Source organism: Pipra filicauda, unplaced genomic scaffold (assembly GCF_003945595.2).
Source record: "Pipra filicauda isolate LSUMZ 115617 unplaced genomic scaffold, ASM394559v2 scaffold3_size10097308_pilon, whole genome shotgun sequence".
Classification (NCBI taxonomy): domain Eukaryota; kingdom Metazoa; phylum Chordata; class Aves; order Passeriformes; family Pipridae; genus Pipra; species Pipra filicauda.
In genome coordinates this window covers 3,278,065-3,421,480 of record NW_024104532.1, presented here as the reverse complement: position 1 = coordinate 3,421,480, position 143,416 = coordinate 3,278,065, and the positions used below count along the sequence as shown (strand labels likewise).

Here is a 143,416-nt window from a genome sequence, read left to right as displayed (position 1 = left end):
TGTGCAGAGAGGAAAAAAAACCCAGTCTCACAAATACAATAATCTCTGCAGGAATCTCTCGCTCTCCCCCCCACTTCTATAATGATGAAATACAGTCTGGATTTTTGCTATAAGGCAGAACCATATCACAGTTTCAAGTTATTTCGAAAACACAGACAAATCAATACTTTATTCTTCTTAACAACCATGGCATTAACTTTGTCACAAAGGCCACAAACTGTCCTAACAGACAGTTAAGAACCCACCTTTTTAACACACAGTGCTTATGTACCTCAGCTCAGGGTAGGGCAAGAGTCTAAAAAATGAAAGCCCAAAAACCTCTGAAGGCAGACATGGGTAGAAAACAGCCCAACATATTTCCCCTCCTGGCTGGCTGCTCCCAGGCCGGAGGTGAGCTGCCAATGCATCTGGAATTCGTGGAAATGCAAGAAAGAGGTGGGTTTTCTGGCTGCAATGTCTCATTCCCAGAAACACACACTCAGCACAGACCCAAGCCAAAGCCACTGCAGTGTGCTGTGATATGCTCCCAGACCCTTTCCTGACTCTTTACCAAACAAACACGAATTTTAACCACACTTAAACAATAAATCTACTTTAACCATAAAAATCTGCATGAAGCAGCAGATTTGGGGTAGGTTGCATGGGCACTGTTGCTGCATAGATCAGTCTGGAAAGCTCCATCAGTTCTTAAGGATTTCACTCCTGTGTGACGACTCTGCCAGGCAGAGAATTTACTGGTGACACCCAGAAAATTCTTTCCATATTTTGGGGAAACGGCAGCAGGTGCACGGACAACATAACCTTTCCTCAGCTGGGAAACCTTCCTGAACAACTGCAGAGGTATTTATTTGGATGGTGAGAGGATACTCTCTGTTGTTCCAGCTCCTAGAATTGCCTCTGGCAGCAGGGCTTGGCAGCTGAGGCTCACGTGTGGCGAGATCCCTGCAGGATGCTGTGCCTGGGGGTCAGAGCCAAGCCAGACACCCGTGGGCCCACCTGGGGCCTCACTGCTGGTCTGTTCCTTCACCTCTGTGCATGTTCCTGGCTGAACAAAGCCACGAGGCTGAATTACCCTTGGTCTGGTAACGACCCCTGTGTGTAGGGTCTGTCACACCACCTCAGCTGCTGCTTTAAGTCCTGGTGCTTCTGAGTTCCAAGAGTCCCACGTTGCTTATTCCTCCGGCTGTGTGGCTGTTTTAGGCAAGGCAGACAATATCACAACAAAGTTAACCAGTGGATTGCTGCTACAGTAGAAGAGTCACTGACACATCTGGTAAAACTTGGAAAAGTATACAAGTACATCATTACCTGTGTGGGTCACGGAGGAATGGAACTGATCTTCACACAGCAAGCTCATGCTTCTGGGACATCGCAGCTGATGGAACCTGCACAAGTGAAGTGGGAAAACTGAACAGTGCTGCATTGTCAATGTGTTTGCTGTTGCTATTATCCTGTAGCTGACTGGAAGATAAATACAAGCAACCCTGAAGCCTTTAGAAAAAAAATCATCCAAACATATGGCTAAATATTTCAAATTATTTTTTGTTTCTGCATGAGGAGCACACAGCAGTTCTCTACAGAGAGCATACAGTCTAAGCCAGTTCTCATAGATTAGTTACCTGAAAGATAGCAAAAACAATTTAAATATATATGTATCTATCTAAACAGAAAGTTTTAGTAATTTAAATATTCAGAAGTATGTTAATGAGAAGATGCCACAAAGACCAATACAATTTATGTCAAACTTATATCAAAGATATTTTATTCAAGAGGAACAACACACATCAAATCAAAGGAAACGTGGCCGCAGCCCTTCTGATGGTGACAGATTAGTTGGCCAATCTTCCCCATCCAGGTCAGAGCCCATAACTCCGATCCAGGCTCCAGTGGTGTTCCCTCTCTTGTGGCCAAACGCCAACATCAATCGTCCCTGTGGGATTTTGTGGTAACCCTTCCTTTGGCTGCTGTCTCCATTCCTCATTTCTGCTGCCAGTGGGGCTTCTATTTATGACGCCTGGTGCCTCTTCCCTCTGCCTTTCCCAGTCCTGCACCTCTCTGAAAGCACAAGCACTCTCTGCACCCACCGCTCCCAGGAAACTGGGCAGGAGGATGGAAAGAGCAAATCCAGTGTTCATCTCTATTTGGCTAGAGCATTTCCTAAATCTCCCCACTGTGTGTCCTTGCAATGACTTCATCTTTTAAGTCCCTGAAAGGGTAACTTCCTTGGAAATTTGTAGTTTGAAAGTGTCTTTACCTGCAATGCTTGGTGCTGATGGCTCTTTCTGGAACAGAGGAGCCAAAAGCCGCGTCAGCAGCGCAGCGGCTGCCACGATTCTGTGCTGCAGTGCATCAGAGAACTGGCAATTGCTCTTGCTTTCCCATCCTGCCTAATGCCAGCTGGCCTGTAATATTGATTTTTTTTTTCTTCTGGTGTTAGAATATGTATTTATGTGACTGCAGGGCTTGCTCCTGCTCCGTGGTGCAGATCCTCATTGCAGGATTGATGGGGTTTGTGGACAGCAGGGTTTGGCTCTGTACTGGTTGGGCTCATGTGGAAGGCAGGAGAGCTGTGACACCATTATCTGCCAGAGGAGTCTGTAGAGAGGTTGTACTTTTTTTGGAGCTGCTGGGCCACAATGTCAGCCTTGCCTCCACAAGCATTTATTCAGAAATTGTCTCTTTTCACTCTAGCCCTTGAACTGCTTATATCATGCAGCAGAATTGAGGCCTGATCACTTTTGACAGTCCTCTAAAAGTAGCTCTGTCTGTAATTTCCCTTAGCAAAGGGTTCTCCCCTACACAGGCTCCCTCAAAGAAACAGATGGGTTTGAAAAATGAAAAGGGAAATCTAATCAATTTTTAATAACGATCCTCAAGAGTGATGTGCAACTCCTCTTCCTCAACAGGTATTTACATAAACAATGGAGCAAAACTGAAAATACACTTCGGAACTCATGAGGAAACATGACAATAGTTGTTCATGGCATTCACCTATTCCCACTATATTTGCCATTCAAGCAGAGAGAATCCAAAGGGTACCTCCTACCATTTTTTTTTAAAATATGTCATTTTAGTACAATTGCTGTATAATCAGACTATGCATTTTGTCTACTGAACTTGCTGGGTACCACAAAATAAGTTCTTGAAAGACCTCATATAAATGCAAAGCCTTTCCCACACAGCGTTCTAAGCACTCAGAAAGGGGAATATCAATGTTAACATAAACAATATTCTATCGAATTGGAAGAAGGCTCTTCCTACTCTGTGAACATACAAGTGCCAATATACATCACAATGAAAGAAAAAAATTGACTTTTCACAGGAGATGGAACTGTTTTCTGATTACACACTGCAACTGAACCCAATTTCTGACCCTCTGCCAGTTGTATGGAATCCATAGACAGCACTGTGTTGTTTCTGGTTATTTATTGTTCAGGGCAGAGGGTGCTGCTTTCTGTATAATTACTGATGAGCACAAGGTGAAGCTGTGCATGGCTTTCCCTGCTCACAGGCTGCAGAAGTGGCACAGTCCTGTTCACATGTACAGTGCTGCAATGGCTCAGTTGCTTTTAGCCAGTCTTGACATTTAGCGTCGCCTTGGTGATTTTCTGGGTTCTGTGAAGTTAGCCTGAGCTTATAAAACATTGTCTTGGATGTGGAAAAAATTAATTTTATGAAAAAAGCTATGTGCTAAATCAACCTTTATCCCTTCTTGCTGCTCTCTCCTGAGCCAAATATGCTTTGCAGATTCAGCTGATAGGCAGAGGAGTTTGCTGAATACCAGCAAATATATTTTAGCCTCTGAATTGTTTGCAAATTGGGCGCTTTGATGATCCGTGGTGGGCAATGGGCTGCCAGAATCTCAGTGCTACTAACAGGGAAAGCATCTAAAAAAACCACTTTAAACTGGAGAATGTTATTGGACTATAACAGATGACTCGTGCAAAGAATAATTCTGTTATGTACTTTAAAGGTATTGGATTTTGATAATTATTTGACTTGTATCTTATTCTAGATTAGGTCTCAACAAGCACAGAGGCTGGACTTTTTATTGGCACTGTAGCCAAAGATAACAAGTGTTTTGGAGAAGCAGTCTGAAGTGGAGGATTTGCTAAGAGTATGGAAAGGTGCAGCCCGAGAACTATGGTACCTTAAACTTCCCCAAAAAGTTGGCAACTAACAGTTTGACAGTAAATGATAGAAAGCTGTTCTAGAGGAGCAAAGGCTCTGTGCTGTTTGACCCAGTCCTGAGGAAGCTGGACGAGCCCCTGTGCAGCCAGCCGGTCCTTGTCTGACTGCTGCCCATCACAGGGACCACCAGGAGGTAAAAGAGCTTCCTTTGGACCTTCACTTTTTCTCCTCAGCTCCTCCAACCCGTTGTGTCTGATTCTCAAGACCCCTCATTATGTGGGCCCTCCACTTGGGCTGCTCTGAGCAGCATTACAGCCCCCGAGGGCCACACCAGACTCCTGCAACGAGCTGCAGTGTCAGGTCGTGGGGAAGATTTGCCCACTGTGGTCAGGCCTCAGCTCTGCAGAGCAAAGTCTGGTGACTTGTCACATGGAAAAAATATGTATAATATCTCTTTGTCTTTTAAATAATATTATTAAGAAGCTTTTGCTAATGAAATCGCCATCCCCATAATCCAGTGCTCTGTGCCTTGCCCCCCACCAGGCAGATCTCCCCAACTTGGACTGTGCTTAATTTCCCAGGGAACTTTTTGTGCACGTCCTAATCACATGCATTAGTGAAAGAATAAAAACTGCTGTTAGCTTGTTTCAGGACTGTTGGTGTCCAGAGCAAACTCCCCACTGTGCTGCAGAATAAACAACAGGGCCCCCAGTAACACTGATGTGATTCTCTGGTTGTTCAGGGGAATCTTGCCTCCACAGGACCATTCATATGCTGTCTCCCAGTCATGTTTACCTTTAGTGACTGTCCCTCCTGTCCCCTCATACCTCCTTGGAGTATCTTATTCACTCATTAGGCTTTTCACTTGGAGCCATTGAACCTTGCTGCTTTGATTTTGTAACAGGACAAACTCCAAGTCCTAGCAGGATAAACAAGATTGCATGGCTAATGATTTGTGAGCTTTGCCTGAATGCAATTTACTGCAGAAATTCCAGCCTATGAGACTTTGTGACCTGCTAATAAAGCACTTTTGGCAGAGGCTGTACAAATACAAAAGGGTTTCGTGGCCTCTGATTCCGGGTTCATATCACTCTCCCAACTTGCTGAAATGCTGGTTTAATGTACAGTTTAAAAACCTAGTGACAACTGTTGGAGTGAGGCAGGGTTTCATCCCAATTTGATTTCACTTACGAGGTGTAAGGGATGCTCATTTTTTTATTTTACAAACTGTCTGCTTGTAGCAGAGTCACAGAATCACAGAATATGCCGAGTTGGAAGGGACTCACAAGGATCATCAATTCCAACTCCTGGCCCTGCACAGGACCATCCCCAAAAGTCGCACCATGTGCTCAAGGGTATTGTCCAAACACTTCTTGGACTCTGTCAGGCTTGTGCTGTGACCACTCCCAAGTGAAATGGGATCCTGTCCTTATCAAGCACTAAGCAATAATAAGCATCATTACATACTAATGCCAGACTAATGGATGTCAGGAACTGTGACTCAGCTTTATCTCAGTTTGGTTCCCTGGGCAGGGAACACGGGGCAGTAGTGCAGTGTGTCACATGAGGGTAACCTGCTGGGGCAGTCCCTTGGATTAGGCATTTCCTCAAGAGTCTGAGTATGTAACTGTGGCTCTGTTCCTTCAGATTTGACCTTGGGCATGGCAGTATGCTTGGAAAGAGGAGACGTAATTCTTCTTTGTGAAAAGAAGAGCCTTGAGAGTCTCACAGTCATTATTTTAAGTGGTGGTCCCTCTCCTGACCTCCTGGTCTGGTGAAGTTCCCACAGGCACCAGGAGAAAAAAGAGGATCTACAGCCAAACACTGAAAATCATCAGCCTGTCTTCTCTTCTTTATACTGCTGAAAACCTGAGGGCTGACCTGGGATCATGGTTTTGTTTATTTGCTGAGATTCTGAGGCCAGCTTCATTTTATTGATTGCAGAGTCTCTCCTCTCATTCATGGATGCTGTTCACTCCCAGGTTTTTAGATGGGATGATGAGGAAATGTCTGGTTATCCATTTCTTTGTCAGAGTCAGAAACTTCTTCCAAACACAGCATTAGCTGACACAGGCAGACTGCTAGCTAGACAAACACTGGTCTGCATGTTGTGTTCGAGTAAATACCTGCATTTGATTCCAAAGGGCTCCATTGATTAAAACCAGCTCCCCCCGCAGACCCGGGGAACAATCGTTACAATGGGACACTGAGCCATTAAACATTACTACACAAAAATGCTGCTGGATCCTTTCATGTTTGTTGCTGTTCTTATTATTGTTGAGATCTGGAAAATTACCCATCAATCACTCCTTAAGCTGCTTGTGGAAGTTTTGCTGAACGCAGGGTCTGAGTTTGCTGCTGAATTTGTTAATCCTTGCTCCTGAAAAAGAAATAAAGCCATGGGAAGCACATTGCACTTCCATTAGGTTGTCTCAATAGCTGTTATTTCCAGCCTGTTGCAAATGCACTGATACTGCCACATGAGATAAGGCACATGATTTCAGATTCTTTATTATAGCATTTCCTACAGATGTAATTTTTTCAGCACTTTGGGTACATTTCCACGATATCCATATCAACCAGCTTTCCAGCCTTTTGTTGCTAGGCCATAGAGCAAAAGCTTTCATAAAAGCCTAAGAACAGAATGCAGTTTGCCTGAGAGCAGGTGTTCATCTAGCCTAGTTTCTTCTCTTCAGCAGTGTTTCAAAGTTGATGTAATGTATGGAGAAAAGTATATGAACAAGCCCAACAGCCAGTGATACCTCCTTGGTACAATCTTTTAGCCTCAAGCAAATTGTGGCCTAAGCATAAATCCCCTGCAGTTGATTTTGGTCTATAAAACTGAAAACCAGAATAAAGAGGAAAGCCATCAAACCATGGAGTAATAGAATCACAGAATCATTAAGGTTGGAAAAGACCTTCAAAACCATCAAGTCCAACTTTTGACTGATCTCCACTTTGTCAACCAGACCAGAGCACATCCGGTCATTTCTTGAACATTTCCAGGGATGGTGACTCCACCACTTCCCTGGGCAGCCCATTCCAGGCTTTAAAAACTTTTATTTATCCTTTGGCATGCATAGCCTGTAACACATGGAATTTAGCAGAAAAGTAGTCATGAACCCTATCTGGCAAACAAAATGCTTTTGGGATAAGGTGGATAACGTAGGAGTTGGATCTAAGGCTCTGTAGTGTTGATTTTTTAGGACTCCATCTTGCAGTGGGAGGTAGGTAGGACAATTATTGGGATTGATAGGTAATACTAGAGGAGAGTCCACCTGCTAATTGCAGAATGATAAACTGGGACTGCAGTGCCTGCAGGCATACAAAACTCAGGGAGGCTATTTCGGAGAGCCAGGAAAGGAGGGTTTGGCCACACAAGGAAGACACTCATGCTTGGGAGTGGGTTAGGCCAGAGATGTATGAAACTGGCTTGAAGGAGCTAAAAGTGATTGAAGGCAATAGAGAGAACATGGCAGGAGAGCCAGCATTTGTTTTCCCAGGCAGTTTTATGCACTCACAGTGAGCTGGATAGTGTTGGAGTGTCTGAAGAGCTGAACTGGAGGTGGAGAAAACCCCCCCGTGGTTGGAGTTTGGATCAAAGGGAGACATTTGCTGTAGAGGCTTGAGATTTGATTTTCTCACTTCTGAGTTCAATCCCAAAGCAGAAGCTGCTTGTTTCCTTGTTTACATGTGGCAAAAGCCTCATGGCAACAGCCAGTCCTGCAGGATGTGATACATGATACTGTGGAACTTATGAGAGCGGTGACTTGTGAGATTTCCAACATTTTGTGGCAGGATCTCTTAGATCAACTTTTATGATAATAACAGCATTGAATATGAACTTGAATTTTAGGCTAGATTTGGTTCCAGATCTTTCAGTCATTCTAAAATTAACTCTCCTTTTCAGCTTACATATATGTACAGGGAGGAAAACAGAGGAATAAAAAGCTATCATGAAATGTTTGCTAATAAGGGAACGAAGCACCTGTGATCTCACATGCATTATTTCTATTTTCAAAGACAAATGCAAAGTCCATTGGGTGGAATTTAAACCGCTGTCACTGAGCTAACTGCAGGAACACGGCGTTACTATGGAAAATTCCTGATTAAAGTCTGCAAAGAATTTCCTATGCAGAGGCTGTTTATTAATAGGTACCTCAGCCTCGCATCTGACATTGACAATTCTGCCCTTTAAATGCATCATTTTGCAAGCAGTGTGATAAAATGCTGCACTACTTTTTTTTTGTAGGAAGAGAGAGCCTGTCCCAGCCCTCCCCCTCAGGCCTCTGCCAGCTCTGACCGCTACAGTTTGCTTTGCTAAGCACAGGAACAAAAACTGCAACCATGAAATTATTTTAACAAGACCATGAAAAAAAAAAAAAAGGACAGCGACAACAACAACAATTTGCCCAAGTGATGCTTGAAAAAAAAAAAATAAATTCCTCTCTCTAAACTAATTAAACTGTACTATGTGTCCTTGTGCAGTTCCTGGCGTTTTTCTGGTTCACTCAGTTTCAATAGATGCACAAGGACCGGAGCCAGAGCTCCTGAGTGACTAGTTCAGAACAAAAGCAGGTCTCCTGAGTATTCTTGAGCAGCCAGCAAATTGAGGGAAAGTTATTTTGGGTTAATCAATGTACTTCAGTTGCAATCACATTTAGCTTCTAACAGAGGAGCCTGCAAACAAGGAATTACTGTTCTGAGCTCAGCAATGGATGGGACTGGAAAGTGTTACTGGCTAGACTGTGTTCTTCTCAATGCCTTTTTTCTTTTCTTCCTCCTTTTTTCTTTCGCGCCCTGAATTTGGTTTGGCAGTTTTACGTGTCCTCTCCATTTGCATTTCCCCCCTGTTTATTTATTTATTTATTACTGGCACCGGGAGCATGGGAAATTATTGGCAGTTGCTTAAAAGTCCCCGCAGGGGAGAATTCTTGCCATGTTCTAGCCAGGCCTACTGTATGGAGCTAGAGCAGTTGGGATCTGTGCTCAGCTTCCTGGCAATAGATCCCTGATCTATGTGGGTGTACGTTTACGTAGGCTGGCAACTGGAATTGCTGAGGTGTGGCGAGGCAGGGGGAAGGGTGCTTCCAGCATCCCAGAGGACAGGCAGGGTGGGTAAGGCTCCCAGGTGTGTTTAACAGCTTGGGTGTGTAATTATAAAATGGCTTTAAACTGACAGAGAGTGGGCTTAGATTAGATGTTAGAAAAAATTTCTCTGTGTCAGGGTGGTGAGGCACTGGCACAGGTTGCCCAGAGAAGCTGTGGCTGCCCCATCCCTGTACGTGTGCAAGGCCAGGTTGGACGGGGCTTGGAGCAACCTGGTCTAGTGAAAGGTGTCCCTGATCATGGCAGGGGGTGGAATTGGATGATCTTTAAGGTCCCTTCCAACCCAAACCATTCTGGGATTCTATGCAAATTATTTCTTTTGACAATTGCTTCTCCTCTTGAGGATCTCGAATGTTGGAAAAGGCCCCTTCCTTCCCCCACATTCCTTTGCTAATCTGCCACTGTGTATAAGGTATGAGTGCTCACAGGGACCACCTAGGTGAGGGTCCCAGATGAGACTGCATGGTGCTGCAGTCTTGTCTGCCTCCTGCACCAGTTCTGGAGCACCAAAACTGTGCTACTGCAGTGCCTGGACCGGCCTGACCAAGGCTTTCTGGCCATGTGACCAAAAGATTTCATAGGTATTTACAGCCCTGAAAGCCATCGTGTCTTAAATGGACTCCTAAATTATTGCTCCTGCTGCAGTGTTTTATTCAGTCAGCCACTCCTTGTCACTCATGTACGTGCTGTTACACTACAAAAACGCCAGTTGTCCGGGCACTCAGGCTGTGCTGGAAGAACCAGTTCAATAGATCCATATCTACCAGTTCAAGCACAGCACTGCTCTCAGTGCAATCCCCAAATCCAACTCCTCCATCCTTTTGGATTGCAGACTCTCCAACCCCCAGTGAAGGTCTTGCCTGTTCACATTCCAGTAAGCCCCCAATACTGATGTTTCATTCAGCTGTTCAGAACTTGGTTGGTTAAGAGGTTGAGATGCCCAGACCCCACTAATTCATGCAGGAGTTTGAGGTACCTGAAGCACGGGCAAAAGGTGTGTATGTTACCTAATCTTTTGCAATTAAAGGTTTATATGGACAGACAAAAATCCAGGCAGCTTCCCAGACAAGTTTGGATGTTCTACATCCCATCTGTCCTCTTGCTAAGATATATAACACCAGTATATATCACCTGTAAGTTTTCACTTCATGAGACTGCTCTTCAGGTCAATAGAATACTGTTACTGGGGACCTTTCTTGAATGAAAAAACATGTTTTCTTTCTGGTTTGCACAAGAGCCCCAGTGCAGGGCTATTGTGCAACAGTGTTCAGACACTGGCTGTGCCTCCTCCCCGACCTGTGCCTCCTCAGACAGGTCAGTGGGCTACATAACAATGGTCCAGCTCTCCCTGAATGGTAGAGGTGGCCCAAACTGTGATTTCAGCACCAAATATCAATGAACTCTGGATCTAAACCCCTGTTTTGCAGCTTTATGTACCAGGATGACTTAAGCACAGTAGGCAGGGCCCCACTGCCCCCCACCCTCATCAGGACAGCATCCCCCATTAGGCACATGGCCCTACAGAACACCTTGAATCTGACTCACAAGTGGGGTTTAAGTGATGAACTGTATAACAACCATAGGTCTGGGAGCCTGGCAGCACCCAGCCCAAGTGGTTAAACCTCCAAATCTGTGCGTTGAGACTCCCAGTCTCACCGAGGTAAGTGAACACGAGCACATCCAGATCTACAAATGCTGCTTTTGTTGTTGCTCGTACTCTAAGGATGGGTAGAAACTTCTGTGGGTGAGACCTTCTGTTTCAGAGACTTACAGTCCATCTGCTCTGGAACTACATGTGAACATTTTCTAGTTCAGCTCCTTCTGTTAATTTTTGTTTTGAGGGGCTGTTTAAAAATGTCTTTATCTGAGCTTGCTTGTGCCATGCTTGTAGGATTCTTGGGTGGAAGCCATGTCTTGGAATCCCATAACTTTCTGTGGCATGTTTTTCAGTGCTTACCATACTCTGCTGCTGTTATTTTCTTGCCTTTGAAATGAGTATTTTTATCCTTTCCCCATCCTTTTCCTTTAGCATCAAAAAGCAGTTTTCTTCTATCTTCCTTGATTAAATGTATATTCAGACATCCTGTTTTCTGGAGTTGCATCTGAACCAACTATAGACATGAGTGCTAAGCATTAGGCTGAGACAAAACACTGCTTTGTCTTTGGCACCCACATTTTCTGAGACTGTTTTGTTGAGACCACATCAAAATGCAAAACAGAGATCTGGACCTGTAAGTGTGAAAACTTGCTTACTTAATTGCAGGTGGTTTTGAAGGGCTGTTTATAAACACTTGAAAACTGAGTGTTACAAGAGTTGCTCCGATTTGCTGTGCCAAGTAACAGTTAAACTTTGAAAAGTCTCAGTGATTGAGAGAAACTAAAGGTTTTGGCATGGAAACCAAGCTTTAGTACCTCTAGGCAATTGTATAAGACCAAATCTGTTTGGCCTCCAGTTCATCTCCTCGGTTTCAGGGTTTTACACTCTGCACACTGAAATCCTTGGTCTGCCAAAGCAGTGTCAAGCCCTTCATCGTATGTTGACGACACCAGCCCGAACCTCTAACACAGCAAGAAATTTGCACAACCAAGTCCAAATACTCTACACATGAATCTGAAAGCAGGAAAACTTGAGTCTAATTTGGGAGATGAGAGGACTGACAGCCAAGAGCGATTGCACGTGCTCACGCGCTGCCTCCTAAAGCCCGTGCACGTCGTGCTGGCTGGAGCAAGGAGGTGCCAGGTCAGGCAGGATCTGCTCCCAAGGGCTCCCTGGGTGACCGTGGGACAAGTCACTTCACCTCTTTGAGCTACAGCTTTTCTATCTGTACTGTGCTAGCATGAGCCTTAAATAATCAATGCCAGCAAAGCTCTCCTAAAGCCTTGATGAAAAATGCTTCCCGAGCGTGGGGTGTTACTGCTGCTGTGCTGGCACAGTCCAGAAGGCAGGAACAGCAAACAGAGGTGCCTGTCCTGCCTCTGACCTTGCAGTTTCTCACTTTTGGCAATTTAGGTCATGTCCCTCTTTTCCTCTTCCTCACATTATCCTCACACAGTTGTCTGTGACTCTTACTACAACAGGCATCTGTTTTATTACAATAAGTAGCTCTAATTAAATTAAGCTGCTTCTATGACCAACAGGTCAAATTTCTCAACTACAATTGACATTTACATTCTTACTATGTCTTCCTTATTGGATTAAGTCTTGATCAAGGAAAATCATTTACTGGGGCAGCATCCAGAGGGACAGAACAACATTCTGTAGCCTGTTCACTGCTTGTGTGGTTTGAGAGGCACCACGGACTGTAGGGTGATACAGAGCTGTTTTCCACAGCTGTTTGCTGACTTGCTGGCGAGTGGTCAACAACAATTTTCCTTGACTGAAAGCTGTTAGCATTCAGGTATATTTATTTATAGGCTTGTATGTTCTGACTGCATCATGGATGTTTATCATTTTAGCTCCTCTGTTCTCTCCAAGAATGTCCCATATTCCATCGGCAGTTTTCACAAAGGCCAAGGGGAGAACATGTCTTGACAATAAATTCTCTGTCAGAAACTAGGAGGGACTTGCAAGGTCAGACCTGAAATATATATTATGTATATTGTATTATGTTTATGTTTGATACTTCTATATATTCTGAATGTTAGTTCTGCAGCCCCCAGCTTCTCCCACAATAACAAAAACCATCTTGTTAAAAAATGTCATAAGCTCTTGCTTCTCTCTCTCTCTTTTTTTTTTCTTTAATAGGGATGTTTGGGCTGAGTTTAAAAAAGAAATTATTTAACTTCTGATTTATGAGGCTTAAGGGTCATGGTTTTAAGCTTTTCTTTGCAGTCATGAGACCTAGGAAAAAATGAAAGCTAAGACTTTCAGTTAATGAGAATAGTCCAGGAGTTTAGACTTTATGAAAAATACTGAATTCCACAAGGCTTGCAGGAAACTTGCTGGTGTTGTGAACTCCAGCCATCCCCTGGGGAGGGTGTGAGGAAACCCTGACTGGGCTTCTACTCCTATTAAGTGAGGATCTTGTAGGGGAACAAAGAGAAAGGCTCTGTACCTCCAGGGCAGTGGTACACCCCAAACCTTTCTGTCTCGCTGTAAATGAGGCTGCATTAGTCATTGTAGCCCATCCTAAGGAGAACACAGGTTGTCACCTCCACCACAGGCTGGCACAGATCCACAGGCAAACCTTCAAGGCCAGGTTGGATGGAGCTCTGAGAAACCTGGTCTAGTGGAAGGTATCCTTGTCCATGGCAGGCAGGTCAGAACTGGATAATCTTTAAGGTTCTTTCCAACCCAAACCATTCTGTGTACAACTTCTCCTCCTCCACCTGCAGCAAATCATTCCATGATTCTATGATACCAAATGAGGAATGTAAAGCTCTTGGCCCTACTCTGCACATCCTCTGCCTGACAAGGTGTTCAGCTGTCCGTCTCCCACCAGCCTCCTCCATCCCTGGCTCCGTGGCAGGAAGCAGGGCTGGTGCTCCAGACCCAGCTCCAAAGCCTGTTTCCTGGATGGCACCAGAGACAGCACTTCTGCTCCTTCAGCAGAACTTCTCTGGCCATTATCAGAGTTCAGTATCAGTTCTCCCAAGTGGCACCACGAAGGATTGCTGAGCAGCTGAACACCTGCACACCCAAAGGCACCACCACCCTCACACAGCCCCAGGGCTGAGGCAGCACCCCGTGGCAGGGATGCTGATGTGACAAACGATGTCTGCTCAGGCAGCTCTTTATTTCTATGGTAACGCTGTTCCTCCTCCTGTTTATGTTCATCCGCATGTGCACGCACAAGTCTGGCTTGTTTATCCCCATCCACACCGATGATTACACCATTCTCAGCCCTTCACCAGTTGGCCCAAGGAATCAAAAGCGTTCCTTCTCTTGTCACATTTTACTGTCCTGTAACAAAGAGGAAACATGAACACTCAGGCCATGGGATTTCTCTGAATTATTAATCATGGGAACAAAGGAGCAAGAGGTTTTCTTGCCAGGAGTAGGGCAAGTGGAACACGACTTCTCCTTGGGACTATGCAGGAGGAAAAAAAGGTGATGGCTCTGCTACTAATGGACTGGTTTAGCCAGCTTTTGATTGTTTTGGATACATTCAGAGATGCTGCAATGACTCAGACAAAATTGCTGCTTTGTCTGAGAGACACGTTTTCTTCTCAGGGTAATGAGTTGATCTCCGCTCTGATTAGATTTCACTGCAGTGCTCCTTACCAGTGGGTGTTGGCAGAAATGGGAGTGGTGGAAGGTTTAACTCAAAGAGAGGAACCTGCTCTGCAAAGAGATCTTAAAATAAATAAATAAATAAAAGCATTAATTGCAGCGTGAGCTGATCATACATAATGGCACCTCTTCCCACCTTCACTCAGTTTCTTCTGCTTGAAGCAGACTGATCTCTGTCAGCTCTGGAGATCAGCAGGAAGCAAAGGTGATTTACAGTCCTATCAACACCACCTTCTGCCCTCCCACCACAGCTGTGCCTGGCAGACTCATGGATCCTACGAGGGTGGTGAAATCACCGGTGCAGAGAGTGCAGAGAGGTTCTCCCCACAGCTCGTGCCCTGGGAATGTGGTGTGGGGGCTGTCTCTGAGCAGGCAAGGACTTTGGGAAGCTTGAGACAAGTCAAGTTGAAGCACATCCAGCTGCAGCTGGGAGAGGAGCCTGGTGGAGCTCCAGCTGCCGAAAGCCCTGGTGAATGTCAGTGCTGCTGTGTATTCATCTTAAATATTATGATTCATTACAGTACATGGGAGAACTTTGTCTCAGGCAAACATGACATAAGAGTACAGCTGGGTGAATAATACCGGTGACATTTTCTACAGCAATTAATTAAAACTGAAATTCCAGTTTGATCCAGCCCTCTTCAAAGGCCTTCTCCAGGCATTCCCACACAGCTAAGTAAGTAGTCCTTGCACCAGCACGGGTGGAAATACTGAGCTCACGTACGCAAGTGCTTGAGGAGGAACAAACTTTATATGGGCTCACCGTGAGTTTTCACAGCGGGAAAACTCCCCAGCAGTTTTATTTCTCACATTACAGAGCAGGAATGAATTCCAGCTCATACCTGGAGCAGGAGGATGTAGAGCTCTACACCATGTATGGTGATGCCCATCTCTGCCAAGGGGTCTCTCTGGTTCCACCTTGTTTGGAGCTGTCGTCTGTTCTAGCTCCTGCCATCTGTCCCAAACCTGCCTGATTAATAATACTGTAAATGCTTTGCAAAGCAGCCTCATTCCTCTGGTAGCTCCTCACCCCTGCACACATCTCTGAGAAGGTTCCTCTTCCCATCTCTCCCAGAAAACATCTGGTGACAGCAGATGTCCTTTCTAGGCCTTCTAAGCTGCCAGGGAAGGTGGTCCATGTCTCCTTGCTCCACTCACCACTGATGGCCAGGTCAGCTCTCCCTCCACTTCTGCCTCAGTATCAAACTTTCCACAGAACCTCCACAGCCTCCGAGGGGTCCGGGCTGAGCATGAGTCACACAGCACTGGCTGGCGCCATCACTTCAAGTTGGAAATTATATTTAGTCCCTTGAGCTTTCTGAGACATGCATTTTCTGAGTGTGCATTTTAGTCTCAAATCCTGCAAGATACAGGGATCAGTTTCCTGGTTCATCAATTGGGCTGCAGCATTTCTCACCCTGGGCTCCCCCTTCCCCAGGGTATCCCAGAGAAATAACTGCCTTCACACACTATCCCAGTCCTATCTGTCATGTCTACTAGGATGTAGAGTGCTCAGATCCCTTCTCTGTTTTGCCTTCCTCTTCCATTTTTAAACATTTCTACCCTTCACTCCCATCTTTTTTCCCCTTATACTGGTAGGTACCTTCAAGGCTTCCCTCTCCCTTTCCACATTCTTCTTCAAAATCCTCCTCAGCCCAGCACTGCACTGCAAACCACAGCAGTGGTTTGGCAGCTGACATGAATCCAGATAACCAGGCTTGTTTCCACGTGGTCTTTGCAGGGATGAGATGCTTTGCCTCCAGCCCAGTTGTTCCTTCTCGCAAGAAAAGATTTGGAAGAAAAAAACTTTCCAAAACACTTTTGGTTTAATGTTGAAAAAGGCACAAAAATCTCCAGTCCGTTCCACTTGACATTCAAATAGGACTTTCATTTTTTTTTAATCCTTGTTTTGATTCAGGCTGACTCTTCATTTAAAAATGTTCTGGAGTTTGGTTATTATGAAGTCCAGAGGGAAACATTTTTTGTCCAGTGCCAAGCTGTCTCTTTATAACTCTAACATCTCAGACAAACAAAATTACTCATTCATGTTTACAGAATTGTCAGCAAACTGAAAACTCATTTGCTCTCATGCTCCCCTGCCTGGTGTGTCTGTACCCACTTGCTCCTCTCATCCATCCTTGCCACATTTTTGTTGCAAAATGCTGATGCACCACAGTGCAATGGAGCCTCTTTTATTCCTAAGGCCCATTGGGCATTGTTGTGTTACAATAATAATATTCAACAGTTAGATCCACTTCCCTGTGAAGTCAGGAGATGTCCAGCATAGTGCCTCTTCCCCTTTCAAGCCACATGATTAAAGATCATGGGAATTCTTGCTTTACTGTGGTATTTCTCCACCTGTGCTGCCCAGTGCTCATTAGCTGCTACCAGAGGGGTGAATGCTGGCTGGGGAGAGGGCTGAGTGCCAGCCTGTCAGATAGAAATGGTTTCCAATAATTCTCCAGAGGGTGTTTTCTGAGAGCATGCAGTTGTTTGCACGGTGGTACATTCATTTCAGTTTGTATCTGGAATGGTACATTACCAAACCAAATCTTGCTATTGGCTCCTCTGCGCCAATGGGAGTTGCTTCTTTAGCATTTCAGAGGGCATCCAGCAAGCTCTAGCTCTGAAACTCAGTAAAAAAGAAAAGAAGAAGTTTTATTAGGGTCAGGGCAGCAGAGATGATCCCTTTCTCTCACAAAATGTACCCGAGTTGGGGTGTTCCTCCAAGCTCAGTACTGCTGTGACTGGCCACGCTGTACGAGCCCAAGATGGGAGAACTGTGCCCTGCCTTCAGCTGAGGGCACGTTCCTCAGGGCAGGGAAAGACTTTTCTCCCTCTCCCTCTCTCAGCATGTTCTCCCTCCGCACTGACAAACCCACCACCAGCCCTTCCCGAGAGAGTTCTGTGTGGGAGCACAGGGATGTGTTTGTTCGCCTGCAGAGAAACAAATCACAGATTAATCAGGCTTCTACTTCTTTCATTGCCTGAGGAAACCTGCAAACCTTAAATAGCATTTCTGGTCTTGTTCTTTACATTCTAGAGGGGATTTTTACAAATCGCTGAGCATTTTGCTTTGTTGGGCAGGTTAGTTCATGTTACAGTATTACTGGCTATTGCTGTAATGGCAAAGGATCAATAGCATTTTCCACTGGGAATGTGCCTCCCCTCCTTCTTCCCGATCCCCTTTAGCCTTTCTGACTTTGTGGACTTTGGCTGCAAGGCAAGTGGTTCCCTTCACTTGAGGAAGCAGCATCTTCTGTCACAGAGAAAATCAGTTTATCTTGTGATTTTCAGTGCAGCCTATGATGTGTAGGTGCCCAAACCCCCAAATTAGATTAATCTAAATCCCTAAGCAGCTTTGAAACAACTCTGTCAAGGCCCCTTTTATCACTAAGGAACTTAAAAGCAAAATAAGTTGGTGATGAGTTCAGATGCCTGATTTAATGTCTAGAACATGTTAGTTCCTTAGCTTTTATGTATTTTGGTGGAATGCAGGGATGCCTCAGTAACAAGTGGGTTAAGCACTTAGTCTGCCAAGTCAGCTGACAGCTGGGTTCAGACCTATGCTGATGTTTGGGCAATAGTGTGAGAATTTGGAGGCACTAAAGTTGACATGAAAAAAAAGCAAAGCTGGGGGAAAGCAGACCAAGTGTATCAGCTGGTTCTTTTTTGCATTACCATGTCTGCACATGACAGGAGAGGTGCCAGAAGCCCCTCTTCTGCTGGAGACAGACCTGAGTGGGTCAGACCTCTGCAGGCTGGGGCAGAGCAGGGCGCTCCTGTGGGCGGCTGAATTGGATGCAGAAGTGCAAAGCAGCAGGAGAGGTTCTAAGCAAGGACTAAGGCAGGAAAGCTTATTACAAAGGTACGGCCAGAGGCAGGTGAGGAGAGCATTACTTTCCCTGGCAGAAGTGTTTTGACAGCTGTGGGAGCTGGGAACTGGAAGAGCAGGTAGAGCTGTGCAGGAGCTCAGGGCTGGAGCAGTGGTACCTTGGCAGGGCTGATCCAGCACCTGCTGCCAGCAGTTCTGTGTTTCACTGCCCAAAACTTCCTATCCAACCCCCTCTCCTCACCCTGCATCTTTCACCTTCTTTTCCATAAGCATTGCATGCAAAGGGCATGGACGTGAGGGTGTGATCAGTGGGAGGCTGTGGAGCAACAGGAGGAACAGTCTGAGTGGCTTTGAACAGGTAATACCGGTGGTGTTGTGGCAGAAAGGAGAAGTTTGCTACAGGCAAGTCACAGGACAATTTGTGTTCAGGTTATTTTTCTCAGTGTGGGAATAGAGGAAAGGCTAAAATGGAACATAAAGCAGAAGAAATGACGCGCTCAGACGTAATGTTGAGTCAAAGACTGAGTCAAGGAGGAAGCCAAGGCTCAGGCTGGTAGAGAAGGGACATTAATAGTTTCTAGAAAAAAACCACAACAAAACCAAAACATGAGAAGGGAAGGTTTGGGAGAAAAGATTGAGCACATCCTTGGATTCTTGGCATATAAGGACAGTTGTCCTGTGCTATGATCGTGTTACCCAGGGAGACGGGCCCTGGCCTGTCTCAGGGTAGGAGTTACACGTTGTTGAGGTAGGTAAAAAACACCCCTGTCCTAACAGGGCTTGAAAGAGAGAGAGGCAAAACCAGAATCTCACCATTGAGTATCTCCAAATGCAGTCGCTCACAAAACACTTTCTGAGTCCCTTGGAAAGTTATTTCCAGAGGCAATATTCCTCAGGGGACTGTCACAACACACGCTCACTCACTCGCTGAATTCACTTGCACGTAATAACAGGTGAGGAATGCACAGAGCAATGTTTTTTCTAAAGACAGATGAGAAATGTGAGTTGTTTCAGTGTGGATCTGCAGCTTTCTCACTCAAATCAACGAAGCCAACAACAGGACCTGAATCAGGACTGTCCTGTTTTGAAAGATGAGCCCTGGGAACAGGAACAGGTACGTAACCAAAGTGGAAATCATTACAGTACAGACTTGCATGTGTATGGTTTAAAGAAGGCATTCAGGTCAGTCTCCACCCAGGAGGGATCCAAGCACAATCTGTACTGGGAAGGGAAAAGTCTGAGTCAACTATGTAATCATTCTCCACCTTATCATTGCCCCAACATGACTAATGAGCCAGGGACAGACTGGAGGGAATGAGGAACATGGAAGCAGCAGCAAAAACAAAGTAGGTGTTTGCAACATCTCTTGTTCTGAACAAGTGCACTGAAATCATGCAGCCATGCAGAAATCCTTCCTGCAAAGCAGAATAAATAGCTCCAGATTAGACGTTTAGGTGATTTTTTAACTTGTCTTCCAAATTATCGGTTGATTTTTTCCAGTTGTGGGGGAGTGAGAGTGGAGGAGTTATTTTATATTTCAACTTTGATATGATTTTCTTGTTTCAAGACTTCAAGTACTTGTAGCAGACTCTAGAAGTTGAAATGAGATTAGTTTTATAAGCAGAGCTGCTGGTTATGTGCATCATGTGCTCAGCACATATACATGGCCCTGCTGCTTATTGCTTTGAAGACCAGGTCTGAACCAGGCAGGTTTGTGTGAGCAAATCTGCAGGGCAGGGACGTGCTATGTCTGCCAGGCGTCAGTGCTCCTCATCTTTCTTTTCAAGTGGTAGATCCCACAGGTCAGGGGTGAAGATCCTCATCTCCAGTTATTTATAAAGTGTCTTTTGACAGAGCTGTGAGTGAGGGAGAACTTGGCTGTACTGCCAGTGACCAGAGGTAAAACAAAAATAAAATAAAAAAAAGCCCTTGCTTTCAGGAACACTAAATTAACAGTGAAATAAATAAATAAAATGAAGAGCTTGCTCTCGTTATTGTGCTGCAGGCATCATTTATTAGATGCTGCTGTACTGTGGAGTCCTTATCTCTCCCTCCAGATAGTGTAAATCAGAACTCCTGTTGCTGACACCCTGAGAGCATTCTCATTTGTCAGAGATTTAGCTGCCCTTTTCTTGTATGTTTTCCCAGAGAGTGATTTTTTATTTTTACTTTAACCCTCAGCACACTCATCATTCATGGCTTACACACTCAGGAAATAAAGGGCCAAGGAGGAATGCTCCAAGGTCTTTTGTTGCTGTTGATGAACGTTCCTCTCTGTCCTCAGTGAGAGCATCTCTGCCACAGGCAGATGCTTCACCCACTCCGCTGCTTTCTGCAGTGGAAGAGTCAGGGCTCACACACTGGTTTCTCCCTCTCTTCCCAATCCAGCTGAAGCCATCAGGCCTCACCTCCCCTGCACTGTGGCTTTCAATATTATTCCTTTAATGGGCTTAATGATTTTTCCACCTCTGAAACATGAATCAAATATACAAATTACTCTTGAAGGCACTTGGAAAAAGCTGTGGTTTTATTTAACTGCAGTGACTTCTCTCACTGAGAATCAGTGGCACCTAAGTCAGAGGTAGGACAAGCAGGTCCCATGTGAAGGGGTGATCTATCTCAGCAGGCAGAAGATTTGATGATTCATCGCTGCATTACCTTGTTTAAATACACTTTCCATTCATCCTGATGATTTACTGTGGTGATGGGGCCAAAAAATCTACTTTGAATTAGTTAATGGCTCTCAGACTACAGTCGGACTCTAGGAAATATGCCATCTTCCCTCCCCAATCATAAGGGATTTTGTGCAAAAAACTAATGGACTTTATGTGATAACTCTGCTTTTTGGTAATATTATTTAATTACTTGTGCAGGTACATACTTTATGACCTTTCTCATTCTTCTTCCCTTATGTCTCTCTTGTCAGTGGGTGATTTGACCTTATTAAACTTTATGTCTTTCTCTAAAGTTAATCCAGGGCTCTTCCCTCCTTTACCCATCATGTTTAGGACATTCATAACTTATCGGTAAAAACTGGCACCAAGGAAACAGTTGAGTTTTAAGGAAAAAAGTTACAGTACCTTGCCTCCAGTAGGGCTGTATGGTAACTATTTCAGTAAAAGCCACCAGATTTTGATTGCAGCAAAGAAGTGGATTTAGTTTGATTCCTCCTTTCAGCAAAGGTCCTGAGTAAACAAGTTTGCTGTATCTATTTTTACCTATTTTTAATCTGTCTGTGAAACAGAGATGTCCTCAAGTTCTACTGTCCAATCAGAAAAATAGAAAAGACTTTTATGAAGAACTCAAACAACTTAAAATAAATGTAACATGTTGAGAAACAATCCGAGTTGTGATATAGACATTTAAAAGTGTAAATTGATCGTATGTTTTTGGCTCAGTGATCAAGGAATGTGAAAAATTAGGTTGTGCCCAGCTCTATTGGAAGTGTTATGACAACTAAACCACAGGCATGAATGTGGAAGGAGGTTTGCTTGTATACACTGTATATACATGTATATACACACATCGCTGCAATGATGAGTACAAGTGTATATTGTGTGTGTGTTCTCTATACATTCTGGACTGAGATATTCTGCTCCAATCTTAGTGCAAATAAACAGTGTCAAAAAACCTGTTCTTCATTCCTGAATCTTTCAGAGACAGATTCAAACAGCTGTTTTGTGCCCAGAAAATATTAGTCTCAGGAAATGGAGGGTCATCAAATCCAATTTCCTTTTATGGTGATTTTGATCTAGCCGTATTTAGCTCCCAAAGTTTCTTAAAAATCCAAACAAAGCACATGCAATTTTAGAAGGAGTTCAGAAAGCAGCTCTGAAACCTCCTAGCAACAACTGCTCAATTATCTCTGCAGGTTGGTGTTCTTGTTTTAAGTGTTGGTAAAGGAATCTGTCCCCAGCCCCAGCATCCAGGGCTGCAATTCCCAGGCCAGCTTCTGGGGCTCGGCAGGATTTGACTGTTGCAACACATTTTGCACAAAGAGCAAGAGTTTGGCTTGAAGATCTATAGAACCTTGGATGAATTTCAGCCCACAGCCCACAGCAGTAGTTGACTCTGGGACAAGCCACACACACCTCAGGAAAGCTGCCAGAATTAAGTCAACGTTGCACAAGAAGAAATAAGCCAGTGGATTTTTTCTGACCTGACAGGTCACATGTAACACCTTTACTTTTCTGAAGAACCATTTATAACTCTCCCCAACCATCACAGTTTGTTATTTTGGGTGCTGGCAGATGACCCGGGGACACTCGAATTGCTCTGCTGCAGATTTATTGGGTGAACTGTGCCCAAGTCAATTGGGTCAAGGTACTAAAAGATGTTTAGATGCTTGAATACTGTTGATACCAAGACAAATTAGATTCCCAGTTCCTTTTTAGGTGCTCACCTAATCTGCCTCCATTCTTGCTTGTCAAATACATCCTACTTCATTTCCTTGCTCGTTTTTCATAGGGTGCCAGGGATAAAAGACTGTGAGGCACCTGCTTCAGGGGTAAACAGTCATTTAGAAGATGTGTGTAGGAAAGTAGGTCTGATAAGTCTAAATTGATACAGCAGGAGATGATAAAACCACAGGTTAAATTGGGCTGGCTTAAAGTAGATTGGGACATAGATACTTTTCCTTACTGGTGTTGTTTTGTACTGTATAATCTGTTGCTTTATTTTTCTTTTCTTTTTTTTTTTTAAATTATGCTTTTAATGTCATGATTAAAAGATTATTATCAGAAGGCAGATTAATTATATGCAGTGCAGTTGGCCTGGGTATTGTGAGAACTGGAAAAGCATCTCAGAGACATGCCTATTGAATAGAGTGTACATGCAAAAAGTACCAGGACACCCATCTCAAGGATGGTGCAAGTACCCTGCAAGAGAGGACCTGCCTGTAATATATAAAATCTTGTTGACACTGAAGCTTAGCAAAGGTATCTGTAAACCTGTCAGCATGGTCAGGCTCATACGATTAACTACTTGACAGCGTGTCCTGCTGTCACCTCGTTAAACTTCGACATTTACTGATAATTGTTGATTTCCATATATTGTTGAATTAACTATATTCTGCAGCTGAAAACATGCATAAAAGTGGAGGAATGATTCAGATGCAAGAAGTCAGCAGAGTCAGCTGTTGGTAACATAACCTGGAAACACAATACGGCTCAGAAACGGACTCGTGTGGCCCGGAGGATATAGATAGACTCTTTCATCTCTGTCAGATATAGGCCAGAGCAGCAAAGTTCAGATCTAGTTATGGATCACTGAACTAGTTCAATAATATCCAGCAGGAACCTGACCCCACCAGATACCCTGTCTGTTTTGGGAGTTTTGGAGATCTGCTTCCCTTGCACCCTCCTTAGGCCAAGCTACACCCATGTAAAGTGTAAAACTGGGTCTAGATCTGCCGTCCACAGAACCAGTGGACACAAAACAGAAAACCACAGAGAACATCTGCTGCCTTTTTAGTAAGTGGAGTTTAGACTGCAGTGATGGAAGACTCAGTTCTGTCAGTGAAAGATTTAATCATTGCATTTCTGTTTATTGCTAGTGGCTTTTGGGACATGTATGTTTTGGGTTATGTAGAAAAATAGGGGAAGAAATGGTCTGGAGAAAGCAGAGGGGAGAGAAGGGTTAGAATGAGTTTAAAGCTCCTCCAAGATAGAGAGGACACCATGTTTTGCAGGATGGGTGATTAGTTTAAGAAATACATGATACTGTGGTGGAGGACACTTGAAATTCCAAACTCTAGGACTGCACATACTGGACATTTCATGTTTCTGATGGGTTTTTTTTTTTGTTCCTCTCCTTTTACATGGCACGTCTTCCATTTGTTTTTCAGAATTTCAACTGTAAAGTTCTAATTCTCCTCCTCATCCTGCCTTTATCTTATTTACATCCCAGAAGATTCTGTGCTTCTCTGAGAGCTGACATGCCCTGGCTTAAACTGGAGTTGCCCTGAGGATGATTTTATATTTAGTAGCTCTTTATGAGCTGCTCTCATTTGAAGCAGCCCAGACTGCCTGATACAATATTTACTGCAGAAATCTCTCTCGCCTTTCCTGATTGCAATGTAATGATAAGGCTGAACTTGAGAAGGGGCCAGGGCCTTACCCATAGTATGCCAGGGTAGCAGAGCCTTGCAGGGCACAGTGTCTACCCCCTTTATGCCTTCAGAGTAACCCACAAGATCTGAGGTAAGGGATGAAATTCTGTCCCACAAAAACTGCTGCCAGGAGAGCACAGCTATCACCTTTTTATCATTCACATTACACATGTAGGAAAGGCCTAACAAGTGCAACCTCTGATATTCCCCCCTTATAGGCTGATTTTTTTTCAGCATTTATTACAAGTTGGCCCCTTCTTAGAGTGGCATATTAATTCAAAGGGCTTAAGATAAAGATGTCTTCTGCAGGAGTGGTACAAACACGAAGACACCTGGCTTCTCCCATCCTTCAGGTGCCAGCTTTTTAACAGAGAGCTTTCAGGAATCTATTTCTCAATTTTTATACAAAGCTCCTGGCCTTAGGATCCAGACGTGACTATTGCCAAGTCCTTGTGATAGCAATGGAGTGAAGCTCTGACCTGCAGCTTTCCTCTTTCCAATGGAAAAGTCAACATTGAAGGTTCACGGGACTGTGAAAGACCCTCAGCTCTCTGCAAACACCCCACTGGGCTCCAGGCTGCAGCAGACAGGGCAGTCCCTTTTAAAATGGTCCCTATTTCAAGCCTGTGATGCTTTTAAGTATGAGAGTGTGGGTGGGAAGTGATGTATCAGATGGACCACTGCCTCAGCTCTGATACTGTGAGCCTGTGGAATAAAGGAACAGCACAATATTGCCTCTGGAGAACAGCTTTTCCTGGAACAGTCGACTGAAGCAGCAAGGTGGTAGCACAGACTCTGGTCTCTCTCGATTGTGTTCCTGGAAAAGCTGTTCAATTATTGATAAGGGTCGCACTGACATCGCCAAAAGACAACGAGGTTCTTGCTTGCCTTCAATAATTTCTTACACTGCAGATCTTTCTCTTCCAGCTCAGCAAAATCAGCATTGCAGGCACATCAGCTGAAATACAATATCCATGCTGGAAAGACAGACAGGAGACTGCCTGGCTGTTTCATCTGCAAACTAGAAGGGAATACAGAGCTGGCACCCCAGGCCGACCCTGCTCTGCACAGGGAGAGCTGCCATTGTGCAGTTGGCACTACCAGGTTTTCTTTCCCGCTGATAACATTTGGTCCTTGTTCATTGTTCACAGCTGCTCCTGAGTTCCTCCTCCCCCACTTATCACTCATGCTGGAAAGGAGGATTTCCCAATAAAGGTAAAGGGAAGGGATTGATACTAATGTTCCAGATGTAATTCAATTTAACAAGCACTACTCTAGCTAGTAAATCTGCTGCTGTTTTGTTCACAGTATAGTGCTGACAGCTAATGCAGGGAGGAGCATTAACCCCATCTGTTCCTTGTAGGAGGTTTAGTATTCCAAAAGAACTTTTTTAATTAAAGAGAAAGCTTTAAGCCTAAAAGTCCCTTTGAGACCCAGGACTGTCTGGGGTTTGTTTCTGTGAATGTGCCCTACAGGATCAGCACCAAGTGGGAAGCAGGGGAAGTTTTGGAGGGCCCTCATGAGATTCTGCTACCCTAAACCTAAGCCCATAGCAAGTTTGGGTCAGAAGTTGAACTGCCACCTAAGATAAACGCATATGAAGAGTTTCTTTTTTAATCTATTATTTTGTTCCTAGACATTTCTGAGTGTCCTGGTGGCTGCCATTCACCTAATTAATGGGATCAGTAGCTGCCTGTGACATAAGGAGGCTAATGATCGAGGCTCATTAGAAAATGGAAGAGAGAGACTCTTGTATCAGCAGATCTGAATGTCAAGCAGGGCTTCCCATCACTTTAAAAACGTGAGACCTGTAACTTCCCAGAAATTTCAGGTGGTGCTGCAAAATCAAAACTGTGCACCAGGGTCACGCCCAGGGGAAAGGTCAGCCTGGCCGTGGAATTTCACTTCAACACTTCCACTTTGTCTGAGGTCTCTGCAGCCTCAGGAGCTGCAGAAGATCAAACCACCAGTTTTTCCACTTCCACACAGTTTTAACGGTACATGGATGTTTAAGGAACCTATTTACTCTGCACAGGTGAAGTGTCAGGTTCTATTTCCACAGTTACCCCTGTGTTGGAGGTAGATGCAAACACTGGGTTGCCAGCGCTTCTGCGTCACAGATGCAAACGATTTTCATGAGGGTGAAAGCCCGGATGATACCACCATGGCAACCAATTTTAAATAGAAACAATAGGCCAGCTCCTTTGCTGAAATAAAGGCACAGGACCCAAGGATCTGGTTCCATATTCCTACAACAGCAATACAATTTTTGAGCATTCATATATTCTGTGGTTTTATTGCTTTTTTCCTCAGAGCATCTTAACATGCTGTTTGCAATTTATATGCAGTAAATACTAATGGAATGAAGCCATCTCTGTGGGGCTAGAAGCAGTCAGAGAACAGCATGGTGGATAAAGCAAGATCTTGCCAACTTCTTTATCTTTCCAGTTACAGAATCTCTAAGTCCCATGCAGAGAAGTCAGTACAGTTTTTCCCTTGAAAATCTTCAAAAAAATAAACAATAAATCATTAATGCTGAAAAGCTGAAATGCTGAATCGTGTCTCCCACATTTTAGAACCTGTGTTCCACTGAGTCTAACTATTTTACACTTGCTACCTCAATCTTTGAGCAGTCTCTTCCAAGAATATTCACAATGAAGGCTGGAAAAGAAAAAAGTTCTGATGAACAGTCTAACATGGGGACAATAGTTCTGGTCAAGCTCCCTGGAACCTAATGTTGGCTTAACTCATAGCAATGGGATTTTATTTGGCCCAAACAACCTCAAGCAAACTTGAAACTGTAGTGAGGACAGTACAGTCAATGTGCAGCTGATTGAGTAAACAGAAACTGCAAGGAAATGTTGAACATATTTTTTAGCATCTTAACCAGTGTCGTTTGAGTATCTGAAATGAGGTGAAAATACATTAAAATCTAACCAGATCTCTCTCTATCCCTTGTTGCAGCCAGCACATCCTTAACAGAGTCAGTGGGTGCAGAAATAAACAAAACTACCTTTTGGTTTTGCTTGGGTATTGGGGATTTACTATTTAAAAGATAAAAATAAAAAAAAATTACTAACCTACAGCTCATTCAGGAAGGGCATGTATCAAATATCCTCAGCTCTTAATCTAAGAAGGAACTTCAATGCTCTGGCACTGTTCTCCCCTGTGCCATTCTTATCTGACATGTAGCATCAGCTGCCAGAAACTATATAGGTTTATTCTGTACTTTGTATTCTAATATAAATGGAGTTGAATACTTGTCATAGTCCTTTGGGCAGGGCTCCTTGCTGCTGCAGAGTTTAATATTGAGATTGGCAGCACTAAGGTAGCTGATGTAATCTGTTCCATTACAGATATTTATGGTCCAACATATTATAATACAAAGGCAGAGGTTTAGAGACTAGGAAGATGTGACAAGCCAAAAAAGCCAACCCATTCAAAACTGAGGCTGACTCTGCAGGGGTCAATTCCCCTCACAGGATGTTCACAGAAATTTCTTTTAATGTCTTTAGGAGCACATGTGATGCAAAATTCAGATCAGGCATAAACCAGAGGGCAGTTTCACTGATGGCAAAGTCCCTGTTTCACACAGCACATCTGACTGCAGGTCTGCCTTTAACATTAGCCAATGACTCAGGATCACCAGCATGTGTCGTCCAAAGTTGCTCTGGGGTTTCACCACTCTTTGGCCAAACATCGCAAGCCTTGGAGCATTGTAGGGCAGGGGGAAGGGGCAGCACAGAGGACTGTTTGTTCCTCTTTCTAGCAGCCTCCTTGTACCCCTGCAGTAACCCAGGAGCTGATACAGTGAGTTATTACAAGTCAGAAAACTGTGCAGCTTATTTATGCTTTCAAAGTCCAGGATATTTCCTCCTTCAGTTTCTTGCTCACCTCCAAGTTTCATCAAACCCACAATTTCCTCACGAGGGGCAGCAGAGGGGCAGCACCGATCTCTGCTCTCTGTGACCAGTGACAGGACTCGAGGGGCCGAGCTGTGTCAGGGGAGGGTTAGGTTGGATATTAGGAAAAGGTTTTTTCCCCAGAGGGTGGTTGGCCACTGAACAGGCTCCCCAGGGCAGTGGTCACAGCCCCAAACCTGCCAGAGCTCAAGGAACATTTGGACAACACTCTCAGGTACATGGTGGGATTGTTGGGGTGTCCTGTGCAGAGCCACAGGTTGGATTGGATGATTCTTGTGGGTCCCATCCAACTGAGGATATTCTATGATTCTATGAAAACTCCTCAAGCAGCTCTTTCAGATTCAAGGGTGGAAGCTGAGTGACTCCCTACGTGTTTAAGAGCCCATTTCTCTCCTACAGCTCTGCTGGAGGATCTGCAGCATCTCTTGTGCAGAATCAGCACTTCATTAGTCTTAATGGAGACACTTCTTGTGGAAGACACTGGAGAGGTTTCATATGTAACTGAGGAATTTCTATTCCAGACTGTTGAGGACATAATACACCCCCCACTGCCTGGTACTTGTGATTTGATGTAAAAATAATACTGATAGTGTGGTATGACTGCAGTGTGGAGTTTCCAACACAGACGGGTCCAACCCAAGAGCTTGTTTCCCTGAATTTCTTAAAGTTCAAGGGAGGTTGGAGCCAACTGAGCAGTCTAATTTTGTGTTTTATTTGCCATGGAAGTGGCAAAAATTGACTTTATTAAACAAATGCTGTTTGCCATACCATTAAATCAGTTTCTTGCTTTTTGCAATGGCTTCTCAGAGCTATTGGTAAAAATAATGTTGCTTTTCCAGTATATCATGTAAAGTGATTTCAGCTGTGTTTTTTCCACTCCTGACCTCTGCAATGCTTGCATTTTAGACAGTTTTATACACTTATTGATTACATGAGGTACTGTTCTAATTTCTAGGAAGTAAGAACATAGCCCTTAAATCATCCAAACTCTGAAATGTTTTAATTTCCTCAAGTAAATACAGCATATTTTGCCAGGAATCTTAAATGTATGATACATGGATCTGATTCCACTTTTACACAGGTCTTGTATAACTCCCTTCACTTCAGTGAAATTACTCCTGATTAGCAAAGAGAAACAGGTCCAGAATATGGGGAGGAGAGTGGGTTAATGCCATTTTTTCTGACACTGAGTGCTTTAAAAGCACTCTGAGACTGTAAACCATTACCATTTCTCAGTAAGTGCCCTTTGAGAGGACTGGGAAGGACTGAAGAGTTTTTAACCAGTAAGTCATCTCAGTTCCTTCACAAAAGAGTAGAGATTTAGCCATTTATAGTTCCTGGCTGTTTGGTGGTTATATATAGGTGGAAAGTTGGTGGTTTCAGTCAGTGGTGGACAAGTGTCCATCCACAACTCCTGCTATCAAATTAGTTCCCTTCCTGGCAGTCTGCTTCTCTTCCTAGTCTTTGCAAGTTTTCCTGTCAACCGGGAAGGAAAAGGGTTTTATAAAAACGCTTTCAAAAGCGTCTTTTTGCCTCATCCAGGGTTGTCATGCTTCAGCGCCCAAACACCAAGGCTGTTATTCTCCAACAACGCCGTCAAACTCCCACACTTCGATGACTGCTACAAGTTATAAGCACTCCCAAAATAGGGCTGGATTTTCACAGTGATAATTGAGAGCCATAACTTTCCATCAGAGAGGCTCTGTAGGTGGGAGCACCAGCAGAGACAGTATCTACAGAGTCGAGGCTTTTTACCAGGATGTTATTTAATTTTATTACAGTGTATACCCCATAATCCTATCAATGTATAACCTTTCTTTAAGGGATGTCTCCTGTACACAGTTTTGGAACCATCTTTTGCCTGTGTGAGAAGAACCCTATGGGAGCTAAAAAAAAAAATCTTTGTCCATATGACTGCCTTAAGCCCTGGTTCAGGAAAATGTTCATATTCAGGATTGGTCTTATGGAGACTGTTGAATAGTTCTGGATTCCGTGAACCAATGACTAGAAAAAAATGTTCATGCAGGGCTTTGTTTTCCTTCAAAAGAACTTCCACTGCTAAGGAAAACCACTCATTAGCTCAGTTCTGATGCAAATATCAGGATATTTAAACGCAAGATAAATAACAAAAAGCTAAACAGAGCAATATTCTCAGTCACTGTAAGAAACGATTGTTCCTCTTTTTGGGCTATGTGGCCAGAAAGACTGAATCAAAGAACACTTGTGGGTCACATTCTTACCTGGTTCACTGCCACCTCAATCGAATAACGCCAGAGATGCACTGTGGCAGTTGCTGTTGAGATCAGAATCTGCATATAGATATAAATATTCTGTCTCTCAAGTTCTAAAAGTACTGTTATACTTCAAGTCAAAGAGAAAAGAGAGAACAAATAACACAATTTATTGCTGCAGATTATTTTTATGCCTGTGTGCTCCACTTAAGAGAATACTCTGTAAATGACTTATTATCTAGAAAAGTTATTTGTTTGCACTAATCAAGCCTTAAACTTGGAGGCATAATATGGAACTAATTATTTTTAACTAACTAATCAACATGTTTCATTCATAAGTTGGGATTTATCAATACAGCACATGAAAGGAGAGAACATATTATTATTTCAATTTAGATAATATGCAAAAAGCACTGTGTTTGTAATGACCTGCTTTCACTGAATATAATCAAGCTCCAAAGCTCTATTACAGGCTGGAAATAGCAGCAGCTTACTTTAATGAGATTTCTGGCTCTGGGCCCCAGCTGTTCTACGCAAGGCTCTCCCTTTGCTCTATGACCTACCAATATGTGCTGTCACCAGTAATGAGACAGGACCTATTTCCTAACATGGGGAAAAACTGGAAAGCATGAGTTCATTCTACTCTGCTGGTGGAAACACACCCTCTTTCACCCTGCAAGGCAGAAGGAGGGGAACATGGAATATGCAACATTCCCCCCTCCCTTGCCAGTGGAAATATGACATGGAAGCCATCAGGTGTGGAACTCAAAGGAAAAACTGGAAGTCTCTTCTGAATTTGTTCCCTCAGCACACTGAAACCCAATATTCATTAAGCAGATGCACAATATCTCTCTTCCCTGCAAAGACCCCAACAGAGGACTCCCCATTATCTGCAAGGCACGGGAAGGGGGAAAAGTAGCAGACTTGGGCTCTGAATGCTATGGATTTTGTGGAATTATACTCATCTCAAAGCCGCGCTGGGAATGTGCCAGGAGCCAAAGAGCTGCACTTAATTTACCTAAAATGGAGCAGATTGCCACTGCTCTCCTTTTTAATAATGGAGATGCAGCCTGGAGACTACAGATTCCATCAAGCAATGCTCCAAAAGGATCCAACTGCTCCAGGTGCTGGGGGTACTGTGGCTCCCAAGTGGAAAAAAAGACCTACCTCATTTTGGTCACTCTGAATTGGACTCTTATTATTGTTAGCTTTGCTTTTTCTATTATATATTCCACACTTCTCAGAAATTCCGTTCTAGAAAATGTTTGATTAGCTAACTTTGGGGGCTGAGGGTTATGCTATATTTATCCTTAAGCTGTCACTTGGGCTCATTAACACTTTGCACGTGAATCTGTTTTTTTTTTAGGACAAGAAGCCAGTGTTTTTCTCCCCTTAATAGCATTGTTAAGTATTTCAGGAATCTAAAATCCATAAACTATTTCTGTGCCCTGAATACAAACCTCTTTGGAAAAAGCCAACGAACGTTTTAGTCAGAAAATTGGAAGGCGTGTGCTTAATGCACTTTCAAATTAAATGATCTGATGCTTTTCAATTTGTCTTTTTGCCCTTCCCAAATACCCAAAGGCACTAGCCCACTTTGTAAATGAACGGGCTATGAAATCTTACTTTGAGAAATGAAGGTGTCACCGAGTTGCAGTAAAAATTATACTCGGCACCAAGTGTACTTTGCAAGCCCTGACTAATTGCCCCCTGCAACAGCCCAGCATTCCTCCTTTATTAACAGGAATTAAATAAGCAGTTATTTATCTTCAAAGTGGGAAAAACTTCCTAAACCCCAAGAGACTGAGAAGCTAAGTCTCCATAGCATAAAAGGCCTCTTTCACTGAAGACCACTGAGTGACCATCGCTTTCCAGATGCCTTTTGGACAATGGGTGGTGCCCCTGGACAGGCTGTCCTGGCACGTCTGAGGATGGCTCATCCACTGGGTTCAGGTTCAGCCTCTCAGATTTTGAGCACCCTGGCTCAAAACTTAGGAACTTCTAGCTCCAGGAATCCCATCACAGCACAGAGATATGCCAGGCTCTCTGTGAAAGGCTACGGTGGGCAAGCAAATACCTCCCTGTGTGCTTTTTTCCTTCTACAATTTCAGAAAGAAAATTATAAAGTGAGCCTTCAAATTGGCCTTTTAAAACTCCATGTCTGTGTGGAATTTCTTTTGTCCATCTTGAGGAAGCAGTATCCTTAAATGGAAAAAGAAAAATGGGTTTGCAAAGGTCACATCAGCAGATTTTGAAGCACAGTGGTAAGAATGCCACTGCCTTTGCAACACCACCTATTTCCTCTTCTAAATTATTTACGTATTTATTGTATTTTACATGAGCCATGGAAGCTAGAGGCATTTTTGCAGTGTCAGGTCATTCTGAAGTACATTCCATACAAAGAATAGGGCTAGAAAAAAATTGTATGTAATACTGTTCATTAATATTACATAATTACTGCACACAAAATAGTTCTCTGGGCAGTGATAAGGGTTTTTTCATAAAGACTAAAGACTCCAAGGCAATGTATTCCATTAAGGGGTTGCTTAACATATGAGGGTATATCAATATATAGTACCTTCACCCAGCTGCAGCAAAATGACGAAGCCAGCTTAGTCAAATGAAGCCATTAGCATGTATAGTGTGTTTTACACAAGAGTTAAAAGGTTTATAAAATCATACTTTGATATTGCAATGACCAAGCTGAGATATGATCTAGCAAACAGCAGTTGCAGCTGCATCAGCACAAAAACGAACTGTTGGATTTTCTCTGCAGCCTAGAGAACATTTTCTGCAGTCTTTGAAAATTGCTCTGAAATTAAAAATTTTTCTGTATGTGTAGGCTAATATTAGCTACTGACAGCTTGCCTGAAGTTTTTTTTTTCCTGGAGCAATTGTTTAGGATAAAATGTTGATGCAGCTTTTCCGATCTGTTGGCTGCTTTTATTACCACTGACTGTGAGCAAGTCCTGTGTCTTCTGTGATAATCTAGACCTAAAGTAATGTAGAGGAACATCTAGAGTGACTAATAATCCCATAAATGATCCCTTTGAATTTTAACATATCCCACTGCACTCTTCCTCAAGTCCCTGTGCTGTAAGTATAGTGTTAATCTTGAATTTAAATTTGATTTACTAAACTGTGTTAATATGCCATAGACCTTTGTGTGGGCAAGATACAGCAACGATTTTTAGTATAAAACTGGAGATCAGAACGTCCTAATAGGCCTTTTGACATTCAAGAAAACAGCAGTTACGGTTTTTGATAAATAAGATACAGCTGATAATGCTGCCCCTATAAATGAGATTCTTATCCTCTTTCTGCTCCCTTTTTTTAAGGCATGTGACTTTAACTGCACAGCCGTTAACTGAGACTTGAATTCTCAGTTTCCCCACCAACAGTGCAAAACAGGTGCATCAATGTGATGTTCCTCCAGTGTGTGCAGTGCTAGTGTTTGACGTTCATGTGTTGAGTCACCGAGGGCTCACCTTTCTCTCTGGATGACACTGTGACAGCTGCAATCAGCAGATGCATGAGAGCTGACGGTACTTTGATTTAAAAAAAAAAAAAAAAGAGGGTTGCTGGCAAGGCATTTCCATAAGGAGTTCCTTCTCAGCTCTGCAAGTCCTTTCACTTCTTAGCTCAATAGGACCTTGATTTGATAACATGCAGAGTGTTATCACAAAGGGCACATCTGCTCTCCTAGATTCTCCCAGGATGAGTCGTGTGACTGAGCTGGAGAGGCTTCTTGGGGATTCCATTTGCTTTCAGGTTTAGTTTATCTGTGAGCCAATCTATTAAATTATCATTAGCAATTCCACATCTCATGGGGCATATGACCTTACCAAGACTATGCAGCACACCTGACAAAATTGAAGACGTTCCCCTTTGCTGTGTTTCACTGTATGTAACACTGAAAGACAGAGCAGGCCCTGCACCAGACCCGAGCAAATCACAGATCTCAAGATTATTTCTGACTGAGCAAAAGTGAGCACACAGATTTTTCTACACCAGTTCAGCCATCCTCAATCTTTCCTGTGACCTGAGTCACAGTCAAGAACTTATTGCATGACGTGTTATGGTGATATTGTCAGAATAAAAGCAGGGTAAGAAATCTAATCCTCAGAGGAGAGCAATATGTTCCCACTTGTGATTTAGTCTCACAGTGAAGAGGTTGTTAAGGGTTTTGTGACCCTGGAGATTGATTCTGGGGGAGCCTGCTTAGTGCACAAAGCCATTGGCAGTCATCAGCTAAAGCTGCCTAATGATGTCAGCTGGAGTGGCCAGAGGAATCCTCTCCTCTACGGTACCCAGAAGAGTTGAAGTGCTTCCAGGAATGAATCCATTAAATGCTGGTAGTGATTAGTGGAAGGTACCATGATGATTTAAAGCACTTCAAGTGTCATTCAGTCTGAAACCTCTTTCAGGTGAAAAGCGTTGGATACATCAGGACTGAGCTGCAGGGACCTACTCAGTAGATGTGGCAGCAAATCTGGGCATGAATCTCACCACTGTAAGTAAATGCTACTGAGAAAACTCTGCCCTTTCCTTCCCACTGAAAAATAGTCCTGGATATTTATTGTTGTGGTAAAGGGAAATTTAAGATTAAATTTCTAAATTAGCTAAATTCACATTACTTCGATGCCCAAGGATTTGGGGTTTTCTAATTATTTGGATCTCGTGTTTCAAGTTTCATCCAAAAGTTAGGTCAAGGCATAAGCTACAGGAAAATCAGTGTGTAACTCACTATGTGATAAAGGGTTAATTTGACTCTACAAGGGCTCAAGCTCATGGCTGGAGTGATTAAAAAAATTGGAGCAACCTGGTCTAGTGGAAGGTGTCCCTGCCCATGGCAGGTGACTGGAATGAGATGATCTTTAAGGTCCTTTCCAACCCAAACCATTCTGTGATTCTATGACACTGTCATGCTTTGCATTCTTTGAGACTCTCGTTACATCATCCAGCCACCAAAGCGGCAACTCCCTCACAGGTTGTCTTATTTATAGACAGTTCTCACTTTCTTTTGTGTAACTATTATGGTGGCTGCAATCCCTGCGCACTGTTCAGGCACTTTTTCTCAGAGGTTGAATAAATTGACACAAATGCTGCTGGGCAGTGATACCATCCCAGCGTTGGCTGTTAAGAAACCCCCCATGGTTTGAGCAAACCATGTTTGTCAAGAGAAGTGATTACAGTCAGATTTTGGAAGTTGTTCTGCTCGTATCACTCTAGTGGATCTGCATCTACCCTAATGCATTGCAAGGGTGTGCCTGAAATTAAATTAAGGCCATCTACTCAGTCTTTCCCAAACTATTCATGGAATAGCAATCTGCTGCTAGAGCCAAGTTCATGGCATCCTGACAGAAGTGCCTGTTAACCCTGAATCTGATGATAATGATGATAATAACAGTATGACTAGAAAAATACAGAGAAAATAATACTTAGTATCAGATGGGCTCACATAGGTTGCAAGCAGTAAACAAAAGGGGAAATTATAACCCAGTAATTATATTTTCACAATGATGTTTTCACCATATGTAAACAAGTCCGTTTTCACACAATGAAACAAGGTATCTACGATTGCAAACAAAAAACTTATTTAATAAAATTGTTGGGAAATACTTGGTTTGGTAAAAGACTCAAAAAAAAAAAAGACGCATCATCCAAACCTACAATGAGATGACTGAGTGGGCAGAAAAGTCTTGGAGCAAGTAGTAGTGGACACCCCACTACTAAATGAAAACTACTGAGGGAAAGTTTCTGCATGTTTCCTTTTACAGTTGATTTTTCTACTGATGTATCTACATATAGTTATTTTAATTTCACTAGATATTGTTACTTATTTTGAACTATATTTTTATTAGCATATTTTAATTTGCAAATGTGCAAAAAGAGCGCCCATCCCCAAAATGAACTCTTGTATAAACTGGACCTGCAGTAGATGGAACAAGATGGGCTTTAGGGTCCCTTCCAACCCAAGCCATTGCAGGGGATGCAGTCCAGGGGTGCTGAAGGATGTTACAAAAAGGCAGCCTTTCATGGAGTATTTAGTTGTAGATATTAGCCATGAGACTGAGAGCAGCCCTGAAGAGAAGGACTTGGATGTGTCCTGGGCTGATCCCACAGCGTGGGCGGCAGGGGAGGGGATCCTGCCCCTCTGCCCCGCTCAGGTGAGACCCCCCTGCAGAGCTGCCTCCAGCTCTGGGGACCCAGCTGGGACACAGACTTGGAGTGAGTCCAGAGGAGGCACTGAGATGATCAGAGGGATGGAGCAGCTCTGCTATGAGGAAAGGCTGAGAGAATTGGGATTGTTCAGCCTGGAGAAGAAAAGGTTGTGAGGAGGCCTCACAGCCCCCTCCAGTATCTGATAGGGCTACAAAGAAACTGGGGAGGGACTCTCCATCAGGGACTGGAGTGACAGGACAAAGGGGAACGGCCATTCCCTCTGAAAAGGGAAAATTTAGGTTGGATATAGGGACAAATTCTTCCCAGTGAGAGTGTTCAGGCTCTAGCACAGGTCACCCAGAGAAGCCGTGGGTGCCCTACCCCTGGAAGTGTTAAAAGACCAGGTTGGATGGGGCTCTGAGCAACCTGGTCTGGTTGCAGGTGTCCCTGCCCATAGCAAGGGGTGGAATCTGATGATCTTTAATGCCCCTTTCCAACCCAAACCCTTCTGTATCACACCACAGACACACTGTCAGCGCGGTGACAGGTGACGCCCTGCCCTGCACAAACATGGCGGGCGCCGCGCTCCTCACTCCAAGATGGCGGCCCCACCGGCATCCGCCTGACCTCTTGCCCACACTCAACATGGCGGCCGCGCTGCGGGCGGGCGCACCGAGCGCCGGGGCGGCCGCCCCAGCCCGGGTGTTCCTGCCCTTACCAAACATGGCGGCGCGCAGCGGACCCCGGGCGGGCGGAGCCGGGGCCGGGGGCGGGCCGGGGGCGCGGCCGCCACCGCCCCGGAAGCGCCGCGCGGCCCCCGCCAGCTGGTTGTCATTTGGTGCGGCCGCTCGGTCCAGGCGGCACGGGCTGGGCAGCGGCCGCGCGGGGACCAGCGAGGCACCGGCTGCGGCGGACGCCGGGGGGGTGGGGGGCGGGGGAGGCGGCAGCCAACACACGGAAAAAAAGACGCGAAACGAGGCGGTGGCAGCGGAGGCTCCGCGCCGGGGACACGTCGCCGGCTACCGAAGGCTGTCGGTCTCCTGGTCTTTGCAGATCTTCGCAGCAGCGTCCCCGCGGAGAACCCCCCCCCCCCGGTGCGGCCGGTCCATGAGGGGCACGGCCCGCCCGCAGCCGAGCCGAGCAGCCGCAGGGCAGCGAGCGCCCCGAGCAGCCGCCGCCGGAGCCCCGAGCGCTGCGCCCCGACACAGAGCCCGCCCCGACCCCGCCGGGCGATCCGGGAGAGCCGCTTAAACACCTTCCATGGGGGAGAGAGGAGCCCGGCCGGCCGCGCCTTCCCCTCCCTGCCGGAGGCTGCTGCGCTGCTGAGGTAAAACCCCTCCTGCCTCCCCCGGCTCGAGCGAGGGCGGGGGGACACGCGGGGCACCCACGGCCCGGCCCCGCTGGACGCCGAGAGCCTGAGGAGGGAGCGCGTCTCCAGGGGCTCGCTGGGCTGCGGGAAAGCCGCGATTCCCGGGGAAGGAGGCGAGCCCCGCACCACAAAACACCCTCCCGGCAGCAGAGAGCGAGAGAAACCTCCTTCCCCTTCCTCCTGCGCTGTCCCCTCCCTTCCCTTCCCCGAACGGTGAATGCTGATTTCTGAGATGAAAACCTCCCTCCTCGGACAGCCAGGACTCTTATGAAGGACACGCGAATATTGGATCATAAATAAGAAGCGAGTCTGGCGAGCTCTGAAACCCAGCCCAGAAGGAGCAGCATCAAGAATCCACCCTTCTGCACAACTCACTCCCCACCCAACACACATAGAATACTGATTTCCTGAGATAAGATCTTACCCCTTTAAACAACCACACACACACACATACACACACACGGTGTATATTATTGCTAAATATAATAGGTTAAACCCAGCAGCACGGGGGAAAAGCCTCTTCTGCAACTCACTTACCCTTTTCACCCTCTGAATGCTGAGATCCTGAGGTAAATTTTTCCCTTGTCCACAGCAAAGACTCTTTTTAAACAGGACACAAATATATATTAGATTATAGAGATGTATTAAATTATTCCAGATTTAAATCTATTTTTTGCTGCCAAGGGGTTGAGGGACCAGACGTCATTGTATTTTTTTTCTTCCCTCTTAACTCATTTATGGGCGAGTCAAGGCTGCTGAGGAGGAAAAAAACAGCATAGTTAGAATCTCTTTATCCTTATTCGCCAGAAGCTTTTTCTCTCATTGCTGTGCATTTCCTTTCGAAAAAGGAAACCTCTTATTTTGTGAACCAAAGATTTATTTTTCCCTTCCTCCTGCCCAAAGGAAGGAAATGGACACAAATTGACACATTGAAATAGTTGAAGAAATCTATCTTTTGCAAAAGATAAAACATCGTTATCCAAATCTGAAACAAATAGCGTGGAGGGAGAAACTGGAATATCTAGTGAAAAACAGGATACTTGCTAATCTTGCCTCAGAAGAGGACAAGCTAAACACTAAACATCAACTTGTTCTTACAGGGAGGATTCAAACCCTAAATATAATAAATGGGGGATTACGGGTTTGGAGTGTTAGTGCAAAACAACACTGGAAATAAGTCAGCTTTTCCAGTCAGATTTCATCCACATCTGCAGCCTCCACACCATCATCAAAATGCAACCCCCAGCCCTGCTGCTTTTATAAATAATAACACAGCTGCCAATGGCAGTAGTGCTGGGTCAGCTTGGCTCTTTCCTGCTCCAGCTGCCCATAATATTCAGGATGAGATTCTGGGGTCAGAAAAATCTAAAACTCAGCAACAGGAAAAGCAAGAGTCCCTAGAAAAACAGCAGCTTTCCCCTGGTCAAAGTCAGGAAGCAGGCATGCTCTCTGAACCCGAGAAAGCTAAAACTGAAGAAAATCAGGGTGATAATTCTTCAGAGAATGGCAATGGAAAGGAGAAAATCAGAATAGAATCGCCGGTGTTAACAGGATTTGATTATCAAGAGGCTTCGGGGCTCGGTACTTCAACACAGCCCTTGACATCCACTGCATCTTCTCTGACTGGTTTTAGTAACTGGTCTGCAGCTATTCCTCCTTCTTCTTCTACAATAATCAATGAAGATGCAAGTTTTTTCCATCAGGGAGGGGTCCCTACTGCCTCAGCTAATAATGGTGCTCTGCTGTTTCAGAATTTTCCACATCACGTCAGCCCTGGCTTTGGTGGTAGCTTTTCCCCCCAGATCGGACCCCTCTCTCAGCACCACCCTCATCACCCCCATTTTCAGCATCATCACAATCAGCATCAGCAACAGAGGAGGTCTCCTGCAAGTCCTCACCCACCTCCATTCACACACAGAAATGCTGCTTTTAATCAGTTGCCTCATTTGGCTAATAATCTTAACAAGCCACCTTCTCCGTGGAGCAGCTACCAAAGCCCTTCTCCCACACCATCCTCATGGAGCCCCGGCGGCGGCGGATACGGTGGGTGGGGAGGGTCCCAAGGTCGAGACCACCGCCGGGGACTGAACGGAGGGATAACACCCTTGAACTCCATCTCGCCCTTAAAGAAGAATTTTGCAAGTAATCATATCCAGCTGCAGAAGTACGCCCGGCCCAGCTCGGCCTTCGCTCCAAAATCGTGGATGGAAGACAGTTTGAATAGAGCTGACAACATTTTTCCCTTTCAGGTGAGCACACTCTGTTCTGTCCGTAAGAAAAATGACCCCAAAGTGCATTAAAATGCTCTGGGAAGTGCAGTGTGTTGGAACAGCACAGCCTGGTTGTAGGATTTCTGTGCTTGCAACTTAAAAAAAAAACATATTGAACTTGAAATGTCATAATGGGAATGATCCTCCAAGCTGTGATTCATGTTGTTTTTTAATAGTGATGGTGATAAATATCTATTGCCTACCAGCCACCTGTATTAGCCACTTTCCCTTCAGCTTAATACTAACACATAGACAGAAATAGCCAATGAAGAAATTTAGCAGCAAGAATCTACAAAAAGGAATAAGGAAAAAAAGTTGGAGTATGAAACATCTGAGGCCTTTTAAAATACTCAAGAATGTACCACATCTGAGAAAAGTGTATTTTGTTTTCAAGTATCACGTGGACTTGCAGTGCAACATAGTTTGTGTAGCAGCTTTTTTTTTGGAAACTTTGATTTTTTTATACAGGATGGTAATTGGTGCAGTTTGCTCTCCTCAGTAATGGCAGCAAATTCTGGTTACAAGCCATTAAATCATCACTAAAATTAGATCTGGACCAGTGTCAGTTGGTGGTCTCCTATATTTTTGCTATGGCCTTCTCCTGGCAGGAGGCAGTGGCAGTTCAGCCTCTCCTTCGGGGCTGACTTGTTATGAATTTGAAAAGAATTGTATAATGTTGAACCTAATTTACAGTAGAAATTAAACCAGAAGTACTCTTCTTTTCATCTGACCACTAGTTAAACCGAGCTTTTATGTGTGTGTGTGCCTTTTGTAAACTCCTTTAGGGTGAATTAAACAACCCAAGAGCTCTATTACATTTCCAGGGTTGTTTTTCAAGCTCTTCAAATGAGGGCAAAAGTAAAAATCTCAACGTGATTGCAGTATTTCTGGCCATGCTGCAAGACACCCAGGGTGACCTACTTTAAAATAATTTCGAAGATAAAAACTGTACAATGTGTCTCCCGGTGTAAAGAAACAGAAATACATTTAATAATGACTTTGTGGGTTTGTGGATAGTTGGGTTCTTTGCAAACTGCTGTTTTTTGGTGCTGTGCAGGGCCTGCTGACAGCACAGCAGCTCTGGCAGTAACTTTCCTTTAGGGCCCTTTTTTCTGCTGCAGAGCTGTTGGCTGGTTCAATATCAGGTAGAGCCCTTCTAAATTTAGAATGCATATAGTAATAATTGATTTTAATGTCGGGATTTGTAATGAATATAATCAACCTGTATCCAACATATGGAATTTATACACTGAAACCATTAGAAAAAGGGCACAGCTGGAGCTGGTCTTTTTTCAGCCTCACTGCAGCGAGACTTGGCTCAGGCTTTGATTCACTCTGTACCCTGACACGTAGCTGATGTTCAGAGTGACAGAATGAGATCAAGTGTGTCCTTGCTGCTGTGTATAAGCCCCAAATATATACACAGGGATAGAAACGTGCTTGGATCGGCATCAAGGAAATTAGAGAAAACTGGCAAAGTCAACCTTGAGTTGTGGATGCCGTTCCAGACATAAAATAGCAGACACATGTAGTTTGATCATGGTAAAGAAATGATTTTTGTGTAGCATGGTGGTGTCTGTTTACATAAACACTCAGATGAAGCTGTACATGTCAAGACCAAGTCTGACACTCCTTCGTGCCAAGAAAAGGAAAGTGTGGAGTGAAGTGCTTTCCAGTCCAGTACTGTCACTTCTGTGAGGAAAAGGGCAGGGCAGCAAAACAGGGCTTCAGCACTGCAGCCCTAGAAAGATGCTGATTAATTTTGAAGCCATCATGGACAACTACTTTTTATAACTTTTTTTTTTTTTTTTGTATAAAATCTTTAGCTCCTTTGGTCACTTAGCTGAGTGTTGAAAGCACACTGAATTCTTGAATTGCTGGAAACAAATGATGTAAAATTTGACCTTTGATGTCTTTTTATTTTTTCCTTGATTATGCTGATTCTATGCCTGCCTCAAAGCAGAATAAGGACTTTAGGATATTATATATTTATGTTCATGCATCTATCTGTCTTTATATTAAGTATCCTTCATGTACTAGACGAGGTAGCAATCATGTACTGGACAAGGCTATTTTGTTACTGGAATCTTCTTAGATTCCTGTTTAGGAAATAGTTGAAAGCTGTCTTTGCTGCAGCAACATAATGGAGTAATTTGATACAACTATCCCTTTCATTTAATATTTATGTTTTGCTGCTTAAATCATTAACGAGTGTTGCTGCAATCTAGAGAAAATTAGTTTCTTTGGAAGGCAAAATGCAAACCAGCAACTGCAAATATTTGGGGATCACTTTCTTTTTTTCACAGAGGTTGTCTCTACTCCAAAGCTTGCTGACACACAGAATTCTGTCTGTTTTGATGGGAATCTTAAGGTAACCAGGAGTAAATGCTCGTTTCCTCTTTGAAGAGGACGATGTTGCATAATATCCCTATAAGCCACTGATGTGAATTCCTGCTCACTTCAAACATTTCTGCCCGTGGCCCTTCGATTCTTGGGATGAAGTGGGTGCTCCAAATGGTTCAGATGAAAGGAAAATACTGTGGTGATCTCTTAGATAACCTTGCAATTTGATGATGCCGTGCTTGGTATGGAGGGCTGCATGCAAACCCGGTGCTTTCTGTTCTAAGTGTTTTCCATTTGGAATTCTGTCTCCTAATGTTTCAGAAGCAGCATGTCTGTAGGAATGTCTTGGAACTGAAAGCAAGGTCAGAGAAGACTTACCAGATCTGTTAATGAAATTAAGTTTTGATGTTGTGCTTTAGCCACTGGGCAGGCTTCCCCCTTCAAAGGTCTTTTGAAAAGAGAAAAGCCATTGTTCTTTGTGTGTTCGTTTGAAAAGGAAATGGTCTCCAAATGAAAAAATGGTTCCTGAATTAAAATTAAAAAGAAAAGAAATGGAGTTTTTTGGCTTTGACAGGCTTCCTTGAGATTTAATACATGAAAATGCTTTGGCTGTGACTATTGCATCTTTCCAAGTTACTGATTTTTAAAATAATTCCTTCTACTTGTCTCCCAGCAGCACTGACAAACTGGGTGCTCAGTAATTGTGTTTTAGGGCAGCACTGCCTTTGAGATTGTTTTGGCTTTCCTTTTGCTGTGTACTTGCACTTCCTCATGAGTGGAACATCCTGCCTGTTATGCAATGCATAAATCTTGCTTTGATAGGCATTTCCAGGTTTCCAGATCTCATCTTCAATGTGTGACGATGTTTTTTAAATTGGTCTCTGAAGACACAAGCAAGTGAAGCAATAGCGTTCTGTAAAAATGCTTAAAAATAATTTGTGTTTCTTCCTGGAATCAGGCTTGAAAATAACTGCCCATTACAAAGAATTTTGTACATGAGAGCAGTTCATTATATCCACTTGTTCAAAATGTTTTTTCCTTTCTTCTACAGTGGCTGGTTTCCAGGTATATAACCCCTTCCAAATCCATCCAGGGGCTGTGCCAGAGAGACTTGCTCTTCCCCCAGGCAGATATGGAATGTTTGAGAAAACACATACGTGATTACAAAATGTGTTTGAATTCTGAGCTGTACGTCAGCATTTGTTTGCCCACAGAAATGGGTTGGTTTAATAAGTGCATGAAACAAATTCACGGGGAACTGGGATTAAAAAAATAACCTCTTGAATGCACTTGCTAAACTTTCCTCTTGAAAAGATTTTGCAAGTAAATTTCTTTACCATGCCCCTTTATTTTAATAGTTGGTTTTGAGGAACCTTTTCATAACTCACGAGAGCTGGTTGCATAAAAAGAGGTTATTTGTTTTTCAGAATGCCATTTTTATTCTAGCAACAGCAATTATTCCAAGAAATCTCAAGCTATCATTTGAAAATAGAATAAATACTTAAAGTTGGATTTTTAAACCTGTTCACCCATTTTTCTATAACTACATCAGTTGTGTAGTAATTAGTGTTTTGTGTGCTGTTCCCCACAGCTACTGATCTGTGGGATTAGCAGCACTCTAATGTGGTATGACATGCACAAGTTAAGTGCTGTGGAAGTTAACACTGTTCTTGTTTTATAAACTTACTACTGACGTTAATACTTGGGCTTTGGCCCTCCTGTGTGTTTTTGACCTCAGGGTTTCTGTTTAAAGAGAGCTTTTGTTAGAAGCTATTTGAATTATGTTTGTCTTTTCCTAAGATTAAAAGGAGTACTCTTATTAAGCATTTTGCTTTGAAAGTTGCAGACTGAGCAGCCCAGCATAAAGAGTGAGAACACAAGATATTATGGGAAGTATTTTCTAGAAGATACATAGAAAACTTAATTTGTGGCTAAAATAGAATCAGACACGTTACTGGAAATGTCTATAAAGGTCTGTCATTTCTAACACTTAAAAAGTTCAAGTTTGACTAAACCAGAATTGTGCCCTCCCCAAAAAAACTCCTTTCTGATGTGCCACTTAACTTTTCCAGCTCCTTCTTATTGTTCCCTGGTGAAGCTATAAAAGATGATTCGGGCAGAATACAGCAACATCCTTTCAGGAAAAACCTGTTTATTCAAAGCTTTTAATTCACTGGATACTGAACTGGAAGCTGGAATACAGCATTTGCAGGGTGGTGGGAAGGAGGAGAAGCTTACCCAGAAGCATAATCAAGTCCAAATTTGCTTTGCAGTTAAAAGAAAAATGTGGAACTTGTATTTATGATGATAAATATGATGATATTGCCTCGCCCTGTACACCTTACTGTGCCTGAGACACACAGCTTTTGGGTTATGGGAAACAGGAACAAGGTTTCAGAAAGTTTCAGGCTTCTTGTGCTATAATGAGGGTACAAATGTAGTTGTGAGTTTTTTGATTTGCATAAATAATCTGGTTTGACAAATATTTAAATGTATGAAACAAGCCCCACTTGCAGCTACTCCATAAATACTCCTTAGTCACCTTCAGTAAATCACTTGGTGCAATGGCATCTTTGGCATTATTATTGATGCCCTGGCCTTCAGATAAACCTTGTTTTAAGAGATCAGGCCCAGACTTAGCTACCAACAAGAGCTCATACCTTGCCAGGCTTGACTTTTTGTACATTTTGGGATTTAGCCCTGGGAGGCCCTTCATGGGAAGCACTGAATAGAAACTCTCAGGTTCTGGAATCTTAATTGTTCAGGTGATGGTAGTGCTGTGGGTGCAGATTAAATATAATAAATCTGCACTTTCATAGTTAAGTTGAATGTACATCTTTCTGACGTGCAAGAGAATTTAGGCATGAGCTTTTAAAGTGCAAAGTATAGTCTTCCTGTGCATGAAAAATTCATTTCATTTCTTTTGCATGGGAGGATGTCCCAGTATATCTCGTACGTGCTTTGCACCAAGTGACTGTCTTTTTGGAATGAAATGTTTTTGGACTTGGAAAAATAAAATTGGAATAGGGATTAGAATTTAGTGATTTCCTCTGTACCAGTGGCTCCATTTCTTACAAGATCTCTAAACATAAAATAATCTGGGTGCCAGGGGGGAGATCACTGTAGTCACAGAGGTGGTTTGCCCAGGCTGCAGGAGTCCAAGGACAAAGTCATGACATGAAAGTCCTGAATTCTTCTCTCTTTGCAGTGAGGTTGCATTATTAGGAACAGTCTACGCACTTAGAAATTATTTCTAGACAGTAGAAGAATCAGAATAATTTTATTTTTCTGTAGAAAGAGATGGCCAGTTTATAGTCCAAAACTGTTTTGTTTGTTGTTGTAGAACATTCAGAGTCTCTACAGCTCGTTCTTAACCAGATCTGCTGGCTGTCACTTCTTGTATGTTGTGAAAACAGCACTGTTTGTTCAAAATCATGTGTAATGAATGTCTTTTGAAATGTTGACTGAAATTTTAAACATAGTCATGTATTAAGACTGCAGGTTTCTTTCTTTTTGTTGCTCCGTGGTGTTTGTTTGACTGGTTTCTTGTATGTTTGGTTTGGTTTTCTCTTTTTCTTTTATTTTTTGGTGGCCTTGTGTTTAACATGATGTCTGTCTGCCTCAGTTCTGTTTCCCAGGTCTAAATGTGTGTGTCCTTTGAGCCCTCTGATAAAGTAAAATTTAGATGCCCTAAACAAACTCGTGTAAAGCCCAGCTTACTGTGATCAAGCCAGGGAAATAATACCAGGCTGTGGCAGCCACATTTTGTTACTGAAGTTTGCACACTCTGCTTTAGTCCAGGGTAGTCATTACCCCTATTTATTTTCTAAATAAATAAATAAGTATCCAGTGAGCAGTTCAGCTCCATGGAAAGCACTGTAACTTTGTGAATTGATTCATTAAAACCACCACCACGTTGTTATTAATTCTCTCTGCATGAAGTCTTTTAAAGAAAACATCAGTTTTTTCCTAGGCACAGTATGGTTTATGTGCTTTATAACTCATAAATAAAATGTATCACATCTAGTTACCAGTTCATGATCAGTATCTTGACTGTTACAGCTATTTTTGATGTTATGGAGTGAAATGTAGAGTTAGGCATTTCTTCAGTGATATGGTCACTACCATTAGCCTTTACCAGCCTTTAATTTTACTTCAGGTATATAATACATGGATAGATTTCAGATGTGTTTCTCATAAAATGCACTGGCCATCTTGGAAGTTACGACTGACCAAATCTGGGCTACTGTTTTCAAAACATTTTTGCTATAAAAGGACTTGAATTTGTATAAAAATTCTAAAAACTACCAATGGTGACTTTCAATATCTGGGCAAGTAATCAACTAAATTAATGGATTTTTTTTTTTTATAAGCACTGTGCAAACCTCTGACCCAATTGAGCTTAGCATTTTGGCTGGTCTTAATTTAGGACTGACATCTTTTCATTGCCTAGATGTACACAGGGTTACTGACATACCAAATTCTTGAATTTCTCTGCGTTTCCAGAGAGGGGAACTGCTGCATTGCTTTCAGGAATATGTCAAAATTCAATAGTTATGTTTAACATGGTTTGCTCTGTCCTAATTGATAAGCAAAGACACGGAGGAGCAAACTCCAACAAGCCAAGACTAAGGCCGATCTTCCCAGGGGCCATTCAGCACCACGCATTGACAGTGATGATTAGAAATGGAAAGGTGGAAAAATAGGCAAGAGACAGTAACATGGCAGCATTTTGAGGGTGCTCCAGCCTCTGGAAATCTCCAGTGCTGTGACAAGTGACTGGAACCACTAGAGAGTGTAAGTGTGGGCCACATTTTAGCTGTTCCTCCTTTTATGGGATTGCCAATAGCTGCTGACCAGTTAATCTTTTGTATCAGTGCACAGGGTCATGTTTTAAAGTGTTTGCAGTGTGATTTGCAGCTTATGGGCCTTACACTGAAAAAGTGACACCTTGCTGCTTCCCTCAGAAAGGGAAAACTGTAAACTCCTCACCACAAAAAACTTCTATTGGAGAACGTGATGTCCCTGTTAGCTAACCAGTTCAATTCCACTTTCTCCCCTCAAATATTTAAATTCTCTGTTCTCAGTGTTGAAAACTTACCATTGCAGCAAAGCCTTTGTTTACAGCTCAACCCAACACAGACGTTTTTAGGGAGAAGAGACTCGCTTTGGCTCACGTGTCCCAGCACATACACGGCACAATAAACTGGAAATTACTTGGCCTGGATTACTCCCTTCGTGTCTCTCAGACAACTGAAATGTTAAGTGCCACAATTCCACAAAGACATGGAAATACTTAGGTTCTGCACTTTGTGAAATAAGAATTTTGTAGCTGTTCACAGGGTGCACTTGATGTTAATACAATGCGCTGAAAACCAGAATGCAGGAAGGAGAAGCTACTGAGGGATGTCAGGTTTTCTCCAACCTGTGTTTTAGGCTATTTTCTGTTGTCCTGTTGTGAGGACTGCTGGAAATGCAGATATTGTCTTCCAGTGCCTATTCCTGAGTTTCCCAGCTATTGAATCCTAATGGATCCAAGACCCCAGGACTTGTACTCAATCCTGCTAAAGGATTTTAATGTAACTAAGTTATGAACTAGGAGAAGTCAAAACAACTAAATACTGCTTATAAAGGAAGAAATGTGTAAAACACTGAGTTTTAGAATTTAAATGCTCGCGATGGTTTCTCTGAGGTGCCTCAATTATCTTGTAATAGAAATGACCACGGAAATAAATACTGAGGAGAGACAGGGCAGTGCTTTGCTTTTTATAGTAAATTTGATATTTGCTAGACTAATAAAGCAACTGGTTCCAAACCCTGGGCTTTCTAATGCTATTTGAAATGCAGCACATCCGGGTTGAGATACGTCGCCTGTTCTGTCTCAGTAATAAACTGTTCTGAAGAGAGGAAAAATACCAGGAAATTTAATTGAAAAGCAGTGGTTTTTTAGTGGTCAGAATGTAACTTACAGCTTGGAAATGGATCAGGACTCTAGGAGCTGGTGTGTCACTGCTCTTCAAATAGTATGTATGAGATATTTAAAGTCCAGAATGACTGCTCATTTTGGATCTGATCTGTGTGATATCAAGAACCCCCCTTGCAACATGCAGTCGCTGCTGCTTCAGCACTGGAGTAAAGGCCATTATAACCTGATACACAACAGCCTGTGCAATACCCTTTTTTACTCCACCACTGCTTTTTAAAAATGTTCCAAGCAGGATCTGTGTGCTTTGGAGAAACTTCAGCTTCACAGCCAGTGATAGGGACAAAAAACATTATTTGGAGCTATAATAACAATAGTTGTGGAGAAGCAGCTTAAAGCAAAAAAATGTCTGTTTTGAACTACTCACATTTTGCTTTCTTGTTAGAACAGATACTTTCTAATGCTTGATCTTGGTTCAGAGGGGATTCCTTAGAACAGGAATGAAATAAAATCTTTAGAATTGATGTTAGAGCGCTTCTTGGACAGAGAAAAACTAAATTAAAGGTGGATTAATATAATTGTATAATTTTTTTTCCAAATCCAAATGTATAAATACACAGATAACATGGATAAGTGAATAATTTTGGGAACTATGGTGGCTTTTTGCCTCTCTTTGTGACCTTATAAGGTACTGTAAAGATTTCAGAGTTTACAAGAAATTTCAGTTATTCTGAATTTGCCAATTAAAATAAGGCAGTGCCAGGATATTTTATGTTGCTGTAACATCAGATTTATAGGATGTGGAATTTGTTGTTTGATTGAGAAAGTGTGACCCATGTGTTAAATGATGCCTTTGGTTAATAGGAAGCAGAAATATGTAGTAATATACTTCAGGTGGCTGGAGGTAATGAAACAGTAAAGTACAGGAGACATTGTGCCTCCCATCTGTTGAGTCCTCCTTTAATTTTAGAAATGCTTGGAATGCCAAGCTTGTGAATTCACAGAATTAAAAATCAAAGCAAAGTTGTCACCCAGTAAATGAGACTGTTTGGAATGCTCCTGCTTGTGTGGACTACCTTAGAATTATGTAGAATTTGAACTGACTGCACAGAATTCAACTATTTCAGGTGTCGAGATAGTTGTTTAGGTAGAGGAAATTCTACATGTTTCTGGAATTTAAAATTTCTTAAATTTGGACTGAAATACCTGTTTTATGATTTGTCCTTGCAATTCTGTCTCCCAGGATATGATCTTTACTTCCTAACTGTGAAATTACTTTTAACAAAGTTTTGCTGTGTAGAAAGGAATGCAAACTAAATATTGAATTGGGTTCTTAAATGATTGGTTACAATAACTATAGATCAGATTTTTATTTAAGAATATTCTAATTTTTAATATTCCTGTATCAGCCTGCCTTTGGTGTATGGGTTTTGCTTCATTCTGCTGTAGTAATGTAGAAGAAAACTGAAGTTTTTATGTTTCAGATGGTCTCATTTAACGCTGTGTGTTGCCTAAACTGCCTCTGTTTGTTTTTGCTTGCAGGATCGCACGAGGACTTTCGACATGCATTCACTGGAGAACTCACTAATTGACATAATGAGGGCTGAAAATGATTCACTGAAAGGTAAATTTAGAAAGAGACTATTTCCTGCAGTAAATAATTGGGAAGAGGTGCTTACTTAGAATAAGAAACTTTGGTTTTGATGAGGAAAAGTCACGTTGTGCACCTGTTGCATGGTCAGCTGGGGTGGGCACCCTCTTTCAGTTGTCTGTAGATGAAGCTGTTGCAACACAGGTACATTTTTTTTTCAGTTCTGTGCTGCCTTAAATTGCAGATTTTTTTGGTACCATTGGGAAAGAAAAAAGGAGGTTGAACTGACATGCCTTTGGAATTTCTCTCTTTTTATTTTTTTTTAGTTTTTTGGCAAAGGTAATCTTGCTTTGGAAATACCTCAACTTATGAAGTATTCAAAGTATTGTCTGTGTATAATTTTGTGTGAATAGAAACTGCTTGTGGTCTACAATTCAGAACTTTAGTTTCTTGTTCTGTAGAATGAGTAATCCATTTCAGTTCAGTGGTTCCTTGTATGAGTAGAGAAGTCAAACTCTCACACACACTTCTTATCTAGAATTCAGTTTTGTTACCAGTCATGAGACCACTAAAAAAACAAACCTGTACTTGTGGTTTCTGCAAGTAAATTTCTTTTGCTATCAAGGCTTGTGGTGATAATGAAATCTGACTTGTTTTAATACTGATTCTTGCTCAGAAGACCAACCTCTGATAAACTGGCAATAACTTGTGTTTGTTGCCTTTGCTGTGGTCTGGAAAGGCAGCTTGAGTTTCCCATCCCCAGTGCTGTGCAGCCATTCAGGGTGATGAGAAGCACCACAAAATACTCTTTCCTGTTGAAATGACAAGGGGAGCCTGCTGTAGATAAAAGTAATGCCAAATGGATTAAAACCCCAAAATACATTCCCTCCTTACGTAGTGGGGACCAGGATTTTATAAGTGACACATATTAATAGCTTTCATTTGATTTATATGCTGTCTTGGCAGCATCCTATGCCTCCAGCATCATATAGAGAACCAAGAATCAGGTGCCCTTCCTTGGCTGCAGCACCTGGTATTTGCCCCAAGACCTTCTATTCAACTGCCAGGCCATCCCAAACCGGGTTACAGCTGCTGAAATCTGGCCCAAGGTGACATGGCCATAGAACTAATAAAATTTCCCTTTAAATTTGAATTTAACAAAGTCAGCTCCACATGTATTTATATTCAGCAACTAAGTAAGGGGAGTTCTGTAAGCAGTATGATTTTTTGTTTAAGTGCTTTGAAAGGATTCTTTGCATTGGAAATTTATTTTTTTTTGAGTGCTTAACATGTTTTGAGAATGATGGAATAAGTATGTCAGCAAAGAATACAAATAGTTCTGATACTCGTTAATTCCTGCTTTAGCTTGGTTGTTAATCCCCTCTGCAGAGTCATCTGTGGCTTGGCCAAAGTTCTGTATGTGTTGTCTCAGACTGACTGAAAGACAGTGATATCAACTAGGTCCTGTTCTGGGAATTATTTCTTAGGTTTCTTGCAAATTACTCTGTATCAAGGTTAATAGTTATATAACTATATAGAAAAAAGCCTCAAAACTGAGATGAGAAATTTAAGTGATCCTACGTGAAATACTTTGTTGTGTAGCCTCGTTTTCAAGAGTCTCCTCGGCAAGAACGTGAAGTTTGCTTATAGTGAAATGTGCAGTACACTGAATTTGACTGCTGCTGCTCTGGCACAGCACACAGTGACTTAGTTCCTGTAATATATTTAGGAATGGATCTTTATTCAAACCAGCATCCGCTGTGCCGTGGTAATGCTGCAGAGATCATCCCTGAGTAGGGTGGGGTTTGTAAGGAGAGGAAATACCTTTAGTTAAACCAACTGATACAGCTGGAAAAAAATCGTGACTTGCTGGTACAAAACATTCCACACCAAGCCTGAAGTGGGGCTCGTGATCACAAGCCTTTTGTGTTTATTTTCCATCTGTGTCAGTGGCTGTATGATTTTGTCTTAACACAGATCCTGTCTCTCCTGTTTTCACTTTTCTTGCCCCATCTTTATTTAAACCTTGGATCTAGAAATCTTAAAATAGGACAAATGATGGTTGTCAGCTAAATCTTGCTTGCCATTTCAAGCACCTGCATTTAAATAAGCAGAGCCATAAGAAGTTTTTCGCTTTGCATTTTAAATGGGTTAATCAGTGCATGCAGTGCTTTGAACTAAAGTTGGATACTCTCAGAAAGGAAAAGCTTCTGGGTTTGAGACTTTAAAAATAGCCTGGGCAAGACACTAATAAAACATACTGGAGAGAGCGATCTCAGAATGGCATGGAAATAATTTAGATGATCTAATAGGTCTCACTGCTATCTTGTGAGTCTGTGAGAGGCTTTAATACTGGCTCGAGATGAGTTTAGTGTGCAGCACTGACAGCACCCCCTTCATACTGTAATGGACTTCAAGAGAAAGAGGCACTATGTTAAAATGTGGCTTCAAAACAAGTTAGAGTATGGACATGATCATAGACATCAGTCACAGTTTGGAACCCGCTGTCTCTTGGAAATAATTTCTGTCTTTCAATGATATGTTCAGAGCAGCAGGCTGTGGGTTCTGAAATAAAATCATAAATAGGAATTCTTCAAAATGTAACAAAATCCATTTGCGGTGTGTTCCTTATGGCTGAGGTGATTAAGCTGTGCTAGCCTTGGATTTGTTTAGGACAGTATTAATTATGTTCTTGGGTTGTCTCGTTTTATGAAATAAATAGCATTTCCTGTGTGAGGCTAAAAGGTGAATCTTAAGTGTCAGTGATTCACTGCATTCACTATTACCTTTTAATGCTTTGGATAGGCATTTTACCATTTTTTTCCCCCCTCTTTTAAGGTATATTTTTATCCCTGCTCAAATCCTCTTCCTTTGCTGAGCAGCTGCCATTTCAATATGTTATTTTTATCCACCCGAGTGAGTGTGCTGAGTGCTGCACAGCCAACGTCAGCCTGCAGAAGCCTTTCCCCGGAGACTAATTGCATCTTCTTTACAATGTATTCGGCCTTCGTGAGCTGAGCCTGGAATCCAGAGACTGATTTTTGAATCTGGGTCTTCCAGATGGCAATTTGAGCATTACTGTAATAGTAGTAGATTGACTAAATATTTCCTTGTTAAGTGACACTGAAATGTCTTTAAATACTTTATGACCGCAGGCTGCTTTATGACTGAAATGTCCTATATTTCAGTTGAGAATATAAGGTTATTGCCTGGAAATGATGCAAGGTGGAGTGGATTAAAGCAGCAGGCCAGTCCATCTGCTTCTAGCACTGCAAAGCACTCCTGTAAAAATGTGGGTGTGAACAGCTCAGTGTCTGCATGAGTGCTGAGAGTGTGACAGAGTCTTAAAAACTAAGCATACTTGTGCACAAAAGGAAAGGTTTTACAAGCAGACTAAGGTCAAAGTTATACACACAGACACTGAGGGAGAGGGTCAAACAGTATTTTTTACTTTTTTTTAGCTTTTGTTCTAGCTCTAAATTTTAGAGCTGGAAAGCTAGAATGATGAGAACCATTCAGGATTTCTCCAAGCAAGTGTATAGTCTGAGCTGTATTTTTAAAGCATTCATCAGCCCCTTAATATGGATCTGAAAAACTATGTTAAAATTGAAGAAAGTATGTAAACCTTATAAAGTGTTCTTGGATGACAGGAATCCAAATAGTTTTGAGAGCATTTTCTGAATGGTGTTTAAGAATCTGAACTAGTTGCTTCTTTTCTAGTCATATGGATTAGGCAGCATGTTCATTTTATTTGAGTAGAACAGGCCATTTGGTTTTCTATATTATCCAGAAAATTAATGAGAATCTGATGAGAATCAGTCCCAATTTTTGCCAAGGGCCAAATAACATTCTCTTTAGGGAAGTGATCCTTTATATATGCATGGGACAAAATCTGACCTACTTTAAAATGTAATTTAATATATTTTGAGGTTTTTCCTAGGCTGCTGTGGTGGTTGTACCTCAGACTTTGGGGAGCAGCATCAGTGGTTGTTCTGACCAAGAAGGTCAGTCTTATCTAGGGGTTCTTCATTTGCAGCTTTTTAATGTGTAATGTTTTAATCCAGCCTCAAATAAAATGCACAAAACCTTTCCTTTCTGCTGCACCAGGCTGCAGACAGTTCAGGTTTGCCCTAATTGTCTTTGGAAGCTGTCATGAATTACTGTGTGAATGTTTCCTGCTCAGGATCTTCCTGAATTTTACCTCCTATGCCAGGAAAGGCTAATGGGATTTGCAGACTTGAGTGCATATTAATTAAGAGGGAAACCAATTGTTCTACTGTCTCAAAATATTGCTGAACTGGGTCTAATAGCACTAAACTGCAACCCATGCTGAGGGAGCCAGGATGGGGGAAACACAGTCAGTGTGTGTTTTATTTGAAATCAGCAGCTCCCATTCCTATTGCTGTCCACTGTTTTCAGGTGGATTAGAGTAGGTGTATTATAATTTCTACTATTCTATATCCTAGAATATTAACAAGCAAGGGCACACTTTTTTCCAAACGTAGCTAACACTCAAAATTTTGGGGCAATACTCAATATTTTAATTTTTTAATCTTTTATGTTTTTCCCTTCCCAGTTCTCTTGTGGCAATTGAAGTGTTTGTTGTTACCCCTGCCTTTCCAATATTTGGGGCTTATCAGAGCTTTTGTTTAGAAACAGCCAACAATCTTGTAAGAAAACAAAATCACCTGGGCAACAGGAAGAAACTAAAATCTTCTATTAATAAACACTGAGATCAGATTCATAGATTGGATTCTGCCCTGACACAGAAGTAATGGACACAAGCCATACATAATGTATGATTTTACACTCATTAGCTATTACCTCATAAACTCCCAGCTTTCTCATTTAAATGGATATGTGGCTTTGTGGCTTGAACTAAATTCTTCGGAAGAGATGCAGAATTTGGAAAATTCACACACACACACCCCAGCTCTTCCTGCCAGGGCACACGTTTTCCAGCCGGTCCCTCCCAATTCCCAGCTCACCTGCGATTCTCAGGGACCTTGGCTGGTTTTGGGACTTATGTTGTAGGTGGGAGTGGGGAGAGGAGAACACCACCAGGTACAGTGAGTTTATTTGGAGCATACCATCCCTGAGCTGGGATGGAAAGGTCACCAGGAGTGTTGTGCTTCCCAGAGCTGGCGTGTTCCTCTCAGTCTGGTGTTAAACTGCTATGGAGAGACTTTGCCATTAGTGGAGAGCGTCCAGCGGAGGCCACAAAGAGGATGAGGGGTCTGGAGCAACTCTCTGATGAGGAGAGACAGCAGGAGCTGGGCCTGGCTGGTCTGGAGAAGAGGAGACTGAGGGGGGATCTCATCAGTGCATACAAATATCTGCAGGACGGGTGTCGAGAGGATGGTGCCAGACTTTCTCAAGGACAAAGAGCAATAGCCATAAACACAAGAAGCTCTGCCTCAAATAAGGAGGAACTTTTTTCTATGGAGGGTGGCAGAGCACTGGAACAGCTGCTCAGGGAAGTCATTCTCCCTCTCTGGACACATTCCAAACCCACCTGGATGTGTTCCTGTGTCATCTGCTCTGGGTGACCCTGCCTTAGTGGGGGTGTTGGACTGGATGATCTCCAGAGGCCCCTCCCAACCCCAACCATTCCATGATTCTGTGATTCATAAGGCTGTGTTAAAACCCCAGGCACCTCCCCCTTCCATAATTCAGGCTTCTGATTCCTTACCTACAACCCCCCACTGGCAGTGCGAGCTCTGGGTGTGGGTTTTGTGTGTAGCCAGAGAAGGAATGTGGAGCTACACAGGGTATTTTTGGCAGTGAAAGCCTTGGAACTAGACTGACTTCTAAGTTATCCAGTCATGGGCTGGGTTCGTGGTGCTGTATGCCATAAGAAAATGGGGTCAATTAAAAAAAAAGTCTTAAAATTTATAGCAGTCTGGAATTTTAAGTGGATATAAATGAAATGAGAATTTGCTGGTTCTTTGGAAAACATGTGGACTGAGATACAGGTTGCCCTGAGGCAGAGGTAGAGTGTAATTTAGGTTAATACTTTTGAGAATTTTTTCATAGAATAATACAGTCATTTAGATTGGAAAAGACCTCCAAGGTCACTGAGTCCAAACTTTGATTGATCATCACCTTGTCAACTAGACCAGAGCACTGAATGCCATGTTTATTCCTTGACTTTTCACCTTAATTTTCTGTTACAAGTGACAGGAAAAAACCAAGACCCATTTACACTATTTTAGAAAACATTGTGCATTCCCAATAATTGCCAATAAATAATTTAAATGCTTTGTATGCATGTACAGGGATGCATATTGAAAAATAAAGCAGTAGTTAAGTTTTTATTGTTAGTTTTATTATTTCCTGCAAATTCCCATATTACAATGCAAATTAAAAAAATCCCAGGATAGGGAAGTGACATTTAAGGTATATTAAAATATTTTTTCAATCATCTGGAATAATTTAGTAAATAGTAGCACAAGCCAAGTTATGTACTGAAATGTGGCAATTTAGTATTTGTTTTCAGTGGTGGAAAACAGCTGGAAGAGGTGAATTGCTGTTGATGTAAAATTACTTCATCAGGATTTACTGATATTCTTAATTTTAAGTGTGTGGAAAGTAGTTTGTAGGTTATGGTGCTGTTCAGAGTTTGAGGAATTTTTCAAAATGCTGACATTTATGTGCCTTTGGAACTGCATTCAGAACTGGGGTTTGACTTATGTTAAATATATATAATGTTAAATATAGTACTGGAAGAAAACAAGGTAAGGAAACAGATACTGTTGGTTACCTATGCTGGGGCACCCTAAGTAGTTTAAACTTTCTGATAATACCTGTGAGAAATGCTGATTATTATAGAATGTGGGTCTTGATAATGCAGATATCAAGTAACAGTCAAACAACTCAATGTTTTTCCTTCACCACTGCAGGATTTTGAGGTGGGCTATTAATGGAAGAGCAATACCTTGATCTTTGCTCTGTCCAAAACTGAGCCACTGAGCAATAAACTAAAGGGTATTAATGCAACCATGCTTGGAGGCCAGGAAATTCCTTCCCCTGCCACCACAGAGCAGTACAGTATCCCAGGGCTTTCTGGTCTTGATCCAATTTGGGAATCAGTGTCAGGATGCCTGTGAACTTCATTGGAGTTCATTCTACTCATTGGAGTAGACCTGACATGCTGTCCCATCACCAGAGGCCATGTGGAAAATTAAATGTGTTTTGTACTCCTTAGACAAGATATTTCCTAAAAATGTATGTGCTGTAAATGATGTGGCATTTAGGGATCTTTAAAACACAGCAAAACATCGAAATACTGCTGAATATTTTCATGTCTAACTCAGTGATTTGATCTTCAAGAGTGGTACAGCCAACAAAATCGTTCGGAATGCCATGACAGCAGCCTTGCTAATCTGATTAAAACCTTTCTAAGGTTTTTTTGCTTTCTTTCTTTTTTGTATTTGTGTCTTTGTGAAATTAATTCCATCTCTTTTTTTAGAAGTGTGTTTAATCTTCTGCCTTGTCCACCGACTGGGTTTTGAGGTTTTTCTGTCTTTTCTGAATTCTTGCCTTGATAATCCTTGACCATTCTGGATCATCTTCAAAGCAGCCTTTAATTTGGAGCTGTATTTCATGAGTAGTGTCTGTTCTTTGTTTTAAAAGACGCAGAACTTGCCTGCCTCCCTTCCCAAATTGCTCAAAATACCTGTCTCTTTTTCTTTTTGCTCACTTTGTTCACTTTTTGCCTTGATGTTGAATCACTTGAGTCTTTTGTTAGCCCCATTTTGCATGCTCTCTACTGTCATGTTTATGAGGCTGTAAATGGCATGAAAGAAGCAGAAAGAAAAGCCTGATGTGCTTTTCTTAAAACTGAAGAAGTGGGTATAGTGAGAATGGTGCTGAGTTTTGTGGAAAAATAAGGAGGTGAGTGCTGAAGTGTGAGTGTAAAGGGGAAAAATTTGCTCCTAAGAAAGTTTCAACAGAAACACTTTTTTAGTAGTGGGCAGTAATTGCATATACTCAGAAGTGACTATGCAGCACCCTGAAATTTGATTTTTGCATCAATTGTAGATGTGTTTAGAAGGAATTGTGAGGCATATAGAATTTGTGTATTCAGGATCTACTTATATGAATTCAGCATTAGGTAGAATGATAAGAACTATTGCTAAGGCAAATTTGAAAATACATCTCACAGTAGATTTATCTGTACTTGGTTTAATGCACTGTGTGTTGGAATGCAGATTGGTCAGCTGTTTTTTCCATGATAATCTTGATAATTGGGCTTTCATGTGAGTGGGGTAGTGATGGGCTCTCTCTAGATATGCACATGTCAAGTGAAGTGCAGGGAGTGGTATTTCAGCTTTACTTAGAAATCCCATTAGCAAGAATCCCAGCTCAGCAGTCAGATGGGTGATATGAGGAAAGGATAAATTTTGTGTATGGAATGTGGGGATACTTATATAAATACTGCTGGTGCCTGGTCCTGTCCACCATTTTTTTTAATGGAAGCAGAAGAAATGAAGTGGTGATTCTTTTAAAGTATGGTTTTCTGTTTATCTTCCCATTTGGATTGGGTGTGGGGAAGTGTATAGTACATTTTTTTTCACCTATGTAACTGGAAAAATTAGTGTCTTACCTATGCTATTCACTGTAAAAATTAAAAATGGGGAAATGTTGTGCTGCAGAGACTGGAGAGTGCTTGATTGTAGAATCCCACAATGGTTTGGGTTGGAAGGGACTTTAAAGACCATCCAGTTCCAAACCCCTGCCGTGGGCAGGGACACCTCTGCGTCTTTGCTATAAATTCCCTTCAGGTCCTGGAAGGCCACAATTAGGCCATCCCAAAGCCTTCTTGTCTCCAGGCTGAACAATCTCGATTCTCTCAGCCTTTCCTCATAGGTTGATGCTGACTTGCTTGTGTTACTGTTCCTTTATTTTTTGGGAGTGAAGTAAGAGGATGGTTAAAAAAGGAACAAAGCCCTCATGTTGCATTCCAGGCTGTCTTGTGATCATTCCTTCCACAGACAAAAATAAATTGCGTTGAACCTATTATTGTACTTCAGGAACCCCAGGTTTAAATCTTGTGGTGTAAATCCAGCTCTTGCAAGTCACATGCAGGTGATTCAGTAAAGCACAGGCAGAATTCCTGGTGTGGGAATTGGTGGGATGGTGTAGGCAGATACCAGCAGCTCTTGGGGTGAAATGCTACGTATGAAGAGTCTGGGAACACAGTGATATGAACTATGACTATGAATGGGAGATGTGGGAAGTTTTTGCACCTTTTCCATATGCTTTCATAAGTTGTTCAATAAATTCTATAATAGGTGTGAGAAATTGTTTTGTCACTTAAAAAATACATTTTTTAGCATGTGTCATCCCATCCTTCCCTTTCCTTCTGTCAGAAAGTCCATCATTAATATGTGTTTTGGAATTTACTGAAGTTACCACCTTTGAAGTAGTTTTGTGGCTGAGAAGCTGATTTGTGTAATGCTTTTCCTTCTCCCAGTTGCAAATTCTGCCTTCATTTTTAAATTTTAAAGTGAATGTAGTAACACTTTAAGTGTTCAAAAGATAAATGCTGCCAGTTATTCTATATCATAAATTGTAAGATGTATTGAGGCAAAGGATTGGATGATTTTATAACTTCTTGTCTATTCTCCAGCAGTCATACATGAACATAAAATAAAGCTCAGTGCCACCAGCAGTAGGGTGCCTGCTTTCCTGAAATGCAGTATAATTCCAACAAACATCCAGTCTCCAGCTGAGGGTTGTGCTTCATGATTTGTTCTTCTGCTTTTGGTTTCTTATCTCAGACCCTGTGGGGGTTCCTGGAGAAGAGAATGTTCAAATAGATATGATATTTAAGGGTTTCACTTAAATTGATTTGCAGTATTGCACTGTAACATAACTGGAATTAGGGAAAAAATACTAATACCTTGTAGACAAAGCTGTAATTATGTTTAGGAATTGTTTAGGATTTATAGCAGGTTGGTTTAGGAGAGGATTTATTTGTATTTTGATAGCAAAGAAAACTTCAAAGTTGGCTTTGAAGCTTTTGTATTTTTGAGATGAAGGAGACTGTATTTGGTTTGTCACCTTTCAGGAGTAGTTAAGTGGTTGTTGAAATGTAGGAAAATCACGTCTTGAGGTTCAGCCCACATGGCCCTGTGTTAGTCTGACAGACCTGAGAGCATCAGCAGCAAAGCAATAATAGCGGTGGTGGGTTTTAAAGCCCTCACACAGACTGAATTTCATAGTTAACCTTTTTTTTCCCCCATTTCCCCTTCAGACTTAGGCTTGAATTGTGGAGTCCCCATCCCTGGAGGTACTCAAGGAGTGACTGGACTTGGCACTCAGTGCTCTGGTCTAGTTGAGAAGGTGGTGATGGGTCACAGGTTGGACTCGAAGATCTTGAAAGTCTTTTCCAACCTCAGTGATTCTGTGGTTCTGTAATTACATGCTGGAATCATGTCTAGGATTTTTTGTCTCAGTTGCCCAATCAAGTTCACTTGAGCTCCTGACAAAGGAGGATTTGCAGCTGGGCTGGGCTGGAGTGGCCGAGTTGGAAGCAGGTTGTGCCTTCTTGTCCCTGCCTGCCACTGCAGCTGGGATGGGCAGTGCATGAGAATCAGGGAATCCCATTGGAATTGTCAGGGTTGGAAGGGACCTCTGGAGATCATCCAGTCCAACACCCTGCCAAGGGAGGGTCACCAGGAGCAGGTGACACAGGAATGAGTCCAGGTGGGTTTGAAATTAATCCAGAGGGGGAGACTCCACACCCTCTCTGGGCAGCCTGTAAAGAATGAGAGCCTTTAGTGTGGTTTTTTTTCCCCCAAAGATGATTCTTTTCTGACTATAACTGCACCATCTCTTCAGTGAGGCAGTTTTGCTTTAGGCAGAATTAAGTCCCAAGAATTTGAAGCTCATTGCACAAGGCTTGGGAACTGTAGTTTTCCCTTTGAGTATTTCCCAGCTTTTCTCCTCCTCCATCCCCCAGTTATTTGATGTATAAAGTTGTCAACACTCACTGTTAGCAGTTATTATGCTGAGAATCTGCTTTGTGCCATTCACTCAGATTCTACCTTTTTACCATGTGAACCCAATTAATTCAACATAATCACAGGTAAAACAGTGTTACTTACCAAATGATTGTGTAGGTAGATTTTCTTCAGGGTTTTTGAAGAAAAGAAACCTGTTTGCTTTTTGTTTGTCAGTTGTTTTGTGACAGTGACCTGTAATTTAAAATTAAAGATTCTAGTCAGACCTGTACTTGAATGCTGTGGAATAACACAAACTTCATTTTGTTACTGTTCTCGACAGAAGGAATGGTAAATACTTGCCTTCAGGCATCTGGCTTTACTTGAAATAAAGCATAATATTTGCAATCTACAATAGTACTCTTGTTTTTCAGCATTCGTTTGGACATTTTGGACATAAACTAGAGCTAAAATTCTTATAACATGCTTTAAAAAATTTCTTTTTACATTGTATTTCTTTAAAAATATATTAGGAAGAGAAATACAGGTTTTGGCATCTCTGCTGCTTAATTTTGCAGAATCAGTACTTCCAAAGGTGCAAATCCTTGATTTTACTCTGCAGCCAGATTGAGGCTGCTTCGCTGATTTAATACTGGCTTTGACATTGCTTAAAGTGTGACAAATACACATTCTTCAGATGTATATATAGAGGTGCTTAATTTTCTTAAGGTTGTTTTAAGATTAAGAAAGTACTATTGGAATGTTTTTCATTCTTTGAAGTAAAAAAGGGAATCTCTTATATTCCCTTTTAGTGGCTTACTTTGGAAAACAGTTTTTAAAACAGGAATCTCATTTGACAGTGTCAAAGATGGCTGTGAGTGTAAGGTGCAAAGGTCTGACATGGAATAAGTTCAATGTCAGTGTAGATTTGTTAAAAATTTTGTTCAGTTTATTCTGTATTGATGGAATTTTTGCTGGATCAGGTATCCTGGGTCGGTGCCACTCTCTACCATGCATTGGCTGTTGCTCCACAGTCAAAATATCATGTGCTTGGGAGAATTTGACTGGAATGAGATTAAGGGCTTGAACGGGGCAATGTTTTTGCACACAGGCACATGGCTCATGTTAACAGTCATAGAACTGGAGCCTAATTCTTTTGTCCATACTATTTTAGAACTAAAATCAAAGAATGCATTAAAAAGAGTACCTTTTTTGCCTGTCTTTGAATCCCACAATGGTTTGAGTTAGAAGGGACCGTAAAGATCATCCCATGGACATGGACACCTTCCATCAAACCAGGTTGCTCCAAGCCCCTGCCAACCTGGCCTTGGGGAGGTTTGTGTGTATGTTCCAGGGATGGGGCAGCCACAGTTTCTCTGGGCAACCTGTGCCAGGGCCTCACCACCCTCACAGGGAAGAATTTCTTCCCAATATCCACTCTGAGCCTACTCTCTGTCAGTTTGAGGCCATTCTCCCTTGTCCTGTTACTACAGTCAGTCATCTGCTTTCATGTTGAAAATGTCATCTAAGACTTAAGTTGTAAGGCTCTATTAAATAGAAAGAAATACTTTTGTGTATAATACAGGCAGATAAGATTTTTATGTTCTAATTTAAGAAACTATTTATACCTCTCTGCAAAATATCTGTTTGGGTGTCTAAATTGCACCCTCATATAGAGATAATTTAACCAAAGGTATGTTAAAAATAGATGTTCTTTAGAATTTTTCTGCTCTTGGTTTGGTTAAGGAGATGTTTATAGAGATGTGAAATTGGGCTGGAGGTGACCTTATAGAACCTCTTGTGAAATGTGCTCTTACCTGTGGTAGAAACATGTGATCCATGCATGACATCTGAAAGGCATTGTGAAACATGAAATGATGATAAAATCTCTCTCTTGAGTTACAGTCAACCCTACCTGCCCTCAGGGAGTAGTGGGGAAAAAGGTAGTAAAATATAATAGTTCATATTTTAATGGCCTTGTGCACAGCATTGTAAATCTTGCTATAATTGCAAAACATAGTTCAGTGAAAAAAAAAAGTAAAAATAAGGCTTTGGTGTTGTAATGGCTAAGCCAAATTATATTTCAGTTATTTTTCTATAACTTAAAAGTAAAACTAAGGCAAGTGTAAATGTTTTCTCTAATAGATTCAACAGATATCTAGCTCACTTTGAGAAATAATCCTGTGGAACTTTGATACTTCTGTTTCTGTAAAAGTTAAGTCCTAAGTGAAATAGAAAACAGCCCAGCAACAGTTAGTCACCTTCCCTGCTTCTGCTTAGGGGCAGAAAATGCCTCTCAGAGTATGAACAGTTTGAGTGAAAGCTTGAAGCTATGTTTGGTGTTGGTCATATTTGCTTTTCAGTATAAGCAACTGGCCACCTATGACCAGCTACCATTAATAATACAGAAAGGTTTCAGTATAAACAAAACCTTATTATAACCCTTTAAAAAAAAAATCTGGATTCTTACACTTTTCTCTATTTAAATAATATTTAACCATTGTCCTAGTTAGGACAGCTGAGATCAGTTCATCATGGTATGGCTGTAACCCAAAACTGTGTATTCTATAGCCTTCCATGCCATTTCCCAGAAACTGTTGTCAACAGACTATTCGCACCCTCTGCCCACAGAGCCTGACTCTTCAGGCTACAAACTAGGTGTTAAGAGGCCTGTGAGATAGGAGGATGCTCTTGTCCTCACACCCTTTGTGGAACTCCCTGCCCTGAGGGAAGTACTGAACATTCCTGCCTGAACTGGAGGATATATAATCTTGGAGTCTCAGAACATTTGATCCAGAGGAAGGCTGCAGCTCATCGCTCTCAACCAGACTTAGACCACCACTGGACTGCAATCACCACTTTTGACCAGACTGCAACAGCTCTTTCCCCAGCATCTCACTGCAATCACCACTTTTGACCAGACTGCAACAGCTCTCCCCCCAGCAGGTTCTTCCCCTCTCCCTTTACTTTGGACTCAAGCGGGGCCCAAGGAACACCACGTTGTTCATGCCCCAGGGTACTGGGTTATACATTTGGGTTTTGTGGGTTAAGACCAATTGTTTGTTTGTATGATTGTACTTACTGTATTATTTTAGTAAATTGTTATCCTGACTTATAACCTCTCCTTTGAGTTGAGTTCATTTCCCCTGCTGGTTAACTCTTAAACCAGCACAACTATCAGCTGATGGTGGTATAGATATAAAATACACCTGAAATCACTCTGCAGGTGGGAAGGCAGCAAGAACCAGGTGCTCAACCTGAACACACTTTGTGCAGGCCAAGCTTGTAGGAAGTTTGGGGTTCAGGATGTGATTTAAGATTCCTGCAGATATTTTTCATGCTTTTTCAGCAGAATGTCATTGGGATGTGGGATTATACACAACATCCTGACAGTCTTTTCAGTGCTTCCTGTAGAGGGAAGAAAGCTCAGCATATTTAATTGGAGGTATGTTAGACACAAAATATATGTTTTTTTAAAAAACAAGGGAGAGAGGGAAATGGGCTCAAATGAGGAGAAGACACAAAAATTTGAGTGGGTTTCTTATTCATGATGTTCCTTAAAATGACAGACAGTAAAAGCAGCAGATTTTTGCAAAAGATCATTGACTTTCTGCATGGCTTTGTTTCTGACATAGAAAGGAGTGTTGCAGGGAGGGCTGAGGGGACAAAGTAATTGTTATTAATGAGCAGATCAATTAGTTACACAAATACTTTGTGTTTTTTAGGTTTTGTAACATAATTGTTGCTGAAACATCTTGTGAGATAAGTAAATCTCTCCTAGGCCCTTTATGCAATTATTTGAAACACTGAAGAAATGGGAAAGGGAAAAACAGATCTGAGGAATCCAAACCAACTTTGTAGTTGTCTCTTTTAGGGGACGTTCAAGTGTTGTGGTGTCCTGAATTAAATCTTTTTCCGTGGTTGGTAGCATTTTAAGGCTTCATTTGTGTAGGAGCTGAGCTGGGTATTCCTGTAGCAAAGATTTTTCTTAATATGAAATTATGAAAGCCAGGGACAGAAAGGGTAACTCAGCTGCTTTCCTGGCTTGCCAAAAGAACATTCCTTCACTTCAATGCTGTTTGTATTTCACAAAGTTTCACATTGTGTGAAATTAATGGCGTGTGATGAACTCTGCATTCAGTGAGCAGAGAAAGTTTGTATCTGTGCTGTACTGGGGTAGTTTATAAACTGTGGCTCCTGAGAAATGTTTTGAACTGTCAGATGTTGGTATTTTGCGGGTTAGATGAAGCAAATGCAGAAAATAAGAAGCAAATTAGGTAGAAGAAAAAAAAAATCTTAGTATTTGGTTCTCAAAACCTCTTCAGTAGTATTTGGCACTGGAAATATGTCCTAGTTGGTGGCTGAACCTTTTGTTGTTGTTTTTGATTCTGGTAGAGCAGAAAAATCCTCTTGCCTTGAGTGCCACAGGTGATGAAGGTGTGAGGAGTCCTCTGACCTGAACGTGGTCACAGATCCGCAGTGGGAATCGGGTCTGTGCTCCGTGCTCTGCTGCCAGGAGTGGGTGTACCGAGTGAAGGAGGCTGTGTGGTTTTGTTAGTAATTTAGAAACCACAAGCAGGATTTTTATGGCTTTATAGGCAGAGCTGGTTTTGAAAGTGCTTGATGTTCTCTAAAACGTGCAAAGGCTGCTGAGTTTTGTCAGGGATGCAGTAAGATTGTGATTACTTTCTGTGAAAGAACCTTAAATTTCTGCTTTGAGGACTATATCAGCATCCTGGATTTGTATAATTCAAAATTACCATGGAAAAAATTATACTTGTAAAGGCTCTCAGCCTTTAAGATTCTCCCCTAAAACCTGTGCCTCAAGAATATGCTCCAGTCCAAAAACCGAGGCTTCATCATTTTGTGTTCTTGGTGTTGTAAGTGCCTCTACCTGCAAAAGATCAGAGGAGTGAAATGATCTTACAGATGTTAAATAATCATGAAGTAAATTGGACTGATACACTTTTTATTTTGAAAGAGGAAACGACTCCTGTATTGTTGTGGTTTACAAATATTTGAATGCTTAAATTGTCGGCCTTGGTTTTGAATGGGGAAGCAAAATAAAACACATGATGTGCTCAGAGTTTCTCATAGTACTTACCAGGAGAATCCAAGTTTTGAAAACAGTTGGCCTACTTTCAGAAACAGATTTTAATGAGATTAAAAGAGAAAGAATGTGCAAGTTTGATTAGAAAGTTTGGCCATGCTCTGACAATGGGTCTTGGAAGCCAGCACAGAAAATGTTGTGGTTTTTAGTGGTAGAATTGATTTGTTCTGAAACATGAAAAGTAGGAACCGGTGGGTAACTTGAATTATTCCAGTAAAGTGTACTGAGTTAATATGAGATAATCTATACTGTTGTACACAGACTGCAGAGGGTCTGGAAGGCAATTTTAGTGGCCCAGACATTTTCTCCTTTGACTTGTCAGTATTTCAGCTGGTTATTTGCCAGTAATAACTTAACCAAGGATTTTGTGGGTTGTGCAAAGCTTTTATATCAACCTAATTTCAAAACAGAAAGTAACCCAATAGTCTTTCCCTTTCTTTCTGTTGGGGCTTTTCCTCCAGCTCAGATGAAGATCAGTGTTAGAGTATTCTGCAGCCTGGCAAGGCAGAGAACTTGGTGCATGAGAAAAGATCCATCTGCTTATAGGCACACACCTAGACACAGACTAAAATAAATAAATAAATAAAAATTAATGTGCAAATTGAGGACTAAAATTGTTTTCAAAAAGTTTCTTTCATTATCCATATCCACTTTGTCAGTCTCCTGTCAATGTGTTTTATCAGTAAGTAACAGAGATGGTGTGAGGAAGTCGTGGAGGGTGGGGGGGTCAGCTTGTGAACACCATTTTAAATGACCTGGATATGAAAAGGCTTGAGAATCACTGAGTCAGTATAAAGGCGATAAAACAAGGTCTTTTGGTCCTTATAACAATGATTGAAAGGCTGTTTTCTTTCTCATTTAACATGCAGCAAGGACATATGGGAGAAGGCGAGGTAACAATATTCCTATTTAATTTTCTAATGTTGACAATGTCTCATGGGAGAAATAACCTTAAGTTGTTACTAGAGGGCAAAGTCCAAAATTTAAGATGATAAAGGAGCAGTTTCACATAAGTTTACATAGTCTGCATGCCATAAATCAACATTTTAACTGAATTAGGGAGTACTTGAGGCTGAAATGGTCACAGTTCTCACAGTGGACATCACCTGTATGATTTGTTACCCCGGGGGGCTGTGTTGCTGTTTGTGTGTATGTTATGAATGCCAATGCTGGAGAAGTTTATTTTGGGTGCTGATGGAACATAGTCTATAGTGAATGTCTGTCCTGCTGGGTTCAATAACCAGATCCTGCAAACGTGACTGTTGAGTTACCCAACAGCAGCTGATGAACCTGAAAAGGCTGGTTGGGTCTGGGGAGTTGCTCCCTCCCACCGATACCTGCAGGACTGAGATCTTAAGACATGAAACAAATGACATGTGCAGCAGTTCATTAGGGAAAAGCAATGTTTAAGTCAATATTACAGTATTTTTCTCAGAGCAGGAAGCAGGTTTGCCCAGCTACAGAAATAGGCCTGATTATACGTGACTTTTATTTTAATTAAAGGTGTATAAAATATTATTGAAATTGCAAATAAAGCAACCTGATCAAGCCTTCCATTTTTTATTCATGTAAATTCTATGGACAGTGGATTTTATTATATTTTTTTTCTTTCACATTGTTAGCTGTTTGATTTTTTGCATGGCAAACGTCTGGATATTGGTGAAATTTTCTGTTCTCAAGATGTGTTCTTTTTTAAAATCAATTTCTTTCAAAGGAAGGAAGCAAGAGCAGGATAAATTAACCTCACCAGTACATTTCTGTGGTAGATTGTGATGAATCCTGAAAAAGCAGACATAGTATATCCCATCATAGGCAAAAGGAAATGTATCCTAAAGCTTGTAGCACACCTCATTACTTACTTTCCCTATATATATTTATTCCTAAAATGCTCCTTAAATGAGTAGAAGTCTACTCAGTTTGTTGTGTAGCTCTTGAATACTGTAACTAAACAGGGAATTCATGGAAGAGAACAGCAGGTGCTCTATTTATGATGTTATGCAATTGCATTTATAATAAAAGGATATTATTTGAAAGTAACAAATATTATTAGGAAATCTGTGATAAAGGATTATCATAGGGGGAAGCTGGACTGTGAGGGGGAGCTTACAACATTTTCTCTTAGAACGATTCCATTAACGGAACTCTGTCATAACATCAAAGTAAACTTGTAGGGGGGACAGTTTTCAGTCTTTGCAGTAAATGACAGTGGGTCTTCCTGTTTTCCTGTTATTTACAAGTGGGTGGTTTATGATATGCTTTGATATCAGTTAATTTAAATGTGTGATGTATTTAGCTGGTAGAATTCTTGTTTTCCCATTTGCACCATGAAATCGTATTGACTCACTGTAAGAAGCTGTTCACTGGAAAATGTGATATATGGCTTGACTTGCTTATATTCCCTTCTCTTTTTACACTTGTTAAAAGAAATCTAATTGGAAACATGAAATATAGCAAATGGTCAACTTGAGCATCTGTTAGAAATACCAGTTTGTTTCAAGTCTGTCTTAGCAGCAGCGCAGTTATGAAGGAGGTAGGAAATAATGCATTTGAGCTGCTGAATGCTATTGAAAACCAAAAGGGTCATATGAAATTGAGAACATAACTGCTCGTTGAGAGGGCGGATTGCTCACAGTTCTGCTGATGCAGCAACTGGTGCATTTTTTCCAATTATTTAAACAGTGTGTGCTTTGTTCTGTTAGTATGGTTTTTTTTTCCTGTTTTTTTTTTTTTAACCCCCTCTTCAGGTCAGTCTTCACTGTTTCCAATGGAAGACGGCTTCCTGGATGATGGACGTGGGGATCAGACTCTGCACAGTGGTTTGGGATCACCTCACTGCTTCTCCCACCAGAACGGAGAGCGCGTGGAGCGATATTCCCGGAAAGTCTTTGTGGGGGGACTGCCACCAGATATTGATGAAGGTACACCCAGAAAATCTCACCCAGAAAAGCTGCTTCTGCCTTAATGGCAAAGCTGGGGTGCGAAACCTTTTGTCTGTTAGCTAAGGAATGATTGTTTTCCAAACTCTTTGATACAGAAATGGATCTTTGCATTTACCACTTGCAGTCTGTGCCAAATGTGAGAGAATTCAGGTCAGTTTAGACTGTAGCGTCACGTTACCACACATTTACCTGACTTCAGCAGTATGAAAAGTATAAAAGTGCAAAAATAAGCAAATATCACCTGTTGAAACTCAGAAATCTATTGCAATCATTTTACAGGCCCCCAAAGTCAGTAGTAAGAAAAGTATTGCTCAGGGTTCTACAAAATTTATATAGGACAGTAAGTCCTAACTCTCTGTTTGGTTACTCATGTGTAGCTGTTGAGGTTGTTTCCAGCAGTGCTTGTGTCCTGTGGTAGCTTCAAACATGTGCGTGGTGAGAACCCAGACAGGAGTGAATCTGTGCCAGTGGCATCCCATGAGGCACCAGGAATTTGTGGTGGGTCCATCAGACAGACACAGGTGGCAGAACATTGCAGTTGTTATAAAAAAAAACATAGAAAAAGTCATGCACACATGTCGTAAAGCTTTGTTTCACCAGAGCTCTGTGTTCTGTATGTCTGAGTGTGCTGGGATAGTGGTTAAAAGAAATGCAGGAATAAATCTGAGAAGTTGCTTTTTTTTAATCACAGAATTGTTTAATTATGTCAGAGAGCTCATAATGTGTGGCAGTGTGCACTGCTGTGACATGGCAACCTGAATTTCACGTCAAACATTAGAACTACTTTATTATTAAAAGGTCAAATATAACATGGTGTTTACAAGAGGAAAAATGACCTTGTTGTCTCTCTTTCTTTGTTGTTGTTGTTTGGGTTTTGCTAGTTTCTTAACTTTGTTACCTTTGTGGGTTTAAAAGCAGAGGAGTATGTCAATATTTTGGTCTCTGGACCCCAAATATTGAAGAACAGGATCTTCCTGTAGGACGAGAGTGACTTGAATTTCCGAGTTGCTTCTGTCAGGGCTCATCCTGTTAACTGCACGAGTGTGAATTAGAATAAGGAGTATCCAGTTTAAAATCTGCACCACAGTTGAATTTTTAAGGTTTTTCTGATCCTGTTTCTAGAATGCATTTCATGTATGTGCTTTGACATTAAATTTGGGTTAAGTGCTGCTCTGAACTGAGATTAATTTTAAGAATAGATATGTAGTGCAAGTAGTGTTCTTCTTGGTTTCTGTCTTCATTAGTGTGTAATCCTGACACACAACATTGCTGGGTGCTCTCTTGTTATAAAGATTCCTCATCAGCTACTGATCATTGCTTTGAGCAGCTGAACCTTGAGGGTCACAGAATGTTTGTTTATAGGATGAAGCTACCTGAAATCAGTGTTCTTCAGATGTCTTAAATTCAATTTATTTTGATTTAAATTCATGCCTTTTCCTCTCTCCTGTTACAGATGAGATCACTGCTAGCTTTCGTCGCTTTGGACCTTTGATTGTAGACTGGCCACACAAGGCAGAGAGCAAATCTTATTTTCCTCCTAAAGGTAAATAACTGAAAACCAACAGCATATGAGCATTTCAGAATAATTTTTCTTTATAAGACTCCATTTTAGACAAGACTGCTTTTACAATGACAAAATGTTTAGGGGAAAAAAATCCAAACAATTAGTCCTTGGGATTGTTATAAACTGGTGAAGTTTAGAGTGTGGCTTTGCAATTATTATTCACTAAAAGAACTTTTCCTTAGCTTCCTGTTTTTATTTTATTCCATTTTACTTTTTCTCCCCCTGTTGTTCTTCATTTTTAACCTAACCCTAAATAGTTCTTTAAAGGGACTAAATGGCTTCCACAGAAACTGGGAAAGATTTTGTCTCTTATATGATCAACCAGAGGGCTGCAAATGTGTGAGAGCACCTTGAAGCTCGTCCCTTGCTGTGTGACAGTGTGATGACATGGTGTCAAGCATAATTCTGGGTTAAATTATTATCCTATAGGCAAATAGGCAAAACCAGTTATGTGCCTGTTTTCCCTTTGGTAGGATATGCATTTTTGCTGTTCCAAGATGAAAGCTCTGTGCAGGCACTGATTGATGCATGTATTGAAGAAGATGGAAAGCTCTATCTCTGTGTTTCCAGCCCCACTATCAAAGACAAACCGGTAGGTGGAATTGTCAGGGCCTGCACAATTCCTGGGTGATAACCAAAAACTGGCCTCTTCAAATGCATCTTTTCTGTCTTCAGAATGTTAGTGTTTAAAATTTTTAAGATGTCAAATTAAGTTTTCAAAGAAAAGAGACCAACTTACTTATTATTGAACTAGACATGAAATTTTTTAGTCTAGTTACAATGCATATTTTTGTTAGAAAAAGATGTATTTCCAGACGGGTATTTTATGCTTGTTATTGATGAAAATGTAGAATTCATAATGGCTTTGAGTGTTGTAGGTAACATGTTTTGACAGAGACAAATCCTAAAAAGCACAGCGTGTCATCGAAGTATAAATTATTAGTACAAATGGCTTGGAGGCTGATGCAAGCTTGTTAAGAGTTTGGAGGGAATTCTGCTGTATTCCTGTGCTTCAAATTTGGCCAGCTGTAGACAAATATAAAGCAGCATAGTAAATAAACAGGCAACTCTGAAGCCTGTTGCATTGAGATAAGGCTGGTCTAGTGCTCACATTTGGCTGGGACAATATGAGCAGGGTAGATCTGTGAGCACCAGGGGGGAGTTGTACAGAGCAGTTCAGTCATGATTAAGTAAATGTGTAAGTAGAGGGTGAGCTTTTTTTCCCAGAAATTTGGCTAACAAGGAAGTGTTGAAATTTAGTACGGTCAAATGGTCTGTCTTAAGAGAGCTTATTACCACTTCATTTTGAGAAATGATTGCTGAACAAGTAGAAACTGAGTTTACAAAGTACGGCTGTTTAAGAAGTTTTCTTCTTTGTAGGACACTGTTTTAGTTTATATTACTGAGATACTTTGAATTGTGAATGGTTAAAAAAAAAGGCTTTTTGTCCATAGGTTCAGATCCGGCCTTGGAACCTTAGTGATAGTGATTTTGTTATGGATGGTTCACAGCCTCTTGACCCAAGAAAAACCATTTTTGTTGGTGGTGTTCCTCGGCCTTTACGAGCAGGTACACACTGCGTGTTCCACTGGGCATGTTGGATGTGCAGCCTCGTTTGGGGAGCAGTGGGGGAAACGAGTATTTCAGCAAGGGAATATTAAGTGGGGGATGTGAACACAACCGGACCGATCGATTTGATGCTTTTGGAAAAAAACCTGCCAATTCTACAGCGCCGTTTGTTTTTCCTTTGTGGTTCAGTGGAGCTGGCGATGATCATGGACCGGCTGTACGGAGGGGTGTGCTATGCTGGAATCGACACAGACCCCGAGCTGAAGTACCCCAAAGGAGCTGGGCGGGTGGCATTTTCTAATCAACAGAGTTACATTGCTGCTATCAGCGCTCGCTTTGTTCAGCTGCAGCACGGAGAGATTGATAAACGGGTAAGGGCTGCGCTCCTCGTTCCGCGCTTCCTCTGGAAACGCTCTTCCTTGTAAACACGTGTCACTGCGGAGGCTGTAAATGTTAGATCGGATTAATTGCATATTTAGGGCTGGATTGTGCCACTTAGATACAACACGGAATAAAGATGAAGGAGTGGTACAGAGCTGCTGGTTCTGGAACGTGGGAGGCAACTGTGAAACAGACTTTCTCGAATTGCTGAGCGCAGTGGGAAGCGAGTCAGCTGCCTTGCCCTTTTATAAGAATATTGCACTCATCATATGCTCCCACTGCAAGTATTTGTAGTGTTTGTGTAATGCAGGGAGTGAGGTATCTGCCAAAGATGGAGCAGTTCTTACTCCTGCTCTGCATCTTTTGGGAGAAGGGCAGAACCACCCCAGGGTTACACAGTGTGTGCTGTGTGTCCAAGACCATCATGGCAATGCCTTTTAAACTTGTTTGTGTGCATTGCAGCCTCACAGTCATCCCCTACAGCTTGTGTAAAGGCTGTGTTTTATTCCTTATTTTTTTAAATTAGAGAAATATGCCAAATGGATCTGCAGTTTGCTTCTGCCCTCTTCATCTCTATAAAATGTACCTGCCAGTTACAGGGATCTTCAAACCACAATTTTGAGAAACTCAGATGCTCACATCTCCTGTTCTGTCTAATTCATCCTTTGTCCCTGGATTTTTCCTACATGACTGTCACTACTGATCTTAATTTTATAGTTAATACAGCGGAAACCCTCCAAACTTGGCTGATTAGCTCATTATCATTTCACTCCTGCTTTGGCTATAAAGCTTGGGTAGAAGAATTGTAACAACAATTTGACTGTGGGCCTGTGAATTGGAATGTCTTTGTTCTAATCTTGGCTCCGAAATAAGTTCTGAACAGCTTTGAACAAATAATTTGGGCCGCCCTTGTGCAACTTGTGCTTGCATAAGCAGACACTTGGGTGAATAGGTCCATTGAAGCTGGTGGGACTACAAATTTAAGTAAGTACTTGTGGACTCTAGCAAAGATTTTGCAATCCATTTCCCCTTCCTTCTCTCCTCCCACTCTCCTTATTTCCTCATTTTTTTGTGTAGTTCAGAATAAATGTGTGGAGATAAGTGCTCAGAGGATTCATTGTAGGAGGGATTGGGTGCATGAAGAAGGTAAAAGTACAACAGTGGCAATGCAGCTTTTTATTAATAAGGTACTATTTATTAAGAATTTTCTAATAATATTCTTCTGTAAAAATAAAAACAAAATTAGTAACAATAAGGGATTTCCTGTAAAATTAGGCAAGGAGGTGCTGCTAAAGGGTGTGCCCTCACAGAGATAATGCAAATGAAGTGTTCAGTGGCCTGCACTGCTGCCAAGTGCTGCCACCCTAAGTGGACCTGATGAAGTTTTTTCTCTGGGGCTGGGAAATCTCTCTGTAACCAGCTCAGGGAGCAGTTACAGTTCCTATCACACTCTGAATAAATGTGCTGAGGACACCTGTGCTGTGGTTTGGCCTCTGAAGGTGGCTGAGCAGAGGTAACAGAGCAGAATCACCAAGTGAAGGAGGCCTGTGTAGCATCTTCGTCCTTTTAGCACTTGGAGGAGCCAACACTCCTCAATACATTCCCAACCTCGCACTACATAGCAGACTAGGGGATGGAGAATATTTGTCTGCTTCTGCTCTTCTACAAATTCATTCTTCTGAGCTGGCACAAAGGGGTTTTGGGAAATGCAAATTGAGCACTGGAAGAGGAGAAAAACTGAGGTCATTAAAAAGGCTGCTGTGCTGTCTCTAAGTAGCTTATATTTCCTGTAAGCACAAATGACATCAAGCTACTTCAGTCTGGACTGTGTTAAAATCGGGTAAGTTTTAAAACACAAGAACTTGTGAATGTCCTTATTTGACTGAGGTATTTCAGAGGCTTATGAGGTGCAGAGAGGAGCAGCCCAGGGGCAGATGCAGAGATAACAGTAGAGATACCAGTTGAAGTCTGGATGTTTGAAAATGTTTGTGAATACATCTAATTAAATGGGCTTCAGAGAAGGATCACAAACACTTCTAGAGCAGGAGGTTGTACCTATATTTGTTTCTGTTGCACTGAATTACAGCCCATCACCTGGCCCTTAATGCCAACAGCGTAGGCGGGAATCAGTTCCCTGTTAAGCTTCTCATTGTATCCCAACAAGATCAGGTGGATTTCCTTTGCTGAGAGGACTAAGTCATGACAAAAAAATACAGACATGAGCTATTTATTTAGATAATAAATGACTTTTTTTAATGTTGGGAATTCCGACATTGCAATTTGCAGACCACATGCATATTTAATCTGCAGTTACAGTGTTGTATAGTTTCCATTCCTGCCTGAATGGGGAGGATCTTAATTGGGCATCACTGTGTTTAAAAATAACCCCTCAGGATTTTCCAGGGGTTTGATGGCAGTCTGTGTATCAGCAATAGGTTGATTGGGCCTTTCTATAAATCGGTGACAGCATGTGTGATGCTGATGGTCAGCATTGGTTTCTGGGGTTTTTTTAAGGATAGGGATTGGGAGCAGAACTGTTCTCAAGTGACTGGAGTTTTGGGTGTTCAACAGCCATGATCACGTGTAATCAGGGCAGAAATTCTTGAGTGCAAACTCCCTGCTACAGAACTCTGATGGCCATCCTGCTACAACACAGAGAGTAGGTGCTGTGGAATTGTCATTATCTACATTGTAATTAAGCACTGTGAACTTTCTTCTCGTTTTCTGAACGCAGGTGGAAGTTAAGCCATATGTCTTGGATGATCAGCTTTGTGATGAATGTCAGGGGGCCCGTTGCGGTGGGAAGTTCGCTCCGTTTTTCTGTGCTAACGTTACCTGTCTGCAGTATTACTGTGAATATTGCTGGGCTGCTATCCATTCACGCGCTGGCAGGGAGTTCCACAAGCCCCTGGTGAAGGAGGGAGGAGATCGCCCGAGACATATTTCATTCCGCTGGAACTAAAGGATCACTGCAGTGCTCATTTGCAGGCCTCCAATTAAGTGCACTCTTCTGTTCTCCCGACTGCCCCCAGCCCTCCCCGCCCTGTCTCTTACTCACACAGCATGTCCTTTTGTAGTAGTCTGTAATTTAACAATAGTATAATGAAAGAATTACCTATAATATGGGTATTTTATAGAACCTTGTCATTGAAAACTGTATTGGGAACTCCTTTTCGTATCGATAACATGTTGCAAGTGAGTTGCATTCTCTTGTCTTTACTACCGAGAGAACACTTAATTTCCTGCAACGTTTTCTTAGAGGAGAGAAAAATATTAAGAAAAGAGAATTGAAACAATAGAGTATTTTGGTTTTTTAATTAAATTATTGTTAATAAAGAACATAATAATACTTTTATTAAATAACCATGTAACAATAACACTATCAGTCTGTTCTGACACTTTTCCCCCAGGGAAGCCTGTTTTTGCCTCTCTTTTTTGTTTGGACTTTGGATTTTTCCAGCAACAGATGAAGTTAGCATTTACCTACCAACAGGAAAGAGCATGTTTAAAGCAACAAAAATGCATGAGCAAAGTTGAAGCAGCACTATAATAATGATTTTATTTTTTTTTTTTAAATCTCTTAAGGGTTTTGAGGCTGAAATTTTAGCTCGGTGTGTATCTGACCGTGCCTCTGGCTACCACCCGCATCCAAATTACTAACGAGATAGGCAGAGCTTACTATATTTTCATCAAAATGATTACATTTTAAGAATTCCTGAATGTAAAAGTTGAGTAAAGTTACTACTGAGGGGGGAGTGCACTTTTTTTTTCTTTGAGAGAACTCAATTGTCTGGTTACAACCCTAGATATTCTACCAAAGCTAGAGTAATGACAACTAGTGAACTGGCATTTCCTCTCCTGAAGGATAAATATATAGATTTTATTTTTGATGGCTATATATAACTCTATATCCTAATATACTAACATTCATCAGGGGCCAGCTTTTGCTCTCCATTTTGACGTGAAAAAGTAGAAAACCTAAAGATACCTCAAGGATATCACTGATTTTTACTGAAGTTTTGATATTCCATTGTGGCACACAAACTCAAATTGGCTGTTTATTGGTTTCCCATGTAAAGTTAATTTAAAATCCCCTCAAATTTATCGGTAACAGACGGCATGAACTGAAGGAGTTTTAAATCTTGTTTTGCACTATTTTCTGAATTTGTGCATGGAATGGTGCACGTGTGCACACGCCTTTCTTACTCTTCCTGTAGAAGGATCCCAACTAAGATTCCACCTGTTCAGAACTAACTATGGGGAGATAAAGACACGCAGGTGTTTGAAGTGCCAACCTTGCAAAGTTAATGCCGGCTTTATTGTAACTGAGTTGTACCTTGAGAAGCATTAACCCAGTCCATGTGAGCTGTGCAGGGGGTTAGTTTGAAATAGTCAAATGAAGGAGTAGTTCTGAAAATTATTTTTATTACCTTTGAACTAATTCCCTGGCCAACTTCTCAAATGATGATGTAGCAGTGTGCAAATAAACTGATTTATTGGCAATCTTCTGAGTGGCCTGGGACTATCCCAGAGTCTCCCAAACCAAAGACTTGCCTCAGCACTGCTTGGAAAACATCTGCTCCGTTAAAAGCCCTCGTGGGCCCCCCTCATCCCCTTCCCCCAGCCCCGATTATCTGTATGAGAAGCAGTTTTTATTTTCAATACAGGCTTTAATGAACTTATACCTTACCAAGTTCCAAAGGTCAAAATGGAGACATTTGCTGTCTACTAGTCAAGTATAGCAAGGGAGCTGCTTTTACTGAAATCCCTGAAAATATTGACAACAGTAATGCAAATGCAGAGTGCTCTTGTGTAGATTGTCAGGGACTTTTTTTTCTCTGAAGTACATAATTATAGTTGGAATGTTCCTTTAATTTTTTTAATGCTTGTAGGTGGCTTGGGGTGTGCTATTGTGCCGATCCTACCCAGCAAACAGGTGAGGTGGGTTTCCATTACAAGAAATAACACTGTTTGAGAACTAGCTTTGAATAATAATTTTTTCCCTTTGTACATGACCTGCTGAATTTCGGTACAGTGTTTTTGTAGCTAACTTATTTTGTCATGCACATAATGTATATTTGTTATGCACTACTTTTGTATATCTTGTTTTTCCAACAGTGAGCATTTTTAGGCACACTTTTCACTGACGGGATATCTCTTTATGCAATACCTCAATTTTTCATATTGCAAAGAGTAGCTTTTTGTACTTTTATTACTGAGAGATCTTCATATACTTCATTTTTTAATATAAATAATTTTAATAAATTTTATTTTCTTATATTCTGCTTTTTATACATTTCAGTGCTCTGCATACATTTTGAATTATGGATGTTGTGCACTGGCAATGCTATTTTAGAATCTGCAGAGAAAAGAAAGCATGTTGCTTAAACATCTTAGCCCAGCACCAGGTATTTGGTGTACATATAATTTAAGAAATAGTATATGTAAAGTTGAGAATTAAAGAAGAAAAGCATGAAAGTGACAAATGACACTTGTCTTTAGACCCATGAAATTTAAATGCATAAATATAGTGTAGAAATTTAAAAGTCAAGAACCATCAAAATTGTCTACCGCTTCTTACTGAGTTTTTAAAAATTATACACAAATGCAGACGTTTTTGGTGAATGTTTAGCCATTTTTATTATTAATAAAGAATCGATGTTAGGTGTTTGATGCAGAAATGTGTCTGCTCTTTTAAATTATATTTAAAGAATAAAAGAGAGCCTGCTGGGTGGCAGGCATGTAATGTTAGTATGCATGACTAATGTAAGAAATTGTTATTCTACTAATATTCACTTGTGATTGTGTGACAAGCGTGTTTACAGATCCTTTGGTTACACTTCGATTTACAGGGCATAAACAATTATATACATTACTCTGTGCTTCAATAGTGATGACATGTCCTTCTGATTCCATGGGGTTTGTAGTTTTGGGGTTACCATGTAGCTCCAGACGTGATTAACGTGTAATTAGGTACCAGTCGTGGGGTGTCCCTTCGATGAGCAGCGGGGTTGGGGAGCGTGGAGTCGGATCCCCCTGGCCTGGCACCGCCCAGGCACTTCCAGTGTAGTTACAGAGTAATTACATGGTTATTTTTGCAATGTAAAATAAAGTGTTTCTGATTATTTTATATGTAAAGGAACCCCACTGCCCCGTGCTTTTTGGTATAGTCTCTACTTCTCCATACACAGACCTCTGCAGAATGCAAATTTCAACCTTGCAGTGACTGAATTTAGCGTTTTATAAGGATGCTGTTGGAAAGACTTGATAATTCACCCCTTGTGTTTTTGAAGAGTTAAAACCTTCTGTTCAAAGGTGATTTAAAACTTGAATGTGATGAATTGTGGCAAGTTAACTTCAAGTTATGTGCAATACCTATTTCAGACTTCTGGAAGATCTTTGCAGTGTAATTCTTTGTTTTTAATTGCAGACATTTAAAAATGTCATTTTCTACTGTTCTAGTAAATCCTCTTTCTTGCTGGTGTTTCTAAAGAAAAGAATCAGAAATCAATCTTTCTACTAATGTAAATTTGAGATTATTTTTAAAAAAAATGGAATAAAAGGTTTTGGTCATTTGCTTTATTTTATTATCTTATTTTAAAGCTACTGTGATAGCATTGTAAGAATTGGGACAATATTGTATTCAACTGTTTTATTTTTTATATTTTTAAATTTTAAAGTATAATTAGTTTTTATAATTTTCATCAGATTTTTTGTTATATTTTTTGGAAGTGAAACTTTTAGCAAGTGGGTGTCTAGTTTTTACTAATCCCTAATATGTTTTTCCCCCAATGTATTGCTCATATTATCAGAAGGAAAAGTTATTTAAGTATGTCAGTTAATTGTACTACTTGGCTGAATTTCCATATAGTTTTTACTGTGTATGGGGAGGTTGTAGTATTTATTATAGCATTTTAAATAAGGGTAATTCATTTTTTATTAAAGTCATTTTCACGTTTAAGTTCATATTTTTGTATGTTCTACTCTAAGTTATATAACACAAGTTACTTTTTTTAAAGAGTTCATTTGTTGAAGTGCTAGTGAAAATTAATGTTATTAAATAGTTTGCAAATGACTATTTATACCAGTATGCATATAATTTTTAAATATTTGTAATGTGAGATGTTGAATGAATAAAACTTTTAACTCAATGTTTCTCCTTAACCTTTTTATTTTGATCTTCCTGTAGACACTTGTTCCTTTGTGGCTGAAGCTCGTGGGGCTTGGGGACGTGATTTTGACAGAGGTTACGGTGCGTGTGTGGCTGTGTGAGGTGAAAAGGGCTTTAGGGGAAGTTCTGGTGCCCTGTTCTGGTCACAAAAGTGCAGTGAGGTTTCCTTGGGGAGAGGAAGGAGGGTGAGAGATGCTGAGAGCCCTGAACGCTGCGCCCAGTCAGTACCAAATCCATGGGCAGAGCTGCTCACTGGGAAGGGCTGTGTCCGGAGGGCTCTAGAGCTGCTCTCTGTTGAATCACGCTCTGAGAACCCTCTCTCCTGCTTGGGTCCGTGTGTTGCATGCTAAGTGTTTAATTTTGTGAATTTGGTGCTTGTTGAGTGTTCAGTAGAAACCTCGTGGAGCTTCGGAAAAGCCTTTCAGCAGTTCCAGCACTGCCCTTCCTATTCTTTGCACAGCCTTAAGTGTGTCAGCCTGGCCAGGTAATTGTAGTTGGGTCACTTGTTTGTGCTCAGTGTTCTCTGCAGCTCATCCAGAGAGGTGAAACCCAAAACACAGCTGGGAAATCCAGGTAACTGGGCAGGTGACTCTTCAGTGAGGAGAGAACCCCTGAGGCACAGGTAGTGCTAGAATGGTTTGGGTTGGAGGAAACCTTAAAGATCATCTTGTTCCAACCCCCTGCCGTGGGCAGGGACACCTTCCACTATCCCAGGTTGCTCCAAGCCCTGTCCAACCTGGCCTTGAACACTTCCAGGGATGGGGCAGCCACAGCTTCTCTGGGCAACCTGTGCCAGGGCCTCACCACCCTCACAGGAAAGAATTTCTTCCCAATACCTAATCTAACCCTACTCTCTGTCAGTGTGAAGCCATTCCCCCTTGTCCTGCCCTGCTCCAGGCCCTTGTGAATAGTCTCCAATTTCCTTGTCGGCTCCCCTTAGGTACTGGAAGGCCACAATTAGGTCACCTTGGACCCTTCTCTTTTCCAGGCTGAACAATCCCAATTCTCTTTAGCATATCAATCAGAAACCACTGTGCAGCTGGGAGAAGCAGATAACCAGACTGGGGCCTGGGCAGAGCCCAGCAAGGCGTGGACAGACAAGGATTCTTTTTAAATTGTCTCATGGTTGTGATCTGATAGAAACAGAAGGAGGACAACTGGCATTTTAAAGAGCTTGCTAATTTCAGTCTTTAATTTAAAATATCTAAATTTTAAAGTTCTGAAAAGTTCCCTGAAGTGTTACAACCTTATGTGTTTGCTCTTCAAGGATATTCAGCAGGAACTGTGCTGAAAGAATTCAAGAGTTTTGTCGCTAATCTCTTGTTCCATCACAGAAGGAATGGTGGTGTAAATGTTAAATAGATGGTGAGTATCATTCTTTTGTGTGGGTGCTCCAGGAAATGCAGATCTTGCAGGGTTGGGATTAGTTCTGCCTGAGGCTGATTACATCACTTGCCATTGGCTCCCAAGTAGGAGCTAATGCCTTTAGAAACTAGTTTTTAATGAGAATGAAAAGTTTCCCTGGTGGCTCCTGCAGGTACTTCCATTCCCTTAAAATGAGAGTGTGTAAACAGAAAAGCTGGGATGCTTTGGGTGAGAAAGAGAGGCTGGATCAGTGCTGCCCTTTGTGCCAGCCAAGCAGCATCAGACAGCAGTGACCAGTGTGACTTGGTTGGAAAGAGTTATCCCTTCATTCTCTGCATCGGGATTGTTAGGAAACAGTCACAGTTCAGCCTCTCCGATGTGTTAGCAAATTCCTGTCACTGTTTTCCAGTGCAAATGGTGCTTACCAGAGGCTTATCTGATGTTTTTTAACAATTATGATAGACTTGAAATTTGGTCCTGGAATATGGAGGGTTTAAGTCTTTGGATGCCATGGTGGTGGAATCAGCAATGTCCTTCACAAACAAGGCACTCCCTGGCTGATTTCAGTTCAAAGTGCTGTAAACTTAGAAGTGTTTTATCAGGATCCAGTATCTGATTTACAGCTGAGGATGTGCATATTCAGTCTAAAATTCTTTTGTTCTGAAGGTTGCAAAATACTTTGTGAATATTTAATAAATAAAATGTTCTTATATAGGCAGAATCTAAAACATTCAACTCAGTAAGGTGAAATGCCAAAGCTCTGGAGCATTCAAAACTCCAAATGGTCACTGTTGGTAGTGATCACATGATGGCCTTTGCTGATTCTGAATTGCTGGGAAGTAACTTTCTAGGACAGATGACGTAACAAATCCCTTTTGGGTTCCAGTGTGTCCTGAAGCTATAAATAAATGGTACAGGCAGACTCCAGAAGGTGGAGGTTGGCCTGCTGGGTGAAATTCCAGAATTTCCACAGTATGGAATCCCAGCTCTTTCCTTTCAGCAGAAGCTGCCCCAGCACAGTCACTGCCAGCTCTCCCTGGTGCTCCTTGCACTAAATGAGCTGCCACATTCCACATTGGTTGGAGGTGGATATAACCCATCTCGTGCTGATTTAAAGGCTGAGGTGTATCTTCCAGACAGTCTCTGAGCTGTCATATTGTTGCTGGACAGTTTCTTCTGCCAGTCCAGATTCTCCAGCTGCTGTTTATTCGCTCAGCCCCAGCCCAAAATGCACAGTGCCTGCCTACAGGAAATCTAGGACAAGTAATAGCCTCAGAAAGGATAGATGAGGAAAAACACTGGCATCTCTTCCTCTCTTCCTCTGTGTAAAATAAGCTGATTCAGTCTGTCAGTATGAAAAACAGCCTGTGGGATAAGAATATACTCACAGCTGTCTATGCAGTCATAGAAATTGAAGGGGGTGAATCAGTGCTCTGAATACATCACTGAAAGTCTTCCTGAATCCTGATGCTCTGATTGATGCCATCAGATATCACCTGTTTTCATGACACAGGAACTATAATTTCCTGACTTCTTGTAGAGCTTGTCAGAGAGACAATTTGATACTAAATGTTGATTTATTTGAATATATGTATCACTAAGGGAAACTTTCTCAGTCACCTTGTTTATGGAACTTGGGAGACCGTGTTCTCTTAAGGTTCTGTCACAAAATCTGCTGGTCAAAAGTTCTCAGTACTCCTGGTATATATGAAACATAACAATATATAAAGTCTGTGTTTGACTATGCTTCCAGAAATTTATTTCTGGTAAGTCATGAAAGCTGAGATTAAATCCTCTGAACACAGTGCAGGTAAAGGGTAACTCTGAGGACACATTTTTGGGTTTCCGTTATTCTTAATGTTTAAAATGGACTTAGTTTTATTGCTCTCACCTATGTGGTATTTTTTTATTCCAAAACTGTAGCAGGTTGAATTGATTTGCTTTTCATGGGATTGAAGAACACAGTTTTTAAACGGCAGAGTGATGGGGTAGATGCAGTGGACACACACTGTGTGCCTTAATAACAGCCCAGATCTGAAATCTGTGGAAGGGCAGCCATGCAATAGTAGGGCAGTGCATTTAAAGAAAAAAGAAGTCTCTGCCAGCCTTCTCCAAGCCAAGGCTTGAAAAAGTGTTTGCTCACTGTAAATCACCATCTGACAGTTCTGCTGACTCATGGACCAGGATCAGTTTGCTCAGGGACTGTTTAGGCCTTGCTATGCATTAAGTTGTCAATTTAGGAGTGTCGCTTTACAAGACAGTGCTTGTGGCTTTAAGCTCCTGCCCAGTGCTGGTTTGGGTTGGAGGATGCTCATGCCAAGTGTTTCTGAATTTTCTGTCAGTGACTTAAATGCAATTTCTTAGGTTTTTGAGGAATTCTCATCACTAAGCAGCAGGCAGTAGCCCCCAGCTTTGCTTCAGTGGGCCAGCTGTGCACAGGCAGATGTTGCTCTGTGTACACTGGCAAAATCAACTCAGCTCTTCAGTCAGTGGCAAGAAAATTTGCTCAAGCATTGCTTTTACGGGGGGGAGGGTGTCTTTGGAAGAATGTGATGGTGGAACAAAGCACTGACTGCTTCAATTTTCTCTGCAGAGTGAGCAATCCACGGAGACAGGAGCCCTGCTCAAGTTCCTTTTCTGGCAACATCCTGATCCCTGCGGGTATGGAGGCAGGGAATGTTCAATATCTGAGTTCTGCAAAGGCCCCAGTGCTATCACAGAGAGGCCTCACTGCTGAGAATCACAGAATTGAGATTGGAAAAGACCTGCAAGGTCATTGAGTCCAACCTGTGACCAATCCCCACCTTGTCACTGAAGTTTCTCAGCAGTGTGTTCACACAGGGTCTGACTGCTCATTCCCCAGAATAGCAGGAGTAACTTTTAATATTTAATTTCATAGTCTCTGCAGCCTAAAATATGGTAAAGTTTTCCTGTCTCTGATTTGGAAACAAAGGATGTCATCCCTTAATACTGATAACTTGCGCATTTTTGTGGGAAAATGAAATCACAGCAACTGAAATCCTTTCCTGCTTTTTGCTTTATCCACTTGACTACAAACCTTCCCTGGAAATCAGGCAGTTCACTTCTGGTGTTATTTCAGGGCTTGTTTTGTCTTTTTGAGTTTTCCCCATAGTTTAATTTCCAATTGGCAATCTCTATTTAAATATTGTAACATGAAATTCTTCTAAGCCAAGGGTTTTTGGTTTCATTGACTTGGGTTTTGATTATAAAGCCTATGGATCTTCTCAGTGATTTGGAAATCTCTCAAGGGGAGGCTCAGGCTTTTATGTAACAAACTCAGTTTACAGTCTGCTAAATAATTTTATGCACAGTATGAAGAGATGGGAAAATAGGCCTCTCCTTAGGAGTGGTGTGGAGGAAGTGATTCCCATGTGTATGGTTTGTAAAGCAGTTGGAGATGTGCAGGTTCATTGCTATGAAATCCAGGTGCATTCCAAGGGCAGTTGACCATTTTCTCTCTCTGCTGCCCAGTCATTGCTCACACAATTAACTGAGAGCCAGGGTAAATGATGAAATTCTACAAGTAAGCAGAATCTGAAGGCAAATGCATTGCTTTGACTTACCAGAAGTGGTGACTTTTGTTTTTATAATGATTCCTGGTTACACTAATAAATGGTCCCCAGTGTCTTCTGTAGAGTAACCACATTCTAATGAAATAACCTCATGCCAGTGACTCTTATTAAATACTCTGTGAAAATGAAGGTGATAGAATAATTGTTTGTGCTACTGCTGAGGGTATAATTAACAAGTTTTGAGTGTAGCTGTTGTCAGAATAAGCACACTTTTCATGTGAAAATCCCTGTTCACAGTGTTAGATTCCTATTTCACATGTATTCACTGCAGTTGATCAAGATAATGTAACAGTTAATGAGCAATTGGCCTTGCCTGAGTTATATTGAATTTTAGGGTAAATTCAGGTTAGATGTATGGAAGAAATTCTTCCCTGTGAGGGTGGTGAGGCTCTGGCACAGGCTGTCCAGAGAAGCTGTGGCTGCCCCATTCCTGGAAGTGTTCAAGGCCAGGCTGGACGGGGGTTGGAGCAACCTGGGATAGTGGAAGGTGTCCCTGCCCATGGCAGGGGGTTGGAACTGGATGGGCTTTAAGGTCCCTTCCAACCCAAACCATTCCCTGATTTTGTGAATTATGTTGAATCATGTGAGTACTTTGTTGAATTCCATTGCAAAGAATGCTCAGAGAAAAACAAATCTCTACCAGCAGCAGAAGGGTGGGGTTTATTCAGGGAATCACTGTGTGTGCAGCAATATCCCATCAGCTCCTTTCTTCCTTCTCCTTGGCATGAGCTGTAGGTTTGCTACCACCAAAACCTGCCTCATTTTAAAACCTTTGTAAGGGTTCACAGATGAAGGCACATACTTGGCCAAAGTAAAACTGAAACAATGGAATTCAGGAACCAACGTAAGTTCTGAGCTGGAGGAGCTGCATTGGAATACAAAACAAACTCGATGAGGTGCAGACTGAAAGCTGGAATCTGAGCTATTTTTAACTAGACAGTTGCAGCTGTGGTGAAAAGCTGAGATGTTTGCTCAGTGATAAATACAGAGATAGTGGCCAGCTGGTAGTCAATTCACACGTGTGGAAAGGTGGATGAAGAGCAGCATGCAGTTAAAATAGCTGAACTTGACAGATCTGCAGATAGATTTTAGGTGACATTGATTTTTCTGAGTAGCAACAGATCCTAAAAGGGATCTGAGCTGAGTTTGCATTTGAGATCAAAGTCCTGGCAATGTGCTGTTGGGAAAAGTGGACAAAATGTGCCACACGAGGCATGTGTGTTTGCATTAGCAGGGTGGAAGCATATTCTATAAATACAGGTGCTGGGAAAACCACTGATTTGGCAGCTGTGATGCCCTGATGAGGCCGGAGGAAGGAAGCATCCTGCCAGCTGGCAAAGGCAGCTCCTGCCCGGGAAGATAAAGCAGCAAGTGTCCCTGCACAGTGTGGGGACAGTCATGGAATGAATATGGGGCTGGTCAGGTTTATGTGTGAGTATTCACTGGGGGGTTGTGGAGTGGACTGAGGTGTATTTCAGCTAAAGAAGCGATTTCTTGGCCAGGGCTGTGTGAGTGATGGACCTGGGGAAGTTTGTACACCAGGAGTGGTTTTTAATGAAGGTTTTGGGTTGCTTCTCTCTGGGTTTAATACCCCCAAATTGAACTTGCTGGCTGCCACCTCACTGGGACAGCTGGTTAGTGCAGGTCTTTGCAGAGAAGGAGGGAGTTTTGGGATTGGGGAGGGGTGGAGTTGAGAATTGTAGAAGCATAGAATATCCAGAGTTGGAGGGGACTCACAGGGATCTTCGAAGTCCAACCCCTGGCCCTGCACAGGACACCCCAACAATCCCACCATGTGCCTGAGAGCACTGTCCAAACGCTCCTTGAGCTCTGTCAACCTTGGGGCCATTACCACTGCCCTGGGGAGCCTGTTCAGTGCCCAACCACCCTCTGGGGGAAGAACTTTTTCCTAATATAGGAGGTCATAGTTGATATTTGAGGTCACAGTTGATCTCAAGGCTCCTGACTCGGTGGCTGTGTCATATCTATAACCTCCTTTTTAGTCTGTACCCTTTGGAGCCTGCAGGAGATGCCCTTTTATAATTGGGAAATAACAAATTACTCAGGCGAACTGTCAGGCTGTGCCTCTGCGAGTTGTTTTTTCTCTTTTCCAGCTACATACACAACATGCCTTTTTATGACAGTGTGTACAATAGCTGGGAATCCAGGGATACTTGGCAGGACGGTGCCGTGGGATTTTTCCCGGCCCGGAGCTGCGGGACCGGGACAGCGGCGGGTTCCGTGGGAGCGGCCGCCACCTGGCGGGGCCCGCCCGCACTGCACCCCCCGGCCGGGAACACGGGATCTGGGAATCACGGAGTCACTGGGGCTGCAAAACACCCCCGAGATCATCGAGTCCAACCTGTGACCGATCCTCACCTTGTCACCCCGCCCAGAGCACTGAGTGCCACGTTCCTTGAACACCTCCAGGGATGGGGACTCCACCGCCTCCCTGGGCAGCCCCTCCCAATGCTTGACAGCCCTTTCCAGGAAGAAATTCCTCCTGATGTACAACCTGAACCTCCCTTGGCACAGCTTGAGGCAGTCTCCTGTTGTCCTCTTTTCCGCTTCCCTTGTTCCCTGGGAGCAGAGCCCGACCCTCATCTGTCTCCCCCCTCCTGTCAGGGAGTTGTAGAGAGTGAGAAGGTCCCCCCCGAGCCTCCTTTTCTCCGGGCTGAGTCCCCCCAGCTCCCTCAGCTGCTCCTCATAGGACTGACTCTCCAGACCCTTCCCCAGCTCCCTGCCCTTCCTGGACACACACAGGGACCCTCAACCTCCTCAAGTCTGGGAAGGACCTCGTGGTCTCTTTGGATCCATTCCCAAGGGTGACACATTGTCAGCACCATTCATATTGCTGGTGCTGTTACAACAATTAGAAAAAAAGCATTTTCATAGAATTTATTGTTTCTAATTCGCAATGCTGCCCCTCCTCTGGGCAGCCAAGGGTGCTGAAACTCTGGGAAATAATCCAGAGCAGTATTTCAGTGTCAAAGAAAATGACTTGATGTAAATTCTTTGCTGTGAGGGTGGTGAGGCCCTGGCACAGGTTGCCCAGGGAAGCTGTGGCTGCCCCATCCCTGGAAGTGTTCAAGGCCAGGTTGGATGGGTCTTGGAGCAACCTGGGATAGGGGATTGGAATGAAATGATCTTTAAATCTTTTCCGACCCAAACCAATCTATGATTCTATGACTTGTGCTCTTAAGTGGTTTCAGAAATCCAGTTGTCACTGTCCATATCCAGCAAAACCCCACTGCTGCAGTGGGACACGTCTCTGCCGAGCACCTGCATTGGCTGGGCTGACCACACCGGGCGTCCTCTCGGTGTCGCGCAGCTGCTGCTGCCTGAAGGACAACACGACAACAGGTATTTAATGTTTCATTACTGTTCAGCAAGCGGCTGGAGCAGGCGGACTGTCTGGGGTGAAATTCACTCTGTCAGTGCAGGATCTGCGGCAGCACCCGCACCAAGGAGGTGCCGCTGGTTCCTCTGCTGTAGAGACCAACAATGCACCAACCAACCCTCAGCCCGGAGTCCGCCTATCACTGGCAGGAATAGATCAATATCTTGCATGAAATGTATCAATACGTGGCTTCGGGCAGCAGCACTATGTGCTAAACCCTAGCGCTGGCCGGAGGAAGGGGGACATCCACCCCCCCAGCCCCGGCTCCCCTCACCGACCCCCTGGCTCCCCTCAGCCCCCAACTCCCCTCACCACCCTCAGCCCCGGTTCCCGTCACGGACCCTCAGTCCCCGGCTCCCCTCAGCCCCGGTTCCCCTCATCGCGCCTCGGTCCCTGGTTCCCCTCATCGACCCCCGGCTCCCTTCAGCCCCGGTTCCCCTCATCGCTCTTCGGTCGCTGGTTCCCCTCACCGACCCCCGGCTCCCCTCAGCCCCGGCCCCCCTGGCCGCCCCCACCGCAGATGGAGCGCGGCCGCCGCAGCCGCCCTCCCGTGCCCCTCGTGTATGTGAACAGCTTCGGCTCGCACCGCTGCGGCTCCGTGATCCGCCTGGGCCGGGGCTCCCGGCGGGGCTCCGAGCAGAGTCCCCCGGGCTCGGCCAGGAGCCCGAGGGCCGCCCCGGAGCCGCAGGACGAGCCCAGCCCCGGCCCGGGGAGCTGCCGTGCGGGGGGAGCCAGCAGCCGCCCCCCCGGTAGGTGTCAGAGATCCCGGGCCCGGCACAGCTCAGGGCTGTGCCCCCCGTGTGTCGGGAACCCCTTTCCCAGGGGTGGGCTTTGGATATTGTCCCACCGGGGCTCCCCTTGCTCTCTGAGGGGTGGAGGTGGCTCAAACATTGTCTTATTGTCTGTATCAGCAGTAGTGGGACTGCCTCAAGCTGTGCTAGGGGAGGTTCAGGTCTGACATTAGAAGGAATTTCTTCCTGGAAAGGGCTGTCAGGTACTGAAGGGGCTGCCCAGGGAGGTGGTGGAGTTCCCATCCCTGGAGGTGTTCACGGAATGACTGGATGTGGCTCTGAGTGCTCTGGTCTGGGTGGCAAAGTGGTGTTTGATCAAAGCTTGGACTAGATGATCTTGGAGGTCTTTTCCAACCTCAGGTATTTTGCGATTCTGTAATTTAATGTGCCCAGCACAGTTAGACTGGGTGTTAAACTTACATCGGTGAAAAATTTAATAGGAATGTACAATCACAGAATGGTTTGAGTTGAAAGGGACCATAAAAATCACCTCATTCCAAACCCCTGCCATGGGCAGGGACACCTTTCACTAGACCAGGTTGCTCAGAGCTGCATCCAACCTGGCCTTGAACACTTCCAGTGATCAACCGCTTTCTTAGGAATATATTGTAAGTACTCAAAAAATGCTTTCTAATTTCTCTTTCTAGGTGACAAAGAGGCTAAAGCTAAGGCTCACACCTTTGACTTTCCCATCCCTTCAAAACATGTTGATAAAGTCATAAAACGAAAGAAGAAAAAGGTATAAAATGGGGGAGCTGAATTAGTTGCCTTGGCATTTGAGAAAACTGCTTCCTGTTTGTTCTGTGTGTGAGAGCGCATGAGGGAGATTAAAAGATGGAATTGGTAGCCTGTTACTGAAATCCTTACTTACAGAAAAGAAAAAATGGTATTATTTTCCCTCTCTGGAGGCTTTAAAATCCTGGCTTTTATTCAATAAAGCACTTAAGTGTGTGCTTACCTTGAAAAATGAGAGTACGCTGTTGACTTAAAGCCTGTACTGAAATGCTTTGCTGGATTTGGGCCAGGGCACTGCACACCTTGTGGGTGAAACCCAGCAGGAAAAAGCTCTGCAGCTCTTCTTCCTCTCGTGTTTTAAACAAAGAACTCCCACAGGTTACAAATAAGCGAAGGCAGGAATCGGAGGTATTAACACCATCCTTGTAGCAATGCAAAATTGCTTTCTGCTTCACAGATGTATTTCTGTTCCTGTTCATTAGTTTTTCAAATGCTTGAAATTTTGAAAGGGACATTTATTAAACAGTAACTTGTTATGAGATTTTGTAATGTGTGAAGTACAAGTAATCAGCCAGACTGGAATAGAGTAATGTCATAGATACTTGATTTGAAAACAGTAAAATGCTACTGACTGCAGAGGAACAGCTAATAACATCCTAGAATATCACTCTGCTGGTACATCTAATAGTCTTCAAAAAGAATGAGGAATATGTGATATGTTTTAGCAATAAATATCCACGAGAAAGGCATTATCTTTAAACTAGTTTCACAAATGGGGTCCAGCAAAAGTCCAAACTTCAGTGTATCAACAGCTATTTCTGTTTGTTAGGCCACCTCTGTCTGGGTGCCTTTATCAACAATTCCAATTTAATCTTTTCAAGGCACAAGTTTGAAATGTGCCAACTACAGACAGAGCTTTATGCCTCTAAAATAAAGGTTATCAACATCTATAAAACAGATTAATACGGATTTCATATGAAATAAGCAACAGCATTCTGGAAGCTGAGCATGGGGCCTGAGTTATGCTGCTGTTGAGGGATCACATGGGAAAGGTTTTGCTCCTGGAAAAATAAACAATCTTATTTTTCCCCCCATTTTGGATGGCTTTGAAGAGAGCTTAATGGCTCTACACACATTTTCCTAAGCTTTACTTATCTAGAAAGGTACTTCACAAGTCCTGGATAAACACAGAGTTCTAGGCAAGAAAGGAGGAGGAGATCTCATGTGGAAATTTGTGGAGGAATTTATGGCTTTAACTTAAAAATAGAGGCAATTCTTCCAGTATTCCACATGTATATCCGTTCTTCACTTCTCCTTCTTCCCAGTCCTCAACAACAAAACAAAAAACAACATCTGGGCTTCATAGACATTGTGTAGAATTTAAAGGTCTGCCCAATAGATGTTTTAATGCAAACTTTTGATATGCTTCACATTTTATCTTTCAGTCCAAAGTCTGGCATAAGGTCTGGAAAGTCATTTCAAAAATGCTTGAAGAAAATGAAAGGTTCAGAAGTCGACTGTTGGCCTGCAGTCAGCTGGATGGAGAAGGTAGGAAATAAACTGATAGTGTTTTATTTTACTAGAAAAAACAAATTATTAATACAACTGGTTTGACTCAAGATCCCAAGGTTTAAGGTCCATTCAGCCGTTTGTTTTGGGTAGTAGGTTTTACAACTCACAAATGGAATTCATTGCATACTTTAGACACTTCCAGCCTTATTTGAAAAGCCCCTTATGTTTCATTGAGGGTCTTCTGTGCATTAATTTGGAGCAAGGATGGTGGAAGTGTTTGCTGCAATCTGACATTAAAGACATGAACATAAAACATCTGCAAGTTTTACTGAACATGTGAAATGTGTAACTGAACTTATTCACAGATCGGTCCAAGGCACTACTTGTGTGAATAACAATTTATTTTTCCACGTAGGAAAATAGCAGTTGGTTTCATACAGACAATAAATAAATGAGATGCTCCCCAAAGGCTGCTGTAACACAATTTAACATAACCATCGAACATGTTCTCACACTGTGCACTGAATTCAGCTCTTTCATTACTGGAAAATGACTCGGGAATTAAAACTGGTGCTGTGCATTGAGCCAACTTCAATTAGAGACATTGTAGTTGCTGCACAATTTAAGATAATACAGTGTATGCTTACAAATGGAATTGGAATTTCTGGCCTCACAGTCTGATGAATTTTTAGGAAAAAGAATATGCTAATCCATGAAGAGTTACCAGGCAAGTTACAAAATGACATGTTCACCCACAACACTTCTGCTTCGCTTGCATTTGTGTTGATGGAAGTTTTCCACATGGAGTTAGGGTATATCCCAAAATGTAGGCCAATTTCTGCCAGTATCTTATCTTGTAAAATGTTAGATTAGATTTCCATGTAGGTGACAAGAAAATACTCCCTCAAAAATTTTCTTCATGAGAACAAAAGAAGTGCAATTCTGGTTCAGAACAGAAATCTCTACCCCAGTGAATGTCCTCTGCAATCCAGGATGTTATTGGAACAGGAGAAGAAATTCCACAGTACTTCAACAATGTATTCTGCAATTATTTTGCAAATATTCTGCATTATGTGGAAAAGCATTTCTTTTGTTGGCTTTAAAACCAATTCCTGATTAGTTCTGGAATTATGACATGCTGGGTGTTCATTATGTGCTATTCATATTCTTTATATCAGTTGAGATTCCATTGGCCTCTGTCATATTTCTATGCTAAGAAGTTCCAGTCTACTAAAATCTCTCCTCGTATGGAAACTGTTCCACATGCTTTCTCCTACAGCTTAGATCATTGCAGAAGTGTTTGTGCACAGCTATGAATGTATATGTTGGACAAAGACATATATGTAAGACACACAGATCTATGGATATGTAGGATAGTGAATTAAAAAAAAAATCTTCCTGGACTTTGTTTGCTATCAAGAAAAAGGAGAACAAGGGACAAGGAAAAAGGAGGAGAAATCTTCAATGGGTTATTGCCTCAAACATTTCAAATTATTGTAAAAAAAAAAATCCAAACCAAAATTCTGCTTATATATGACATCCTGGGTGGATTTACCATCTTACCATAATGGTTTCTCTGTTTTTTATGGATAAACAATGTGCTGCTTAAGCTTGTATTTATGGATAGGGCCTGTTCCCTTCTCAGACATTCATTTCTTTTCTGAGGGAGAGCATTTTCTTTATAGATAATTTCCAGTGACTTAAAAAACCCCACCAACCAATCAACCAACCCTTTCCCCTCTCCACTTACTCTGTCCTTAATTGTAATTGTAATTGTAATTGTATCTCCTTTTTCTGGAGCTTCAGCTGAGAATCTACTATTAAACCCTATTTAGGTGAAAAGCATCAAGTCTAATAACTTCTTTCTAATTAGTAGATTTTGCACAACATCAAATCTAGGAGATAATTCTCCTATTGATCTGAATTTTTCATTAATCAAGAAGCAAATGGAATCATACGAGCAGACATTTAGATATGGATCAACAAATTTGAATAAAGTGGGTTCATTTTTATCTTTTTTTTTTTTTTTACTGGATTAATAACGCTTGAAAATTAATGTTGCATTTTACTGTCTATATAAATGGTTTTCTTGAGGACAAAAAACAAAAGTCTACTTGAATTCTAATGCTCCCTATTTACCCCTCGGAATGTTGCAATTAAGATTAGATTCAATGTGACTGAAAATGATGATTTGCCTCCACATAATGTTCTCCTGCAGGCTCTGGTGTGAACCAAACTTCACAGAATGGGGCATACCTGGACAGGGTATGTATACAGTCCATTAACTGCCAAGCAAGCTTAAATACTAAAAGAAATAAATTAATATTAAAAGAGATGCATTGATCTTGTTTAATGTTATAATAATAATTGCCAGTTAGAAAATTAAGTATTATTGACATTGAACTCAATTTTTTTTCAAGATTTCAATGGTGTTTGGGGACTAGAACAGCTCCATCCTCACAGGAAGGACTGTATGCTTTGCCAAGGTGGGGAGGTGGATTTTGTCCTATTATTGTGCTAAATCCTAAAGTAAAATCTGAGGAATCTGAATATTCTTTATTTGGCACACTTTAAATAGAGACTTTTTTTCTATTGAAGGGAATGCACCACTTCACTTTTGTCACTTTTTTCTCCAGGAGGAGTCCATCTTTGGCTGGGTGTAGCAAGAAAATAAAGGAAGATTCAGTTGAAAAGGAAATGTAAAAGTAGTGAAAGCTCTTATTTTGATCTAGTTCTTCCTGAAGTCCATGGTGAGACTGCAAGTGACTTCAGTGAACACAGGTTCTCTGTTGTTTCGTTGGTGTTTGTGCTTCTGCTGTTTCAGAGGTTTGTTTTTATAGTGGCTTAAACAGCTCTGTTGCAAGATATTTATTTCAAGCCATTAAGTCTAAGTGTTTCACTGAGCTATTATTTTTCGAAAGCTTTTTAATGAGCATAATATTGTGACAGTTTTCTTGCAAAAGAAAAGATACACATTTAGTGTTGTCTCTGTATTTATATCTTTTATTTTTGTAGCTTGTCAGAATAATAAACAAACACAAATTCAGTAAGGCAGAACTCCACACACGATAAAACCCTACTTTTTTTTCTTACTGATTTGAATAAATTTGACTTTCTTGTATTAAAATATTACACAATAGCCCTCTCTGTTCATTCATCCATTTATACATGATTCTCAGCAAGTATTTTGAATATGAAACCAGGTGAATGTTTTCTGTGTTACTGTTCACTGTGAGGCACACAATGGTATCATCATAATCAGAAAATGTTGTTTATCTATCTGACTTCAACAACACAATATAATGTTTTTGTGTTATGCAGTTTAGTACTTGAACTCTTGATTGACTGTTAAAGCCTTTTAAACCAGCAATTTGTGTAAATGGAACATGAAAACTGCATAAAAATAGTTATGTATATGAATTTCATCTCTCGAGCTAAAACATTCACCTGTCACAATTAGACATCCTTAGTTTCAATAAAAGAATTGTTTTCTCATGGCATAATATCTTGGTGTTTACAGATATAAAGACTGGAATGTCAGAGTGTTGAGCTTTAACAACATGCTGGTGATTGTGTCATTAAGCAGTGAAGCATTTGGAAGGGTTTCATCTCTGCTTTTTAATAGTAAAACTGAAGGTGTATAACTGAATGTGCCTTTTTGAGGACAGCTCTGGCATCAAGGTTCTTTTCTGATTTGTGGTTGAGTAATATTCTGATTTTACTTAAAATAGTTGACATTTCAGCTTGGAAAAGGAAATGAGAAGGCAAAGTATTCAATCAAGATGTGATCATTTTTCTGGCAGAGCAAAAATGTCATAGTTCTTTGGTATTTTCAAAGTACATGTTTGGAGTCACACGTGGGGTTTCGGTGGATTTTTTTTTTTTTGACTAAATGAGATGGTTTCCCTGTCCCCACAGTTCTATCAATGAAATATTTGTGGGGGGAGTTTTTAGTTTATAATCCTGGTTTGTAAATTGGAGAGTTGTTGCTCTAATGTTTCTTTTCTTGTAAACCACAGCTGCAGATGGTGCTTTTACTGGCACAGACTTAAGGGGCCTTGGAAACAGAGCTTTTCTTCCAGATGCATAATTGCTACTTTAACAGGATAGACGAGGTGCATTAACCTGAATCTCTGAATGAAGTTTAGCAAACACGTTAAGATTCTTTAGATAAACACAGACCTCTGTCTACGGGACTATGCAAAATCATTTTAAAAGGAAGAAATTATAAAAGATGGATATGGCCCTAGATCATCCCTATCCATTTACCTCTTGCAGTCTAAAAAGGTCTGTACAGTGATGATGATATAATTAATTGGTTTGGATCTATTAATTGAAAAGAACTTTCAGCTGGCAGTACTTTGAAAGGACTCTTACATTTCAAATCACTTTGGGCCACAAAAGCTGTTTGCAGCGGGGCAAAATGCTGATTCAGGTTCCACTTCTAACTTGTGCCATGAAATGCAGCTTTCTACTGTAGTGACCAGATTTGAAAGGTACAGCTGGGAACAAGGGTAGCCAGAGCAGTTAAACTGCTGAAAAAAGGGTCTGGAGAAGAACCCAGCTCAAGCTTTACAAACCAGACAGCCATCCCCATCCACCCAGACCCCTGGGCATTCTTTTTTTAATTCATGTGACCACTGAAGTGTAAACTGCAGAAGAAAAGTAATTGTAATGTTGCATTAAAATATTGTATATGGTCCAAGTAAGTAACATATTTGACAAGGAAAAAAAGGTTGGTTTATACATGAAAAACTTTATTTAAGCCCTCTTTGTTAAAAGGAATCATAAATAAATAAGGGAACCTGGGGGCACTGGATCATATAGCAGAGATTCAGAAAACAACTGTTTCTCCTCTGAAGTCCTTAATCATCACTGCAGAACCAAAAGCAAGCGTCACATCATACTGCCCTGCTGTGGTTCCTGGGCAGCAATTGTTGTTCCTTCACATTCTTCAAAACACAGATCAGTCACCTGAAGTTTTTAATAACAAATCTCACTTGGAGTGTGAACTGAAGCAGATGTGCAAATACAGAGGTCACACTTTGTCTTTGCCTTGCTCTCAGTGCATAATTTACCTTTCTACAAGGAACACAAACTCTAGCTTATTCTAAAAGTTTGAAATTTTTTCATCTCAGCTCAGTGAACAGTTGCCAAGAGATCTGAGGAGGTTCCTTGTGGTACAGAGTGGGGGAGGAAATAGCCAGGGCACACAGAGGAGCTGAAGGCATTGCTGCTGAATTCTCGTTATCCATAAACAATGGTGTTAAGTCACTTGTCTCAAGGTCTAAAAGTTGGTCTGGATAAGTGCTTTTTTACCTGTGTTTCATAAATACAAAACTCTGTATGAAGGTAAGCAATGGAGAATAAGGCCTTGGGGGCTTATATCCCTATTCCCTGCTAGTTAGAGATTTATTGGACACAGTTTAGCTGGAAATAGCACATCTTCTGGGCCTCAAATATTTTGGTTGAAGTTATCCCATGTGGGGAGTTCTTGCCAAAATGAGCTCCTCTGGTTCCTGGAGCACTTCTTGGCGGGTCAGCCCAGGTAACTCAGTCTTGGAGTTCTCTGTCCCTTGTCACCAAGGACTGTTCAGGGCTTTTAGGCTTGAAACTCCAGCTGGTGGTCTTGGGCTACCACTTCCAACCTGCTGTAAAGCTAAAAGCAAGAAAGTCCTGGGAGCTTGAACTCCATGCTGATTTCCATGTCTGGAAGTGGTAAGAGGCTGGGCTGAAGCAGGACTGCAGGAGCTCCTGTCCTCCCTGACATGGGGCTGTGACTTTGGGCAGGCTTCCCAGGGTGTCCTCAGCATCCAGGCTGCACGGGAGCCAGAGAGGCTTGGGAGCTCCCACAGCTACTGTGTGGAGCTGGTGTTTGCAGATGCTGCTGCTGTTGCCAGAGACTATGTCACTGATCAACCACAGGCTTGGGAACTTGGGAATTGTGTTTTGGAAGTGTTTGGATGTTTCTGAGGTGACCTTTCTGGGAATTTCCAGTTTGTGGGCATTTTCAAAAGGATTTGTTTCCTGCTTGATTTGGACCAAAGCCACCAATTCAGATAAAACCACATTTCCTGCAGACTGGAGGCTTGGCTTGCCGGGCAGTTCTTCTGCTCATGCCCCATCTGCTCTGGAGTTGGGATGAAACAGATTTCTCTGCCCCAACAGTTGAGGTTCTGCCATCCCATGACCACTGAGGTTATCATAACTTGGCCATTACAACGTATTCAATCACCAAGGATAATAATATTTCCCTGCTGATTCCTTCAATGAAAAGATTTCAACTCTTAAGGAAAATTGAGAACAGGATGTGGAGTTTCCAACATGGTCAGATTTTGGGAAAGTATAAAGTGACCTTTGTCTTCACTGAACATTTACATCCAGTAAATGTCTTTGTCTTTAGGGCCCTCTCTGGTAGTCAATGTTCATGTTTTAACTTCAAAGCTTCTAATACAATTTTGCATGGACTCTGACTAAAGAATAGCCTTCAGCAGGCAGCTGAATTCTAGTTTTCTTTTTTTTGGGGGGGAAGTGGCTGAAAGCGAACTTTGGGCTTATATGACATTTTGTGTGTGCAGTAGGTCCTTAAATATAAAGCAAAACTGGATGAAACTTTGATTTATAGCTCTTGTAAATAATTCTCAGTGACATGGGCAGGTTTGTGTATGACGTATATTTTTATTGCATAAGCACTTATATAACTGTGATGGTAGGAATTTGCATAAAAACCAAAGCAGCCATACTTGGAGGGGTTTAACATGGGCTTTCCAGCAAACTGAAGTATCAGGAGAGCCTATCACTTAAATGGAAGTTTACTTTAGGGGGAAAAGAGCAAATTTTATTGAAGTATATTAAAGCCACAGTGGATTTTTAATAAATAATCACAGGAAGTTTCTCATTTATTAGTGAAAGCATCAGGAGCCTCTGATCTGATGCAGAAAAATCCACGTTTGAAAGTTACTGCCTAGTGAAAATTAATGTGTGAAGCTGCACTTTCATTTTGTTGGAAGCAAAAGTTATGGAGGCCCCTAAGGAAAAAGGGAGGATGCCTTGATCCAGGGAGGCTGAAGGTGCTGAGTGCTTTGACCTCCTATTGACTGTGGCACCTCTTTGGGCTCTGTCGTGTCTCTTGTGCTGAGCGCATGGAGCAGATTAATGAGAGGATCTCCTCTTCTTCCACTAAATGTGGAACCCACACTTGTGTCTCATCCGAGTGTCTCAGCTGAACTGTGGATGTTGTTGGGCTGCTTGTGAACATGCTTGATTTCTATCATCTCCAGAACTCATTTGTGCTCTGACTGTGTGAGATTTATTGCCTCCTGCATCCAGGAGGAATAGAGGCAGATCCAAAGAGCTGTGCAGGAAGGTTCAGTAAGGCACTAACAAATTCTCCTTCTCTTCCAGAATCTCTGTAATCTCTTGTATTCTGAAATGAATAATAAATTAACATGGCTTTCCCCCCCCCCCCCCCCCCACCCCCCCCCCCCCCCCCCCCCCCCCGTTCTGCTCTATGATTATTTTCTTGTTCCTAATGAGAGTGTGACAGGAAGTCAGTGGTGCTGATGTAATTCTGTAAAATGGATGAGCTCCTCACAGCAAGGACTACGAGTAGTTAACCCCAGCTTAAAATGGACCTGATCACTTTTTACACCCCTGGATATTCTAAATTCCTTCAACTACATAGAAGGTGAAAAATTTTGACTATGATGTTAATTTGTCTGTGAAGTGATCTGGAAAAGAACATAAATGCCCTCCTCACTTGACTTTTTTGTCCTAAACTAAGCCAAAAATGGGGGATGAGCAGTAAGGAGCAGTTTGGAACACGGACAAGGACCAGAGACTTCTCCTTTTACAGCTCTGCAGTTCCCCCAGGCAAACATTTTAGTGGCAGTAGTCTCACGTTTTGGGTTTAGGTTGAGGTTGTGGTGAGATTCATTCCCATGTTGCTGTGCTCTGTCTAAAGTTACTTTCTATCCACATCATGGTGTTTTCTCCAGGAAAATCTGAATTCTGACTGTATATATTTGTTAAGTCACAGAATTAAGAGCAGGGCTGGATTTGGCTTAAACCATCTCCTGAACTTCTGTTCTGGTTTTCACTGTTATATTAGACTAATTTTTAAATGAATTACTGTGAATGTTTGAGGAACAAACAAGATTTTTGGGGTAGAATAGGCCAAGGTGGATGATATTACTCCTAGGATTACCCTACCTCAACTATTGGGACTTCCTGAGACTTTGTTCTCACCTGGTGTCTTCAAGTTTTCTAGTTGCTCTTCTTAGTAATTCCTACTTCCCATTCACACATTTTCCAATTGTTTCACTGAAAGCCTGATACCAGTTTTTCAATATATCAAAACAGACAAAAATATTGTTTCTTGTAATAATGAACAGGAACATTATAGGGAAAAATGCATAGTGTGCAGGAAATGTATTTTATGAAGTGAGACTGAATGTAAGAGTCTCATACATCAAGGACCAGGTAAGTAAAATAATATTCATTAATGCTGAAGAGAAGTTGATTTATGTGTTCAGGCTTAGAGTGGGGAGAGGCTGAACTCCACTTTGACTGACATTTTGTTTACAATAGAATTGTAGAATTTACAATACAGTGAAATGTTGTACCCAAACCCTGTTACCCTCCATTCTTCCTGTGCTCAACTTCACTCCTGAATTCACTACCTTCTCTCCCCCAGAGGCACAGGGGGACAGAGAATGGGGGCTGTGGTCAGCTTATCACCCTCTCCTTCCTCCTCAGGGGAGAACTCCTCCTTCCCTCCTCCAGCGTGTGTCCTTCCCACAGGATGCAGTCCTCCATGAACTCTAACGTGAGTCCTTCCTGCAGTTCTCCAGCATGGATTCTCCAGACTGCTCCAGCATGGATCCCTCCATAGTTCAGGAGGGTTCAGGTACAGGCTGCTCCAGTCTGGGTCACTCACAGGGTCACAACTCCTTGCCAGCAAACCTGCTCCAGTGTGGGCTCCTCTCTCCATGGGGCCACAAGTCCTGCCAGGACCCTGCTCCAGCATGCGCTTCCCATGGGGTCACAGCTTCCCTTGGGCATCCCCCTGCTCCAGTGTGGGGTCCTCCAGGGGCTGCAGGTGGATCTCTGTACCCCCATGGACCTCCATGGGCTGCAGGGGCACAGCTGCCTCACCAGGGTCTGCACCATGGGCTGCAGGGGAATCTCTGCTCTGGCACCTGGAGCACCTCCTGCCCCTCCCTCTCCACTTCCCTGGGTGTCTGCAGGGTTGTTCCTCACACATATTCTCACTCCTTTCTCCTGGCTGCAGTTGTGCAGCTTCCTCCTCACCCCTCTTCTTAAATCTGTTATCCCGGAGGTGCCAGCCCTCGGAATCGGTCTGTCGGACATGGGGGAAGCTTCCAGCAGCTTCTCACAGAAACCACCCCTGTAGCCCCCTCCCCCCTGCCACACAAACCCAATGCATTAATATATTGTGGGAGACTTATTAGAGGAATAAAGAGAGGCATATATTTTTGTTGACAGAAGAAATATATTGTTTATTCCTCTGGAGTCTCATGTTGCTCATATTGCTGCTGTGTCTTATTGCCTGTCACCGAGCTGTGCTGTGTGGGCGGAAATGTCAGACTCTGTATTGGCTCTGCAAGAAAATCTGTGTGTTACTCTGATTTCTCATACTCAGTTGGGTTTGCTTTAATGTTGTCCCTACAGAATGTTCACTTTTGCTGGAAACTTTAGGCATCTCTTTTTTCCATGAAGCATCCTGCTATATAAATTTACTCCTGGTAGTTTGTTTGTTTGTTTGTGAAAGAGGGATTTTGCAAAGAGGTGTTTTCAAACTGAAATGGGCAACACTGACCCTAAGTAGTCACAGGGCTGGTTCAGTTTCATGGAGGAAATGGAAGTTTCTGGATGTAAGAGGCTTTGAGAGTTTCAGTATCTCCCTGCACACCACCCTCCACCACACCGCCAAAATTCTCAGATGGTGCCACTGATACATGTTGCTTAAAATGTGCTTCTACCGTAAAAAGTCATAAGGTAAAAGCAGCCCCTGCTCATCTCTTGCAGGTTCTTGCTGCTGGTACTCAGAACTAAAAGCCTTTTAGCGGGAAAGTGGCTCCAAGTGCCAGTGCTCGAGTGCTGGCCCTGTTGAGCTGCTTTCTCTGGGTTTTGTGGAGTATCTCCAGCAGAGTTAAGCTCTGTTTAGTTATCAGTAGATTTGCAGCTACATGAAAGGTATTTTACAGTGGTAGCAATGCACAAGAGGGAAGGGGATTCACCTCATTGCCCTTTAGCTTTGTTACTCTGAAGAGTATTCAAGTATAACCAACAAAAGTTAATATACTAACTCTGTGAGCATATCAGTGTGTTCAACGGAGTAGGGATGTGGAACAAGCAGGTAACATTATTTACAGCCTTATTTTTACTTGTGTAACCACAGTTTCCATTGGTTTGCACAGGTGATTCTGGAAATTTCACATCAGTGTGTTTGTGAAGTGTTGCTCAAGATCTCACGTCAAAGGATCTACTTAGGTGTCACTAATGTAATATTTTGGCTAAGCAGGATATTCATTGCCAGTGTTGATGTGGATGAAAATGATTTGGTTTTCAGATCACAGATGTATCTGCAAGCTACGAAGGACATCACTTTGTTTTTCAACAAAGCACTCATTTGGTAATTACCAGATAAAGGTGGAAAACCACAATGCAATTTTTATGGAGTTGCAATGCACGGATAGCGATAGATCTGTGAATCTCTTTGGATGGTCAAATCACTTCAGATGACATAATCTGTAACATATTGGAACTTTGGGAAAGAGTTGCTGCAATTGTGCTGTCTAGCTTGGATCTGGAGAGCTGACAATGCCTGGGATGAGACTGGGCTTCTGTCATCATTTGCAGAGTCTGTGCTTTTGGATTTTCTTACAGCCTCTGCATTTTGAAGGTCCTAATGATGATTCTGAGCCAAACCATCATCTCTGTGCAGAGCACGAGACAAGGACTTTGCAGGGTGTGTAACTTGCTGTGCATTTGCACAGATCCTGGCCCAGGTGGGCATGGATGGATGACTTCTGGTATTACTACAATATTAAAACATTATATTGTAGTAATTTAATCAATAATTTTTAGTGAATGGGTTTTTTATGTAATTCCTCAGCCCTACAGAGCACAAGTCCTACACTTTCCCATATCTGTGGGATGCAACCTGCCACCTTTCTTTGTAGGCCTCTACACCCGGTCTAGTCTGCAGCAACCTGGAATTGTAGTTTCAGTGGAAATTTCGTTGAGCTGAACGCACCTCTGATGGATTAGATCTGCAGGAGTTCCCACTACTGAGCTAAAGAAATCTTTCCTGGATGTGAACTCCCAAAACCTAATGACATGATTGATTTTTTTCAGATGATTCTGAGAACATCAAAAAGCTGCTTGACAAAAATTTATAATGTTCCAAGAAAAAGTTGTTCACAGTTGAGTTTTATATATGGCAGAGCCTTATTCTTAATCCCAGAAAAACTCTCTTGGATGAAATTTACTGTAGAGGTTTGGTCTTAAGCAGAAATGTGGCAGAGAAAATTCCAACCCATTAAATTCCAAGCATTAAAAACTGGCAAAACTATTGGAAACAGGACCTTTAATGGACCATGTAAGGTGATGTTAGTAGCAAGTAGTTTTAGCTGCCTCTCAGCTCTTCCCTCTGTACTGTGAGCAAGCTTTACGACTGCATTCAGCACTTCCCTTTGCTCTGCCAAAATATGGCTTTAAATGAGTTTTCACGAGTCAGTTCTAAAAGGCTTTATTATGGAAACAGTTCACGCCTTAAAGGAGTATATTTAGGTCTTGTGAAAGACGCCAAGTAGCAAGCTCTGGAGGCAAATTCTATATTTATAAACAAATCAGGCTAAAGTAATCCCAAAGTATCCTCTGTCTCCAAGTGAAGTGTTCAGCCTCACACTGCAGGGGCTGGTGTTTGGGGGGATGCTGGTGGTGGGACTGTGACTGCTCATGGTGATGTGACACCAGTCTGGCTGCTGGAAATTGGAGGGGAATCCAGTACAAAGCTGAGCAGGGCTTGGGGCTTGGTCCTGTCCTGCTGTTCCATCATTTGAGAATCATAGAATCATTAAGGCTGGAAAAGACCGTCAAGATCATCAAGTCCAACCATTAACCCAGCACTGCCAGTTCCACTGCTAAACCATAAGTGCCACATCTACATGTTTTTTGAACACTTCCAGGGATGGTGATTCCCTGGGCAGCCTGTTCCAATGTTTGACCGACCTTTCAGTGAAGAAATTCTTCCTAATATCCAATCTGAAGCTCCCCTGGTGCAACTTGAAGGTATCCTCTTGTCCTGTCTCTTGTTGCCTGGGAGAAGAGGCTGATCCCCATGTGGCTCCAACATCTTTTCAGGTGTTTGAATGGGCATCAGGGAGAGAGACTGACCTTTGAGTGGGCACTTGGGAGCCGTGACTGAGGGCCATGAGGTTCCTAAGGAGATTGGGGAACCTTCTCTACAGGGACATGGGGCTGTTCAGCCTGGAGAAGAGCAGGTTGTGTGGAGACCTCACAGCCCCTTCCAGGATCTGAAGGGGCTGACAAGGAAACTGGAGAGGGACATCAGGAACTGGAGTGACAGGACAAGGAGGAATGGGTTCAAAGTGAAAGAGGGGAAATTTAGGTTAGCTATAGGGAAGAAATTCTTGACTGTGAGGGTGGTGAGGCCCTGGCACAGGTTGCCCAAGGAAGCTGTGGCTGCCCCATCCCTGGAAGTGTCCAAGGCCAGGTTGGACAGGGCTTGGAGCAACCTGGGGTAGTGGAAGGTGTCCCTGCCCATGGCAGGGGGGGTGGGACTGGACGATCTCTAAGATCGCTTCCAACCCAAATCATTCTGGAATTCCATGACATCGAGTGATGCCCCAGTGAAGCACACAATGGTCGATGTCACCGGGGGCCAAAGGGCAGCAATGGGGATCCCGCCTCCGTGCAGCCGCCCTGGGTCATCTCCACCCTCAGTGCTCTCTGTGCCCAATCTCTGTGTCCGAGCAGAGCTGTGGAAGTGTCCCAGGTCCCACTTGTCCCTCTCCATCCTTTGTGCCACCGGGACACGGCCCGTCCCTCACGTCCCCCCTCCCGCCGGGGCAGCCGCGGCCCCTCGCGCGGCCTGCAGGGGGCGCCCCACGCGCGGTGCGCGGCGGGGCCGCCAGGGGGCGCGCGCTGCCGCGGCGGGCGGTGCGGGCGGTGCGGGCTGAGGGGGGGGAGCCGCCGCCCCGCCCGCCCTCAGTCGCTGCCGGAGCCGCACGAAGCGCAGGGCGCAGCGCTGTCCCTTCAGCACCGCTCCCCCCGCGGGATCACCGCACGGGAACCGGCCCCGCCGCCGCCTCTCGCCGCCTGCTTTGCAGTAAGTAGTGCCCGCGGAACCCCCCGCCCCGACCCCCAGCCCCGCCGCCCCTGGGGGGAGCCGGGAGGGGGGACCCCCGAGTGCCCCGGGGTGTGCAGGGGAGGGGCTCGGCACCCTCGAAGGGGCTGCAAAAACTGGGGGGGGAGGTGGATCAAAACCACCCCTAGGGTCAGTGGGGGATTGGCGCCCCGTCCCCGCGTGCCTGTCTTTCCATGTCCCCTGTTCCTGTGTCCCTGTGTCCCCGGGCATGGCTGTGGCAGTGGTGGTGCTTGGTGGCACTCCTGGCAGTGCCGGTGACATTCCCGGTAGTGCTTGTGACATTCCTGCTGGTGCTGGTGGCTCTCCCCCTGATGCTGGTGACATTCCCAGCAGTGGCGGTGGCATTGCCGGTGGTGTGGGGTCCGCCGTGTCTGTGCTGACAGCTCGGGGGGAGCTCAAGGAGTGTGCTTGGGATGTCTGTGTAAGGCAAGTGTGTCGGTGAAGTGAAGTCCTGTTCCCTGGAACCCAGGGACCGATGCATCACCCCACAGCGAGCAGGGAAAGGCAGGAATCCTCCCCTTCCCACTGCCCCCGTGACATTGATCACCTTCCTGGTTTTAGGTCTGGAAAGCAAGGTCCAAGGATGGTGAAGCTGGGGAGTAATTTGAATGACAAGAACAACAAACAACCATCCAACGAAGATGGTTTTCAGACAGTTCCTTTGATCACACCTTTGGAAGTAAATCACCTGCAGTTCCCGGCTCCGGAAAAGGTAAAGCAGAATCAGATGCTGCTCCTGCATGGTTGTGCACACCTATGTGCCCCGTGGTTTTCAGTGGGCTCTGGTGATAGGAACTGTGGCATATTTATTCAATAAATAAAAAGGGGCTATCTTTCATAGTGTGTTTACCTGTTTTTACATGGCAAATAAGCACGCAACTATCCCCCAACTCCTTCCCTCTTCAAACCCTCCCTCCCCTCCCAAATATTCTTAAATACAGCTGGAAAAAGCTTGGCGTGTTTCTCTTGCAAGTGCTGAAGAAACTGAGGAGCAATTTAAAATGTGTTATTATCAGTAAGATTAATGGCCTGCATTGAGAGTAATGTGATAACTCTTCCGAAATGAGCAGCTGTTTTAATTATCTCAGTTAAGCTCCGTTTTCTTCTCCGTGGCTTTGCAAAGCTTATTTGGGCACTGAGGATGCTGATTTCTCTGAGGAGAGTGGCTGAGATCCTGGGGAGCAGCCCAGGGGTTTGTTTGGCCCTGGCCAGAGGACACGGTTCTCCCCTGCCCTCTCAACTCTCTCACACCTGAATGCAGCACTAAGATGTCCAGGAATGTGTGTTGGCAATTGGCTGTGGGTTGTGGTTGGGATTTTTTGGATGCAGCATGTACTAGGAAATCTTTTGTCTCTGTTGATGCAGGGATGATGCACATCAATATAACCTGGTGAGGACATGATGAGACTGTAAAAATCCATATGCCCCAACAGTCCTTACCAAAACAAAGCCTGTCTGCAATGTAGTTCCCAGATACCACAGAGGTGGAGCCAACTCACCCCAAAGTACAGACAGAATGATTAGATCTCACAGGATAATAGAATAACAGCAAAATTAACACTGATGTTTATTGAACATATATCCTGTTTTTACGGTGGTGCAAAATGAATTTTCCCTAAATAACATTAGGAGAACATGATGATGGATGTGATAAACCTGCCTAGGTAGACAAACTGTGTTTATTTTATGGTAGAGCTGAGCCAACTGCCTTGACATCCTGGAAACCAGAGCTGTGCCAGACAAAGGAGCTGGTTTCATTCTCCATGTGCCTCATGACGATCAGGTGCAACTTTGCTGCATTCAAGGGAGTTAGATTTCCAAAACTATTGTGAATGAGAGGCTAAACCAGCCCTTACCTATGACTGGTAAATAAGATTAAGCAAAATAATTCAGGCAAAGCAGTATGATTTGTCATAGATGTCTGAAAACCTCAGAGGAAACTATAGGTGTGTAAAAGTAGCTCCTTTCATGCCACTACAAACGGCGCACTGAGATCACCCAGTGTCACACGTGTGAAATTTAAATGACTCGTGGATCAGGTGAGACATGGATTACCCAACAAGAATTCTTTCAGCCTGATAAAGTGGTAATGAGTGTTCTCACAACCACCATGTTCCAATTGCCTGTTGGTGAACAAACACTGGAGTGTATTGGTCTGCTGTGATTCCTTGCTGATTTTTCTGTTTAAACATGCCTACATCAATAATTCACGTGTTGTTAGGTTACATTACCTTCATTAGCATACATTACTGTCAGTGCATCTACTGACATCCATATTTTTCTTTGCTGGAAGAGTGGGATGTATCTCCAGGCGTGCTGAGCATGATTCAGAACTCATTAGAGTCAGAGGTATTGATTTCTGCAGGCTGTGGTTCAGCTCCTGTGTGCAGCAGGCCTGGAGTTAACGGGCTGGAGATCCCTTCACTAGGAAGAGAGGTTATTTATGATAAAAGCAAAATAATTCACAATCTGTTTCCTTTGCTCTCTGTAGAACAGGTTCTGTTGGGGTGAGTTCACTCCAGGGCAGAGGGGCTGTTTAAAGACCTGCTAATAAGGAGCCGAGCCTCAGGTGAAAAGCTTGGGCAGAGGTTAAGTGAAAGGGGGAAATTGCAGCTTTGTACTTAGGAAAGCAAAGCTGCTGCTGAATTCAGTGAGGCTGTGAGTCTGAGGAGGAGTCGACATGGATTTCAAATATTTCAGGGTGTATTCTTGCTTGGCAATCAGGAGGCAAGGTTAAAAAAAATACCTAAAATTGACTTTTTTTTCTGTCTTTTCCTGAAACCTGTCAGCAATTGATTTTTAGCCTGGGAGAGTGAGAGCATAAGGCAAGGTGTTTTCTGTGCCTCCTGCATGGGATGCTGCAGGAGTGACCAGAGCTAAACCAGCCCTGGTGTTGGGGTCTATGGGCGACAGCTCAGCAGGGATTTAAAGGCTCACAGGTTTTCTGCAATGACAGCAATCCTGCTGACAGCAACCACAGGGAGGCAATGCTGCCGGCCAGCTCCTGCCTCAGCACTCAACAAAGAGCTGGGCATTGTCCTGGCATTCTCCTGTGAGTGAAACCTAAAAAGGACCCTAACCCTGCTAAATACTCCCCTTTCTGAGCTTCTCTTTGCCCTTAGAAGGGATCTTCTTTTATGAAACTGTGAGCTCTCGACCTGGATCTTAACCTTGGGGTCAGGGCAATCCAGGGTGCATCAAAACCAGGGCAAGGAGGTTTGGGGCTCTGTCCTTGCTTTGACTTCAGTCTGTCGTAAAGGAGGAGTAGTAACAGCTTCGGATAGTGATCCAAGAGTGCACAAGGTCTGTGCTGAGCAACCCATCTGCTGTTACTGCCAGTGTGCAATAATGCCTTCACCTGCTGTATATTTGCAAGCTCTGTTCATTTATAGACTTTTTTTTTCAGTTGAGTTTTAGACAGCTATATGCAGGTTGAAGAAAATCAAACCTGTTATTTGTCAGATCCTTAAAGCACCCCACAAAGCCTATGGCATTTACAGGCTGAAAATTGTTGTTGAAGGGCTTTAAATACCCAATTTTCCTTAATTTTAAGGATATTTCTGTAACTTGAGTGACTCTCAGCATTAACCTCTGTAGGTGTTTCACCACAGCTTCCATGCTGTCTTTCAAAGTGTTTTCTATGTCTGGCTCCCCTTTCAGAGAAGGGATAGGGAGAAAGAACAAAAATAATGAGGCTTTTGCTTATGTGATGTAATCCCTGAAGCCCGTCTGTTTTCAGATAGTTCCTTGATTCTAAGAAGTGGGGGGTGGGAGGGCAAAACCCTTTCTTAAAGGTGTGCTTAAATTTACTGTCTGTCCTTTTGGAGGTGCTTTCCTAACAGGCTTGTTTCTCAAAGCACTGTGAGCTTAGCAGCTCCCTCTGACTTCCACCTTGATGCTGCTGGAAAAATGCAGGCAGGAATTCATGAGGGTTCAATTTGGGAATCTTTTGTTTTTAAATTAAGGGCCACTGGACTATTTCTTTTTCCACCAAATGAGGATGTTCCCTCCCAAGGCTCGTGCTGTTCCTCCTGCAGCATCAGCATTCTCGTCCTTCTGTCAGCAGTTGTGTGGCTGCGAGGGGAGAAATGTACCCAGGATTCTAATTTCCCCCCTAGGGTGCTAAACCTGCTGTGTATTTATATTTATTGACTATCTTCAGTCATTTCCCTTGTCCCCTGTTCTCTTGCTGGGGCAGAAGGCAGAGACAGGTGCTCCTAAATAATTTTTGCACGGCCTTTTTGCTGAAATCCATCCATATAACACCAGTGACAAGCTCTTGACCTGGCCTTTTATGTATCTGAATCTCATTTCTTCTGATTCAAAAAGCAAAAAAAACACCAAGCCTTTTATCTTTTAGGACCAAAGGGGAAAAGACGAGGTGTTGCTGCCTTGTTTTCCGACAAAGTGCTTCAGCTGTAATTGTGTCTCTGCAATGATAATGCTGAAAGATGTGCAGCTTTTCAGGGACCATTCTGTTTAAATGTGACCAACAACTGGGAACCCCTTGGTCTCTGGGCTCACTTCAGTGTAATCCACCAGGAAATGCCTCACTTCTGGCAGAAAAATCCTAATTTTACATAACACAAAAGTGCATGAAAGCTATTGTCAGGGCTGGAAAAAACATCCGGCATCTCTTTTGTGGTGAAGACTGCAGAAGGCTTATCATGTGGTCCATTGTTCTTTATTTTGAATGCATCAGGAGGCTCGAGAATTAATTTCTCTAGTGGCAAATTCCTGCCATCCAACCCAAGAAAGAAAAAAATAGATGTAACTGCTCTCTTCAAATGCCTTTCCCGCCCTGTGCTCCTGCCCTTGGCTGAGGCCATGCGTTTACACAGAGCAATCAAGAGTTCCTGAAAATCAGGGGGGTCCCTTGTGTTCACAGCCTGTCCCTGTTGGTTTAACAGAAAATAATGTTTGGTCCTGGCCAGCTGAGCAGGAATAATTAATAGTAGCTGGATGAGTGCTCTTGTACCTCGGGGACTGCTTGGAGCTCTGTCCTGAAACACTGATGTCAGCCTGCCCTCTGTGAAGCCCGGCCAGGCTGGAGGCACACGTGGTCTGGGCGGTGTGGAGCTCGTTTGGAGTGTGTGGGGCTGTTTTCGGGGTGTGTGGAGCTGGTTTTGAGGAGCTGCTGCACATGGTGGGGCCAGAGGCAGCTCAGCCTTCCCCGCCAACGTCTGGAAGGGCTTGAGATACAGCTGGGGACAGGCTGCTGTGCTCCTGTTCATCTGCTGGTGAGGCTGGAGGGATGGGGCAGGGATACTAATGTGGCAGGTGGAGAAAGGAGGAGTGAAAGGGAGGAGGAGGATGCAAAGGGAAAGAAAGTGTGAATAAAAGAAAGGAAGGGAATAAAAAGACAGCATTGCAAATATAAAGGAACAGGCAGGCTGTCTTGCCTTTCCCCATCCTTTCCTTTCTCCTTTCTTGGGATACTCTGCCTAATCCCCACAAATGCCAAAGTCTGAGCTTCCTCTCCTGTGACATTGTCCCCCTCCTACCCTATGCAAATCCATTTGTCCTCTAAATGTGTATTTGAATGTAAACACCACCTCTGCTTGTTAAGCTGTAATAAATATTTGCAGCATCGCACTCTCTGGCAGAGCAGCGTTTCTGGGGGAACCTTTTTGATGTTGTTTGCGTGTTTTGGACAGCCCTGCTTGTGATTCTTGGCAGTTCATGCTCCTCTCTTTTGGATGTCACTGCTGCTGTTCTGGCTGTCCCCTCATGCACCAACCCCTCCGCTCGCAGGTGATCCGGGGCTGTGCCACGATCCAGGCACTTGCTCACAGGCACCTGGGGCAGCATCCGGAGGCCTCCCGTGCATCCAGATAACATGTTACTGCTGCACAGCTTCACTTTGAACATCCCAGGATTTCTGTAGCCTGTGCAGAAATCTCCCTCCTTAACTGCACTGCCATCAGTGTCTGAGTGAGGGGCTTTAAAGCCGCCTGGTTTTGTGAGCTCCATTGCCTCTCTTAAACTCAGTTATGTCTGCGCTGCAATCCCTGGAGCTGCATTCTGCACAAACAGCAGGAATGGACACAGGGAAAGTGTGTGAGGGTATGGAGGTTTGGCCGAGCCTGTTGCAGTCTATTCTTTTCTCTAACATGAAAGCCAATTACTTAGGGTGGAAGCATTTCAGGAAGACTGTGAAATGAACCCCACATACCAGTTACTGACTGGTCTGGAAAGGAAAACTGGGCTGCATCCTTGACTGGTGTAAATCAGGGCAGTTTAGAGGAAATCAGTGGAGCTCTGCTAATTTACCCCTGCTAATTTACCCCAGCCAATTTGCCCTCACTACAGTTGAGAGATTGATTCTTTTGTCTGCTTTGCTAAACCTTCTCCTGGATGAACCTACTGAAATCAATTTTCGTCACCCCTTCCCAGCCTCCTGTGGGTTCCTGCTGGTTACAGTCACCTAGGGATTTGCAGGGAGACTTAGCTGGATAAATTCCAAGCTCCTTTTGTGCTTGGAGCCCTGCCTTTCCCTTCTCAGCTCCTTTCAGCTCCCAGCGCAGCCTTTACATTCTGTGCTGCCTTTCACTGGTGATGCCAGGGCTGATTACATTTGCTGTCTTTGTCCTTTTGTGATGTTCCTTATGCCTGGAATATCCTCCTGGCACTGATTCAGGAGACCACTTTTTTCCTACCAGCCTCTGTGAAACTCATTTCCAGCACAACACCTATTAGATGAAGGGTAAAAAAAGCAGAGTACTGACCCTGGCTTTCTCCACTGACTATGGATTTGATCCAAGGGACCTTTCTCTTAAATTTTCCTCTTTTTTTTGCCTTTTGCTGCTTGATATTTCAGACATGTTATGTATTCAGATAGTGACTGGGATGCTATGGGCACTACCATTACATACATCCCAAATGCCAATTTTAACACTAATCTTTGGGAAATCTGCCTGCTGAGATGTGTCCATCCTATAGATTTGGAAGCATAGCTCTCTATCCCATGGGAAGGGACATGACTATAATTATTTGGGAAAGTTTTTAAAGACCTAATTCTCTAAAAATCTGGGAATTTGCAGCATGGTGTTTGCCAGGGAGTCTGAGAATACTGGTTCACCTTTTCCAGTGTGTCCTGTTTCTAGCAGTAGCCAGGGCAACAATCAGAAGGAGGTACAGGAGATGCTACATGGAGCTGCTCATGCCTAGCAATGTTTCATCCTAAGCCTGCAAAGAAAAGGATTGTTTTAAGCCCTGAAACATGATTTTTCCATCTCTTCTCCTACATTCTTTTACTGCTAAGTATTTTAACTTAGCAGTATTGTGTACGTCTCATTTGCTCTTTGAAGCTGGCTCTGTGTGAGGATTAAGGCTTGCAGGTCACTGGAGAATTCTGTGTGAGCAGGTGGTGAATTTTGGCCATTCCTTGTCTTGGAGCTCAAGGAGAGAGAACTTGCCTCAGTCACAGTGGGTTTAGTGCCAGACTGGAGGTCACGTTTTGCTGTCACCAGACACCTTGGGCAGGTGCTGCATGGGGGACTCAGGCTGAGGTCCTGCTCAGCTACTGATGCTCAGTTGGGTAACAAAGGCAAAGGAAACCATGACATTGGTGCCAGTGAGGAGTTTATATTTTTCCTTCTCTCTCTGCAAGGAATGAAGAAAGGTGTGGAAAGGAATGAAGCTGAGTCTCATTTTCATTTAAAAGAGAGCCTGACTAATCCACATGGATACTGAGTGGGGGTGTTACAACCATTTTGTGGGACTACAAAGTCCAGCTTTGAACTCAGAAGAAACCTTTCTCCTTGGTAGCAGAAACACATTTTGTTTATCTCTTCTGTCAATCCGACAGCCACTCCGAGTGAGAGACTCTTCATTATTAATAATCCCAGGAAGTAGTATTTTAAATTTTTATGGCTTGTGCTTTGCAGCACCTGAACCACAATATATTACATGCACTGTGGCAGTGAAGTGGGAATTACAGCAGGGCAACATGTCCTTTTCCAAATGAATAATTTAAAGTTTTCACAATGCCTGTTATGTTAAATATTATTACTCGTTTCTTCAGGGAAAACCGTAGAGCTCAAACGCAAATATAAAGTGGCAATAAATGATGTTAAGTTTAGCCAGTTGGACACAAGACCCAGAATTCATATCAGTTCATTTTCTGAAACACTTACTTCATCCCTTTGCAGGAAAATCCTTTTTAAGGTTCCATGCTTAATGCGATATTTTTCCATTTGTCACATTTCATGTCTACTCTGCTCCTTCCTCCTCAAAGCAAATGCTTTTAATATAACCCACTCGGTTAGAAGCTTGCTTTCTTTTTCATTTCAGAGTCCCAAATCTCTAGACTTCCCAGCACTCTCCTACTGTTTACCTTCTCAAGGTTGTCAGTGATGGATTTCCTGCTGGTGTAGGCAGACTCTCATCTGTTGTTTCTCATCTCAGCACACCTATAATTTTCCAAAGCATCACTACAGAGAAGATGTCTGGTCCTGCATTCATTAAAGCCAAGGAAAGGTTTCCTATTGATTCCAGTCATGGCACTAACATTAAGCCTGGAATAATAAGTGCATTTAGGTTTAGGACTCAATAAATGTATTAGCAAACAGTATCATTACAAACGTCTTGCTTGTGTGGAGCAGTGTGATGGATATGGCTTGTGGTCCTGTCGTGTTGGGGTTTTATAGCTTTCACAGGCCATTCCCTACAGACTGCTTTGAGCTCTTCCAGAAGAATGAGGGATTGGAATGAGGAACCAGAAGATGCAAGAAAAAGAACAGAATGTCAAAACCTTTCCAGATATGGGGAGTGTTATTACATCTGCTGACCTAGGATGGCTGAGAAGGACAACTCTGCAGAGAGCTGCCACTTTCCATACAGCATATGACTTCCTTCCCATCCCAGTCACACTTTGCTAACCCTTAATCCCACAAATGTTATATTTGTATGGAAAATCTGCTGGAGCTACTGTTGTCAGTCATTAATGAAAGCTTGAGAAACATGGTGCACTGTAAGTAGCAGCGACCTGTGGTCTGAACTCTTGACTCTGCCACCAAATGCTGGTGTGACTCAGCACATTATTGAGGTTCTTTTTTTGTCCTTTTTCCCCCTCCTCCTCTATCAGTAATATGGGATCCTGGGGGTCATGCTGGTGTGCACAGCGCCTTGAGCACTTGACTAAGAATTCCCAGGATCCCCTGCCAGCAGCATTGGAACTGGCTGTGGGAAGGTGCCTCAAGCCAGTTGAAGCTCTGATCAGCCAAAGCACTTAAATGCACAGTTAACTTTAAATATCCAGCTAATCCTGCTGATGTTAATAGGACTACTTGCATGCTTAAGTGCTTTGCTGAATTGGTAATTAATTAGTTCGAATACCAGATAAACCTGGTTAAGGAGGAAGCTTCAAGGACTGCAGTGTGGATTCCTGTCATTAGGTTCCTCTTTTTGGTGGTCCATGGAAGCCCTTTTCTCTCCTCTTGTATTCTTACAGTCACTGGGCAAACCTCATCTCGGAGGCAGCTTTCAAAGAACAGTTTTATATCAGATGTAAAATGAAGAAAGTCACAGGTAATTTATTTGTGTCCCCTTTATTGCATCTGCCATAAACAGCACAGTCTCTGCAACCTAAAGGTAGAGGATCTCTGGGAGATAGTGTGAAAACTTTTAAGAACAGGTCACAGCAGCAAGTTAATTTGCAGGGAGATCCCCTGAGCTATATTCACCTGGGCTCCATCCCCAGTTCAGACTGTAAAGCACTACAGAAGGGCTGGACTAAGCTGGCAGGGAGGCTGCTCTCTTTGGTGGACAATCACAGCACACCAAGTGGGTCACAGTTATGAGCTGGTGCTGAATCAGAGCCTAGATAACAAAACAGAGGCTGACAAGTGTCCAAAAGGGTTCTAAGGGGTTTTATCCAGCAATCGCAAAGGCTCAGACAGTTCGAAGAGCTGTTGGGACTGCTCTTGCTTTTTAATATTCATTTGCAGGTGTGCAGGTTGCTTCAGAAATAATAAAACAATAAATAAAATAAATAATAATAAAATAATAATACAGTAATTCTCTACTCCAGTAAGCTTATGGTTAGGGATGCCATCTTAGACCAGCCAGACCCTTCTCACCAGGAGGACTGAGTTAAGACAAGCCTGGTGGAGCTGGCAGCAGGACCTGAGAGCTCAAGGAGACAAGTGCAGAGAATGGGCAGAGAGGTGTTTCTGCAGTGGGAGTGGAGAAGAGGCTAATTGTCTTTTTTGTGAGTATTCTAGAGATTACTTGACCATTTAAGCACCGGTTTGATTCAGTTTATTGTCAGTACTCAGGAGGCCCGAGCACAGCCAAGCTGCTGCCAATTCTGGAAGTTGCCCCCTTACAGCAGCTCGTTTCCAACAGTGAGAGCATGCCAGGGAAGGGAACGAGGAGATGAGCATTTCTTTCACTTCAGTTTGAATTGCAGCCTACACAGGAGCCCAGTTTTATATTCACTTCCACTGGTTTCAATCCAGAGTGACTCTGCCCAAGTCAGCAACGCTGCAGAGCCCACAAGGAGAGGGAATGGGGGTCAGTGTGTTTGCTGTGGCTTGTAATAAACGCCGGTAGCTCTCCCAGGAAGCCTGTCCTGGTGTGAGATGAATGTACCTTGTTTGCATGGAAACAGTGGGATCCTGGGCTGGGCTGGAACTGCTCCGGGGCAGCCGGTGATGAATGAACGCTGATCATTGCGCCGACTGTGGAGTCAGGGGGGTTTTATTACTCCACATTCAACAGCAATTTGGGTAGCATTTCTGGAACTTTACTGCTAGGAATTTTTTTCTCACCGACAAAATGGAAAGAAAAGGTGAAAAAGGAGTGATGGCGGGGAACGGGAGGGTGGGGAAAGCAGAACCTTCCCACCCAGCTCAAACAGAAAACTGGAAAATGAAAACAGATCAACCAACAAAAATAGTAAAAAAAATCCAGTAATCCTTAAAATACAGAAAGGTTTCTTTATAAGATTATTATTCCTTTTCTAAATTTGCACTTTTAACTTTGCAAGAGTTCGCTCAGGGTGATTTATTTAGGCTACAGGGGACTGAGCAAGAGGCAGCTCTGTTCTTCTAAATGTACAGCCCATGTCCTCAGCAAAATTGCATTTTTGTCATTACTGGCACAATATTGAATGCTTCCCCCCCACTGCAGGTTTTCGGTTTTCTCTTTGACCTTTGTCATTTGATTTCTGTGCTCTCCTTTAAAGAGAAGACCTCACCGACTGCCCTGTCTTTCTTTCTGCTGAGTAGTTCCACCGGGTGTCTGACAAAGATACTTTTGGAGAGCAGACTTTTAGCTTTTGCAATGCCAGAAGGTATTTAGCAAAGGTACTTCTTACCTCTTCTGCTAAAGGTTTTTGATACCTCTGCAAATTTCTCTGAAAAACACTGACCAGCAGGATGACACACACATTTCACTGCTGGCACAGTCAGCAAATTGTGCTTCAAGTAGCTTCTGATCTGGCTGGGGACTGAGCTTGGTTATTTATTCACAGACATGATAGAATTGCTACTGGACCTGAATCGGATGCCTTGTGAAGGGCTGTGTGGGTTTATTTTCAGTCTCATGCTGTATCCCTGCAGACAGCATAATTCAGGCTTTCCTGTTTATAGGGTATTGGTTGAATGTGACAACAGTGGAAAAAATACCCATAAGAAAACTGGTGTTGATGGCAGAGAATGGAAGAAAATTAAATTGTATGTAGAAACAAGTAAGGTTTTAATCTGATTTTCCTTCTTTTATTCTGGCTTCATGGTCCTTCCTTAAGACCCAGTGCTAGAGTTTGTGAAAAAGCCCTCATGTAAATTTAAAAATTATGTCTGCAGCTAAGATTTATACCAAGCAGGAAGCATGAATTTGGGGGAGTTGGATATTGTTTGAAAACAGAATGACTGCAATTTCTAAACACTGGTTGGCAGGTGTTGTTGGCTGAGACTCTGTAATTTTCTATTCTGGGTTTACAAAAGGCCTGCAAGAAGACTGGAAGGCTGGCCAGCTGCATGAGTCCTGACTGCACTGGCCTCCTTTTGAGGGAGAAAATGAGGTTATTGCTTGTTTGAAACTCGGAGCTGACCTGGGCCAGATGGTCTTGGTTGGAGAGTGAGCTTTGCCTTATTTTGGCCGCAGCGTGCTGGACATAGTGGGCAAAATGGGGTTTGATTCCGTAGTAGGTTCAGAGTGTAGTGCTAGGATTTATCCCAAACCTGTCAAATCAAGCTTGTCCCCATTTGTCATTTCCCGTCATCTGTGTTGTGCCATCTGAAACCCTGAGCTACAAAATGCTGATATAAATGTATTTGAGTGGCTTTTTGTCCCCTCTTCTTCCCAAGTCTTAATATTGCAAATGCTACAGTAATAAATACTGTTGAGAGAGATTCACTGAAGGATGTAAATATTCATCAGTCTTTAATGATTTGCATTTGAATCCAGAAAATTGGCTTATGACTCCTCACTGGTTTTCTGTCACTCTGATTTTCACATGCATTAAGTGCAGGAGGATTAAATACCTGGGGTTCTCTTTGGTCCAAACCAGACTTTGCTGTCTTCATTTGGAAATAAATCCTTGATTAGCTGGGAACTCAACCTTGTGCATCACTTAATCTTTTTCAATCCTTCACAGTGTTTTTGTTTCTAAGTAAGGGCTTTAGGATCACTCTTGTCACTCTAGTCTGGACCAGCCACCACTCCTGGAGTATTTAATTTTCACCAGGCTGCACATCCTGCAGCTCAGAATGGGGGGGCCAAAAAGTAGAAGTGTTGGCGCTGGGATCGAGAGCCACAATGTTCTTTCCATCCTTTTTTAACCTCCCCAAACCTTGGAAACCACACCAAACCATCAGCTGCTTTGTGGACCTTGTCCCTGGGTTGGGAATCCTGGGCAGAAGCTCAGCAGTAGTGTCTTCTCCAGGGATGAGCTCCGGGTCTTGGCAGTGCTGAAGATGAGCCTATTTTGTCTCCTTTTGCATTTCCCAGCTGGAGTGAGACCATGTGGATCTGCTGGAATGCTCTCCAGACAGTCTTTAGCTGCATGGGCTCATGGATGGGTGGTCTTTCAAGATTCTCCTGCATAATGGGTTGGATACACTCACTCCTCTGAAGGGCTGTTTCTGAGTACAGCCCTGACACTCATCCCCTCTGGGAGCAGTTGGAATTAGCTGTTACCTTCACTGTGTTTGCAGTGGGTGCATTTCACCAAAAATATTTAGGGTCATTCTAGATCACAGTTAAATTCAGTGTAGATTGACAATGCAACAGAGGTAATTTGACCAAACCCTCTTAAAAGCCATTTACAGTTTCTCCATTGGCACAAACCACCTCATTTTTGTAAGATTAATAGAACCTGGATTAATCAGCAACTGACACAGATCTTCAGGGGAAAACCCAAGGTGATAATATCAGATTGATATTGATAATCTGGAGCCTGAATGAATGAGACATCAAATGGCCTAAATTTAAATTGGCTCCAGTGGAGCTTGATAGGTTGGAGCTTTTAATTAGTGAAGCTCTTCCTTAGGATGGGCTGTTACTGTGCCTGTTGAACACGATATAAAAATTAAATGCCTAGTCCTAAACAAAAGTGGGTGTGAAACATTTTGCTGTCAGCTATTTTAAGACTCAGTGTGATAAGCTCACTGTCCTAGTTCTGTGTATCTGCCTGACTGTTTATCTGTCGCTCTTATTCCTGAGGCTGTGATGAGCTTGTGTTAATTTATGGTGCTTGTGCAAGTCCAGGGGATGGTTTATATAGGAAAGCTTAGATAACAAATCCAAAATGTTTTGTTCTGTGGGCAGAAACCTTAAAAGTGTTGATATTTTCCAGGTAATTGTGAAAACAAGAACAGAGTATCAGCCTGACCAGAAGAACAAAGGAAAACTCAGAGTGCCCAAAATTGCTGAATTCACAGTCAGCTTCACTGATGGTGTAACAGAAAGACTAAAGGTAAGAAATGGTTATTCTGCTGCCTTCTGATGCAAATGCCATTCATTGTAAAACAACTGAATCAAAGTGACAGTAAAGACATAACAAATTTAACAATTCACTCATCACCAGGGTCAAAGAGAGGTTTATCTGCATGAGTATAAAGCTTTTTTTTTTAGGATGGGCATAAAAATACCTTCTTAAGTACATTTAAAGTAGGAAATCCTTTTCCTTCCCAGGAAAAATTATAAAAATATTTACAAGCCCAAACTGAAAGTAAAACAAGTTCGAATCTTCTTTCTCCTCAAGGTTTTGTGTTTAGAAAGAATTTAAAAAAATCACAGTGAATGTTGATTGAAACAGTTTGTTTCACCTTTTAATTACAGCCCTCTTCACATTTAAAAAGTTATTATTAGAGATTTAAAGCCACTTGAGACTGCATAGAAGAAGAGATATTAGAGAAGTATCCAAGCATAACCTGCCCTGTAAGCAATTTTGATTCACAGGAATTGGAATTTTCTGATGGAAAATGTTTCCTTGAGAGGTTTTCAACAGGCTCTACTCAAACGTGGAAAGAAACTCATGAATTATTGAGTGCCCTGAGTTCCTGTTGGCTGCAGCATATTAGAATGGCTCAGTTCCTCCTAAAATTAGACTCCAAGTGTGTAGCTGCCAGTATTATCTCCCTTTTCATTGGAAGACCTGGTGCTTTTCCTAAACCCAAGAGCATGGCAGTGATAAAAATGTGAGACTTAATTTTACATTTTCAAAGTCAGAGGAAACACCAGTGATTTGAGTAGAAAACACAGAAAGTAGGCAATGCCTGGTTATAGTCCTGCTCCTTGGAAAGCTCAGATTGGGCTTAGAAATTGTTGTGAAAGGGTGTCATTCTCAACAATTAACAGGAATTGACTCAAGGAACTGTATAGTCTTTCATTTGCCCAAATTGTTCTTAGTTGCAAGAAATAAAGAAGTTTATTATAATTATTTTCTAGTAATTTAGAAGAAAACCATCACTTTTAAAATTGCAATGTGATACAGGAAAAATTGTTCCCATTCATCCTTGATAAGCTTCAAGATAAGGTTTGTTCAGCTTATTACAAGGAGAAATGTTTAGCTGCTCTCTCCTGAAACACTACAGAACTGTACCATTTCTGTTTTTTCCAGAAATTCACTTTAATATATTTTACAAGGATGGCTCTTGCTTTTATCCAGCATACTTAAAGCCATAATTTATTCTTAAAAAGTGTGTGAATTAAAATTTATAGGTTCTTGGGGTTTTTTTTTAGTGGATATCACGTTTTGATTTAAATTTACTTACCAGGGCCTTACATGCTTTTGATTTTGACTGAATTCTTCACTGATCTTATTGTATGTGTACTATCAATTTACCACCAGTGGTAACTCCCCATTGGTGTCACTAGTAAAGGGAACAGTGAATTAACCACAGTTAAATCCCAGTCTTGGAAACCACAGCAGACATTTTCCAGTGTGAGCAACACACAAATCAAAACCAGACACAATGTGCCTGAGAAACAACAGTAAATGTAGAGTCTCCTGGAAATGGTCTGTTGGTTTGGGAGCTCCAATAAACAGCGGTGTTGATGTTGTAAGTAGTGGTGCCTCACTGGGTGTTTAAAACTCAATCCTGCAGCCCTGTAATTTTAAAAAAGCAATCAAGAACATCTCATCCTTACACACTGAGTTAATATATAGCTCATCCACTGCTATGGATAAATCTCATTTCTTCTTCTATAGAGTATCTTATTTTTCCTATTCTTGAAATGCCCAACTTGCTGTTGTATTCAGACCTTTGCTTTCATGTATATTTTCCTCTCTCCTTCCTGTTTTGGGTGCAGTTCTCCCACCACTCTCTCCCAGAGGCTCCAGCTGGGAGCACAGCCCTGGCAGAGGTGTGAGCTGCCTTCCCCTCCCTGCACACTGGGAGCTGCCAGTGGGAGCTGGGCCTCTTCCTCTGCAGCCTGGCAGCATCACAGTTTCATTTTTAAACTATTTCCTTTCCCTGAAGTCCATATGATTTTCATTCTCTGCTCTTCAATGTCAACTTATTAATCAGTCAGCCTCCCATCTAATACTGGATAAGACCATAAGCCTCTCTCAGCCTGCTTTTCATAAGGCTTCCATGTATCCCATTAAGTTTGTAGTATTATTTCCTGACAAAAGTGAACTAATAGGTAATATTTATTACCTTTTGTACTTTTTTTTTCTTACTGCGCCACATTTTTGTGCCAGTGCATATTGTTAGTGAAGTTATTAAAAAATCCTGCCCTCTGGTTATAAGCTGGCCTATTAGCTGGTACTGATGAAATCATTTTACATTTGTTTTCTGTAAGAGGGAATTATAGTAAATACTTAACTTTTATGATCTCAGTTTGGCTATACTTTTAAAAGCTTTGAAAAAGATGATATAACTGTGATCATCAAACTTTCTTTTTTTGGCTGGTTGTTTTGTATAGGCTTCTAAGTGTGTGGTGTGTTGGAAATACCATCCACAACGTCTTGCTTACACACTGAGGAAAATGATGAGCTGGGCTGTTGGTATCTGTACACTGGCAGAAGCAGGGAAACCATCCCATTCAATTTTGCAAGAGAGATGATTTCAGAGAATTTCACAGAATCACTGAGGTTGGAAAAGACCTCCAAGATCATCGAGTCCAACCTGTGACCCATCCCCACCTTGTCAACCAGACCAGAGCACTGAGTTCCACATCCAGTCATTCCTTGAACACCTGCAGGGATGGGGACTCCACCACCTCCCTGGGCAGCCCCTTCCATGCCTGACAACTATTTCCATGAAGAAATTCTTCCTGATGTCCAACATGAACCTCCCCTGGCCCAGCTTGAGGCTCTTTCCTCCTGTCCTCTCACTGGTAGCCAAGATCAGAGCCTGACCCCCACCTGACTCCAGCCTCCTGTCAGGTAGAAAATGCTGGAGGGAAAGGCCAACAGTCTATCCAAGTGTAGATGAAGTATAGATGGTCCACTGGTTTGGTGCATTCCAAATGTGTGAGAGCTGTATGGGAAAAGATGTACAACTGGTGTGAGTCCACAGCAGTGATTAATTAAGGGTTTTCCTGGGGAGCTGTTTTGCTTCTACAGCTCTAATGATCTGTGTGTGAGAAGCAACATCTCAGAACATGGTAGTTGTGTGCTGGGAAGAGACAGGAGAGTAAAGGGATGCAAAGACATATCCAGGAGGTCCTCTCCTATCTGCTACTGGAGAATACAAAGTGAGATGTCTCGTATTTTATTTTTCACCCAAACGGTAGAATTATTATCAATTCAAACAGAAATGTGGCAGATTGACTATCATTAATGAATGTGTGTGTAAAAATGCTGCTGGACTACTTATGCCCGTGCTCCCCACCCACTAGTAGCCTCTCTGGAGAGGTTTTTAACATTTTTAATTCAGTCTATGAGTTGCCTTTCTCTTCTCTCTACTTTTTGTCAACTGGTATGGGAATATTCTCAGGGAAGAAGGAAACTCTCCCCAAGTTCTTGGGGTTTTTTTTGAGTCAGGTAGCTGGTGACCAGAGGCAGGATCCAGGGAATGGCTGGAGCTGTGTCAGGGGAGGCTTATGTTGGATATCAGGAAAAGGTCCTTTCCCCAGAGGGTGGTTGGTTCCCCAGGGCAGTGGTCACAGCCCCAAGGCTGACAGAGCTCAAGGAGTGTTTGGACAATGCTCTCAGGCACATGGTGGGATTGTGGGGATGTCCTGTGCAGGGCTCTGATGATCCTTGTGGGTCCCTTCCAACTCAGGGTATTCTGTGATATAGAAGAGCAGGATATCTGGGGGAAATTTTGGGACCATGTGAACCTGGCAGCAAAATCCACAGATGCCCTTTATTCTTCCTTTTGCATATCTTTTATTGAAGAGACTAATGAATTATTAGACAACTTTCTCACATGAACAAGCCAAAGCCAGAATTTAAGCTTATGCATGCATATTTTTCAACCATCCAGAATAGCACAGATCTGAGCTCTTTAATTATCATAAAGAAGAGACTGTCCCTAGGCAACGGTTCTTATTCCACACTAGCTCTTCCAGGAATTTGAGATAGCTCCTGCATCTTGTCACATCCCCTAATAGATGAGATTATGATTCTCTATAGCTCAGCACACAGTGTCCTGAAATTTTGACCAATTAGGCTGATTCTTCAGCTGGATGAGTCACCCTATGCATACTTTATAACAAGTGTTTAAGTCGTTGTGTGTAGATGGGTTACAAGAAACTGATGTTAAAATAGCATTATGGTTGAGCCATCCATACATAAAAGAAATTTCTTTTATCGTTTTACTTCTCCACCGAGAAGCAAAGACAACGTTTTTCTAAGCTGACTGGCAGTGATTTATAGACCTTGCCTTCTCCAGAGTGTTTATACCTTTAGAGTGTGTTCCTCTCAGAAGTTTTTGAACTGCAAAGATCTTTGCAGTCACGCTATATTCCGAGGCTTCCCAGTCTGAAGGGGAATGGTGCCTGGTGTTTGCCTTTCATTCTGCTTGCTTTGAAGGCAGCTCTCGTTCCTTCTATTCTTTGCCATCCAGTGACAACACCGAGGTGCTTTAGAGAAGGTCTGCAAATGTGATGACTCTCTATGATTCCTTTGTGGGATGACAGGTCTAACCCTTTGCATCTGAGGCAGGGCTTACTGCTTCTTTTCGCCAGTGATATCCTATTTTACAGCTCATAAGAACAGTCTCTCATATGTGAGTATCATCATTCCTGTGAGTTTCTGCCCTTATTTCTTTCTCTCAGTACTGAAAAGAGATCAAATGCTCTTTTGCTTTTCAAGCAGATTATCCATCAAATGGAGTCGTGTTACTTCTGGAGAACAGGATTTCCAGGGACTCCTTTTCTCTTCCAGCCGGTCCAGATAACACAGAAATCAACCAGAAGCATTTATTTATTCAAATAGCAGCAGAAATGGTACTGGAGTGGTCTTTAAGTGTAGGCTTGTGGACTATTGGGTTGACACACGTAACTGCTGGTCCATTACTGGTTTTACATAAATTGTAATTATTTATGTAATTATAAATTATTACACAAGTAAGTGCATGTACAACCAGTCTGAGTCCTTTATCACTAAATGCCACAGAGCTATTCATTATTTTCAGGGAGACAATGATTTACTGGCTGTTAGCTGGGTGATAGTTACCTACCATAGTTACCTGACTTCACAAGTCTTCAACAGTTCTTTCCTTTTCATGGATCATTTTTCTTAAGGAAGTTGAAATTCTCAGAGTTGGAATAATTAAACTCTGTACTTGTCTTTAACAGAACAAGTTGAGTGTGGGTGTATGGGGGAGAAGTGGAGATATTTAAGATGTTTTCTTACAAGCAGTTTATCTACCTGGAAAAATCATCTGCAAGTATTGATCATTACTTCAGTGAAGAAGGCTGTGAACTTCATCCTTCTTGCTACAAGTTGGCAAGATGCGTTTTCAGAGTCACCAGCTGTGTAATCTGTTCCTGTTGAGTGTGCAATGACAATCTATCTCTTATCATTAGATCAGCCCTCTCCTCCCTCCACTCTGAAACTGCTGTGACACATGCAGATCCAGGAAACAGTGGATGTAATTATTCCCCACACTTTTCATCAGGTTCTTAAAACATAGCAGAACCCATTCAAATGTTGCTGTTATTGAAATGCTCATACTGAAACAATTATTCTCCTCTGACCTAATGTGAAGGATTTAGAAGAAAATTGGTTTGTGTCCAGCCACGCCCTGCAAACCAGACATTGATGCAATAATTGTTCATTATCGAAACCAAGCCAATATCTGAAACACTTGGCTCCTAACTGAGAAGGATTTTTCTGGGTCAGGGCCAGGCCTTGATTTCCTGTTGGTAGCAGCTTTGCTAAGTGGAAGATGCTTCCTTTGCTTCCCCCACTGGAAGGTGACCCAGCAAACCCACAGGTAATTCAGTTAGATCTTGTGGGAGGACTCTCATATGACAATTTAGAGGAAAGGAAGGTCCTGGGCATGTGTGGAGGAAGGTGGGGAGCGGGTCTGGATCGTGTTCTTCCCATAGGTAAGATCTGGGACATAAGCACAAGGAGTCTTGTACATTGTCTTGTGCAGTGTGGTGAAGAATTGCTGTGTGACCTCTGGCCTGCCAAATGCCTGCACCTGAGCACGGCCGTGGGAAACACCTCCTTTCCCTCAAATCCATACATTTCTCTGCCTTCCCACCGTGCCCTTGTTTTCAACAGGCACATCACTGCAGCTGTGTAGGTGGCAACTGTCCCTTGCTCTGCTGCACACACACACAGAGCCCCAAATGTGGCATTCCTCTCTTCCTGCTCCTGTTTCCAAAACTCGCCTTCCATGCCCTGGTTCCTGCAAACTTCTCCATGGGGTGTTGTGTTTTCACCTGTAGACTGTTGCTGTATTCTGATAGTTCTTCCTCTAACCTGCAAAGAAACGAATCCCAGGAAAAAAGGTGTGGGGCTTTTCACTGTGCCCATTCAATAGCCAGCTAAATTTGAAGTCTCCTATAATTGTTGAGTTACCACAGGGCAGGAGTAACTCATGGAGAAAGGACTCCTCTGAGTATGAGCAGGACAATTTTCTGTACTGCTTTTTAATACTAACAATAACAGTGTTACCATGGCGACTGCCACATCACATCGGTTATCTGGGAGATGCAGAGTGGCTGCTGAAGGATCCCATTACACTCACTAATGTGAGTGGTGCTCCAGGGAGGGAACATGGGCTCATGCACAGAGATTTTTCTCACTTTCATGATAATTGCTGCTGTGGCTGAGATGTTGTTTCCAGGTTGCACAGCACTTGGATGAGCCAAGTTGGGAGAAAAAGGGACAAAGCAGAGGAAAGCCAGAAAGGTGGCAGGCACAGGGGAGCAGTGGCAGTAGCACTGGGGCTGGTGCAGTGCTTTCCTGTTAAAACTTGCATTCAGAGAGGGGCTTGGAGAGGTGTCAATATGAAAGGGTTAATTTGAGTCCCCAGGGAGTGATTTGGAGGCTTATTCCCTCCCTTTGGGAGTTCTCAGCTGTCATCAGGACTCTCCTTTCCCACGGGCTTGGAAGCAGTGGGCATGTTCTTGCGGGGGTGTCAGTCAGCTCTCACTGCACCAAAGTCTTCTCAAGACAGCGATGGAGTCAGTTGTTTCTGGAGCCCAGCCTTTGCCTTATCTTTGGAGGTTGAATATTTCCCAGTGCAGTGCAGAGGGTCACAGTTTCTCCTTTCTGAAAAAAACACTGCTCATCCCTGCCTGGTCTTCTGTCTGCTTCTGTCTAATGCAATGTCACACCTGTGTGGATTCAGACTCTCACTTGTGGTGTGTATGCAAGTGAGAAATGTTGCTCATCATCTTTCTGCCTGAGCTCAGAAATCATTCTTCTCCTCTGGCTGTAATGGGAAGAGAAGAGAACAGGTCATATCTGTCCCAGTTGGCCTCACAGGCTGCATGGAGGGAGATTGATGGAGCCATTTGTGATCATCAGTGGCACTTTGGAGCTGTGAGGGTGAACCGAATGTGGATTTGTGGCTCAGCTGCCAGAGAACAGATATTTCTGATCACATCCCCAGGTATGACACTATAAACCCTTCAAGGTTCCCCCTGTGGATTTTGTAAGAGTTCCCAGCTAATACCTGGCTTTGTGGTACAGGCAAGGTCCCAAGAATGTTATGTCCATGTCTAAAACATATGCAAGAAAAGTATATTTTGATATAACTACAATGCTCTATACAACTGACTCAGGGACCACCTAACAGAGCAAAGAAAAAACCCAAAACGTGGCTTTTATATGAAATGGATCATTCCTTACAGTGCATTCTTGTTTTATATTAGATTTTACAGAAACACACACAGACATACTTTTTTGCAAAGTCAGGAAAACCCTCCAAAATATATTTTATTTATGCTGCCATCTGCAAGCACTACCAGAGTAATCAGCTGAAGAGATTTGTTTGTGGGTTTGTTTTTTTGTTTTGTTTTGTTTTTTTAATGTAATTGATTTTTGGAGAGAAGAAGAAAGTTAATTGTTATGCAGAAAATGTCTAAAAATGGAAGTCACAGAGTATATTCAAATGCCTATGGGTTTGTGGGGTAGACCTGCTGGAAACCCTGCTTGTTGGGTAATTTACTTGTCAGCATTTGAGCTGAAAAGAAAGATGCTTTAATGCTGCTCTGGCTAAAGGGACTGAACAGGATAGAGGAGGAGGAAAGAGTTTTCAGCTGATGAAACCAAGGCAAAGTTTATTGAGTGTTGTGAAGTGTATTTTGAAGTGCATTTGCAGCCAAACCACTGAATGCTAAAAAAATAAATAGTCAGGGAAGTGAAATGCTTTACTCATACATATTTTTCCATGTAATGTTTCACTCTCTATTTCTAAAGCAGCACCAGCTGTGATTGAATGTTAAACAAACCTGAGCTCCCTCTTGTTGGTACTTGCAGATGTATTAAGCCTGTTGGGTCAGATCCACAGCTAATGGAACTGGCCTCGTGCCTTTGAAGGCATCATAATCAGCTCGATTGTTCATTTTTGTTGTTCGCTTTTAAAAGAGTAGATCTTGTAAGTCATTTGCAGCAATAAAGCTTCATATTTCTAATTCAAAATGGAAAGGCTTTTAATTCTCAAGTTACCCAGGGACGTTGCTCGCCAAGTCCTCACTTTGTCCTCGTATGAAGCACCCACATAATAAGTTTTTTAAGAGAGATGGATGTACTGGACCATGAATGCAGGCATATTATTAGCTCTGTTTTCTACCCATGATGGTAGACACAGATGCTGAAATGCAGGTGAATTTGTTGGTCCTCTTGAAGGAACAAACTTCCAAGTGATTTTGTTTTTAACCACAAGACTGCACTGAACAGAGGTTTTAATTTGCGCAAGCCTGACCCTTGATTTTATTTTATTGATGTCCAAGGGACTGGGGATTGGTAGGGGAAAGATATCTTGTGCTCTGGCATATAAAGAGCTTAAATTATTCTGGGCATTTTTAAATCCAGTCTTCTGTTGTTGATGGCTCATGAGGAAAATGGAAAATCAAACTATAAGAAAATGATGGGAGAGGCAAATACACAGAAAACAGGTCGGGAGGATAAGGCCGTTACATCAATACTCAAGTTTGAAATTGTTTTGAAAATTGCCCTGCCTGTGGAAGAAGATAATTTCACAAAGCAAACTCACCGCAGCTTTTCCCTAAGCCAGCCTGATCCTTGGCCATGGGATGGTGTTGGTGTTTGGGTGGTTTTGTCCTAGAAAAAGCCAAGATTTGGAGAACTTACATGCTTGCAGCTTTGGGTGGCTCTTTCTGGAGTGTCTGTGGAGCTGGACTTGGGGGTGTGTCAGGTGTCAAAAAATTCAGTGGCAGAGCAAGGAACACAAGCTCAGGTGTGTTCTCTGTGCTAATCCCTGAACCCATTCTTATTCAGGGCTCCTAATGCTTTCCCCACACCAATTCCAACATGAGGAAAGAGGAAGAAGGGAGGATATTGTATGCAGGAGACTCTTCAGGAGGTTGAGTCTTGCAGGCAAAGGGAGACACTTCACTGATGACTTGATTTATCTTGTATTCCTGTTAATGCATTTAAAAAAGGCCCTTGGTGAGCCAAGGTATCCATGGTCATGTCCCCTGTGGAGTGACTGGAGGAAATGTCACAGCCAAGGCTTTGCACGTTGCAGTGGGAAATGGCAGCATGTCCCTCTGGAGGGGTTGGAGATGATGTTTCTGTCTGCTGCAGTCCCACTAATTGCAAAACCATCGCAAATTAGTGATCTGGGAGGAAGCGTCTCCCAGCATTGCTCATCTCCTGAAATGGTGTGTCAGGTGTTCTTAGGGCCGTGGGTTTGGGAGGAAAAGCACCTTTATAAGCAGTGTTCTTGGGTCCCCCCACTTTAAATTGGGGTGTTTGCTTCTTTTCTTTTGAAGGCAGCAGAGTCAGACATAGAATGGCCTGGGTTGGAAGGCACCTCGAAGATCATTTAGTTCCAGAGGGAAGGCCTAGGACAGTTGAAAAAGAAAGAAAAAGACCTTTAAACACCTGTGTGGTCTGCCAAAAAGGTCCTGTATTTATTTGGTGTTGCTAAAACCAAAATTATTCCATCTCACTATACCAGCCTATTTGATGAAGGAATTTTTTTATGGCATTAAATGGCAGAAAAGAGAAAGGAAACCAAACAGAGCTTTTTATTTACCCAAGTGGAAATTCACTAATATTCATTGGCAAAAGCATCCTTATTGAAAATGACATTTAGAACTTCCATAAGGAACGGGGGCTTGGAAACCGAGCCATGAATTTTCCATTCAAGGGGTTTGACTTGGCACAGAGAGACGTCATGCAGACCGCAGCTGGCACCAGACACAGTTAAAAAGATCTGAGGCTATTAGTGCCTAAACAGCCACTAGAAATTATATTACATGATGGAGACTGGCTAATATAATTGAGCCAGCTAGTTATTGTGTGCATAATTTAATTATTTGACAAATTGCTTAGAAACACGGTGTTCTCGTTCCACACTTGAGCTGCACTCACAGCTTTATAAGGCACAGAGCAGAGGAATTGCTGGTGGGTACATGGTTATCTCGGGAAATAGATATTTCTTTTTAAGATTAACAAACTTGGAGAGGTTCACTGGTGGTGTCATGGTGGGGTGGTGTGTGTAGGAAGGGTAGAGCCAAATGGGACATGGCTGGGAGAGCAGACTGGCTCGGAGACAGCCAGTTCTGTTACAAGTGGATACCTCTGAGTTGCTCAGAGCTCCATCCAACCTGGCCTTGGACACTTCCAGGGATGGGGCAGCCACAGCTTCTCTGGGCAACCCGTACCAGGGCCTCACCACCCTCACAGGGAAGACTTCTTTTTCTAATGTACCATCTAACCCTCCTCTCTGTCAGTGTGAAGCCATTCCCCCCTGTCCTGTCACTCCAGTTCCTGATGCAGGGTCCCTCTCCAGTTTCCCTGAGAGCATTAGCTTTTCTCTGGGTGCTGCTGGCCTGGCTGGTTTTCCTGTAGGCAGCAATGCTTTTCCTGGTCGTGGCATCTTCTTGGCTCTGCTCCTGTTTTGAGTGTATATAAGTGTACAGATTGCGTGCTCTGAGCAGTGGGAAAGGTGTCCAGAGTCAAACATTTATTTACCAGGCTTAGAAAAAAAATCATGCCTGATATCTAAGAAGTGGCACCTACACTGACCTGAGCATGGAACAGGTAGTCTGTGCTGTTTCAGACAGATTGATGGAGATCACATCCTCTGTTTGGATCCTGAGAATTGCTCCCCTTAGGTGGCAGATGGAGGGTGGTTTCAAACCCCTGGGCAGCTGGGGTTTGCCTGATCCACAAGTAGCAGGTGGTATTTATCTAGTTCCTCCAAAGCTATGCTGAATGGAGTGCTTTTCCCCCAAAGAAAGGTAAGCACAGTGATTTTCCAAAGGAATTTTACACAGCAGAGGATAAGGCTGCTGCCTGAGTATGAACAGGGACGGGTTTGAGCTTTAGCAGGGGAGCATGAGGATTGCAGTTGTACCAAACTAGGTGATCACCTCATTTAGAAACCATTTTTAGTGACCCAGAGGCAGAGCCAGAGCAATGAACACTGGAAGTGCTCAAACAGAACTTTGGGATATGGTTTAGGGGTGAACATGGGGGTGTTTGTTAATGGTTGGACTTGATGATCTCAGAGGTCTTTCCAGCCTTAATAGAGAAAGACTTTACAGGGACATGCAGTGACAGGACAAGGAGCAGTGGCTTCAAAACTGAGAGAGAAAGAAGAAAGAGAGTAGGGATAGATTGGATATTAGGATAAAATTCCTCCCTTGGAGGGTGGTGAGACACTGGCTTGGGTTGCCCAGAGAAGCTGTGGCTGCCCCATCCCTGGAAGTGTTCAAGGCCAGGTTGGACAGGGCTTGGAGCAACCTGGGATAGTGGGAGGTGTCCCTGTCCATGGTAGGGGGTTGGAACTGGATGATCTTTGAGGGCCCTTCCAACCCAATGATTCTATGATCAGGAATAAAAATGTAAAAACCTTGCAATGTAAAAGGATATTAAATAAATGCCCTGCTGTTTGGATGTGGCTTTGTTGCCTGGTTGGCTTTTAAATATGGCTTTGCATTGTAGTGAGAGAGGGAAAAAGGGAATCTTTGATGAAAAAAAATCTTGGGCAGTTGATGAAATCAAAAAGAGCAGGAAGGATGGTTCCATGGGCAGCATGAAAGCCAGGTTAGCTGCAATTAGACATATCTCCCTGGCACAAAAGTTAGTGGCAACTGATGTCCTGTTGCCTGATGAGGATGGATCTTTTTATTCATCCATGCTGTTGTGATAATGCAGCGTGTTCTTCATCTGTGGGGAAGGGGGGAGGAACTAAAGCCGGTGTGCTGCTGTTGATGGGAGGTTGACATCATCGTTCATGGATGTTAAGGGCCTCTTTCCACATTTTGGGGAGTATGGGGAGTTTTTTGGTGTGATAATGATGTTCTCTGTTGCAGCAGACACACCCCTCTTAAGGGAACCTTTGGGAATCATGTAAGATTTTGAGGAGAGGGCAGGCAAATCCCCCCCTTCCTTTACCCACTTGAGCAGTGGCACATGACAGATTCATGCCTGCAGCACTTCTAGGTTTTATCTGCTCACTAAATTTTATTTCCCCTCTGTGAGTGTTTATATTGCTTAGAGACTGCCAAGGTTCGTGTTAATCATAAAAAAAAAAGTGGAGGTTTATTAGGTATTGCAGCTCTGTGATTCTTTGGTTTTTGAATGTTAATGAAGCTTTGTATGCTCTGGAATAGCTGGAGAGGTGGATCTTAGCTCTGGCATGGCAAAATATCTGAGGGTGGATTTTTCTTCCGTTTCCTCTGGGTTTTAACATCTTACATGACATTTCATCCAGAGCAATTTTACACCATTTATCATCGTGTGTAATATTGTCATGCTGTAATTTTGCAAGTGTATGAAAGGCAGGAGGAGGGTGAGGATGGGCTCAATTACACCCTGGAGGGAGGGGAGGGCTCCATGGAAGGACCTGCTCCTGGGACAGAATGAATTGGATGTCAGCACTTTGCCAGAGCAGAGCAACAGAACAGAGGGGAATTGATTATTTTTAGGGACTCAGTGGGCAGACAAGGAGAAAGAACCCCTCAAATTGCAGTTCTAATGGTCATTTCCATAGGCTGTGCATGTACATGGGATTCAACAAAGGAACAGACATTCATTCTCACTCCAGACAGCTCAGTTCTGTCTTCTGCTGAAGGCTGGGTTTCAAGCAACATTTCTTTTTTCCTTGTACATTGTATTTGGGGCAGAGTAGCCAAACTGGAGAGCTGAGCATTTCTTTTTTTTCTGAATTTCTAGCCAGGGCTGCCCCTGAGCTTTGGCTTTGGTAGAACAAGATGTACTTCTGGCTTAGTGCCTCCAGATTGACCTCAGAGGAGACTCGTGTCATTGTCATCGTTGTGTTGGTACCTGCATTGTAATTAGAGGAAGTACCAGGCCTGACACACTCCCCTCTTAAATGGAGAGAGTTGATGGACATATACTCTGTGCTCTTCCACATTGGTCTCCCAGAGCAGGGATGTGGTGACTCTTTATAGGGAGGGGCCTTTTTTTCCAGTTCTCCTGTTGGAAAAAAGTAGAGAGTGCTGGCATTGTTAATCCACAAAGTCTCTTCTTTTAACTATACTTTTCCAAAATGACTTTTCACAATTTTTTCAGGTGTAATATTATTTCTTTTGGGGATGAGAACTCGTGAAATTACATTTCCATCTTCCTTGAATCCAGCTGAGACTTCTTCCTCTTTATCACCATGAAAAGAGACATGACTTCGTTGGGAACCCAAGATTTTCATAAAACTGGTCTGAAATATTTCTGTTCAACTCTGTGGGCATTGATAGAGTGAAGGTGGATCCCAAATTTTTTTGGTCAGAGTAGTGCAATTCATACAACTGTACTCCTTTTCCACCAGATCCCTCTCCAACACTCCAGGACTCTCTTACACATGTTCTCTTACAAGATCCAGCAGTAAGTGCTTCTCCCTCTGCTGCTGCCTTTTGCTTAATTGACCCATTTTGCAGCAGATTAGACCCCAAGGAGGAGGTTAATACAAGCAGTAATTCTAAAAGGCAGTTTGAGGCTTCAATGAACTGTTCATCATTGGAAAAGCCTGTTAGCCCCTTTCTTCTTACCTTTTTACACTATAATACTCTGACTTAACAATGAACTTAGGAATGTGTCCTGCTAGATAGTCTCCACACCTCTCTCTTTCCTGAGTTTTGACCTGAACAGGATGGGTAAGATTTAACACCGTGCATACAGATTTACCTTCTCTCTTCCTTTTTGTCTTAAAACAAGAATTGTAGCCCTGGACCTTTCAGTAATAGTCCCAGTGTGCTGTGTGCAGTGTAGGAATACATCTCACCAGGCAGTTCATCTTTCTGTGGGGTTGGTGAGAAGACTCTTTCCTGCCCTGCAAGCAATTACAGTGGCCCCTTGAGTCCGTGCAGGATTGCATATCCCACTGCTCCCAGCACTGCAGCTGCTGTAATGATCGAGGGGCAGAATTAGAGCAAATTTCAATGTGAACCAATATTAAGCAATTAGTTCATATTTACTGATTATAATAATACACAATATTATTGTTATAAAAATAACATTATTGGTGAATTCTGAGATGTAGTCAGCTTGCTGTTTATTAGCCACTATTCCTGACAAGCCTGTCCACTATCCTGTAGGAATTATCACTGTTTTCCCCACTTTCTACCATCATCTCTCCTATACATTAGGCAAGGAACAACTTCTGTCTGTACCTATTATTCAATTACCTTGAACACCCATACCAGAAAATACAGAAGATTGTAACATAACTGTAACAGCAACAGGGTGGATGAAACCTGAATGACTGGATGGAGCTGAAAAATGTGTGGCTTTTCCTTGCTAGGGCAGTAAATGATACTGATGCCTTTAGTGCAGGTCGCTGCTGATACTGGAATGGGGGCATGATTTGGGGGATGAGCACACACATGGAATGGTGGCAGCATTCCTGCAGGCAGGGGCATTAGCCAGGGTCAGGCACACAGTCCCTGCCACATCCTACCACTGAAGTTCTCTTGGTGGATGGATTTTGGTGAGACTGGGGAAAATTTGCAGCGCTGGGCTCAGCTTCTGGTGCCATGGTGAGAAAGTGGGATTCTGAAGCAAACAGATTGAGCCTGTGGGTAGGAAAAACATCCTGCAAAATCCGTGCTGCTGGTGCAGCCACCTCTAATTTAGGCAGTGGAAGTCCAGAGCCATTTATGCTGCATTTGCAGAATTATGGGACCAAGAAAGCTTTGTGGAAGGGAAGAACGTGAGTGCTTTACAGACCCTTGCTCAGTCTTCAGGGAATACACAGCTCAGCAAAAATCAAGGGTCAGGGCCTCAGTCCAGACACGGAATAGGGACAGAAAACTTGCTGTTGAATGAACTATTTAGGAAGGACCTGGAAGGGCTGGAGAGAAGGGAGCTACAGCAAAGAAACAGAATGGTGCAGCAAGGTAACCTGCTGGGAATGAGGAGAGGGGGAATTTTTGAGCCCCAAAGTGGGTTTTGTGTCTACTGCCTCCAACACCAGCATCTGCTCTTGGACATGCTGTGAGATTTCCATGCTGGGTTTTGTCAGTGGTTGGGATATTGTCCTTTTACAGCTTTGAGAAATAGAGAAGGATTCCCTTTCTCCCTCCCTTCCTTCTGCAAGGCACAATTTGCCCTTCTTTAATCACCCAGAAGGCACAAATGGATATGTGCTACAAAGGCCTCATTCCTCCTCTCTGCTTACCTGCCTCTGTCTCAGAAAAGCAGAACCTTCCGTGGTTATAAGGCAGTTTGTCCACACAGACCAGACCCCAAATGACAATTCTGGCTGCTGGGGGGTCCTGTTGGGCCAGCAGATGATGACACTGGTGCAACAACTAAGAGCATGGGAACACAAAGCCATTGAGGACAACAAATGCTTCAGCAAAATCCATACATTTACAAGGGGTTAAACAGGAATGTGCAATCCTGAAGGAATGGGAATAAAGTGAGAATTCAGGGCTGTTGGATCCAGCATTCATTCAATTACCATGCTTAGTTAAGTAGTGCACAGTGCAGTGAAGGCTGCAGTCTGTTAGAATGTCTGTTCCTATAAGTCATTTAATTATGAGGTTGCTCATATGCCATTTTAACATATGTAGAGTAACATTATCCCTCTTTTGTAGGTCACTATTCTCATCAGCCTGGCTCTTGCATTCCTTGCCTGCATAGTGTTTCTTGTGGTGTACAAAGCCTTTACTTACGACCACAGTTGCCCAGATGGATTTGTTTATAAGGTAAGAAACTTCAGATGGATGAATTGCCTGAGCTAATGACAGGCTCTAATTGACTACATGGTTACAGTCCAGTCTGCTTTTTTTGACCAGGCCAAACAGAACATTTGGCAAGAACGTGTTGAAATGGAAAAAGTGTTATGGGAAATGTGGATGTGCATCTGCCTCCATCAGCTACTGTTACACTGTAATTGCTGGGATTAGCATTTGGTGAACACTACAGACAGATGTTCAGGAACAATCCCTCATATTTGTGAATGGATTTATTGCAGCTGGAATCCTGCCTTTGCTTCCCACACTTTCAAGTAGCTGAGGTTTACTGGCATACATTTTAATGCAAAGCAAACTCCTGGAGTGCTGACACATGTGTCCTTTGTGAAAGAAATCCAGATTTGCCCAGATATAGTTCACTTTTAGGTGCTTTCAAGCCTCTATCAAGAACAAAACTGTGTAACAATTGCTAAAACCCCACTGCCCAGTGATTTTATATTGAATATTCACGGAGAACTATTTGCCTGGTCTGTTGAGATTAAAAAAAAGTTTGCAAAATAATTCACTGACTCCTCACTGTGAATAAACTCATAAACTCACAGGAGTCTTGACCACACTAGGGATGATCTGTAGGCTGGAAAATAGAGTAAGATGTTGGTGTATTAGTCATTGTGAATTATTCACTTAAGTTATATAAAAAGGGAGAATTGGGATTGTTCAGCCTGGAAAAAAAAAAAGGTTTTGGGGTAACCTAATTGCAGCTTTCCAGTACCTGAAGGGAACCTACAAGAAAGATGGAGAGAGACTATTTACAGGGGCATGTAGTGACAGGAGAAGGGGGAATGGCTTCCCACTGACAGAGAGCAGGACCCCATCCCTGGAAGTGTTCAATGCCAGGTTGGACAGGGCTTGGAGCAACCTGGTCTAGTGGGAGGTGTCCCTGCTCACGGCACGGGTTTGGAACTGGATGATCTTTAAGGTCCCTTCCAACCCAAACCATTCTATGGTTCTGTGATAAAAGTGAAGTTTGGACAGTCATGAATTTCAGAATCAGATTCAAATCTGCACTTCTGAGGAAGGCTGGCCTGTTGGGCTGTGCTTGCTTCCATCCCTGACCAAGGTGCTCATCCCACGGGTCAGGAGAACACCCTGCAACAGAGCAGCTCATAAGCTGCTTGCTCAGCCTCAGCCTGTCCTCTCTGCTTGTCTGAGGATTAATTCTGGACTTGAATGTACAGAGCTTTTGGTCCAGCACATGAGCAGAGCTGCTTAGCCAGCCCTGACTGACCCCCAGCAAGGGGCCTCGGTCTCTGTGCTTGTCAGTAACACACCAAACCTTCCCTACACAGCCCCCATTTCCCATCCAGGGCTGAAACTAGCCTGCCATCAGGGTTGCCAGTAGCAACAGGTTTTGAAGGCTGCTGCCCGACTTGGTGCATTCCCAGGGGCACCGAAAGGCAACTGCAGCAAGACTGAGTCAAACATCCTCCATGCAAACAGCCAGCCAGGAGATTTTGGAGAGAGGCTGGTGGGGTCACTCTGCTTTTGCTTTCTCCCCCTTCCCAGCACAAGCGGTGCATCCCGGCCTCGCTGGACGCCTACTACTCTGCACAGGATTCCAACTCCCGGGGCAGGTTCTACACCGTCATCAGCCACTACAGCATGGCCAAGCAGACCAGCTCCCGGGCCGTATCGCCCTGGATGTCCTCGGGATCCGCAAACCACGAAGCCAAGGCTGCCAAGACAGAAGGTCATTAAAGGGAACGAGCGGTGGTTGGGCAAAGAGGGAGGGTGGGGGGACAACACCGTGTCTATACTGCTCTAGCTGAGCGTGCTGTGCCACCAGCACGGCAGGAATAAATAAAACCCAAGTGCAGGAGTCATCTTAATGGATATTTCTTTTCGTGCATTGTTCTCGTTGATTTGTAACCGAGTCGAGCTCTTGTACAAAGGCATGTTTGATGTTGACTGTACCTTAACGATGTAAAAATATTTTTAAATCATTGCTTAACTATTTGTTAGAAAAATAAATTAAAAAACAAAAAAAGCAAATTAGGTAAACAGGCAGAGAGGATAAAAGCAGCAAAGAGAATCATGCAAAGTTTTGTCATGGCTGGAAAGCTGCGACAGAGGCTCAACGTGCAGTGAAGGAAGAGCTGAAATCCTTTCAAGGGGGGTGGAAAGAACCTGGTACAAAGACATTATGATGCTGTTTAGTTGCCAAAGGGGGGATATTTTGCTGTCAAATTGAATTTAGTGTCAGTGTTCATTCGCTGATAGAGAAATACAGGCGTCCCCTCGTCCCTCAGACATAGACACGTGCAAATACACATGTACCCACACCCCTGTGCAGTGGCCCAAGTAAATCCAGAAAGATCTCAGCATTCCTAATGAGCCACCACAGTGCTGGTGATCCTGACTGGGCTCTGAGGCTGAAATCCAAGTTGCTGTTTGGACATGGAGCAGGATGGAAGCAGGCAGAGGCTGCTGCAGTGAAATCATGAACATACTTTTGAGCACAGGACTCAGAGTCAGGAGATCAGGGCCCTACTGCTTCTGGCATACATTTCCTGCATGACCTTTGGCAATGCCACGAGGCTTTGTCCTTTGGGACTTCTCTCCTGAGGGTTACTGAGAGACAAAGAAATGCCATTATGATTTGAGGAACCTCTCAAAAGTGGTGATAGTATAGAACAGTATTAAGCCTCTAACTTTCAGCCCCTAATTTTCTCTCACCCATGAAATGGGATGCTCCTGCTTCCCTCCAGCTTCAGATACTTCAGCATTCAATGTCATTCCAGGTCACTAGAAAGGGGTGGCTGTAGCTCTCAGAGTACAAGGGTCTATCTGCTTGCAAACACAGACCAGATCCCAAGCTTAATCCAGTCCTGAGCAGTGTAAAGCATCATCTCCCACAAATTTAGTGGAGACTGGTGGGATTTTAAGAAACCCCAAGGATTCTCTTTTTTTCAGAGCTGCAAGCCTTTGCTGCAGAGCAGCTCTGCTCCTCAGGAGCACAGGCAGGGAGAGCCGAGCAGCAGGAGCAGAGTGCATAGGTTCACATTTGACTGAGGCTGCTTTTTCAGATTCGTGGCTAGACTGGGATGGAAATTAGGAACTGGCCCCTTTTCCCCCCGCATTGGGCAGTTTTGTCCTCATTGTCACATACATAGACAGTAGGCAGTGTGTGAGGGCAGAACTCCTCAGTCCTAACAGGCATCATGATAAATAACTGTATAGTGTAGCTAAAAATGTAGTGCCAAATGCCATCGTCTGATCTCCTCTCCTCCCTTCCCTTTCCACCTGTAAATTCATTTCTCACTCAAAATGTACAAACCACCCCCTCCACCAACAACCCAAACTCCAGCAGAACCACTGAACAGTTTATAATTTTGTGGTGTATTTTTTGTCAGTAGGTAGCAGAGACTGAAGTATTTTTTGGTGTAATTCTTGAACTTTTCTGACGGGATTAAAATAAAGCTTGATGTGACTGAGCGTCTCCGTGGCTCCAGCAGGTTTGTTTGGCTCCTCGTGCCCTGGGCTGGGAGGTGGTGGTGGGTGGTGGGAGGTCTGTGTGGTGCTGAGCAGAGGCTGCACCCTTGCACCAGAACAAAGGTGACTCTGGCTTTCAGGAGGCATATTCTTGAGGCATTTTCATTCCTTGTCTTCCTGCCCATTTTTCAATTGCAAATAGAAGCTGATCTGCTGCTGGTGATTTTTTGCTTTACAGTGGCCCTTCCCTTCTTTCCCATTTTAAAACCAATGGATGATAGGAACTTTGCCTGGGAGCAGTGTCTCTTTTGCCACCTGCTCCTGGTGCTGCTCCATAGGAAGGGCTGTTAAAAAAAGGAGCACTGCAGGGAAGTCCAGCAGAAAAAGAACCATGGCTGAACTTTGGGAAAGTTGAGCTCTGTATCCAAACTCTGCAACTTGGTTTATAACAAAACCACAACTATATTCATCTCACATAGTTCAGAAAGCAGATTGTATTTCCTCAAATCCTTCAACTCTTCAAAATGAAATGATACCCTGGCATTAAATTGACTCATTCCCAAAGGCTAAAGAACATTTTATAAAACCTTTGGATGGCTTTCCTTCCAAAAAAAAAAAAAGTGTATTCAGAGTTGTGAAATTGAGCTACCATAGGAGAGGAATCACTCTGGTGTTAGAGGTCACTGCTGAGTACTTGTAAAATGTATTAAAAAGGATCCAGTACTTTGCAGGATTGAGTCACAGGATAATTTGACCATGGACTTCTATTGCCAGTTTCCCAGTAATACTCTAACTGTATGTTTACTTTAATCTAAAAAACCCAGGAATCAAATAAGTTGAATTAAAAGGTTCTAGCTATTATTAGATAAGTAAGTCAGTGGGGATAACCATTTCTATTTAATAAGGGAAAGATCAAAATCTGTATGGAGCAGAATAAAAAAAAAAAAAGACCCAAGAAAGACTCATGGGAGAGCAAAAGAAACCAAACAACTCAACTCCAGCCGCAAATTTCATCACTGTGAATGTTCTTATTACAGTTTCTGTACAAACTGCAGAAGAGCTTCCAAGATCAACCATGTATTTTAATCACAGTTACAGAGAGAGAGAGAGAAAATTGGAATTGTAGTACATCATCTTATTATTTCAGTCTTTAAAAGCCTCCTTCAAGGTTGGTCATATGTTTCAATGCTGATTAAAGCAGCGTGTTGATGATAGCACAGACTCATCCTGGCTGTCATCTCTCTGTGGAGTCTAAAGCTCTTGATGGGCTCTAGAGAACAGTGTTTTTGTGAGCTGGTGTCTGGGTGAGGGCTCAGGCTCAGCTCTGAGTGGTACTGATGAATAAGAGCCTTCCCTGTGCTTCGGCCAACATTTATGTGATGGCCAAGTCCATCAGCTCCAACCTCTCCATCGGTGACTGACCCTGGTGAAGCAGGAGTCACTTTGGGCAATCTTCTCCATTATATTAGAATGCTACAGTGGGCTCAGAGGATGAATTCCCCACCAAAATATGCTTGTGGACCACTGGGACTGGAAGAGTTGACAGTCATGCAGGGGTGGGTGCCTGGACTGTTTGTTTGTCCTACTGGAGTGGTAGGAAGGGTGGAACAAGAAGTGTCAGCACATGAAAGAGCTCATCTTGTGGGGAAAGGGCATCCTGAACAGGCAGCAATCCTGTGGAATGACTGGCAGAACATGTGGAAAAAAACCCCAACTTTACTAAAGGTGTGGTGGTGCCATAGTGGGACCTCAGCTGCCCCCAGTCTCGGCTTAGGAAGTGAAGGAAGAAACTATGGCTATTGGAGCCTGAAAGACTGGAAGGAAGAGAAAACGAGATTGCCACCAGCCAAGGCATGGAAGCAAGAGTTGCTCTTCTGCTGTAACCCAGTGACCCTAAAACACTGCATCCTGCTTGACTGATACAGATTGGCTTGTTTTGGAAAAGCCGCCCATTGTTGCTCCAAACTTCTGCTGACTGCAGGGCCCTGAGAGGAACTCCAGTCATCTTGGACTGCCTGCAAGAACAGGGTGAGGAAAGGAGGTGCCAGTGACAGGACCTCAGGGCTGGTGGGGCTCACTCCTAAAACAGAGTTTTGGAGGTGACTTGGGGCTTTGGATCTAAAGACAGCTCAAGGTGCTGCCAGAGCCTCTGGTTCCAGATCAGAAAAGTAACAGTCCCTGTCCCTTTACATGTGATTTTTTTTTATTCCCTTTATCCCCCTCTGTGCTTGCCAGCTGTTTCTGGTTTGTAATAATACTTCCAGTGATAAGTGTAAGGGTCATGCACTGAACTGTCTACAATCACATTTTATACGATTAGTCAGGGGTTTTTTAAAGCACCCTAATTATTACAGTCAAACCGGATTAAGCTGTTCCTCTAATAGATTTTCAGTTCCTGTAAAATAGGCCAGGGAAAATGACTTATAGGAAGGGATGGGGGAAGAAAAGGCTCTTTTCTTCCATCTCTTTGGCCTTTGCTTTTTTAAAATGCCAGCAGTGGCAGGGGCATTGCAGGGATCCCACAGGGAACAGTGAGTGCCCAGCAAAGTTGGGGGTCTCTGTCACTCAGCTCCCCTGCTCACCTGGACTGGTGCCCTTTGAGGGGCAAAAGAGGTAAAATCCTTTTGTTTGAGAATGTTACTTTACTCAGGAGGGTGGATGACAAGTGATTTGAAAGGTCTTGGGTTGCTCCCTCCTGGAAAATAATCCATGGTAAGCACAGGAAGGATGGGAGGTGCAGTGGTGTTATGCCTGACCCGCTCCTCGCCGGGAAAGGCTGGGCAGGATTAGTGCTGAAGAGGCTTTTGTCCTGCAGCAGCCAGATGATGATTGGGAAAAAGAGAGAGGACATGGAAAAGCCTCTTAACAGCAGGTTACACAGTTCATCCTGGCTCGGCCAGTGCCCTGACATGACAGGATTGCCCAAGCCTGATCCCACTGCTGCAGCAGGACCCATCTGCTGGGCATGTGGGATGTGCATCACGTCCCTCCACGGAGGGCTCTGGGGAGGGGGCAGAAACAACCTGCCCTGTGGCTTCCCTTGCTGATAGCACAGAGCATGAGCACCACTGGGGTGAGCAGGAAGGAAAACGCTGCAAACTGAGCAGCCAGTGATGAAATATTTGCACCACATGGGCAGTGGTGTTTTAGATGAATGAAGGTGTGGAGGTTTGCCCCGTGGCAGTCAGGGATGGATGGTGGCATTTTCCTCACTGCTCCCCAGCCCTCCTCCATCAGCAGGGCTTGGGGAAGGCCAGTGTTTGCCTGCTGCAAATGGCCAAGGAGAATCAGCCCTTTGCAGTCCCAGGGGCTACAAAGAGCCACACTGATGCCACGAGGGGCTGCGAGGTCACAGCGAGCCCAGCTCTCCTCTGGAGCCTGCAGGTCCAGGCCAGCAGGTTGCTTTAAGTGGTTGCACAGTGCAAATCCGAGGGAGGATTTGCTGGAGGAAGAGGAGCAATCCCAGCAGGAATTCCAGCTTTGCCAGCAGCTTCCCAGCCACTGCTAAGCGTGGTGGTGGCACTTGGTGCCTGCAGGGGCTGTTTCTGGGGCTCCACCAGTGCCACGTCCCTGCTGGGTCAGTGTGCAGCTCCCCATGGCCTGTGGACAGCCCCCAAATCCAAGCTCCCAGGCCTTGCAGTCACTAAATATCTTCTCCATATCTCACCTGGAGCAGGGCCAGCACAGGTTGCCTGTCCCTGTGTGGTGGAAGCAGCTGCAGCAGCCCAGGGTTCTGCAAAACACTCACTTGCTCCCAGCCCCTCCAGTTGTGGCCACATTTCAGTGGTGGGTAAATTGATTTCTGTGTATATTTTGTATGCCAGGTTATTGCAATTACTCTTCAGGATCCTTTGGGATGAAATGCTATTATAGAGATGAAAGCTCATTAACAATAAATATAAAGGGTCAAAACTCCCCATAAAAATGTATTAGAAACAGATTCTAGTTTGGAAATGTAAATATAGCATTTGGCAGCAGTCCGGACCGGCTAGTCTGGTGTGCAAGACAGCTTAATCCACTGGGAAGATGGGGCTATTTTTATAGCAGCCATTTGAATTACTGTGTGAATTATGGAGTTTTGGCTCACTGTAAAAACAACTTCTGCCTACCATCAACAAGAAAAAAGGAATTGTTGCGGGATGGGGGGAGGAGGAATAAGATGATTTCTTCTGCTAAAAGTAGAATTTTTGTAGTAGAGGTGGAGAATCCTTGGGAATTAACAAGTTTGAATGCTAAAGAAAAAGAAATATAGGTGAAGGGAATTTTGAAATGACAGTGGTAGGACAGTGAAACACACCCCCCCCCCCATCTTTTCCAGATATGTTTTCATAAATTCAGTTAATTATGGGCTCACTGTCCACCCAACACATGGCTGGGGGGAGGCATCATGGTTGTTTCTGTGCTCCTCCCACAGGAGTGGATCCATGGGGATGGCAGTGGTTTGGGGATAAGGGCTGCTCTACACGTCTCAGCAGGACCAGCGTTCAAACACCCCTCGACAGCTCTCGGGTGACAACGGCTACGAGCAGATTGCAGGGTGCAGAAGCTCATCTGAGTGGAGTTTTAGTTTGATACCTCAAGTAATGGGTATTTCAGGGGAACCATTTTCCTCAGTCTGATCCTCAGGCTGAAGGTCTAGAAAAGAACAACAGAGGGAGAGAAGTGGGTTTATGATGTTTGCTGAGGAAGAGGCATTGTCAGCAGAAGTGGCTCCCGTGGGGCTCCAGCACCGCTGTTCAGGCTCCAGTTCATGGAGGTGTTGCAGTCACTTAGCGTTTAAAGATGTACCATTCCCTCCTTGCTCCATGTTATCCCTGGAGAAGGCATTTTTCTGATGGTTTTGATCAATTGGCATAATCACTGAGACCCTAAGATGAGTAATTAAGATGTTAAAGTCTTTGATTCATACAAATTACATTAATCTCTGCATGTTCCACATCCACCCTCTCCCCCCTCCTTGCAACCTACCCCACGATC

At 43.0% G+C, this 143,416-nt stretch overlaps 3 protein-coding genes across 5 annotated transcripts; all 3 read left to right on the top strand.

Annotated features, from left to right (window-relative positions):
* The first annotated feature begins 39,068 nt into the window (after positions 1 to 39,068).
* On the top strand, positions 39,069 to 79,895 carry CPEB4 (cytoplasmic polyadenylation element binding protein 4). Of its 2 annotated transcripts, XM_027718479.2 has the most exons (9): positions 39,069 to 40,354; positions 50,184 to 50,265; positions 67,161 to 67,184; positions 69,036 to 69,209; positions 70,684 to 70,773; positions 71,268 to 71,386; positions 72,249 to 72,363; positions 72,553 to 72,734; positions 75,479 to 79,895. In XM_027718479.2, exons 1-9 carry the CDS (start codon positions 39,233 to 39,235, stop codon positions 75,704 to 75,706), a joined length of 2,136 nt encoding a protein of 711 aa, XP_027574280.1. In that variant the 5' UTR covers positions 39,069 to 39,232; the 3' UTR covers positions 75,707 to 79,895. The 2 variants fall into 2 exon arrangements, with proteins under 2 accessions (XP_027574280.1, XP_027574281.1); XM_027718480.2 differs by lacking the exon at positions 67,161 to 67,184.
* Positions 79,896 to 88,029: 8,134 nt separating this feature from the next.
* Positions 88,030 to 94,814, top strand: CUNH5orf47 (chromosome unknown C5orf47 homolog). 2 transcript variants are annotated; one of them, XM_027718808.2, is made up of 5 exons: positions 88,030 to 88,236; positions 89,712 to 89,803; positions 91,245 to 91,347; positions 93,530 to 93,576; positions 93,948 to 94,814. In XM_027718808.2, exons 1-5 carry the CDS (start codon positions 88,059 to 88,061, stop codon positions 93,972 to 93,974), a joined length of 447 nt encoding a protein of 148 aa, XP_027574609.1. In that variant the 5' UTR covers positions 88,030 to 88,058; the 3' UTR covers positions 93,975 to 94,814. The 2 variants fall into 2 exon arrangements, with proteins under 2 accessions (XP_027574609.1, XP_027574608.1); XM_027718807.2 differs by lacking the exon at positions 88,030 to 88,236 and adding an exon at positions 88,490 to 89,022.
* Positions 94,815 to 104,583: 9,769 nt separating this feature from the next.
* Positions 104,584 to 138,446, top strand: NSG2 (neuronal vesicle trafficking associated 2). Its single transcript, XM_027718725.2, has 5 exons — positions 104,584 to 104,689; positions 105,290 to 105,440; positions 118,533 to 118,652; positions 134,849 to 134,959; positions 136,514 to 138,446. Exons 2-5 carry the CDS (start codon positions 105,312 to 105,314, stop codon positions 136,703 to 136,705), a joined length of 552 nt encoding a protein of 183 aa, XP_027574526.1. The 5' UTR covers positions 104,584 to 104,689; positions 105,290 to 105,311; the 3' UTR covers positions 136,706 to 138,446.
* Positions 138,447 to 143,416: the final 4,970 nt, after the last annotated feature.

Excerpts from the sequence above, each read along its gene's own strand:
- CPEB4 (XM_027718479.2), top strand. The coding sequence starts at position 39,233 with ATGGGGGATTACGGGTTTGGAGTGTTAGTGCAAAACAACACTGGAAAT. Across the intron at positions 40,355-50,183 it reads ACAACATTTTTCCCTTTCAG|GATCGCACGAGGACTTTCGA; the intron begins GTGAGCACACTC and ends TTTTGCTTGCAG. Across the intron at positions 69,210-70,683 it reads GCCACCAGATATTGATGAAG|ATGAGATCACTGCTAGCTTT; the intron begins GTACACCCAGAA and ends CTCCTGTTACAG.
- CUNH5orf47 (XM_027718807.2), top strand. The coding sequence starts at position 88,794 with ATGGAGCGCGGCCGCCGCAGCCGCCCTCCCGTGCCCCTCGTGTATGTG. Across the intron at positions 89,023-89,711 it reads AGCCAGCAGCCGCCCCCCCG|GTGACAAAGAGGCTAAAGCT; the intron begins GTAGGTGTCAGA and ends TTCTCTTTCTAG. Across the intron at positions 91,348-93,529 it reads CAGTCAGCTGGATGGAGAAG|GCTCTGGTGTGAACCAAACT; the intron begins GTAGGAAATAAA and ends GTTCTCCTGCAG.
- NSG2 (XM_027718725.2), top strand. The coding sequence starts at position 105,312 with ATGGTGAAGCTGGGGAGTAATTTGAATGACAAGAACAACAAACAACCA. Across the intron at positions 105,441-118,532 it reads AGTTCCCGGCTCCGGAAAAG|GTAATTGTGAAAACAAGAAC; the intron begins GTAAAGCAGAAT and ends GATATTTTCCAG. Across the intron at positions 134,960-136,513 it reads CAGATGGATTTGTTTATAAG|CACAAGCGGTGCATCCCGGC; the intron begins GTAAGAAACTTC and ends CCCCCTTCCCAG.